Genomic DNA, 117,234 nt, shown 5'->3' with positions numbered 1-117,234 from the left:
TCATGTTATGGTAACGAGGTGGAAAAAAATAAACGAAGCAGACGATCTTAAGACTAATCTCCCCCCGTTTCCTCTCTGTAATCCCACCCTGTCTAAATGAAGGTATATCCCACAAACCTAACATGTTACGTACCAAATCTAAGGATTACATCCACTACGGTGTTTTTCGGTTTTGAACGTTTTTTTTGTTGTATACAAATGTAAAAACCTTTACAGAATACAGCCTCAGGAACAATAAAGAAAGCAAAGAAGAGAATCCAGAACATCAAACACATCTCTAACCAAACCATTATCTTATTTCTGTATTATTGAAATAACACTGTACCTCATAAAGCTCGGCTTTTGCACAAGCCCAAACTGTTTATAATCTGTACTATCTGTCAACGCAAGAAATAAAGAATTATGAAAAAAAAAGAAAATTGAAAAAACGTTCTGGTCACTAAGGGGGTATACTAAACAGCGACGGGGCAATCAACAAAATCGTAAAGTATATAAGCATAAAGTGTTAAAGACTATGTGATCTCTCTTAATAGTAATCTTGTTATATCATTTCAGTTCTACTTCTCCAAAACACGATATCAAGTAAAGTATGAAGTACTTGAAAAAAACAGACAGTGTTTTAATGGTTGATGTATAATTTGTTAAATAATACACTTCTAAGTTCATATTTCAGGCAGCTAGTTAGCCTGTAGATGTAGTTTGCTTATTAAATCCAAATGGAGCATGGTTGCAATTCAAGGGATTATGGCCCTGAAACAAACCAAGTATCACTTCACATTGTGCGGAAAAGCTTTTGTAATGTCTTGCAAGGCATACGCTCTTTTATCACATATAAGGGTGTGGAAGAAGTGAAGGAGCTCTGTGGTTTAGCTATTCCACTGGTAAGTGTTTATTTGAAATATAATCATTTATCACTTGTTTGGAGGTAGGGTTTAAAAAGCACACTGTAAAGCCATTTGTATTACATAAAAATATTTTGTAATCAATTTCTGTTGCAGAGTGTTGAGTTGTTAAATGTAAAAGAACGGAGGCTTAATAATAGTAAAAGGAATAGGCACCTTGATCTGGTATTTTTCACCGAACCTGCACTGACCTATGGTTATTATATTAAGGGTATGTGATATTAAATTGTAGATGAGGTGCATGTAGTGTCCAAAAATGCTTGGACAACATAGTAGTACAGACAGTACTTTATGCAAAGTACAAATCTAAGAACTAATATATGCCATTTGTTAAAAATTGTAATGTGAAAATCTGAGATGTGAAGAAGAAACAGGCTTGTATATGCATATATTTAGAAATTGTACAAAAGTTCGAACTTTATGGTCATGGTCTTTTGAGTTTATTAAGAAAGCATTAAGGACAAGTATCAAAATTACCCCAGAAATTGCTTTACTAAATATAAATCTGTCTAAATGGCCAAAAGAACAGGCCTATTTAATAACACACACTTGCGCTGCAAATAAGATCCTAACTGCAAGAGGCTGGAAGCAGAGCCATGTTTTTTTTTTTTTTTTTTTAATCAGCTTTCTCTAATCAGGGGTTTCTAATTAATTTTCTACATGGAACCCTTTGACATAGTGTATCGATATCGTGGAATTTCCCCCCCCCCCAGTTGTGCCGGTGTGTGTCTGTGTGACACACAGATACACACACACACACACACACAGACACATAGTGGCACACAGATACACAAACCTTGACACACAGATACACACACCTTGACACACAGTGTCTATCTGTGTGTGTGTGTGTGTGTGTGTGTGTATCTGTGTGTATCTGTGTGTGTATCTGTGTGTCAGTGTGTGTGTCTGTGTGTGTGTGTGTGTGTATCTGTGTGTCAGATACATACACAGATACACATTGACACACACCGGCACATGTGCCGGTGTGTGTCATGGTGTGTGTATCTGTGTTTGTATGTGCCAGTGTGTGTATCTGTGTGTCAGTATTAATGTGACACACAGATACACACACTGGCACGTAGTGGCACACATATACACACACCTTGACACACAGTGTGTATGTGTGTGTGTATGTATCTGTGTGTCAAAGTGTGTGTATCTGTGTATCAAGGTGTGTGTATCTGTGTGTCAGTGTGTATTGATCTTACATACAGATAAACACACACTGGCACATAGTGGCACAAAGATACACACAGCTTGACACACAATGTATATCTGTGTGTGTGTGTATCTATGTGTCAAAGTGTGTGTATCTGTGTTTGTATGTGCTGGTGTGTGTATCTGTGTTTGTATGTGTATTGTGTGTTTGTATGTGTATGTGTATGTGTATTGATCTGACATACAGATACACACACACTGGCACATAGTGAAACACAGATACACACACTGGCACACAAATACACACACCTTGACACATGACACATGTGTCCAAGGGTGTGTATATGTGTTTGTATGTGCTGGTGTGTGTCAAGGTGAGTGTATCTGTGTTTGTATGTGCCAGAGTGTGTATCTGTGTGTCAGTGTGTATCTGTGTGTGTATGTATCTGTCAAACAGATACTGACAGATACACACACCTTGACACACAGATACACACACACACACACACTGGCACACACTGAAACATACACACTGGCACATACTGACACACATATATACACACAGTGACACATACACCTTGACACACAGATACACAAACTGACTCACACACATTGGGAGATACACACACGGGCACATGTACACACACACAGACACATATACACACACACACATATGTTTAAATGTGTTGTTCACTTACCTATTTTTCTGCAGGAGGATCTTCAGGCTCACTCCCGCTGCTCCTCTCCCTCCAGCCGGCGAACTCTGTCTGGGGGGGAGCTGATATCACTTCTTACTAGCATTCAATACTACAGGGATCCGGTCACAATTTTAGATGACCGCGGCTCCTGACCAGACCACTGTTTAGCGATACCCATCAGATGGCCCTAAATGCTTGGGACACCCGACAGGCAAATCGCCGCAGAACCCGAATTTTGTTCTCTATTTTGAACACAAATTGGGAAACGCTGCTCTAATCAATTGTTATAAACAGCTAAAATTGAAAATGGCAGAAAATGGTTTATGGGTGTGGCGGATAAAACAAATATATTGAAGAACACTCTTGAATTAGCACAGAAATATTGCTGTCTCTCTTAAAAAGTAAATAATTGAAGCTGCATTAAACTTCGTAACTGGCTGGCAGCCAATCAAATCAATGTTATATGTTGTATGTGCAAGAGATTTGACTTTGTGTTAACGCAATGCATCCTCTTGTAATTATCGATGTGAATTGATTTTTTTTATGTGGAAAAAAAAGTGAAAAGGAAGTCAATAAAGATTATTATAAATTAAAAATAGTAAACTGCAGTTAGAAAATAAGATATCTTCCAATATTACAAAATCAAATTGTATTTGTCTTTATTATAGAAAATGTGCTTTTAGATCTCTCCTTACATAGTAAAGAGGTGCTTAAAGGGAAACTGTAGTCACTATAATAATTTCATCTCTTTGAATTGGTTTTAGTGCCTGCAGTCCCCAGGCACTGTCCCTCCATTCAGTGTTAAACCATTTTCAAGCAGTTTAATACTGTGGGTCACCCACAGTCTTGCCTTTTCTGGAGGTGTGGCTAAGGCAGAGTTCACACACTTCCTTGCAGTCATACCCTTCTGTAACGGCACCCCGGGCATAGAAGGGGTTAACGCCCCCAAAGATGTTCCCTTTCCAAACGAAGTCAGCTACCAAACACTCCTAACCGCTGAAAAGGAAAACACACGAACAATCCCCCCAAGCACGAGACGAGGCTATGTATTGAGGGTCAGTGACATCGCTAGTGGGCGGGCCAGAGGGGTCCATGCCCCCCCCAAATCATGCTGTGCCCACCTTGGGCCCCCCAAATGCCAGCAACCTGCTGGCCATGTGTTTAGATTATATTCCCTCGGGCTGTAACAGTCTGTGACAGCCCGAGGGAATGCAGGAGAGAGGAGCTCAGCTGGAGGCTGGGGGCTGTCTGTGGCCGGAGAGAGCACTGACAGGCTCCCCGGCACAGGCCCCGCCCCCAAATGAAGCCCCACCTCCTGATCATAAGCCCCGCCCCCGCCGTTAAGCAGCAGCCCATGCTGCTGCTGCAAAGACCAGAAGATGGCTGACCCCCAGCAACAGGTAGGCTTGATGTGTGTGTGTGTGTGTGTGTGTGTGTATGGACTCAGCAGTCTGTGTGTGTGTGTGTGTGTCTGGACTCAGCAGTCTGTGTGTGTGTGTGTCTGGACTCAGCAGTCTGTGTGTGTGTGTGTGTGTCTGGACTCAGCAGTCTGTGTGTGTGTGTGTGTGTATGTATGGACTCAGCAGTCTGTGTGTGTGTGTATGTGTCTGGACTCAGCAGTCTGTGTGTGTGTGTGTGTGTGTGTGTGTGGACTCAGCAGTCTGTGTGTGTGTGTGTGTGTGTGTGTGTATGGACTCAGCAGTCTGTGTGTGTGTGTGTGTGTGTGTGTGTTTGTGTATGGACTTAGCAGTCTGTGTGTGTGTGTGTGTGTATGGACTCAGCAGTCTGTGTGTGTGTGTGTGTGTGTGGACTCAGCAGTCTGTGTGTGTGTATGTGTGTGTGTATGGACTCAGCAGTCTGTGTTTGTGTGTGTGTGTATGGACTCAGCAGTCTGTGTGTGTGTGTGTGTGTATGGACTCAGCAGTCTGTGTGTGTGTGTGTGTGTGTGTGTGGACTCAGCAGTCTGTGTGTGTGTGTGTGTATGGACCCAGCAGTCTGTGTGTGTGTGTGTGTGTGTGGATGTGTGTGGATGGACTCAGCAGTCTGTGTGTGTGTGTGTGTGTGTATGGACTCAGCAGTCTGTGTGTGTGTGTGTGTGTGTATGGACTCAGCAGTCTATGTGTGTGTGTATGGACTCAGCAGCAGGGCCACCATCAGGGCATGACAACCATAACGGTTGTCATGGGCCCGGCGGTCCTGGGGGGCCCGAGCCCCACATGCATTATGTGCGCGCATATATATATATATATATATATATATCTAGCGATTTTCGCTATATATATATATATATATATATATATATGTGCATAGAGGGGCCCCTGCTACCTGTACAATGAAGAGGGGCCCAGCAGCACACTCTGTCCTCCTTTCCAGCTGGTCTCTGTCTAACTTTCCTGCGCCCTGCGGCAGCCAGAGCATTGCCACGGGTTACTATGGCAACGCACGCAGGCCTGTCTCGTGAGAGTTAGTCAGAGAGGAGCTGGAAAGGAAGACAGTGTTTGCTGCTGGGCCCCCTCTTCAATGTACCGCGGCTGGCTCCCTCCACCATGCCACTGGACCAACAGGGAATGCAATCTCCCCCCTCCCTGGCACGGTAAGAACCAGGGAGGGGGGAATAAAATTGAAATATACACAAATAATAACAAATACTCCCCTCCCCCCTATTTTACACACACACTGAATCCTTACAAGCACACACTCTGCACTACACACACACACTACATTCACTAAACACACTCTGCACTCACTACAAACACTACATTTACTAAACACACTCTGCACTACACACACACACTACATTCACTAAACACACTTTGCACTATACACACACTACATTAACTATACACATTTTACACTACACACACACACACACACACATGCACTACATTCACTAAACACACTCTGCACTACACATGCTCACACTACATTCACTATACACTATCTGCACTCATTACAAACACTACATTCACTAAACACACTGCACTACACACACACACTACATTCACTAAACACACTTTGCTCTACACACACACACACACACACACACTACATTCACTATACACATGTTGCACTACACACACACTATATTCACTATACACACGTTGCACTACACACACACACACTACATTCACTAAACACACTCTGCACTAAACATACTCACACTATATTCACAAAACACACTCTGCACTCACTACATTCACTAAACACACTCTGCACTACACACACACTACATTCACTAAACACACTTTGCTCTACACACACACACACACACACACACTCACACACACACTACATTCACTAAACACACTCTGCACTCACTACAAACACTATATTCACTAAACACACTCTGCACTACACACACACACACACACTTCATTCACTAAACATACTTTGCACTACACACACACACACACCATTCACTATACACACATTTAACTCACTACACACTACATTTACTAAACAAGCTCTGCACTACACACACACACACTACATTCACTAAACACACTTTGCACTACACACACACACACACACACACTGTATTTACTATACACATGTTGCTCTCACTACAAACACACTACATTTACTAAACACACTTTATAGTGAATGTAGTGTGTTTGTAGTGAGTGCAAATTGTGTTTAGTAAATGTAGTGTGTTTGTTTGTAGTGAGTGAAAACATGCTCTACACACACTACATCCACTATACACACTACATCCACTACAAAAACACACACTCTGCATTCACTATACACACCTACATTCACTACACACACAATCTGCATCCACTATACACACTGCATCCATGACACACATACTGCATCCACTATACACACTGCATTCATGACACACATACCGCATCCACTCTACACACTGCATCCATGACACACATACCGCATCCACTACACACATTCTACATTCACTATACACACACACACTTCATCCTTGTGGGCGGACTCGGGGCTGGCCCCGGGGGCCCAGATCCTGAGCTGTGTGTCAGGGGCCCTAAAAATTCTGATGGCAGCCCTGCTCAGCAGTCTGTGTGTGTGTAAGGACTCAGCAGTCTGTGTGTGTGTGTGTGTGTGTGTGTATGGACTCAGCAGTCTGTGTGTGTGTGTATGGACTCAGCAGTCTTTATGTGTGTATGGACTCAGCAGTCTGTGTGTGTGGACTCAGCAGTCTGTGTGTGTATATGGACTCAGCAGTCTGTGTGTGTGTCTGTGTGTGTGTATATGGACTCAGCAGTCTGTGTGTGTATCTGTGTGTGTGTGTGTGTGTATGGACTCAGCAGTCTGTATGTCTGTGTGTGTGTGTGTGTATAGACTCAGCAGTCTGTGTGTACGTGTATAAATCAGCCAGTGTGCATTCAGGAGTCTCTGTGTGTGTGTATGTGTTCAGCAGTCTCTTGGTGTTCGTATTCAGTGTACTGTGTGTATGTACTCAGCAGTCTATCAATAATTACAAATGTTATTCCTGTGAGTTGTTGTGTAGGAAGGGCCCCAGTGCACTGCTTTGCCCGGGGGCCCTTAACGCTGTTAGGATGGTACTGCTTGTGTGTGTCAGTGAGCTTCTATTTAGTGAGCATGTGTGTGTCAGTAAGCTTGTCTTTAGTGAGCTTGTGTGTCCCCCTGAACTTCTTTGTAGTGAGCCGAGTGTTTATACAAGTGAGTTTGTCTGTAGTAAACTTGTGTGTGAGTCAGAGAGTTTTGTCTGTTAGTAAGCCTATTTGCGCATGTCAGTGAGCTTGTGTGCTTACTGTACAATATATACATATTGACTTGTAGAAATGGCATACATTTTTTTCCAGGGCTGCTTTGGATTCTCAGTTTGGCTCTGCCAGCGAGTGCCCTTTACCGCTGAATCATCTGTGTGAGCTGCCGCACACTTTAGCCCTGTTACACGCGTCTGGGAGTTGCTGTTGACAGGTACTAGTAGTCTAGAGATTGGGACATGGGGTATATGCTCAGCTATCTGTATAATACTATAGTGCTGTTCTCTGTATAATACAGATCTGTGTGTGTATAATATCCCGGGATAGTCAGTGTTCCTGTATAGTCAGGACCGGTGCTAGGATTTTTAGTTACACAGGCGAAGAGGCATTTTGGTGCCCCCCACCCTCGTTTAAAATAAGGTTCATACAAACACAGAAATAATCATACAGAGACATACAGACACAGACAGAGACATACATGCATATAAAGACATACATACAGAGGCATGCCGTCATACAGACACATACATACATACATAGACATACAGAAACATACATACAGAGACATCCAGGCATACAGACACATACATACATACATAGACATACAGAAACATACATACAGAGACATCCAGGCATACAGACACATACATACATACAGAGACATACAGGCATACAAAGACATACACGCATACAGAGACATACCGTCATACAGACACATACATATATACAGGTATACAGAGACATACAGGCATACAGACACATACGTACAAAGACATACAGGCATACAGATACATACATTTGTACATACAGAGACATACAGGCATACAGACACATACATTTGTACATACAGAGACATACAGGCATACAGACACATACATTTGTACATACAGAGACATACAGGCATACGGACACATACATTTGTACATACAGAGACATACAGGCATACAGAAACATACAGACACATACATTTTGTACAGGCATACAGGTATACAGAGACATACAGGCATACAGAAACATACATACAAAGCCATACAGGCATACAGAGGCCTACATACATACATACATACATACAGAGACATACATACATACAGAGACATACACAATTACATACTTACATCAGTTCAATCTTGTCCCCTGGATGCATGCTGTCTGGCTCCTTGGAGTCCTGTCCTGCAGCCCAGCCCCATCACTGGCCGCCAGCCGCGCTGTGTGGTACACAGGGAGCAGGGATATGATGTCATTCATATCCTCGCCCCCTCCACACAGCCTGCGGCAGACACCAGGGTAGGTGCAGTGGCGTGCACATGACCCATGGGGCCCCAGTGCGCAAATTGATCCGTGCTCCCCCCCCCTCTCGCGCTTACTTTGCGCGGGCCGGGGCCGCAACACATGGCGGCGGGCACCTGGTCGCAGGGGTTGCAGGGCCGTGACCCCTGCGACCGCGGTATGTACGCCAGTGCATGCAGATGCACACACACTTAAAGGACCACTACAGACACCCAGATCACATCAGCTCAATGAAGTGGTCTGGGTGTCAGGTCCCTCTAGTTTTAACCCTGCAGCTGAAAACATAGCAGTTTCCGAGAAACTGCTATGTTTCACCGAGGGTTAATCCAGCCTCTAGTGGATGTCTCACTGACAGCCACTAGAGGAGCTTCCGCTATTCTAAAACACTGAACGTCCATAGGAAAGCATTGAGTAATGCTTTCCTATGGGCGGTTTGAATGCGTGCACGGCAAGGGCATTCGGAGCTGAGAGGCGGAGGAATCCCCAGCGCCAAGGGAGAAAGGTAAGTGCTGAAGACACACACACACTCTCACGAACAGATGCATACACACCAGCTAACGGACACACATTTACTGACAGACACACTCAGCGACAGACAGACATACACACTCACTGACAAACACACACTCACTAACAGACATCAAACAGACTCACTAATACACACACAAACACACTCAGTAAGAGACACACAGTAACACAATCACTGACACTCACTAGCAGACACACTCACTGACACACTAGCAGACACACAGACACTCACTAGCAGACACACACACTCACACTCACTAGCAGACACACTCACTGACACTAGCAGACACACTCACTGACACTAGCAGACACACTCACTGACACTAGCAGACACACTCACTGACACTAGCAGACACACTCACTGACACTAGCAGACACACTCACTGACACTCACTAGCAGACGCACACACTCACACTCACTAGCAGACGCACACACTCACACTCACTAGCAGACGCACACACTCACACTCACTAGCAGACGCACACACTCACACTCACTAGCAGACGCACACACTCACACTCACTAGCAGACACACTCACTGACGCTCACTAGCAGACACACACAATGACGCTCACTAGCAGACACACTCACTGACACTCACTAGCAGACACACACACTGACGCTCACTAGCAGACACACACACTGACGCTCACTAGCAGACACACACACTGACGCTCACTAGCAGACACACACACTGACGCTCACTAGCAGACACACTCACTGACGCTCACTAGCAGACACACTCACTGACGCTCACTAGCAGACACACTCACTGACGCTCACTAGCAGACACACTCACTGACACTCACTAGCAGACACACACACTGATGCTCACTAGCAGACACACACACTGACGCTCACTAGCAGACACACACACTGACGCTCACTAGCAGACACACACACTGACGCTCACTAGCAGACACACACACTAACACTCACACTAACACATGTTTTTTTTTTTATTTAATCCCCCAGCCTCCTTACCTTTTTGGAGTGCTGAAGGGATTCCCTGGGGTCCAGTGGTGCTGCTGGGCTCCTGGGCTCCTTGGCTGGCTCCCTGGCTCCCTTGGTGGCTGGCTGGCTGGCTCCCTTGGTGGCTGGCTGGCTCCCTGGCTCCCTTGGTGGCTGGCTCCCTGGCTCCCTTGGTGGCTGGCTGGCTGGCTCCCTTGGTGGCTGGCTGGCTGGCTCCCGGGCGGGCGCGAGGGAGCACTCTCCCATGTGTGCTTCCTCTTCAGCTCCCTCGCGCACCGCGTAGGGATGCCGGCGCCGGAAGATGACGTCATCTTCCGGCTCCGGTATCAGTATACGGCGCGCGAGGGAGCTGAAGAGGAAGCACACATGGGAGAGTGCTCCCTCGCGCGCCCGCAGAACCGGGCGCTCGGCCACGCTACAACAGGTCGTCGGTTGGAGGGGAGCGCAGTGCGCTTCCCTCCTTCCGGTCAGCCTGATTTTGCGCCCCCATGGCCGGTGCGCCCTAAGGCGGCCGCCTGGGCCGCCTTATGGTAGCGCCGGCCCTGTGTATAGTGCAGCTCTCTGTCTTGGGATATTATACAAAAGACCTGTATTAAACAGAGAGCAGCACTATACAGGGAGCACTGACTGTCCTGCGATATTATACACACAGCCATGTATTATACAGAGAGCAGCACTATACAGGGAGCACTGACTGTCCCAATTTATTATACACACAACCCTGTATTATACAGAGAGCACTGACTGTCCAGGGATATTATACACAGACAGTAATTGATAGCTGTGTTGCAAAATGGAATTTTTTTTTCAAATGTTGGCAACTATGGCACTGTATCAAAGGAAAATAATGAATCCTCCACCAGGGATTATAAAAAAAACAACAACAACACATTGTGTCAGGGGCGGGGCTTAACATGCGGCAGGGGTGGGGTCAAACTGCGGCGAGGGCGGGGTTGAATGTGCCCCCCTACTTTTGTCCCTAGCCCACCCTGTGCCCCCCCCTAAAAATGAATCATAGAGACGCCACTGTTGAGGGTCAAGCAGGAATCTGTTTAATGTGGGCTACATGCCCGGCTTTTATGCAGGTCTTCCACCCAGGGACACTCCCATAAGGGACCTGGTGGAAGACTGTGACAAATTCTTACAATAACCAAACACAACAGTACAGGTATAAACACCCCCACCTAAACAGTATAGGACCCTCCTCTCTATCCCGGAGATAATTGGGTTAAGTGCTAGAAGTAACTCAATTATCTCCGAAGATAGAGCATAACCACCATTTTACAAAGATAATACAAATGCATAAAAATACATAATTCCAAAACTACCGAACAGAATCCCCACATTCAACGTATCCCCAGATAGCTTAGATCTGAGAACACAATATCACCGAACAGCGCTCAGATCCTATACACACAGTTCAACCGCCATGGAGCCAAAGTCTTTCACATAGTCTTTTCGTCATACGAATGGGCTCCATGGGATAACTATCTGGGGTGGCTCTGTTCGCATAGTAATGTACCGAACGGCACGGCGTTCGTATGAACAAGATGAAGGAGGGTCGGCGGCTTCGTATGAAAATAGTGTCCGTTTTTAGTCCCATAGATTCGTTGACGAACACCGCTTGGCGTTCGCATGTCCAACGATGGCCGCCGCCACGTGTTCGTTCATACGAACGCCGACCACCCAGCCGACCATTCAACAATAGAAAGTGTATGTGGTTAACCACACATTCTAATGAGGCCAAGAGGTTAACAAGCAGCACACTTCCCTGCTGGGTGGCCCACCATTCGGTAGTTATTTCGGGAAAAAGGGAATTAAACATAGGGACTGTACGGACAGGGCAATAACCGAACAAACAGACAAACCAAGGTGAAGCAACAGTAATCCAGAGACAGAGAGGTCTGTCACACCTTCATACTGGCAGTATTAGCTCTGATAGGCTAAATGAGGTAAGCTGACATTCTCAACCACTCACAGCTGCCGATTGCTGCTCATGCTAATACTTATTCATTTTTCAAAGCGGCACAGAGGGGATGAGCTGCTGGGCCCCTCATTTAGCATTAAAAATGTAAAACCATTAGAAACTGTTTAATGCTGAATGCAATTAGGGCACCAGGAGATTACCGAAAATATAGCCAGTTTAATGAGATGGAACAGATACAATGATACAGTGTCCCTTTGATGTATTCATTTTGTAGTGTAGAACAACGTTTTTATTGCTGCTTAGTAAATACCACCTAATAATGTTCCAAGAGTTGGAGGCTGTACGGTTTGTGGTTTCAGAGTCAAGTTTGTGGCTAGAGCATAATCTTCAAAATCAAATTATCCCAATTAATGCTCCAGTTTCCACTCATTCTTACTCCCTCTGGACGATGGGTAGAAGCTTTAAAAGGATATACTGACAGAAAGGAGCATTAGCAGTCTATAGCATGGCTAGGCATAGAAATCCTCCAGGAAGGCAGACATTTAATGACAGCCTCCAAGCACACTAAGACAGTAGAAGGCAACTAAATAGTGGCAGCTAACAGTAAAACAAAAAATTTACATTTAGGAACCCAGGTAACAATTAGAGTGGATCCAAAATGTAAAGAAGGCTCTGGTGAACTGATGCATCGGTGCAAATTTTGCTGAAAGCCAGGAACAAAAAGCTCAAGTCAGTACAACTATGGGGGTCGTTTTAGACACTTGCAAATATGTCAAGGGATTTGACAAATTATGAGAGGTTGCCATTTTTTTATTTATTTATTTTTAAATAAAGAGAGCAACTGTTACAAGAAAACAATAGTAAATTGTAAGGGTATAATGGTTTATTAGAATTTCAATATATATATAAAAGGCGCTTAAGAGATAATTTTAAGTCAATATAAATTTTAGGCATGTGCATGGCAAAAAATTACGGTTCGGTTCGGCATTCCGAAATTCGGGATTTTCGCAATTTGGGACTTCGGCAATTCGGCACTTCAAGACTTAGGAACTTCGGCAACTTCAGAACTTCAGCACTTCGGAACTTCGGCACTTCGACACTTCGGAAATTCGGCAACTTCGGAACTTTGGCACTTCAGCACTTCGGAACTTCGTGTCACGATTCGGGAACCTAACACGCTAACAGGTCACAGAAAGTAAAGGGTGCAATACCGGTCCTTAGAATGGCCGGGTTAAGCACACTAAGAATAGTCAGGAGACAATCCAAGTAAAGGGAGCCAGAAAACAGGAGAACGAGAAACAAGCCGAGGTTAAAGGAGTGGAGAATACAGGGATATCGGAAAAACAAGCCAAATAACCGGTAACCAGAGAGAAACACGAAATACAGGTATCACAAGACCACAACAGGGCACTGAGAGACAGGAAAGGTAAGTATATAAATCCTGTCGTTAATTCTGATTGGATATCTTCCAATTCGAATTAACAATCACATGTGGGAGATATTTACACCTCTCACTGTGATTATGGTACTGTGGCTTTAACAATGGGTCACGTGACTGACCCCGGCATTCGCATAAATGTGCGGGCTCCCAGCGTGCAGCGTTATACATGCTGCCGCTGCGAGGCGAGGAGGAGGACGCAAGTGGCGCATAGAGCTGAGAGGACGCCGCTTGCCGACAGGTAGGGGAAGGGGAGACCGCGGGCGGCGAAGGACTGTGGGTGAGTGCTGCAAGTGGATTGCAGCCTCCCCTTACAGCCACCCTGACATAACCCCCCCCTCGAGGACCGCCCGGAGAAGCCAAAGGCTTCAAAGGAAACCGTGCATGAAAGGAGCGGATCAAAGAGGGCGCGTCTAATTCAGAGACAGAAACCCAAGACCGCTCCTCAGGGCCGTAACCCTTCCAATCCACCAGATACTGCAACCGACCTCAAGAGAAACAAGAATCAAGGAGAGCAGCTACTTCGTATATGTCACTGGAGGGAAGCGGGACGCCTGAGAGGTCCAGAGAACCGATTACAGAGCAAGGGCTTCAAAAGGGAGGCGTGAAAGGTGTTAGGTATACGCATGGAAGGAGGCAAGGCCAGGGAGTAGGACACGGGATTTACCCTATGCAAAACCTTAAAGGGGCCAAGGAACCTGGGCGCGAACTTCATCGAGGGAACGAGGCGGAGATTCTTAGAGGACAACCAAACCCTATCACCCGGGGCATAAAAAGAAGCCACACACCTACGACGATCAGCAAATCTCTTTTGAGCAGCAGCCGCACGAGAGAGAGAAGCATGGACCTGATCCCACACCCTCCGTAAGGAGGTGAGGTGCACATCCAAAGCGGGCATCCCCTTGTCGGAGAACACACCGGGAAGGACAGAGGGTTGGAACCCATAAGCTACCATAAAAGGACTTAAGCCAGTGGACGAATGAGTCACGGTATTCCTGGCGAATTCAGCCCAGGGAAGGAGATGAGACCAGTTGTCCTGGTGTGCATTCGTGAAGCAGCGTAAATATAACTCCACAGATTGATTTGCCCGTTCGGCAGCCCCATTAGATTGTGGATGATAGGAGGAAGTGAATGACAAGGAGACCCCCATCTCAGCACAAAAGCCCCTCCAAAACCGAGAGACAAATTGAGGACCCCTGTCGGATACGATATCCTGTGGTATACCATGCAAGCGGAACACCTCTTTGGCAAACACCTGAGCCAACTGAACCGCAGAAGGTAGTTTTTTTTTGTTTTTGTTTTTTTTTCACATAAAAAAAGCAGTTTTATCAGATCATAACGCAAGAAGCAACTTTTTTTTTTTTTTTTTTAATTCTTTATTTTAGTTGTGCAGGTGGTTACAATATTTCCATAAGCGCCACAACAGCATATTTCAGTCTTCATACAAGTTAAACAGTGGCATAACAATTTGCACAGTTTTTGTATTTAACATGCTTAACTAAATAGTGGATTCATTAGAGTATTGGTGAATGAAATAAAGTAAGATAGCTGAAAGTTACCGGTTGCTTAACCTTGCGGGGATGCCTATGTTATTGTGTAGATTGCAAGAACACTTTTACTACAGAGTAGCATCTGGCTACACAGTAAAGAGAAGTAAGTATGCTATGAATGCTAAGGTAATAGGAATAGCTTTACATGTAATGGAGTATTCAAGTCACGATATATATTTATAGGCATAGCTTGGTAGAGTGGTAGCGATCAGTAATACCTCGTTATTTGTAGTAATGACAGATTATAACAGTAAGACATACGGCCTATATTTAAACCCCAGAAACCCATCACTCCCTGTCACCTCTGCAGCCCAGGCTTCACTAATTAGACTATGAGTGGAGAAGACATTGTAGGGCAGCTAACGAAGTTACTTGCTTGTCGGAGCAGTCGATTATGACAGAAGAGGGTTAGGAGGCGCCCCGTGCCTCAGCTAGGTATTCCTGGTGTTAGTATCAGGGCTGCATGCGTGTCTTACAGGATTACTAATATGGGCCTGATGCCCTTGTGTGGGACATAGAGATCGCCTTGGAGGGTGAGATAATCCCCATGTGGCGTCGTCCGCAGCCTTGTGTTGCTTTGACATTTAAAGGGAACTCTCCTGGAACTCGGGCCACTTCTTCCCATGAGCAAGGCCGGTGCAAGGGTAGTTATTGAAAGCTATTAACATGGACCTATGGCGGTAGCTAAGCACTCGTGGACAACAAGTTAAGCGGTGGACTTGGCCATCTGGGGCGTTTTAGCGTTTCGGATAGGGTGCCACAATAGTTTAGGTGGAGAGCTAAAACAGGTTTATTTTTGGGAAGCCCACTCTATATACACTATATAAACATAAGAAAAACACAATATAGTAAAACAAGACTTATGCTGCCACAACGGCGTGGGTAAGCAGTTAACCAAACATGTTGCAATGGTTGTTAGGCTTAAGTGCAGGTTGCACATTGTTATATGTGTATTGTTGTCACCTGTCTGGTGGTTACTCTGTTACGGCGCATGAAAGGTGTGGTACGAGGCCAGTTTGCGCCGTACAACATGGGCAATATGAGGTAAAAACTAGAGCTGAGAACGTTGCCTAACAGATTGGCAGTGCTAGTACCGCTCGGGCGTGCGTTCCTGTTAAACATCACACACTCTTTAATGTGGCAGAGAGCATGCTAGATAAGTTGCATATTTTGGTGTGTCATACGTAATGCTAGTTAACCTGTGCATTGTGTGCTTGAACCGAATAACCAGCCCAGAAAAACCATGCCCATAAAGTGTATCATGTTGGAATGGCCATGCGTAATACTAGTGGGACCTGAGCGCAGCCAACAAATTGTGTAGGAGAGACGAGGGTTTCGAGCTGCTGTTGGTGGGTAGTGTGTAATGTGGGTGAAGTGGGTGACTTTGCTGTGGTGAAGCGGTGTTTTATATCGTGAGTGAATTAGGCGAGGAAGGTCTGGACTATGTCGTGAGTGTGTCATATACCCTTCGCTGGGTTAGGGAGAGTAAATTTATAGCTTGGTGTGGTGTGTGTAGATGGGGGCGCGTGTCCCTGTGCTGGGAGGGATGGAGGCCGTGGCTAGGCGTGTATGCCTGCTGAAATGTGTATGCTGAGAGAGTGGGGGTTTGGTGCATGGGTCTAGCCCCTTTCGGGTACCTGTTACAGTCCCCGCTGCCAAAGTCAATAGGTTTAATGTTCCCCATATGAAAATAGTTTTTCTGTGGTCCGCGGCTGATCTTGTCTGCCGGTCTGTCCTGTGCCAGACCGTGTAGTCGGTCAAGTGGTGAGTGCCACATATGGGTCGGGTGTGCAACCTGTCGGTAGGAAAGGGACGGATCTCTCTGGGTCCCACGAGAGTTGTTGGGGAGTTGTTCTCTCCTGGTGTGCTGGAATGAGGGAGTCCGGAGGAAGGCTCAGTGCCTGTAGGAGCGGTGCTGCGTCGGTCAGTTCCCTGATTTGGTGGGAGTCCAGCCCCAGCTGTACGGTGAGTATATGGGACATTTGCCATCTGTATTTAAGGTCCCGTTGGCGGAGAAGCGTGGTGAGCGGTTGGAGGGAACGCCGCCAAGCCAGGGTGTCCCTCGAGAGGTCGGCAAAGAAGCTCACCGCCATCCCCTCAAATTGAAACGGCGTCTTTCCTCTCAGGACGGCTTGGACCATTGTTTTGTCCCTTCTTGTTTGGAAGGTGAGTATAATGTCTCGCGAGGCTTCGGTTGGCGCCCTTGGCGGTTTTGGGATCCTAAATATGTTGGCGAGGGCTATCTTGTTGGCCTGTGTGGGCGGCAGTATAGCTGCAAGGAGACGTTTGACTACCTGTGGGAGATCTCTGTCAGGGGTCGTATCGGAGATCCCTCTGATTTTCAGATTATCCCGTCTTCCTGCGTCTTCCTGCTCCGCCATGCGGTGTTCATGCAGCATTTGTTGCCGTTGGAGGACTTGTACTGTTTGTCTGAGTTCCCCGATGTCTCGAACATTGGTTTTGGTAGTGCATTCTAGCGTGTGTAAACGGGTTGTCAGTCCCCGCAGGTCGCCCCTGAGTGCTGCTATGTCGTTATGTAAATCTTTATGATGATCTGCGAGTAGCTGTGTGAGGACCGATATAGTCACTGGAGCGGTGTCCGGGTTAGTGGTAGTCGGCCGTTTCGGCTGTTCTAGCCTGGGGGTTGGCAGGTACTCCTCTCCGGAATTGTCATCGGAGAAGTCGGAGCAGCCGCCATGGAGCGCCGCCATGTTGGTCTCGTTTGCCTCGTGGGCCTGTCTCCACATGTCGCTGATCGTAAGTCCCTGGGTGGTTTTTCTTTCTGTGATTTTTTAGTTTTCCGCCCCATGGCTTCCAGGGGGGTGTATCGTATAATTGCTGCAATTTGGGGGGTGTTCAGTCTCGGATTTTACTAGTTTTTCCCGTTTTTGTCACGGAGCTCTCTGACTGTGCGACCGCTTGCTTTTCCAAGAAGCAACTTTTAAACCTGAACAAAAGTCTTGATCAATCAAGTTGATTCTGACATAACCAGATATCACATCCTTCCAGTTTGTGGAGCCTATACTAACATCAAGCAGTGTCTAGGACTTTAGCATTAACTTTTTCCAACAACCAAATAAAGCTTTAATAAATTGTTTGCTACAAAGATTGATTGTGTGTGTGTGTGTATACACACATATATATATATATATTCTTCCAAATAGATAGCTGCACTCACGGATTTCAAAAGTAAAAAATGTAAAAGTAAAAAATTCATTGATAAATGTTTAAAAGAAGACGCTCAACGTTTCAGTCCTCCATAGAGGACTTTCATCAGGATCAAATAAAGTTTATTTATCAATAAATTTTGGACTCTTAAAATCCGTGAGTGCAGCCATCCACCCGGAAGATTGGATAATACAGCTGTGGTTTGCTAGCACCCGGTCATAAAGGGACATTAAAGCGTGAGTGCAAGAGCATTATTTATATATATATATATATATATATATATATATATATATATATATATATATATATATATATATATATATATATATATATATATATATACACATATATACATATACACATACACACACACACATACACACATACACACATACACACATACACACACAAATATGTTTGCTTATCATTTTAACAAAGTTAATTGCTCCCTCCAAAAAAAAATAAAAAAATTAAAGTAGAGAGCAATGTTGATTTTTAGTGCGGGTTATTAGATCTACATATCTATAAACACACACTAAATGGTGTACTCTTACGCCTGCCAACATTAATTGTATATATGAATTACTGTTGTATATATTCTCATTGTATAACAATATAGTGCTGTGGAAAATGTTGGAGCTAAATAAATGCTAATAATAACTGTGGTAAACTGAAAGCTGAATTGCATAATAGTCTATAGGACCCACGCTTTAACTACAGCTAAGAGAGAATATTTTTACCTAACAATTGCAATTGATTTTACAGTCCCTGTTTAGTAAGTAGTAAGTAGTTTATGGTGACTTCTTCATCTCTCGTTCTATAGATTTACTAGCCATAACAGAAACCTGGCTCTCCCCCACTGACACTGCCACCCCTGCATCTTTGTCCTTCGGTGGTCTCCAACTTACCCACAACCCAAGAAACTCTGAATGTAAAGGTGGTGGTGTTGGGCTTCTCCTCTCCCCTCACTGCTCTTTTAAACCTCTTCCCACCCCCCCTTCTCTCCCTTTCCCATCATTTGAAATACACTCAATTCGCCTTTTCAAACCCTTCTCTGCTAACATTGCTGTTATTTACCGCCCCCCTGGTTCCCCTCTTCTCTTCCTTGACCACTTTGCTGCCTGGCTACCCTATTTCCTCTCTTCTAACATTCCATCCCTAATTCTCGGGGACTTCAATATTCCTATAAACCCACCTTTGACCTCTGCAGCCACCAAACTACTTTCAATTACTTCCTCCCTCGGGCTATCACAGTGGTCAGATTCTCCCACCCATGTAGCTGGCAATACCCTTGACCTAATCTTCACTTATGCATGTACAGTATCTAATATCTGCAACACTCCATATCCACTCTCTGATCACCACCTCTTATCATTTGCTCTCACATACCCCCTCACCCAAAAACCACACCCTTACCCCCCTCAACTCAGGAGGGACCTTAATTCTCTTGATCTCCAACAGTTGTCAGCTGATATTGATTCACAACTGCTGTCCATCCCTTCCCTCTCCTGTCCTTCACAGGCCATCTCCATATATAACTCTACTCTTACATCTGCCTTGAACACTGCAGCGCCACTCCAAACAAGCACCTCGAGGAGGACCCGCCCCCAACCATGGCATACTAAATCAACGCGCTACCTGCAAAGATGCTCCCGTTGTGCTGAACGCTCCTGGAGGAAGTCTCGCACCCAGTCAGACTTTCTCCATTATAGATTCATATTGTGTTCATACAGTGCAGCCCTTGCCCTTGCCAAACAGTCCTATTTTTCCACTCTCATTAGTTCATGTTCCCGCAACCCCAGGCATCTCTTTCACACCTTTAATTCTCTTCTTCGCCCTGCTGTGGCCACCCCCAAAACTAACCTTACTGCTGATAACTTCGCATGTTACTTCACTGACAAGATTGAACAGCTAAGGAAAGAATTCTCCCCTCCTTGCCTTTCTGTTTCTCAATCACACATAGATCATGCCTTTCCTACCCTTCAGACATTCTCCCCAGCTACTGACCAAGAGGTGGCTGCTCTTCTTTGCTCCTCTCGCCCCACCACTTGCCCGCTCGATCCTGTCCCATCTCACCTTATTAGATCTCTCTCCACTTGTCTCGTGCCTTCTCTAACACACATCTTCAACTGCTCGCTCTCCTCTGGCATCGTCCCTGCTGACCTTAAACATGCCACTGTAGTACCTATACTAAAAAAAACATCCCTCGACCCATCCACCCCCTCTAACTACCGTCCCATATCCCTGCTCCCTTTTTCCTCAAAGCTTCTGGAAAGACTTGTCTTTACCCGTGTGTCTCATTTCCTCAATTCCAACTCTCTCCTTGACCCTCTTCAATCTGGCTTCCGCCCTCTCCACTCTACAGAGACTGCCCTTATCAAAGTTACTAACGACCTAATCACAGCTAAATCCAAAGGCCACTACTCCATACTAATTCTTCTTGACCTCTCAGCGGCCTTTGACACCGTTGATCATGCTCTCCTTCTTCAAACTCTTCAATCGCTTGGTCTCTGTGACTCTGTCCTCTCATGGTTTTCCTCTTATCTCTCCCAACGCTCATTCAGTGTCTCCTTTTCTAATGATACCTCCCCCCCTTGCCCTGTCTCAGTTGGAGTTCCCCAAGGCTCCGTCCTTGGTCCCCTTCTATTTTCTCTTTATACTGCCTCTCTTGGCAAACTTATTACCTCTTTTGGATTTCACTACCACCTGTACGCTGATGACACCCAGCTATATCTCTCCTCCCCGGACCTCTCCCCTGCCGTCCTGCAACGTGTCACTGCTTGCCTTTCTTCCATCTCTGACTGGATGTCCTCCCGCTTTCTGAAACTCAATCTCTCAAAAACTGAGCTCCTTGTCTTTCCTCCTCCTAATACTGATCCTCCTCTTTCGCTCTCCCTCCAAGTTTGTGGTACCAACATCAGTCCATCCTTGCAAGCGCGCTGTCTTGGCGTCATACTTGACTCTGGTCTCACCTTTGAGCCTCACATCCAGCATGTTGCCAAATCCTGTAGATTCCATCTTAAAAACATAGCCCGCATCCGCCCCTTTCTTGCACCAGATACTACCAAGGAGCTTGTCCATGCTCTAGTAATTTCCCGCATGGATTATTGTAACCCTCTCCTGATTGGTCTTCCCAATAGCCGTACTGCACCCTTACAGTCCATAATGAATGCTGCTGCTAGATTGATTTTCCTCTCTAGTCGTTTCTCTCACACCTCACCCCTCTGCCAGTCCTTACATTGGCTTCCTGTATGCTATAGGAGTCAATTCAAGGTACTAACTCACACCTATAAAGCACTGAACAACTCTAGCCCCTCTTATATCTCCTCACAGATCCATAGGTATGTCCCTTCTCGGTCTCTCCGTTCTGCCCGTGACCACCTCCTGTCCGTTGTCCGCACTCGTACGGCCAACTCGCGCTTGCAGGACTTCTCGCGGGCGGCTCCCTTCCTATGGAATAGCCTGCCTACCGCCATCAGACTCTCCCCTAGTCTTGCATCTTTTAAGAAGTGCCTTAAAACCCATCTCTTTAGGAAAGCTTATGGCCTCCAAGACTAACCCTTACCTCACATACCTGTCTCTTGCCCTCTCCTAAAGGGCAGCCCACCTTATTTGATTGTAAATTCCTGTCCTAATGTGTTTTACACCCCACCTCCTATAGAATGTAAGCTCGTTTGAGCAGGGTCCTCTTCAACCTATTGTTCCTGTAAGTTTATTTGTAATTGTCCTATTTATAGTTAAATCCCCCTCTCATAATATTGTAAAGCGCTACGGAATCTGTTGGCGCTATATAAATGGCAATAATAAATAATAAATAAATAAAATATGGTGGCTTTCATAACACACACTTTCCTTTTCTTGCAGATACATTGCATGAAACAGAATTGTCTCTGCTCTGCCTTGCTTCACTCAGATTTAACAAAATAAGAACATCTCTTAGTAACAACAAATATCAACTTCTAAATGAATTATACTTCTGATTTTTTTTTTTTTTTTTTTACTTATCTATTAACCTAGTACATAGCTAATGGTTAAGTGACACTACAGAGATATTGACAATCATGCAATCTTGTGTGAAAATGTGAACTTTGAAACAGTTTTTTTTTTTCTTTCTTTCCAACTAGTGATCTCAACAGCACCAACGGTTAGCATTTTTATTTTTTTTGTAAATCTGTTTTATTAGTGTCAGCAAAGTCAAGGTGGAACAGGACTCGCAGGTCCCAAAAGACATATCACGGTCTACAATAGCATGGGTATCATTTAGCAGTATATGAAGCATGACTTGTGGGTATGCTCTCGGGCTCGCAGGCCCACAATGTTGCCGGACACGCAGGTCCCTTATATTTGCTTGAGTTACAGCCATGGGTGTTTAATTGACCAAAGTATTCTGTTTACCGGGGTGGAAGCCTGATCATAGGAGTTGGGACTGTAATTTTTCCAGGCTCTGTTCAGTCCCCCTGTTGCTATTTATGTGACGGAGTGACTCAGTCAGTTGTTGGTGTTTGCCTATTTACGATGGTGTTAGTATGTGTGGGCCTTCTTATGTTGTCGCGTGTCCACAGTTCTATCAGAAGATGTCATGTCTGGTCCATCTGCTTATCTTTAATGCGTGTTTCATGTCTCCTGGCTGCTTGCCCCTCTCCCCAGTCCTGCGACGTTTTGTAATGGAAGTTTCGTGTTTTCTGCCTATATATTCTACTTTGTCATGTGTCTGGGTACATACGTGTAGGTATATCGTGTTGTCTCGTGCTAGATTTTTTATTTATTTGCTGTTAGTTCTGTTGTCTGTCAGCATGTGTTTTTTATGCGTGTTGCTTCTTTGTGTGTTCCTTGGTCGCTACAGTTGTTATGTGTACTCCATCGTGGAGTTCGTGTCTCTCTATTTTGTTTGTGATAGTCATCAGCTTTTAGTGTATGTGTCTCCCTGTTCTTCTCATTCCTTTGTTTTATGTGTGTGCAGTGTTTTTCCCTCCTCTTGGGTCAGGAGGGGGGTGAGGGGGTATAGGGAGAGGGGGGATAGGGGGGGTAGGGAGGAAGGTATGGAGGGCATGTATTTCTCCCCGAGGCGCGCCCTGGCCCCCTCCCGTGCTCGCCTCGTCCCTCCCTGTCGGGCGCTCTTCTATTGTGTTATGTCTCAGGCGATGTATAGTATCCAGGGTGTCCATAGCACAGTGTGTTTTTCTTCTCTGCCCATTGTTTCTGCTATTTTGGCTTCTGCCCTTCTTATGTCTTCCACTTTATTCTTCCATTGTTCCAGCGTGGGTGTGTGTTCTTCTCTACAGTGTGCTGGGATTAAGGATTTAGCTGCATTCAGCAGGTGCCTCAGGATTGACTTTTTGTATGAAGGTATGGGCCGGTCCGTGTGGTGTATAAGGGCAGCTCCTATTGTCAGGACCGTGGGGTCTCCTAGGATATGTCGTATTTCCCTTTCGATGTTCCCCCAGTATGGTTTAATTTTGTCACAATCCCACCAGATGTGTTTCAGGGTTCCTGGGCCTTCACCGCATCTCCAGCAGATGTTCGGAATGGTTGGCGCGTAGCGGTTTATCAGGGATGGAGTGCGATACCAGTGCGTGAGAAGTTTATAGTTTACCTCCTGATAATGGAAGCTAGCGGAGCTTTTATGATGCAATGTTAGGATCTTTTCCCACTGATCGTCAGCGAAGGGTTCCCCCGTCCATTCCTCCCACTGCCTTTTGTATAATGCGTTTTCCGTTCTATGTCCTGTCAGTATGTTTTGGTATATCGTGGAGACCCTCCCTTCGGTCCCCGTTGGCTGGGTGCAGAGGTTTTCGAACCACATGAGATCCCTGTGTACTTTAGCTCTATGTGGTAAATTGTGGTAGTAGTGAGTCAGTTGGGCGTAATGAAATTGGTGCATTAGTGTGCATGGTCTCTCCGCTAGTATATCTCGCAGTGGTTTCATACCCGTGTTGCTTAGAGTCTCATATATAGGTATGTAGCCGTCTCGGTGTTCCATCGGCCAAGCCGTCGGTGGTAGACTGTCTCCGAGGTTGGGGTTATACGTGATCGGTATCATTGGGCTAGGCTTGGGAGAGAACTGTCGTCCTTTCCTCAATTCTTTCCAGTGTTTCAGGGTTTGTGTGAGTGGGGAATCCTCCCCCAATATTATGTGAGCGTCTGCTTCTCTGTGCCAAATCAGCGTGTGCAGCTTTTTCCCGGTGGATTCCCTCCATAGCGTTACCCATCTTCTGTCGGGTGCGTCCGTATGAAGTTCCTCAGAAGGTAGTTTTTTAAGCGGAATAAAGTGTGCCATTTTAGAGAACCTATCGGTTACAGTCAAAATTACTGTCTGTCCATCAGATGAAGGAAGATCCACAATAAAGTCAATGGATTAGTGGGTCCATGGTTTCTTGGGTACAGATAGGGGCATTAGGAGTCCCAGGGGTTTAACATTAGGGGACTTACACTGTGTGCAAACACGACAAGCCTGCACATAATCCACCATGTCTTGTTTAAGTGAGGGCCACCAAAACTGTTGAAGGAGACCCTTGTATGTTTTGGTAACCCCTGGATGACCAGCAGTTTTGGCGGTGTGAAATAAAGCTAACAACTTCTTTCTGTCTTTCTCTTTCACGTATAATCTACCAACAGGTGTCTCAGAGGGTGCTTGGGATTGGTATGTCTTGATACCATCAAGGAAAAGAGACGAAACAACCAAACGGGTAGCAGCTATTATCTTAGATGTAGGCACAATGAGTTGAGGAGCGGGGGCAATCGACTCCAAAGGTTCGTATTGTCGGGAGATAGCATCAGCTTTGACATTACGGTATCCAGGCCTATATGTGATAATGTACTGAAAGCGTGAAAGAAATAAAGACCATCTGGCCTGACGAGAGGACAACCTTTTAGCATCAGCTATATAGGAGAGATTCTTATGATCAGTTATAACCAGGATTTTGTGTCTAGCTCCCTCTAATAAGTACCTCCATTCCTTAAAAGTCATCACAATAGCCAATAGTTCTCTGTTCCCGACGTTGTAATTCTTTTCAGAATCAGACAGCCTTTTACAAAAGTAACAACAGGGATGGAGGGGTTCGGCATGCGATCGTCTTTGTGATAACACCGCTCCTACACCTGATTCAGAAGCTTCTACTTCCATAACAAAGGGAAGGGAAGGATCAGGATGCTGTAGCACAGGGGCAGTGGCACATGCTTTTTTGAGAGTCTCGAAGGCCTCAACGGCTTCAGGAGTCCAAACCCTTGGGTGCAAACCTTTTTTAGTCAGTTTCGTGATCGGAGAAATAATTGATGAAAAGTTTTTAATAAACCTCTGATAGTAATAGGCAAACCCTATAAACCGCTGTATTGCCTTAAGTCCTTGGGGAAGAGGCCAAGACAGTATGGCTTCTAATTTAGAAGGATCCATGCTGAATCCCTGTTCAGAAATGACATACCCTAGGAATTGTACAGATTTTTGGTTGAATAAACATTTTTCTAACTTGCAATAAAGACCGTTCTGCAACAATCTCTTAAGCACCATCCTCACATGAGTATGGTGTGACTTCAAATCAGGAGAATATACGAGTATGTCATCAAGATAGACTACGGCACAGATATGCAGTAGATCTCTAAGGACATCATTTATGAGGTCCTGAAACACAGCAGGAGCATTACACAGTCCAAAAGGCATGACTAGATACTCGTAATGTCCACTGCGTGTATTGAATGCTGTTTTCATTCATCATTCTCTTTTATGCGAACCAGGTTATAAGCCCCCCTGAGGTCTAGTTTAGTATAATATCTAGAACCTTTAACACGATCAAACAACTCAGTGATGAGGGGGATAGGATAAGCGTTTTTAACCGTTATATTGTTCAGACCGCTGTAGTCTATACATGGCCTCAAATCACCCTCTTTCTTGGCAACGAAAAAGAAACCAGCAACAGCAGGAGAGGAGGACCTTCTGATAAAACCTTTACTTAAAGATTCCCGTATGTACTCCTCCATGACCTGATTTTCTTTCTCAGAAAGCGGGTAGACCTTACCCCTAGGGGGCATAGTACCTGGTAACAGGTTTATGGCACAATCATAATCACGGTGTGGAGGTAGCTTATCAGCCTCCCTTTTTTCAAAAACCAATGCGAGGTCTGCATACACAGAAGGGACAGAAATAGAAAGCGGTTTAGCAGTGGGCACATTAAGTAAACAAACAGAATGCACACGGGCCATACAGTCTCGTTGACAAGATATCCCCCAGGAGAGTATATCTAAAAAACCCAATCGAGTACTGGGTTGTGTTTAACTAACCAGGGAAAACCCAGAACGATGGAAGCTGTAGGGGAGTCAATTATTTGGAAGGTTAACCTTTCCCTATGCAAGGCACCCACGGTCATAACCATTTCTTGAGTTTCATGGGTCACCAGTTTTTTTTTAAGTGGTCTACCATCTATGGCCTTTTGAATCACAGTCAAGGCTGCGGTTTTAGCAAAGTTCTCATCCATAAGGTTGTCTGCAGCACCTGAATCGATCAAGGCTTTGGTTGTTATAGTGGTTTGATTGACCAAAAGAGTAACCGTAATAAACGGTCTAGAGATGGACACATGAGGGGAAAAGGTCATAACACCCGAGGCCGACCCCTCTCTAGGCCTTAGGTGCTGAAGTTTCCCTGCAGATTAGGGCAGGTTCTTCGGAGATGCCCCCTCTTTCCACAATAAAGGCATAACCCCTCCCTTCTGCGATATGCACTTTCAGCTTCAGTTAACCCTATAGCACCCAATTGCATGGGTTCGGGAGATGGTTGACTAAGAGGAGGTAATGCTAGTAATGCAGTACTGGGTAAAGCAGGTAGCACCTGTGTATTCATCCATCTTTGACTACGCCTCTCTCTAATACGGTTGTCGATAAGAATGATATAATCTATTACATCATCCAGAAGAACAGGCAATTCCCTGGATGCTATCTCATCTAGTATGTAAGCGGCCAAACCCTCCTGAAAGGCTGTTACGAGGGCGTCGTTATTCCAAACCACTTCAGCTGCAAGAGTGCGGAATTCAATAGTATAATCCGCTACTGATCTATTACCTTGTCGGACCCTTATCAGAGCTTTGCCAGCAGAAGCAACCCTACGGGGTTGATCAAATGCGCGTTTAAAAGCTGTCAAAAAGTCTGCAAAGGACATTGGGGACGTATTCTCCCACATGGGATTAGCCCATGCTAAAGCTTTCCCGGACAAGTGGTTAATGAAAAAAGCAATTTTGGTTCTATCAGTGGGGTAGGAACGAGGATTCATCACCAAATGAATATCAATTTGGTTGAGGAAACTACGACACAATGCTGGATTGCCGCTATAGCGCTGTGGCGGTGTCATGTGAACCACGTGAGCAGGAACGGGTACTGGATCGGGAATGGGTTCTGGCACAGCAGCAACAGCTTCTTGAATGGCAGGTTGCAAGTGGGCAGTATGAGCCAGTATGGTTTGTAAAGCCTGGGCAAACTGATCCATACGGTGGTCTAAACCATCCATTCTAGCCTCCTGATTCACTAACAGCTGTGGAATGTCAGCAGGTTCCATGGTGGCCCTGTTGTAATGTCACAATTCGGGAACCTAACACGCTAACAGGTCACAGAAAGTAAAGGGTGCAATACCGGTCGTTAGAATGGCCGGGTTAAGCACACTAAGAATAGTCAGGAGACAAGCCACGTAATGGGAGCCAGAAAAGAGGAGAACAAGAAACAAGCCGAGGTCAAAGGAGTGGAGAATACAGGGATATCGGAAAAACAAGCTAAATAATCGGTAACCAGAGAGAAACATGAGCAGACTGCAATACAGGTATCACAAGACCACAACAGGGCACTGAGAGACAGGAAAGGTAAGTATATAAATCCTGTGGTTAATTCTGATTGTATATCTTCCAATCAGAATTAACAATCACATGTGGGAGATATTTACACCTCCCACTGTGATTATGGTACTGTGGCTTTAACGCCGTGTCACGTGACTGACCCCGGCGTTGGCATAAATGTGCGGGCTCCCTGCATGCAGCGTTATACACGCTGCCGCTGGGAGGCGAGGAGGAGGACGTGAGTGGCGCATAAAACTGAGAGGACGCCGCTCGCCGACAGGTAGTGGATAAAGTGGATTGCAGCCTCCCCTTACAGCCGTCCGTGGAGCCCTGACACTTCGACACTTCGGAAATTCAGCAACTTCGGAACTTCGGCGTTTCGGAATTTCGGGATTTTGGCACCTCGGGACTTCTCTTGCAGCCGCTTGGTAGATAACTCCCTAATTCCCACAGTATCAGGGAGTTATCTACCAAAAGGCTGAAAGACCTAAATTGTTCTTTCAGACAAATTTACTTATACTAAGTAAAAATTACTTAGTATTAGTAAATTTTGCCCCTACTCGCTATACCGCGAGTAGGGGCATGTCTAGTAAACAGTGAGCAGTCACAGGCTTTAAAAAAAAAAAAAATAGTCACAGGTTTTAAAAAAAAAAAAAATAGTGCCCCCCCCACCGAGCGGCGGGCGGGGGCCCTAAATACTAATAAGGGGGGGAACTAATATCCTCCCCCCCCGGCCCCCACCCCTGAGCGGTGGGTGGGGGCCCTAAAAACTAATAAGGAGGAGGAGGAGGGCCAGGGGGGAGGACCTAATGTCCTCCCCCCCTGGCCCCCCACTCCTGAGCGATGGGTGGGGGCTAAAAACTAGAATAAGGGGGGGACCTTATGTCCTCCCCCTGGTCCCCACCCCTCAGCGGCGGGTGGGGGTCCTAAATACTAATAAGGGGGAGGGACCTAAGGTCCTCCCCCCTGGCCTCCACCCCTGAGCGGCGGGTGGGGGCCCTAAATACTAATAAGGGGGGGGACCTAATGTCCTCCCCCCTGGTCCCCACCCCTGAGCGGCGGGTGGGGGCCCTAAATCGTAATAAGGGGGGACCTAGTGTCCTCCCCCCTGGCCCCCACCCCTCTGCGGTGGGTGGGGGCCCTAAATACTAATAAGGAAGGGGACCTAAGGTCCTCCCCCCAGGCCCCCACCCCTGAGCGGCGGGTGGGGGCCCTAAAAAAAATGTGTCCCCCCCAGGTGACTAGGGGTCCCCAAACCCCTAGTCACCCCCTCCCCCCCAATAAAACTTATCCCCCTACCTACCCCCCTCACCCTAAAAACTAATGAGGGGGGACCTTTAACTAAGTACCTGAAAAAATAAAAAACTTACCATTCGATGTTTTCTTTCTTCTAAAATATTATTTTATCAGCCCCAAAAAAAGGCCAAATAAAAAAACATAATTACCGACGCAATTATAAAAAAAAAGAGCGCAAAAAAAAGGAATCCATCTTCACCCATGTAGGGCTCCTCGCAGACTGAGCTCTGCAGGGCGGGGAAGGCTTATAAAGCATTGCCCCGCCCTGCAATTAGGCTCAGAGTACTCTGATTGGTGGGTTTAAGCCATCCAATCAGAGTGCTCTTACAGGTAAATGAAGAGACTGACAGGTAAGTCTCTACATTTACCTGTCACAGCACTCTGATTGGTTGGTTTGAAATCCACCAATCAGAGTGTTCTGTGTCATTTTACACAGCGTGGGAAAGTTCTTTGGAATTTTCCCACGCTGTGTAATTTGACTCATAACTCTCTGATTGGTTACTTAATCCACCAATCAGAGAGTTTGACGCGCGGGTGGGGGCTCAGGAGGGGGGACCTTATCTCCCCGTCCCGAGACTCCCCGAGGGATGCACTCACCCAGCTGTCAGCAGAACAAGCTGCAATAGCGGCAAACATGCTCACGCGCGGTGACAAGACGAAACTCATTGCGGAGCTCTGTACCACTATCCGTGAGGAGGGATCTTGCAGTGTTGGAGCAGAGAGTGGACGACCTGGAAGTACACCAGCTACAAGCCACACAGCACCAACGGTCATCAGAGCTGGCCGCCACAAGGCAGGGTAACATTTTACTAGATCTAAGACGCCAAGTAGAAGACCTTGATAACAGAGGTCGACGCAATAACATACGCATCAGGGGCATGCCGGAATCAGACGGTGAAGCACCACGAGAACTGCTGGAGGGCTTGTTCGTCCAAATCCTAGGAGATGAAGCCCTGACGGACTTCGGGCTGGAGAGAGCGCACAGAGCGCTCAGAGCCCCGCGTAGAGATGGCCTGCCAAGAGACCTGATCTGTTGCCTCCAGTCGTTCCAATTGAAGGAGGCCATAATGAGGGCGGCCCGGGCACAACGCTCAATCCGGTACATGGATTCGCAAATAGCGTTATACCAAGATTTGTCCACCATCACCCTAGACGCACGAAGAGCCTTGAAACCAATTACAAATGTGATGCAGGAGAAGAGGATCCAGGAAAATTGGGGGTACCCGTTTAGCCTGCAGGCCAGAGTGGGGAACCAATGGCACGTCCTGAGGTGGCCAAATGAAATCCCACGCTTCTTGCGCGCAGTGGGTCTGCCGGACATACCCAAATTGGATTCTGGATTACCCGCCTGCCAGGCCAACTGGCCCAACTACCCCAGCAGACATTCTTAGGGAGGGAGCCTTGGGCGGTAGAGCCGGACTGCTTGGGCGGTAGAGCCGGACGACACCTCCCATCTCTCCGGAGAATTTGATGTGGCCCAGAGACACCGGGACTGTTCCCCAAGGGTATGTACTGTCAGGTCCCGCGGTCTCCTCTTCCCCTACCTGTTGGTGAGCGCCGTCCTCAAAGCCCTGTACGCCGCTCACATCCTCCTTCTCGTCTCCCAGCGGCAGAATGTATAACGCTGCACGCTAAGAGACCGCGCATTTATACAAACGCCGGGGTCAGCCACGTGACCCGGCGTTAAAGTCACAGCACTACAATCACAGTGGGAGGTATAGATATCTCCCACATGTGATTGTTAATTCTCATTGGAAGATATACAATCAGAATTAACCACATGATTTAATTACTTACCCTTCTTGTCTCTCAGTGCCCTGTTGTGGTCTTTGATACCTGTATTGCAGTTTGCTCGTGTGTCTCTCTGGTTACCGAATATTTCGCTTGTTATTCCGTTTCTCCTGTATTCTCCATTCCTTTGACCTCGGCTTCTTTCTCGTTCTCCTGCTTTCTGGGTCCCTTTACTTGGCTTGTCTCCTGACTATTCTTAATGTGCTTAACCCTTTACTTTCTGTGACCTGTTAGCGTGTTAGGTTCCCGAATCGTGACATGTACTACTCCCCCCACATGCCAAAGGCCCCACGCCAACCCTGAGGATACCACCGCCCATGGGGGGTATAGTAATTGGGAGGGGTATGGGACAGGGGATGTGGGTCATACCGGGATACCCAAGCGAACTGCCATACAAGGAGTCCTTTAACACCCCAGGGGGGATAGGATAGATTGGGTGGATGGATTGGGGTGAAGGGGGGATTTTGCCCTGATGGTCTGGGGGAAAGTCACGCATGGAGGGACTGTGGGTTTGCTATGCGCAGCTTTTCAATGGCCACGAGATAATAAGAAGACAAAGAAATGAGGCCACCCGAACACTGACAGCTGTATGATTGGCAACCCTGGGCCACAGGCCGCAGAAGGGGCTGGGAGGGAGGTGGGGGGTGGGCCACCGTCCCATCACAAGCTGGGGCAGGGTTAGGCGTGATGTGGGGCGACTGCGTTTCCGGGGGGCTCCTAGAGGGACGTTGTAAAAGGTGACCCTACTAAGTTTGCATTGTTAAGTGACATACCATGTTTTAAGTTATGTAACTGTTTAACCGCATTATAATTCACGGGTCCGGTGGCGTACACATGACCTATGGGGCCCCGGTGCGAAAATTGATCCGTGGGCCCCCCCCCGCACGCTTACTCTGCGCAGGCCGGGGCCGCAACACATGGCGGCGGGCACCTGGTCGCAGGGGTTGCAGGGTTGCGACCCCTGCGACCGCGGTATGTACACCAGTGCATGCAGATGCACACACACTTAACCCCTTAAGGACCAAACTTCTGTAATAAAAGGGAATCATGACATGTCACACATGTCATGTGTCCTTAAGGGGTTAAAGGACCACTACAGACACCCAGATCACATCAGCTCAATGAAGTGGTCTGGGTGTCAGGTCCCTCTAGTTTTAACCCTGCAGCTAAAAGCATAGCAGTTTCAGAGAAACTGCTATATTTCACTGAGGGTTAATCCAGCCTCTAGCGGCTGTCTCACTGACAGCCGCTAGAGGAGCTTCCGCGATTCTAAGACACAACGGCCATAGGAAAGCATTGAGTAATGCTTTCCTATGGGCTGTTTGAATGCGCGCACGGCTCTTGCCGTGCATGCGCATTCGGAGCTGAGCGGCGGAGGGATCCCCAGCGCCAAGGGAGTCCGGCGCTGGAGAAAGGTAAGTGCTGAAGACACACACACACTCTCACGAACAGACGCATACACACTAGCTAACAGACACACACATTTACTGACAGAGACACACTCAGCGACAGACATACATACACACTCACTTACAAAACATACACTCTCACTGACAAACACACACTCACTAACAGACATCAAACAGACTCACTAACACAAACACACTCAGTAACAGACACACACAGTAACACTCACTAGCAGACACACACTCACTGACACTAACACTAACACACACACTAACACTCACACTAACACTCACACTAACACTCACAGTAACACTCACAGTAACACTCACAGTAACACTAACACACACACACTAACACTCACAGTAACACTAACACACACACACACTAACACTCACAGTAACACACACACACACACACACTAACACATTTTTTTTTATTTAATCCCCCCAGCCTCCTTACCTTTTGGAGTGCTGAGGGGATTCCCTGGGGTCCAGTGGTGCTGCTGGGCTCCTGGGGGCCGGTCACCCGGCGGGCAGTCAGGCTGGCCGGTGCGCGAGGGAGCACTCTCCACTGAGTGCTTCCTCTTCAGCTCCCTCGCGCGCCGCGTACTGATACCGGCGCCGGAAGATGACGTCATCTTCCGGCTCCGGTATCAGTGCGGTGCGCGAGGGAGCTGAAGAGGAAGCACTCAGGGGAGAGTGCTCCCTCGCGCAGCGGCCAGCCTGACTGCCCGCCGGGTGTAAGCAGGGCCAGCCTCGGGGGGCCCGGAGGTGGCCGGCTCCTGGGCCCCCCAGGAGAAGAGGCTGGCCCAGAGCGTATATACAGGGTCGCAGGGGCGGCCGGGCCCCCTGGTGGGCCGGGCCCGGTCGCAGCCGCGACCCCTGCGACCCTGGTATGTACGCCACTGCACGGGTCCCATACCAGAGACAACCTACGGAGGGGGCCCAGGAAGCTGGGACTGCCCCATTACGTTGCACACCCATACTAGCCTGAGGAGACGAATGACAGAAGGTTAGGCCCCTGCGAAAAGGGAGTAAGCACTGACAGGAACCCTCAACATAGCTGGACAGAATAGACACGACGGGGATTCCCCCACACTCAGAGCATGACCCGATCAACACATGGGGCCCGGGGGGCGACCTAGCCCGGGGTGTGTACCCCACACAACATAAATCAGGGAGGTATACCGGGAACTAGCCCATTTGCTGACGCACCCAGCGGGTTGGGAGCCGAAGGAGCCCGCCAACGACATCACCTACACGATAGGGCGACTGATACCATAGGTGGCCTTCCCCACACCCCGCGCAACTGACCTGCACTGTAAATACCGGTCAGGGTTCGGAGAGGTCGCTGTTAAAGGACCCCCGAACGACTGTACCTGACCGAGGTTCGAAGTTTCTATTAGTTCTCCAACTGACTTGTCCAAAACCGGACAGTTAAATACCCCACCGACTTCCCCCCCCCCTCTTTCCTGAAGACAACCACTACCATCCGAAAGGGCGTACCCTCTTCCATTCCCCCGGTAAGCCCGGGTGGAGGGCCCACATTGGGAGGACATGGCGATTTTTAGACCGGCGCAGCTTAACTTGTGGTCCCACAACGTCAGGGGTCTCAATTTACCCGAGAAACGCGCACAGCTGTTACGTAGGCTTTGGGCGGAAAAGGTGTCCATAGCGTTCCTGCAGGAGATGCATTTTAGAGGTAGCGACGCACCGAAACTCGAGAACAGGCGCTTCCCACAGGGTTATTACGCTAACCACCCAGACGCAAAGAAGTGGCGAGGAGTGGCGATCCTTTTCGCACACACGGTGCCGTTCCGACACAAAGAGACACTCATAGACCCAGGCGGACGGTATATCTTCCTCAAGGGCTCCATCAATGGCAGCACACCTTTCTTGCTAGGACCCTAACCAAGCTTGACAGGTTCAGAGAAGGCCTCTTGGTACTGGCGGGAGACCTCAATGCCCCATTGGACCCAAACCTGGACTCCTCGCGGGGCACAAGCACGATTCTAGCGCACTGTCTGCGATCGATACGGCGATCCAAGACTGGGTTAGTAGACAGTTGGACAGTGACACACCCGGATGACAAGGATTTCTCCTACTACTCATCGGTACACAAACAATACAGCAGAATAGACTACATATTCTTGCCCCAAGAAAGTCTGTCTCTTCTCCAAGAGGCAAAAATAGGAATACAAATAGGAATAATACATCAGTCCTACCATGCACCGGTCCTAGTAAGAATGAAATCCCCGTTGTTTAAGCCCGCGGAACGCCAGTGGAAACTCAATGAGTTGGGCGGATGTGCTGGCGAAACGCCAGTGGAAACTCAATGAGTCTTTGCTGGAAGACCTGGAGGCCAGCACATCCGCCCGACAGATTATCACAAGCTACTTTGAAACGAATGACACCGCATACATGTCCCCTCTGACACTGTGGGAGGCTCATTATTGTGTTATTCGAGGTCACTTCATATCCATTGGCACACAACGCAGGAAAAACAGAGCACGTGGAATCTCTGACCTAACGAAAAAGATAGCCGAACTAGAAAACTCACACAAACACACACTGGACGACAAAGTCTATTTACAACTCACAGAAGCCCGCAGGGCACTCGCGGACCTCCTATCCCAGGGCCTGCTGCACACCTTGAGGAAATCCGCAAGGTTCTTTTACGAGCACTCCAACAAGAGTGGCAGACTCCTGGCAAAAATGCTCCAGGAGAAACGGAGATCCCAACACATACACAAGATAAGCACAAACACAAAACGGACAAACCACTGGAATGCCGGAGGGCATCCTGGAAGCATTCAGGGCTTATTACATGGACCTGTACAACCAGTCAAACCCAACAGGGAGCTGCAGCACAAACTCATCACCGACAAGTCACGGACTACCTGGCTCAACATGTCACCCGTAAACTCACACCAGAACTCGCAGAAGAACTTGACAGTCCCCTGACCTTGGAGGAACTAACGGCGGCACTGAAGAAATCGAAACCACATCGAGCACCAGGCCCTGACGGCCTCCCCCTGACGTACCTACGGACATTCCGAGAAGTGCTCTTGCCAAGACTTCTGGCGAGCCTAAACGCCATACGGGAGGGAGGAACGTTTCCCACAGATACCCTGGCGGCCATAGTCACGGTGATCCCCAAGGAAGGGAAGGATCCATCTAACTGCGCTAGCTACAGGCCGATTTCACTGCTGAATGCCGACCTCAAATTGTTCACGAAGGCGCTCTCACTGAGGTTATCCCGGATTTTGCCGGGTCTGATTCATCCGGATCAGGTCGGTTTCATCCCAGGTAGGGAAGCCAGAGATGATACCATACGGGCGCTGAATATTATCCATAGTGCAAGATCCAGGAAACGGGACGTCGTCCTCCTCTCGACGGACGCCGAAAAGGCATTCGATCGGGTAAACTGGGTATACCTGAATGAAACGCTACGGCACCTAGGCTTTGGAACTTACATGCGCTCGTGGATCTCGGCCCTGTACACTACACGACTGCCCGGATACGCGTGAATGGAGCCCTAACAAAACCGTTCCCAATATGCAATGGGACCCGCCAGGGTTGTCCCCTGTCCCCCCTTCTGTTTGCCCTCACCCTGAAACCATTCCTGGAGGCGATCAGACGGGATGGGGGAATAACGGGGGTTCGAGTGGGCACGGAGGAACATAAGGTGCGGCCTACACCGATGATATGTTGTTCTTTCTGGAACAGCCCTTGATCTCGGTACCCAACCTGCTACAGGCTTTCCACGGATTCCGCCAAGTATCCAATCTGAAACTCAAGCTCGATAAGTCGGAAGCTATGCCGATAATGCGTAATGAAGACGATGTCCATAGACTCAGTGCCCAATTCACCTTCTCGTGGTGCGCGGTGAAGCTGCGATACCTGGGCACCTGGCTACCGAAAGATCTGACGCAGGTATACCAGCTGAACTTCCTACCTCTCCTCAGGACCATACAACAGGACCTCCAACGCTGGACGACACACTACATCACCTGGTTTGGCCGTATTAACGCGGTCAAGATGAATGTGTTGCAGCGGCTGCTGTACATCTTTGCCACCCTGCTAATGTCAATCCCACAATCATTCTTCAAATCGGTAGATACGGCCATACGCGGGTTCGTGTGGAACCATAGACCATCACGCATCCGCAGATCGGTCCTGGAGCGACCCAAATTAGCAGGGGGGCTGGGGCTGCCGTCGGCGTCCACTTACTACAGAGCCACGCATCTGCACAGGATCATGGACTGGCACATAAGCTCAAGCACGAAACACTGGGTGACCATGGAACTACAGCAAACACAGGGCAGGATTCCCTCGAGACTTTGGCTGGGGGGCACCACATTCACGGAGCTATGCACAGATAACCCCATGATAGATGCGACACTCAAAATCTGGTGCAAAATCCGCTACACCCATCAGTTAACAACCTCACCAAGCCCACTGACCCCAATCACGCACAACCCGAACCTGGCTGGGGGCCTACCCCCAGCGGCGTTTGGGAACTTCCAACAGACGGATTGGCTGTATGTGGGTCAGTGGTGCTCGGGGGGAGCGCTTCGCCCACTACCCGACCTGATGGGGGACTCGCAACCCACCCAGTTAGATAAATTTCGTTACCACCAAGTGCAAAATTATGTTGCCAGACTAACCGGTAAAGACCACCTTCATAGACAACTCTCGGATTTTGAACGGCTATGCACGAGTAGGGAACACATTGAACATGGGGTGTCACTCCTGCATGGAACCCTACGAGGGGCCACGGACACCAGCCCCCTACGATACATGAGCAAGTGAGAACAGGAAACCGGCACACTACTCTCCGATCGGGAATGGGACAAGATAGTCCTCCTAACACACAAATGCTCTATCAGTTCAAAGATTCAAGAGACCAGCTACAAATTATTGTCACATTGGTACCGAACGCCTAAAACCCTTAGACACTTTGACGGAGCCAATGCGGGCGAATGCTGGAGGTGCGGCACGGCTCTGGGAACAAGCCTACATATCTGGTGGTCATGCCCACGCATAACGACATACTGGCAGCTGATCAAGACGAAAATCAAAGAAATCACTGGGGACGACCTCCCCCTACAACCCATGACGATGCTCCTACACCATACACCCATCCCCACGCAGAAATACAAACACTCCCTTACCATCCATTTGTTGAATGCCACGAAGGCATTGATACCCCTGCACTGGAAACACACATCGACACCCACCTTCAGACAATGGGTAGACAAGGTCAGAGACAGACGAGAGCCAAACACCGGCCGAACAGAACAAGTCCGGCACCCGCCACACAGATAGGCCAACATTGCAGCTGATGACAAGTGGAAACACACTTAGGCACAGGTACCAGAAGTCGCCCAGACATGGGCTCTAAGACAAACATAGACCGAAAACCACAGTGAGCCAACTCAACACAGAGCCCCACTAACAAAAGACTCACTGGGGGCGATGAATACCCCCCCCCCCCGCGCTAATGAGCCTTTGAACATACACGCTCCACAAGATCCAGAGGCTAGAACCTAACGCTGTAAAACCCAGAAAACCCCACACAGACAGAGCTTGACTAAAGGCTAGCTTGACAAAGGCATTAGAGCACTAAGGTGACACCCTAGCAAGATTGAGACAGGAGCTAAGCCGACAATAATAGGGGGAGATGAACTTCTTACCACCAACCGAAGGTGCACGAAACTGAGGCCAGATAGACACCAACCGAGATTAGCATGCTCCAAAGGATAAGAAGACCTAGCTAGACTCGTTTCCCCAAGACACGTTCCCTATCACTTTTATATCTGCACAATCGAAGTAAACATGTTAGCACTTGTTAAACACAGAGAATTGTTTGTCAATTAAGTTATGTAATACTGTTGATAACTTGGAAAATCTCAATAAAAAATGATTGACAAAAAAAATAAAAAAAATAAAATTAATAATTTAAAACATTAATAAATCACAGGTATAAGGATAAAAAACGCGTATCACCTAATCAAGGCTTCCTCAGTTTGTCTGATTAGTCCCTGTGCATAGTGTCTCTTTTATACCAACCACGTAGGTCTCATTTTCGGTTTAGGCGTGCGGTTCACGCCTCCTTGTGGTGTTCTTTATAAGTGTATTAATACACTTAGAAAGCCTTGATTAGGTGAAACACATTTTTTTTTTATCCTTTATACCTGTGATTTAATAATATTTGTTTTCAATTATTCATTTTTAATTTTTGAATCACTGTATTAAAAAAAAAAAATTCTATATCTGGATTTGTGGATTTTACTCATCTTAAATCCAAAGGGTGGTGTTCCCCTCACAATTAGGCGCACTGCTACTGAAATGGAGCCTATTGAAAGGCTCTGGAACACGCAAGTGGCTCATTTTTACACTTATATTCTGTGAATTATTCAAACATATTGCACTGGATCCTTCTGTTATTTTTGTATTTGAGGTAAAGAACTAGCAGTGACAAGAGTGAAGGAGTCCCCTCAAAAAGAGGCTCCAAGGTGCACGATCTAGAGACAGATTTATTGCCTCTGAGCAATGTGAGTGAGAGTCCTTAGTGCTTTAGTGGGAATATTTTTGTTTCTTGTACAAATGATCTTCACTGTTAGTGTTTTTTCTTATATTTTCTCTCTGAGGTACGCTGCCATCCAGAGTAATATCTGCTAAGTATTTTTTACTCACATATTTTTTGGGCAACACAGCAATAATAATGTATGAAACATTGTTTTGCACAATTGTGATGTTGTAAATACGTAAAAGGATTTTGGAGCACGCATGTGAAAGTGTTGACAAATAATTTTTTTGCACTAATTTATTGTTTATTATAGCATGAAAACTTTATAACACCAATTACGGTTTATTGTCTGTAAATTGGTATTGGAGCACTTTTGAAGAGTGTAGTTTCTATATTTGCATAGTCTGGAAAAATATATAGCGCGGTTGAGTCTGAATACAAAACCTGGCTATCAAAATAATATGGTCAGAGACCCCAATGAAACAAAGTATATACAAGTGATCCTACAATCCCATGCCAACCCAGAGTAGTAAAGATAAGGAGATAATTTAGTGGATATCCTCACTCCACCCTAGTAATGAGCTTTATTGTAATCTGATATAGGGATGTGAGTGCCAAGTAACTGAATCTCCACAATCTATACACCCTAGGGAATGGCAATGTTAGGATAAATAAAGGCTCAAAATTTGAGCTATCTCCAGGACAGAGAGAGATGGAAACTGATATAGGAGTAAAAAGTCAGTCAAAATCAGACTGATCGTTTAAATTAAGAAAGCCTCTCTCCCTGTAAAACTAACTAGACAGGCATAGGAAAGAAAAGAAGGAAGTTAAATTAAATAGTGATCATGGTGCTACAAACACCAGTGCCCAGTGCAGAAAAAACGGCCAACGTACGTTTCGGTGCTAAGGAGATGCACCTTCGTCAGGGGACAACATATGACTGATAGGAAGCCACTTAAATACCCAAACTGCCAGGGGACATGAATACCTTATGGCCAATAGGATGTAGGGGTGTGTATCACCAGCTGTCTGTAATATCCTAGCTATCAGACTGCGACCGCATCAACTACGAATCACGTAGTGAGTATGGAGGAGGAGTCCAGAGCCGGTCACGTGACCCGCCGTGCCGCGCGTCACATGACGCATCTGGCACTTCCCCAACTGGGCGGGGCCCGCTCGTCATCGCCGCTCGGCTCCGCCCATCATCCTCACGTGGGCGGACCCCAGATGACAGCGGGGCAGAACTGAAGTGTCTCAATATAAGGATAAACCGAAAGTGCCCATAATGCAAGTAGATGCATATATGTCCCCATCCATGTCTTGCCATAACCTAGCACCTATGTATGCTATGTAATAAGTGGAATATCCAATCTTGTCCCTAAACAGATATGTTTAGGGGATACTCTGATACATGGTCTCCTGCAGATGTTATAAACAGTTGGGGAAGTGCCGGATGCGTCATGTGACGCGCGGCACGGGGGGTCACATGACCGGCTCTGGACTCCTCCTCCATACTCACTACGTGATTCGTAGTTGATGCGGTCGCAGTCTGATAGCTAGGATATTACAGACAGCTGGTGATACACACCCCTACATCCTATTGGCCATAAGGTATTCATGTCCCCTGGCAGTTTCATGTCCCCTGGCAGAAACGTATGTTGGGCGTTTTTTCTGCACTGGGCACTGGTGTTTGTAGCACCATGATCACTATTTAATTGAATTTCCTTCTTTTCTTTCCTATGCCTGTCTAGTTAGTTTTACAGGGAGAGAGGCTTTCTTAATTTAAACTATCAGTCTGATTTTGACTGACTTTTTACTCCTATATCAGTTTCCATCTCTCTCTGTCCTGGAGATAGCTCAAATTTTGAGCCTTTATTTATCCTAACATTGACATTCCCTAGGGTGTATAGATTATGGAGATTCAGTTATTTGGCACTCACATCCCTATAGCAGATTACAATAAAGCTCATTACTAGGGTGGAGTGAGGATATCCACTAAATTATCTCCTTATCTTTACTACTCTGGGTTGGCATGGGATTGTAGGATCACTTGTATATACTTTGTTTGATTGGGGTCTCTGACCATATTATTTTGATAGCCAGGTTTTGTATTCAGACTCAACCGCGCTATATATTTTTCCAGACTATGCAGAGAGTCTCACTTACATACTGAGACTGTTTGCATATTTCATTGTTTATTGTTCTGCTTCTACTTGGGGTTAAGCCCCTCTGAGACATCTGGAGTCTCATATCGGTACTCCTGTCTCTGCGTAACACCTGTAACCACTGCCCCCTCTTGGGAGATTTTGGGGTAGTGTGCACGGGTGTTACACAGGGACATAGAACTTTTTGTTCTTTGTGTTTTTTAGTTTCTATATTTACCTACAGTTAATTACCTACCTACACTGTTAATTGACACTCAACGTTTTTTACAAGTGTCCCTAGGGTTGACATTTAGATAGTGTTGAGCAGCTGATAGATCTAACTTTTTATTGACTTAAAATTATCTCTTAAGCGCCTTTTATATATATTGAAATTCTAATAACCCATTGTTTTCTTGTTACAGTTGCTCTTTTTATAAACTAAAAATGTCAACCTCTCATAATTAGTCAAATCCCTTGACATATTTCGCTGCTAAGTAATTTTTACTCACATAATATTTATTATTTTTTGGGTAACACAGTAATAATAATGTATGACACATTGTTTTGCACAATTGTGATGTTGTAAATACTTAGAAGGATTTTGGAGCACGCATATGAAAGTGTTGACAAATCATTTTTTGGAACTAATTTATTGTTTATTATTTCTTGAGCACTTTATAACACCAATTACGGGTTATTGTCTAAAAATTGGTATTGGAGCACTTTGGAAGAGTGAATTTTCTATATTTACCTACAGTTTTAAGCGCTACACTATTAATTCACACTCAACGTATAATGGATTATATCAGCTATTTTTATAGTTTTGCAGATGCATGAATTATTCTAGGAAGTGGAACACATGATAGAAACTCAACTATTGGAAAAGACAGGAAAGTTTGAAACAGACAGCTAGGAGATAGCCAGATAAGAAACAACATATTTTCAAACCGTTCTATGAAATCTTATCTCAGGAGGAGCTCTGACTGTTATACGCCTGTTACTGATGACTTTCTAGATTGCGTGTAAAATAGTTTGGCTCTTGTAAGTTCCATTAGCCACGTTATATATTACAATTAAGATTTTCCAATAAAACATTAATTTTATAGCGCATGATATACAAAATATGGTTTGTTTTTAATTAAAATTATCTTGACATTTTTTTTTTCTTGGGTTCAGATTCTTTCACAGCTGCTATGCTTTTCCATAAACATTGTCAGCTCCATATTCTGTGGTCATCTGGGCAAAGTAGAACTGGATGCTGTAACACTTGCCAATGCAGTAAGTTTCAAAATGACTTTTTTTTTCTCGATTATTCTAAGAAGAGAGGCAGTAATTGTAAGTGAAAGTCAAATCAATTGCTCAGCACACAGTTACTCATTTGACTGTAAAGATTCATGCTAAAGTTTTACAGCTAATATATCAGCCTTAAAAGGTCATTTAAGCGCTTTAACAAATTTGCATTATTGCAAAGGTAATGGTGCACAGAGTACCCTACACCCATGTTTAACTCATAGAGTGGCTTATAAATGCAGTGATTTGTACAAATTCATTCATTTTAACCTAGCCACTCAGAGCTGTGAAATCAGTAGACTGATATAATGCTGCCCAATATAAATTTCATCCAAGCGCTGCACACACCACATGCAGGCTCTAGCTCTACACATAGATGTACCAAACACTTAACTGGGCTGTGGGTAAACTGCTAGCAATCACAGTATGGCTGCCATATGTTTATAGACCAGTTCCACCCATGGAGGCATGAAAAATCCATTATGACTATTATTGTCCATTTCTGATGCTTAGGTAAAGGAACACTCTGAATACATAACATATTTTAGTTTGCTGAAATTGTTATTTTGTTAATGGAGTGTTCATTTATTCAGGGTCATTTATAAAGCTTTATACTGCAGGGCTGTATTTCATAGAACATTGAGCAACCACTACTGACTACATTATGCTCACATCCCTGAAGAATGCATATTCTATAAGAATAGTCAGTGCCTTCCATTAATATTGACACTCTTGATAGAGCAAAGAAGGCTGTGAAATATTGTCTTTATTGTGATCTTTGATCTTTTGTTAACAAAAATACACAAAAAATACTCTGCTCTCATGGATATCAAAAACTTGCACGCATCACACAGGTTTATCAAAATAAATAAATACATCTTTATTAAATACATATGTGGCACAATAGTAGACACCCCTATGAATTCATATGAGAAAATTATATTTGAAGTATATTCCCACTCAGGGTCGGACTGGCCCACTGAGATACCAAGAAATTTCCCGGTGGGCCGGCACCAGCCCGATAGTATGCCGGCCCCGGCCACTGAGTGCGCACCGGCCCGCAATTACAGGGTAACCGGCAGGAGGAGAAGCGCTCCCTTCCTGCCAGACACTGAATGTAGCATGCTCGGCCACCACAAGGTATGGGGAGGGGAGGGGAAGGGAGGAATAATGAGACACTGGGAGGTAGAGGCAAGCTAATAGGGTGCATGAGGAGCTGGGAGGGAGGCTGGAAGGGAGACTAATGGGACACATGGGAGGCTGAAAGGGAGACTAATGGGACACATAGGAGGCTGTGAGGGAGACCAATGGGGGCTGGGAGGGAGGCTTATGGGACACATGGGAGACTAATGGGACACATGGAGGACTGGGAAGGGGGCAATATAGACACTGGGAGGGGGACTTATGAGGGGAAGGGAGGCAGAGCTAATGGGACACATGGAGGGCTGGGAAGGAGGCTAATGGGACACATGGGGGCTTGGAGGGAGAGCTAATGGGACACATGGACGGGCTGGGAGAGAAAAGGTAGTGTTTACACTGCTGCCTAGGAACATCTCTAGTGATGGTCACGCAGATGGCCTGTAGCGCTACTTCTAAGTCTGGTGCTGCGCAGTGTGCAGCACCTATGTTTAGCGTCTCCACGCTCTGTATGTAGGCACTAAATGCTCCCCATAGAGATGCATTGATTCAATGCATCTCTATGAGGAGATGCTGATTGGTGCAACGAAGAGTAAAATGTTGCCACACATGCACAATAGCCTCACAATGCTTTCCTATGGGAAAGCATGGATTGGCTGAGATCATCAAATATGATGATCTCAGCCAAACTAAAGAGCACACTCTTATTACTTCAAAATAAACAAGATAACATATTTTTTCACTGCAGTGCAATAGCATACATTCACCATTTCAGGTAGTTGGACTAAGATATTGATTATATGCAAATGCACGTCTGCTTAAAATAAATTTGCTCTTGTGTTAATTTTGAAGCCCTATGAGTGCTTTTTTTCACGTTTGAGTAATAGTTTTCAGTTTTAAGGTTTTTATTTTCAGCTTCCACATTTGCACATTATGATGGTGCAATGCTTTATGGGTCTGGTATAGAATTTTTTTTGCATGGCTGCTTTTCATTGTCAGTCCAGCCCTGTTCCCAATGATAGTTGAAATTTTTTAGTACACCTGTGTGATTTGCATCTGGAACAGGAAATAGTTCAAACATGACTTCCTATTTCATAGGGGTATAAATATTAGGTAACACATAGGTCAAATTACTCTAGTCATGCATCACAGTGGGTAAGACCAAGGAATATAACGTAATTTGTGCTGTTTGTATTTTAATTATCGTGCTTAGTTGTTACATAAAGTGGCCAATATAGTCCAAAATACGCATAAGTAGTCTAGAACAGTGTTTCCCAACCCAGTCCTCAAGGCACACCTACCAGTCCAGGATTTAGGGGTGACCCAGTTGTGTCTAAGGTGTTTTTTCTTTTTTTTCTAAAAACACCTTAGACAAAACTGGGTAATCCTTAAATCCTGGACTGGTAGGTGTGCCTTGAGGACTGGGTTGGGAAACACTGGTCTAGAACATACATATTTACATAGGTTATTGATCATTTATCTTGGGATTTCTTTTTCTTTCTTTGTTTATAGGTTATTGCTGTGACTGGGATTTCTGTGGGCCTAGGGCTGGCTTCAGCATGTGACACACTCATTTCGCAGGTATTCAACTAAAAGTTATATTTCCTTTATGTATGTTGAAATAATAAATACAAAAAGTATATGGCTCTCAAGTTGACTTCTGAACAGTACTCATGAAATCCATTTTCCAGATGTGCAAAGTTTGCACTACACCGGGAAACAAACTGGGACAATAATTAAATTTAATTGCGCTTCCATGAAGCTGAAGGGTTAACAAAGATATTAAAATAATATACGATGGGATCTGTGAGAGCCCCAGCCTGTAATAAGAGAGAGCTAATCAAGCCACAATTAGGCAAATACAGGTATTTTCCTCTCTCCCTGCCACCCTGTGTGACAGAAGATGAGATAGAAGATTGCAGAGTAGATAGAGGAATAGTATAGAAGATGTCCAAGCAACTTTATCAAGTAAGTATTTTTTATTTTTATGGTTTATTTATTTGTTTATTTAAGATTTACTGCCTTCCTCTTAAATATGTATTAGATGTAGAGAGTAGAAAAGGTAATTGATATGGGGGTTGGGTAGCCTTGAGTACCCATAGTTGCCAGGGTTTATTGGTTAACGGGACTATTGAGATTGGGTACTTTCTGGTCCTATATACTTTAATGGGACTAGAATATTTGGGCATCCTCTGACTCTATTGGGGTTACTTGGAAACATGCTAAGCTACTGAAAGTCAACCTGGTACAGGTTTTATAAATAGTTAACACAGGCTTAACTCAAGCTATATTTATAACATAAACACAAAACAACCAAATCAAAGGAAATTTCTAAAGGACAGGATCAGCAATCTTTGGCTTGTAAAAAGGTAGGAATAAAAAGATGCAAGAAAAAGTGAAACTGAGAGAAGGAGAAAATTTGAAGGCAAAGAAGTTGAAAAGTTTGGATAGGCGAGGGAGCATTAATAGAAAATTAACGTGAGAGACAAGAGCAAAGAGGAGTGATACAGGGATAGATCATCATGAAGGAAATCATGTGAAAGAATACAATAAGGGATGGCAACTTTTAGCCTGGGGCACAAGTACAAACAAATGACCTTTTTACGTTCACAGATCTGAGTGTGAATGGTTCTACTCATGAGGAGCATGTGCCATATGGATTGACTGATGGAGGTTGCTGGAGTTGTGAGGTCTGGCATCATATATCCCTAAAACAATATGTAAAGTGTCAAGGCATACCTAATTCTCCAAAATGCAGACTTTAAAAAGAACAAGCCACCATGACAATTATAATTAAACAACTACCATACAACCAAATACTTAAGTGATAATAGAATGCTTTCTAATCTAACCAAGTCTACGGCCGCAATATAGCAACCAGGAAACACTGCTCTGAGAGCAAGGGATCTTGTGACCCCCACACAGGGAAAGACTTTCCACCGTGACCATATTGTGTTGCCATGGAGATGGGTGTAGAAGACTCTATAGAGATAATGCCCACATAAAATACTTTGATTTGTTACAAATAGTTAGACACCATATATATTTAGCAATTTGTATTAAAAAAAACACAAAAATTACAACTTAGGCTAGAAATTTTAAATCTTTTAAAAATCAGCAATACATTGTTTTTTTTCTCAGAGCAGAACTATAATTATCACAATTTGTATGTGATAAATATTATATTAATATTATTATTTAATATGTTAAATATTAGTATTAATGTCAAACATCCCTGTCACAAAAGTATAGCACATAGATAGGGGGAAAAATCCTAATCCAAATTCAACTATAATTCCTTCTGTTTCCTAAATAAAAAAAATAAAGAGAAACTAACCAGTGATTACAATTAAATCATATTCAGAGAATTATATAAATCATATATCATATATCCCTGCAACCTCCATCTATATATCCTACATAGCACACTTTTGGCAGCTCTTAATGTTGGTAATGTCATGGAACAAGACTGAATGTGATGGATTATCACTTAAGGTTAGAGTATTCGGTAAATTCTGTTTGTTTGTTTTTTGTATGTCTTTTAGATATTTGGCAGCAAAAATCTAAAACTTATTGGAGTTATTGTGCAACGGGGAATCCTTATCCTGATGCTTGCTTGCTTTCCATGCTGGGCACTGTTTGTTAACACAGAGAACATTCTATTATTCTTCAGACAGGACCCAAGGGTGGCCCGGTATGACAAGTTTACATTTTTAATCTATTCCTATTGTTTTTCAAAATATTTTCTTTACACAGAACATTTGTCTTGAATGAATTAATTTCCCAAATTTTCATTCCCTTTACGTACACTGATTTGTTTTGGTAGCTTCTAAAAGAGCTACTGAAAGTAAGTGACTAGTTATGTAATGTTTCTGACAAAGGGTTATTATAAAATAATCTTTACTATTCCTATATCTATTAATTGTTTTCTAAAATAAAAAAAAACTAATAATGCTTAAAGAGGCAGTGTTACAAACATAGCAAATTTGCTTTATTGCAAAGTTTATTGTTAAGAGAGTACCATATACCCTGTACATCTATGAGAGTCTTATAATTTCAGTGATACATAGATATATCTGTAATTATAAGACAGCCCCAAGAGCTGTCTGCCAGGCAGTTGGAATTCTCAGCTCTGTCTCTTTAATGTCAATATTGTCCAACTTGTGCACAGCTTCGACTTATCTCCCTATCCTTCCCAAAGAGCAGACCTGTGGACTGCATATGTGCAATCATTGGCTCTGATGATTGTTCCACACATTCTGATTCAATTAAATATGAGCTGGGCTGTGTGTTGTCACATGTTTGAGGTGAATGGGCTCAGTATACAGAGATTCGGACAAAACAGTTACTTAACTTTAAGTTTTAGTGATAAAACAAAGGACATTAACTGAAAAGTCCAAGAACAATACCCAATAGTGCAAGGCCAGGATCAGCAAAGTAGAGTCTTAATAATTAGGTATTCATGGTAGGATCAGTGAAACAAAAGTATAAAGTCTTTGGTTGGTTAAACAAATAAGCAAAGGATTACCAGGTGATCCAGGACCAGATCAGGCAGAGAAGGGTGAACCGTGGTTGATTCAGGCAGCCAAGGGTGAACCAAGGCTGGTTCAGGCAGGCAAGGGTGAGCCATGACTGGTTCAGACAGACAAGGGTTAACCACAGCTGGTTCAGGTAGGCAAGAGTGAAAAATGGCTGGTTCAGGCAGGCAGGGGTTAACCACAGCTGGCTCAGATAGGCAGCGGTTAACCAAGGCCGGAACATGAGCGCAGGGTGTAACCAATGCCCAAGGCAGGATCACACCTCTGAGAGTTTACAAGTACAACTGAGCAAGGAACCCAGGGTGGCCTGGGTCTAAATAGGGGAGAGGGAATGGGAGCCCTCCAATGAGGAAGGGTCTCTGGGTCCATATAAGTGCATGCCCCTCTGGGAGAGATGGTGTCCACGCCCCCTATGCAGGCGGGATGCTATGTACATTCATCTTGCTGAACCCCATGCTGCTCCTATACATGCTGAGATGGATCCGCTAGGGTTCTGTCATTATGAGGGGATCCTGGAGCAGTGTGGGAAACACTGAGCAAGAAACCAAACAGATTCACAATCATTGTGGACATAAGTGGAATTGCTGGCATGCCCTTTAAGGCCCAGCCATACCCACGGAATCAATAAAGGCACACATCTCAGGATGCTTGGAGATGCTCCACAAACAGTGCATACACAAACAAAGCACATTTTTAACCTCTTAAGGACGGCGAGCGTTCTATGCAGTTCTTTTTTAGGCGGTCCTAATCACCGGCGGGCGGCATAGAGCGTCCCCGCTGTCCTTCATACTTGCACTTGCAGAAATGCATTGAAAAGTCCCAAAACCGATGCAAAACATTTCCTGAATGGCTCCAAAACTGCAAAAAGACGCTCCAACACCTCCACACTCGACGCCACGTGCTACCCACAGACTCCAGAATGCACGGGGCGGCGATATAAACTTGCTTCCTATTGCGAAAAAAATAAATAGTAATTTGGGGCATTATTTTCAATGGATTTTTATTTGGAAACTGAAAATTATGTTAACCGAGACGTTTGTAAACCGAGGTACAACTGTACTTAGATCAATAAAAGTATATAAATTATATATATATATATATATATATATATATATATATATATTCTAAGTACTTTTATATACACATACATACATCATTAATAAAAGTGTATTTTAATATTAATATATATAATTATATATATTAATATTAAAATACACTTAGAATGAAGTTAATAATTATATATATATATATATATATATATATATATATATATATATATATATATATATATATATATATATATATATATATATATAAAACAAAAAAATTAATTAATAAATTGAATAAAAGAAAAGAAAGAAAATAATAAAAATACGTTTTAAAAAACTTATATAGCGGTTTTAATTTGTTCTAACTGTATTTTGATTTTAATATACATACCGTATATATTAAATTCAAAATAAATTTATAATGATGTTAAAAATACATATATGTATCTATCAATCAAATATATCTATATCTATATCTATATCTATATCTATATCTATATCTATATCTATAGATATAGATATAGATATAGATATAGATATAGATATAGATATAGATATAGATATAGATATAGATATAGATATAGATATATAAACTCCTCATGTCCCGCACTCACTGCTCCCGGGATAGATAGATAGATAGATAGAGAGCTATATATATATATAAAAAAAATATTTTAAAAAATTACCGTATTTATCGGCGTATAACACGCACAGGCGTATAACACGCACCTCATTTTTAGAAAGAAATTCCAGGAAATCCCCCCCCTCCCATAGTATTCCCCCCCCCTCATCCCATAGTATTCCCCCCTCATCCCATAGTATTCCCCCCTCATCCCATAGTGTTCCCCCCTCATCCCATAGTGTCCCCCCCCCCTTTCCATAGTATTCTCCCCCCCTCCCATAGTATTCCCCCCTCCCCTCCCATAGTATTCTCCCCCCTCCCCTTCCATAGTATTCTCCCCCCCCTCCCCTTCCATAGTATTCTCCCCCCTCCCCTCCCATAGTATTCTCCCCCCTCCCCTCCCATAGTATTCTCCCCCCTCCCCTCCCATAGTATTCTCCCCCCTCCCCTCCCATAGTATTCTCCCCCCCATAGTATTCTCCCCCCCTCCCCTCTCATAGTATTTCCCCCCCCTCCCCTCCCATAGTATTTCCCCCCCCTCCCCTCCCATAGTATTTCCCCCCCCCTCCCCTCCCATAGTATTTCCCCCCTCTCCCCTCCCATAGTATTTCCCCCCCTCCCCTCCCATAGTATTTCCCCCCCCCTCCCATAGTGTACTTTCCCCCCTCCCCTCCCATAGTGTACTTTCCCCCCCCTCCCCTCCCATAGTATTCTCCCCCCTCCCCTCCCATAGTATTCTCCCCCCTCCCCTCCCATAGTATTCTCCCCCCCCATAGTATTCTCCCCCCCTCCCCTCTCATAGTATTTCCCCCCCCTCCCCTCCCATAGTATTTCCCCCCCTCCCCTCCCATAGTATTTCCCCCCCCCTCCCCTCCCATAGTATTTCCCCCCTCTCCCCTCCCATAGTATTTCCCCCCCTCCCCTCCCATAGTATTTCCCCCCCCTCCCATAGTGTACTTTCCCCCCTCCCCTCCCATAGTGTACTTTCCCCCCCCTCCCCTCCCATAGTGTACTTCCCCCCCCTCCCCTCCCATAGTGTACTCCCCCCCCTCCCCTCCCATAGTGTACTCCCCCCCTCCCCTCGTGTACTTTCCTCCCCCTCCCCTCCCATAGTGTACTTTCCTCCCCCTCCCCTCCCATAGTGTACTTTCCTCCCCTCCCATAATTACTTACCTGTCCTGAAGCGTGGGCCGGCTTCACAGCGCGCACCGCGGTACAGGAACTTTAATTTAAGGTTCCGGTTTCCGGCGGGACTAAAAGGAAGTGTGCACACTATTGTGCACACTTCCTTTCAGTCCCGCCGGAAACCGGAACCTGAAATTAAAGTTCCTGTACCGCGGTGCGCGCTGTGAAGCCGGCCCACGCTTCAGGACAGGTAAGTAATTATGGGATATCGGCGTATAACACGCACCCACGATTTTTCCCCTATTTTCAGGGGGAAAAAGTGCGTGTTATACGCCGATAAATACGGTATATACACACACACACACACACACATATATATATATATATAAATATATATATATATATATATATATATATAAATTCTACAAATATATTGTATTTTTACATAAATAAGTCAGACAACCCAGGCAGAAAGTCCAGAGAATTTGTTATTATTTAACCCTTTAACTTTCCAGGACACCATAAAACCTGTACATGGGGGGTATTTGTTACTTGGGAGATTTCACTGAACACAAATATTAGTGTTTAACCCCTTAAGGATACATGACATGTGTGACATGTCATGATTCCCTTTTATTCCAGAAGTTTGGTCCTTAAGGGGTTAAAATAGTAAAACATATAACAATATCGTCAGTAAAAATGCATTTTTTTTCATTTTTCTTTCACAAACTGTGCTTTCACTGACTATATAATTGTTGTGATACGTTTTACTATTTTGAAACAATATTTGTGTTCAGCGAAGTCTCCCGAGTATAACAGAACCCCCCATGTAAAGGTTGTATGGTATTTTCAAAAGTGAGTCAAATAGAAGGCTTGAATTTCCTTTTTTTCACTTTGAAACTTGCACGATTGGTTATGTTGCCTTTGAGACCGTATGGTAGCCTAGGAATGAGAATTACCCCCATGATGGTGTAACGGCACCCCCAGGCATAAAAAGGGATTAAAAACCGTTTAGTATATCTTCCCCTTCCAGAGACACAGGCACAGCTACTGTAGACACCAAGCCACTGAACCGGACAAGCATGTGAATGCCGTAAACAGCAGAACCGGAACCATACGAATGCAGTAAACAGTCAAATAGGAAAAACCATACGAAAGGTTTACACTCCTAGCAGTTGAACTGGAACAGCATACAATAAATCCCCCCAAGAACGAGACAAAGCTCTGTGTTGAGGGTCAAGCAGTGAACAGCCAGAGCTGTGGGTTTATTGTTCTTATATACACATTAGTACCACCCACAGGGTTTTGGAAAACAACCAATAAACACGTACAATACACTCAGACACTCCCACACAAAATCCTCCCCTCTGCCTGTGATACAATTCCCTTACACAATGGGTAATGTAATTATCACAAGCAGAGAAATACAGTTTTTCCACATTATTCATAACTTTAAAAGTATGCATCACATTCACATAAAACTTACATTTTCAGAATCAGCATACTCCAAATACAAACATATGTCAAAAACAAATTGGTCCAGTGGTTCAAAAGATAGATCGTAGTCCTTTGTGAACAAATGAAACATGGCTTTTCTGCCCAAAACCAGTTCCACAGAGTCTTCTATCCTGGAGATAATTGGGAAGTAATCCAATTATCTCCAAGGACAGAGGCAAAACTCCATTAAGCACGTGGCAGTAAAAAGACAGTAGAATACAATAAAATACACAAGGTTACATTTATTACATAAAATACAGACATGCAACATATCCCCAGATAGCTTAGGTCTGAGCACACAGTATTACTGAATGGCGCTCAGACCACACACATACAGTTCAATTGCCATGGAGCCAAAGTCTTTCATTATACGAATGGGCTCCATGGCATAGCTATCTGGGGTATCACCGCTCAAACAGGGCAAGCACCGAATGACCCGGCTTTCATGTCTTTGCAGGGGAAAATCAAGAGTTTCAACATGGGGCCATAGTCTAAAGGCAGCAGGCGGGCAACCAGGCTCCTCCGATGCACAGTGGCGAGATTGGTCTCGTCACAGATGGCATACCATTTGCAAAAGTAAACAACCCAAGGTATTGTAAATGGGGCATATCCACTTAGTCCCACTTAATCAGAAACACTGTCCAAAATTATCGTTCAATTTAGTTTTTTGCATTTTTCACGCACAACAAATATGAACGCTAACTTTAGCCAGTGTTTGTGACTTAGTGGCTACTAATAAAGACTGGACATACCCCATTTGTAATACCTTGGGTTGTCTACTTTTGCAAATGGTATGCCATCATGGGGGTAATTGTCATTCCTGGGCTACCAAACTGTCTCAAAGGCAATATAACCAGTCTGGCAAATTTCAATGTGTATAAACTGAAAAATGTACTGTGCTATATTTGACCCTGTAACTTTCCAAAACACCATAAAACCTGTACATTGGGGGTATGTGTACTTTATTGCAGTTAAAATGCCATGCAAAACTTAATTTCTAAATTTTTAAAATGTTGTATTCATATTAAATTATGTTTAATATACAAATATTTGATGCGACATGAAAGCCCTGTTTCTCCTGAACAAAATTATATATGATAGGTGTGGGTGCACATAATATGAAAGAGGCGAATTACGCCTGAACAGACATATAGCGCAAATTCAGGGTTTTGTTTACGTTTTGTTTTGATCACAACTTGTTCAACGGCCTCAGTCCTTAACCCCATAAGACCGCAGGGTGTTCTATGCCGTCCCTATTTTGGTGGCTCTAAACGCTGCAGGGCGGCATAGAACGCCCTGCGATCTTTTGTGCTTACCCGGTCGCCGGCGATCCCACGCAGGCGATCGCGGTATGGGGACTTACCTGGGAGCCCATGGAGTCCCCTTACAACCTCTTCGGCCCCCCTGGGCCATGTGATCGCGAGGTCCTTGCGAGGACCTCGCGATCACATGGACGGCATAGCCGTCCATGGTAATGCCAGCAGGGGGAGTGCCTGTAATGACAGGTACTCCCCCTGGTGCCTGAAAATAAAATAAAACATGTTAAATCAGTGTAAAAATAAATAATATATACTTAGATCATATATATATATTTTTATATATATATGATCTAAGTATATAAAAAATACAAAATTGCTTGCACTCCTAGAACAGGTAAATAATGTGCCCGGTGCAGGTCAGGCAAATAGCATAGAAAAACAGCACTCAGGGACTTGTAAATATCACTAAAACTTAACTTTTAATGTTCAAAATAAATCAAATCAACGTTTCAGCCCCATATTTGGGCTTTCATCAGGATGGTAAAAAAAAACACAAAATTATCGTTCAATTTAGGTTTTTGCATTTTTCACGCACAACAAATATGAACGCTAACTTTAGCCAGTGTTTGTGACTTAGTGGCTACTAAAAAAAACTGGACATGCCCCATTTGTAATACCTTGGGTTGTCTACTTTTGCAAATGATATGCCATCATGGGGGTAATTCTTATTCCTGGGCTACCATATGGTATCAAAGGCAACTTAACCAATCTGGCGAATTTCAATGTGAAAAAACTGAAATATGTAACACGCTATATTTGACCCTGTAACTTCCCAAAACACCATAAAACTTGTACATAGGGGGTACTGTTTTACACGTGAGACATTGCTGAATACAAATATGTGTATGTTACTGCAGTAAAAGCAAACAGTATTTTGACATTCACAGTTAAAATGTCACGTAGAAAAAATTCTTATTTTCTCCCATTTTTTTTATATTTTTTTCATATTAAATTATGTTCCATACCTAAATATTTGATGTTTAAACGAAAGCCCTGTTCCCCCTGAATAAAATGACATATAATAAGTGTGGGTGCATTTAATATGAAAGAGGTGAATTACGGTTGGACAGACATATAGCGCAAATGCTAGGTTTTGTTTACGTTTTGTTTTGATCACAACTTGTACATTTGGCTGCGGTCTTAAGAGGTTAAGGGGTTAACTCATTAGTATTTAGAGCAATAACCTTTGATAATCCTCGTCTCCTTTGGGCCTTCTTCGGTATATTATTTCTTGTGTGAGGTTAAGGGAGTTTAGCCTGGAGCAGTGAGTGGATCCTTATGTTCCACATGCCCTGATCTTAGTCCTGCTGAGGCTGAATAGTTCATTATTAATCATTATAAATTTCCCTAAAATATTTCATAGTTTACAAGTATGAATAATAATGGTTTCTGAAGGTACCTCGTAGTGATAAAAAGCCATGCATCTGTAGTCATTAATAATCTGACATTTAGTTTTCTGATTACAGTATGGCAGAAGATTACGTCCTGTATTTTATTCCTGCTCTCCCAGTAAGTTCATTTCAACTTTCCTATATTCTGCAATACACATCATTGTGTTGCTGTTCTGGTCTCTTATTTACACATACTGCTCTAATCAAAATATATATAAAACCTATGCAGAGCATAATTTTAATGATCTACTAATAACACACATATATATATATATATATACACACACACACACACACACACACAAGACAGCGCACAATCACTAAATATACAATAATAAAAAACTTAAAATGTAAAACCAAATAATTCAGCAGCTCCACATAATAGGAATATTTTCTAATTCTCAATAATCCAAATTGCACAACAATATGTGGAAGTGCTTAGTGAATAAGCCTTTGAATACATAAATAATGATTACACTTGACAATCAATATATAAAATAAATCTCTGTATAAGTTTTTTAAAAATAAGTCCAATATACTGTATAATCCTTGACAGTATTGGTTTATAGCCGAGATAGGGTGTTCAGATCCTAATTTTCAATATATCCAACTTGCAGTGAAATTCTCCATTCCACACAGAGTATCAATATCCTAAAAGATACAGGGGAACAAATATGGTGTGATACTGTTGATTTATTGAAACTTCCCAACCTGTGCCCCTAATAGGAACTCTTACACTATATTGGTGTGGTTACCATCTCCACTAATCACAAAAAAGGCATTCACAATATTCCAATAGTTAAACGAGTTACCGCTCCACCGGTGTATTTCGTTCCACTAGTCTCATTCTAAACACCCGAATGGGTGTTTGAAAGCAGGAGAGACGCTGCAGCTCCTCACCATTGATCTTGTTAATGTTCAGGAGCTCAGAAGACATTTCCTCATCAATGTGTTTCGCCAATGCACTGTGGGCTTTCTCAAGGTCATTTTGTGGCTATAAGCCAGTACTGTCAAGGATTATATAGTACATTGGACTTCTTATTTATTTTTTTTAAATAACTTACACAGAGATTAATTTTAAAGGATCCCTATAGGGTCAGTAACACAAACATGTATTTCTGATCCTATAGTGTTAAAACCACCATCTAGCCCCCTGGGCCCATCATGCCTCCATAAATATAGCAAAATCTTACTGTATTCAAGCCTGAAGCTGTAACACTGCAGGCTGTTTGCCTCAGAAAACAAGCAGTCTGCTGACATCATCAGAAGAGGTGGCCTGATCCAACCACAATGCTTCCCCATAGGATTGGCTGAGACCGACAAAGAGGCAGATCAGGGGCCGAGCCAGCATGATTCAAACACAGCCCTGGCCAATCAGCATCTATATATATATATTGTGACCTTTATGGGCAAAGCAACACAGTCCTCTAGGGTAACAGGCATAGAACAACAGTCTCTGGTGCAAAAATGGTGTGGTTTATTTATAGCGTGCACAAAAATCCATACAGCGATCAGTTTGTTCAAAAACTGCAGCACAACAGAAAGGAAAATCTACAAAATAAATCCTAGCTCAAATTTGAGCACTAACTAAACATAAAGAAATGTCCCTTACTCACCAGGGTAATAAACTACACAAATCAAAAATAAGCATTGGTTTCACCAACCTTTAGCACATTGTTTAGATGCTGCTCTGCACAGACCTGCTCTCTCTCTGCAGGTCAGATTGTATCTGACTCTTTCTGCTCTGAGACCTGCTAATTAAAGCCTCAGCAGTTGCTAAATGGGCAGGTGAATGAGTATAGACTATGGAGGATTCTGGGTCCTAGATACCTTCCTTCTATTACCCTCCCATAGACTCTGTCACAATATATATATATATATATATATATATATATATATATAAAATACAAATAACCGCAAATATATATATATATATATATATATATATATATACACATAAATATATATATACACATAAATATATATATATATATATATATATATATATATAATTATATAAATAACTACATACGTGTACACGTAGACTTTAAATACATATATATGCATATCTATTAAAATTCTACGTGTATATTTAAGCAATCTTGTAACATAATTATGTGATTTAATTAATTAAAATTTGATTGACATGCCTGACAGCCAAGGCAGAAAGTGCAGAGAATTTGAATTGCAATCACTCTATTTAACCCTGCAACTTTCCAAGACACCATAAAACCTGTACATGGGGGGTACTGTTGTACTCGGAAGACTTCACTGAACACAAATATTAGTGTTTTAAAACAGTAAAATGTTTATTACAACGACGATATTGTCAGTGAAAGTGAATTGTTTTCCATTTTTCAGACGCAAATGGCACTTACACGGACAATATAATTGTTGTGATACATTTTACTGTTTTGAAACAAATATTTGTGTTCAGCGAAGTCTCCCGAGTATAACAGTACCCCTCATGTACAGGTTTTATGGTGTTTTCAAAAGTTACAGAGTCAAATATAAGGCTTGCATTTCAGTTTTTTCACATTGAAATTCGCCAGGTTGGTTATGTTGCCTTTGAGACCGTAAGGTAGCCCAGGAATAAAAATTACCCCCATGATGGCATACCATTTGCAATAGTAGACAACCCAAACTATAACAAATGAGGTATGTTCAGTCTTTTTTAGTAGCCACTTCGTCACAAACATTGGCCAAAATTGGCGTTCAAATTTGTTTTTTGCATTTTTCACACACAAACAAATATTAACACTAACTTTGGCCAGTGTTTGTGACTAAGTGGCTACTAACAAATACTTGACACACCCCATTGCAATACCTTGGGTTGTTTTCTTTTGCAAATGGTTCACCATCATAGGGGTAATTCTTATTCCTGGGCTACCATACAGTCTCAAAGGCAACGGAACCAATCTGGCGAATTTCAATGTGAAAAAACTGTAAAATGTAACATGCTATATTTGACCCTGTAACTTCCCAAAACACCATAAAACCTGTACATAGGATGTACTGTTTTACACGTGAGACATCGCTGAACACAAATATGTGTATTTTATTGAAGTAAAAGCAAACAGTATTGTGACACTCACAGTTAAAATGTCACGTAGAACTAAAAAAAAATAATTTTAAATTCCTATTTTTTTTCCATTTTTTTCCATTTTTTTATATTTTATTCATATTAAATTATGTTTCATACCTAAATATGTGATGTTAAATGAAAGCCCTGTTTCCCCTGAATAAAATGATATATAATAAGTGTGGGTGCACATAATATGAAAGAGGTGAATTACGCCTGAACAGACATATAACGCAAATTCAAGTTTTTGTTTACGTTTTGTTTTGATCACAACGTGTACATTTGGTTCAGTCCTTAAGGGGTTAAATATACCTAAACCTAGGTTTATGACAACCTACAAACATACATGAACCCATTTAATCTATCAATGACTTTCTCTACAGGTTTCATTTCTTTATCAACTAGAAGGACGATATTTACAAAATCAGGTATATGTTTTTTACAAAACCCAAATTACAAAAATGTATAGTAATTGTTAATTGTCAGGAATATTGTAAATTTAAAAGCAAAACAGCTGAGCTGGAAAAATATAAATCTTGGAGAATACAAATTTGGTCCAAAATTGCAATTCCATTTTCTTTTTACCCCAATTCTATGTTATTGAATAAACACCAGCATTAATGACATGTTAAACTTGGAATACAATACAATTATTAATATTTTTTTTTGTTTTAGCTAAATCTTTGTTAAAAGAATGTTGGGGGTTTATCTACTGAATGTTGAAGAGTTGTAAAATAAAATCCAAATTGCAAACTTTAGGCTAAAATAGCCAAGTTGAAATTATAGATGACTTGCAGACTTTTTCCAAATTAGATAATTTTGGTTTCATTTTGTCATACAGATTGCAATTATCTACAATTTGTTGTTTAGTGATTAAAACCTTTAAGGCTCATTTCCATACTTGTCACAATAACTTACCGACCGAGGCCTCAATTAAATTCTCTCGACAGAAAACAGTTGATAAATATCAGCTGTTTTCAGCAGATTTTTTATTCAGAATTTCAACTGTATTTAAAAAATGCTGCTGAGGGTATTATAATATTCAGGGGGAGGACTTAGTGTCCTAATGTCCTCCCCCTAGTCCCCACCCATTGACAACAGATTAAGTCCCTAATATTAATATTAAAGAGGGGAAGACTAAATTGTTTAATTAATTAGAGCCCTTCACTAGCCGCCAATGGGAGGGACGATAGATCCTCCCCCTAAATTCTATATTAGGCTCAGGGAGAAGACATTGGCTCCTCCCCCTTGATTGTGTTTATTAGGGGCCCCATTCATCTCCATTAGTGATTTAAAAGTCTCCCACCCAATATCACCCTTGTTATTTCACAGGCCCCATGCCCATGGGATGGAGCCTTTCTAGTAACTGGGTAGCAATAGCTGCCCACTCACTAGGTTTAGATAATTAGTACACATGCCCCCATCTACATCATGGCATAGGGAGGTGTTAAACTTCCCTTATTGTAATATGCGGGTCTTACTGGGCCCCATAGATTTTTTTATTGTATTTTTTTAACTATTTAATGTAGTGGCTGGCTAGTGGCTGTTGGTGCTGCTAGTGGACAAATAGCACTTAAAATTATTGTTTGCTTGAATAATTGCAAGTGAATGAGAATCTGCAAACATGCATCCTGCCGGATGCATTCAGTCCCAAATGTTATTAATCTTTTAAAGCTTAGTCCTTACACAGTATTCTAATGCAAAATTTTAATTTGGAAACCAAATGGATCCGAGCAATTACTGCAGATCCCCTCTGGCCGACACAATTAGACCGAATTAGGCTCTAGTAAATATGAGAATTGCCAATGTGCTCAGAATTTGGCAATTTTCACTGGATATTGTCTATCCGGACAAAATCTGGTGTTTAGTGAATAAATGTGTACATGGCGGTCAGTATGAGTGGATGTGACTAGCATGCATATGTTAACCAAGGATACTTGTTAAATGTTGGTACCGGTATTAATGTTTAACAAAAACATTTTAATGAAAAGTATAGAAGCAAGCTCTTTTAACCCCTTAAGGACACATGACATGTGTGACACGTCATGATTCCCTTTTATTCCAGAAGTTTGGTCCTTAAGGGGTTAAACAGAGCCTTTGTGCTGTGCATCTACATTGTTTAACAGTTACTTGTATGTTTTGTTTGCCTTTTATCAGGGGCGTATTAGCCGCGAGGCAAACAAGGCATTTGCCTTGGGCAGCATTTTCCAGTGGGCGGCAAAAAACGGCGCCCCCAAATGCCCAGGGCAAATGCCTTGTTAGCCTTGCGGCTAACTGACAAGCCCTCTGGGCGGGCGATCTGCTGGGCGGTGCTGGCCGGCGGCTGGCGAGGGGAGTGGTGTATCCTTGTTTTGTGCTGCCCTAGGCAGGACAAAACTCAGGCGCCCCCCTCCCGCCCGCCCGCGCCACCCCCACCCAACCCTTCCCCCGCCCCGCCTTCTAAATACACACACACACATTCACTGACAGATACGCATACACTAGCTAACAGAAACACACACACACACTAACAGACACACTCACTAACAGACACTCACTAGCAGATACACACACACTCACACTAACAGACACACACAGTCAGACACACACACACACACACTAAGACATACAGACACACACACACACTAACAGACATACAGACATCCACTAACAGACATACAGACATCCACTAACAGACATACAGACATCCACTAACAGACATACAGACATCCACTAACAGACATACACACACTAACAGACATACACACACACACACACACACACACAAACAGACATACACACACACACACACTCACTTGTTTCTTTTTTTTTACTTACCCCCCCCAGCCTCTTTACCTTTTGGAATGCTGGGGGCGGTTCCCTCTCTCCCTGGTGGTCCAGTGGCTGGCGAGGGAGCACTTCCTCTGAGCTGTCTGCTCAGCTCCCTCGCGCGCCGCACAGTGAGGCTAGGAGGCGGAGCCGGAATATGACTTCATATTCCGGCTCCCAGCCTCACTCTGCGGCGCGCGAGGTAGCTGAGCAGACAGCTCAGAGGAAGTGCTCCCTCGCCAGCCGCCGGCCAGCGCCGCCCAGCAGATCGCCCGCCCAGAGGGCTTGTCAGTTAGCCGGCTAACAAGGCATTTGCCCTGTGCATTTGGGGGTGGCGTTTTTTGCCGCCCCCTGGAAAATGCCGCCCAAGGCAAATGCCTTGTTTGCCTCGCGGCTAATACGCCCCTGGGCGCGCCCCTGGGCTCGCCGCAGAATGAGGTTGGGAGCCGGAACATGACGTCATATTCCGGCTCCGCCTCTCAGCCTCACTGTGCGGCGCGCGAGGGAGCTGAGCAGACAGCTCAGAGGAAGTGCTCCCTCGCCAGCCGCCGCCCAGCGCCGCCCAGCAGCCACTGGACCACCAGGGAGAGAGGGAACCAACCCCAGCATTCCCAAAGGTAAGGAGGCTGGGGGGGGGGGTTAAATAAAAAAAATAAAAAAGTGAGTGTGTGTGTGTGTATGTCTGTTTGTTTGTGTGTGTGTGTGTGTGTGTGTGTATGTCTGTTAGTGTGTGTATGTCTGTTAGTGGATGTCTGTTAGTGTGTGTGTCTGTTAGTGTGTGTATGTCTGTTAGTGGATGTCTGTTAGTGTGTGTATGTCTGTTAGTGTGTGTGTGTGTCTGTATGTCTGTTAGTGTGTGTGTGTGTGTGTGTGTGTGTATGTCTTAGTGTGTGTGTGTGTGCATGTGTGTGTGTCTGACTGTGTGTGTGTGTCTGTTAGTGTGAGTGTGTTTGTATCTGCTAGTGAGTGTCTGTTAGGGAGTGTGTCTGTTAGTGTGTGTGTTTCTGTTAGCTAGTGTATGCGTATCTGTCAGTGAATGTGTGTGTGTGTATTTAGAAGGTGGGGCGGGTGAAGGGTTGGGTGGGGGTGGCGCGGGCGGGCGGGAGGGGGGCGCCTGAGTTTTGTCCTGCCTAGGGCAGCACAAAACCAGGATACACCACTGCCTTTTATACAGCAGGTTAAAAGATGTAGGTGCTTTATACAGAAAATAAAAAAAATAATATTTTTGTTCAAATGTGTAATTTAAGTCTGTTTTAGATTTCTAAAGCTTTGGCACTGACCCCAGATTTGTTTCACTTAACTCTTGGAAAGCATGATTTACTGTCCCTTTAATGACGATCTAATTAATTGATGTTGTCTGTTACAGGGTATAGTGAAGGCTCAAATCATTGTCAGCATTGTATCGAACATCATAAATGCTATTGTCAACTATATATTCCTGTTTGTGCTGGAACTTGGAGTTATGTAAGCACATACTAATGTTTTCATCAGTTTATTATAAGGTACACATTTACAACCTTGCTGTCTACTTGTTATGAAGATAACGAGGGCATTAATTAATACAATGAATTTCACCTAGTAATTAAGGTGCAAGACTATGCAGCATTACCAATGTAAAGATATGTGTTGCTCTCTTTTTACTGGCATTAAGTAACACTCAAGTCCGAATGACCCCAAAGCCATAGGGCTCCATATTCAACAATATCCGGATTTTGCAATTCAGGCCCAAAATTCTGATTTTAGCTGGACAGAACGCCATTGGACAGCTGACATATGGACCGGGAGGCTTCATGTCTGGGCCTGGATTTGTTTAAACAGAACTAGCAATCAACAGGCAAGTAGGTAAATAAACCTTGCCTACATAAGGGTTAATTATGTGGAAGCTGACCAGCGCTTGCAAGCTAGTCGCCACATTAACATAAATAAATAAAACCTATGGGGGTCAATAAGTCTTCCATATTTCTATAATGGAGTTATTTCACCTCTCTATGCCCCCACCTGCGATATGGGCAAGTCTGCTAAACTTAAAACTAGCAACCTAGTGTCCCACTATTTGGGGGTGGGCATGTCCAACCCCCCATTGTTGAATTAACCCCTTAAGGACACAACTTCAGAAATAAAAGGGAATCCTGACGGAATATTTCCGTCATGTGTCCTTCAGGGGTTAATAAGAGTTCCACCTGCCACCCATGGTTTGTTGCTGTCGGGGACACTAGGTCCTCTATTCTGAATATTACTATTAGGGCCAGGGGTGGACACTAGGTCCCCTCCCAATATTATAATAGCCCCAACCTGCTGACCGCGCATTCTTTTTTTTAATGTCCCCCACCCAATGCCCACACCCACATTATTTCCATTATTTCACAGGTCCCATCCTCATCCCCAGAAACACAATGGTGCCATAGGGTATGAGAGTCACACAAGGGGTTAGGGGGTTGATAGATTCACAGTGGGGTTAGTTGGAGTAAGAGACACAAGATATGTCAGATATGTACGCACAAAGATTAAGTGGGCCAGAAGACACATAAAAGGGTAAGCGTAGTTTAAAAGACACACAAGGGGTAGGTTTAAGGGACATAAAAGTGGTTTAGCAGATGCAAAGAGGTGGGTGAAGGGGTGCGAGAGACACAAAAAAGGTTGGAAAGAAATTTTACATTTCCTGGGGGTTTCCAACATACAATTACGCCCAGGTGCCAAAAGTACGTCTCTGCTTTACTCCTTTGTTCCTTATTCCCATTCTATGATTTTATTTATGTAAGTGATTCCATGATGCCCTTGCTCTTCATTTACTTTCTTGTCTTTCTCTTTTTTGTGTTTATTTTGTCTCAATTTATCTGGTTGACTGTAGACTTGCATTTCAAGATGTTACCTTTTAAAAGTATTACAATAAGCATGACATCAAGTATAAGTGGATATACTTAGGAATGGCTGTTTTTTTGTTATTGTTAATATTATTTTACATATTTTACAGAGGCTCTGCTTGGGCCAACACTATAGCTCAGTTTTCCCAGGCCCTGTTTCTTTTCCTATACATACGTGTGAAGAAGCTCCATGTACAAACTTGGGGAGGTATGTACGTAACATAACTGAAAAGAAAAAATATAGCATATGAAAGTGGAGGGCTTTCTCTTTTTCTCATCTAACAAAAGTCATAATGAATATGTAATATGGAACAAGAATATATATGAAATATGCAAAAATGAAATATAGTATGTTCATATATTTAATATTATTAAATCAGTTAGGTTTGCCCTGCATATATTGCAGTCTCAAGTGTCACAACATGCCTTTTTTTCAACATTTATCTTTTTTTCTAGATGTTCTTAGAGATTATTATTTGAATGTATATAGTGTTTTACAATTATAGGAAGTGGATATTTGAAGGCACTGTACAAACAAGCTTATAATATACTCACTGGTAGATTGCTGCTCAAACCAACCAATATATTGGTATATAAACGGATCTTCCACAACATTAAAGCCACCTGTCTAATATTGTGTAAGTCGCCCTCATGCTGCCAAAATAGCTCTGTTGTGTTTAGACATTGAATCCACAAGACTTCTGAACATGTCTTGTGGTACCTGGCATTAAGACACTAGCAGCATATCCTTTTAGTCGCAAGTTGCGAGTTGAGGCTACCATGGATCGGATTTATTGTTCCAGCACATCCCAAAGATGCTTAGGGGCTCCATGGTTCAGTTCTGATGCTCACGTCTCCATTGAAGTCGCTTTCAGCAGTGGACAGGGGTTATTATGTGCACTCTGTCCTGTCTGCCTCTACACCGCCACATACGCAACAAACTGTGATGCACTCTGTGTATTGAAATCTTTCTGTTATGGCGATCATTACATTTTCAGCAACTTGAGCTACAGTAGTTTTTGTCTGATCAGACCAGACGGGCTAACCTTTCCTCCCTACATGCATCAATGAATCAAACACAAAAAAAAGGAAACCACACTCCTATTATGGTCCTGGTGCTGCCAGACCTGGGCTGTCTACCTCCACTTCATTAGTAAAGCAAAAGTATGGTCCAGGCACTCAAGGATCACTTGTGCAGCAGATTTATTGGAACAACAAGATCCTTACCTACATGCATCAATGAGTCTTGGATGCCCATGACCTTGACACAGGAATACTGGTCGTCTTTCCTTGCACCACTTTTGGTAGGTATTAACTGCATACCGGGAATACGCTACAAGACTTGCCGTTTTGGAGATGTTCTGACCCAGTAGGTAAGTCATCACTATTTGTCCCTTTTCAAAATCACGCAGACCTTTTTGCTTGCCCATTTTTCCTGTTTCCAACACATTAAATTCAAGAATTCACTTGCTGAAGACATATTTCACTATTTCACAGAATGAATGGCCTCCACAGAGTTATTGGAAAAAGTTAAAACTCCTTCACTATTAGTTAGATTATGTATTCTTCTGACCAAAGTTGGAACTACCGCGCTGCACCAAGGCCACCCAATAGCTATTTTTGATCAGGGGCCTTGTCAGGTGCCACAGCCCTTTAGCAAAGCAAAGGGACCCTTGTAGATGTGACGCCGTGGTGCAGAGAGGAAGTGTGTACAAGTCACTTCCTCCTATCATACCAACGAGCCTCGTGGGAGAGGGCAAGGGAGGAGAACTAGAGAGGAAAGAGGGCCTGGTCCAGATTCCCATCTGACTTGGACAGATGTCAGTGGACCCAGGGAAGCCACCATCCTGCACCTTAAAGGCATGGAGGGGACCGGTTGATCTGTTAAAGGGCCATAGTGCCTGCACAGTTGGCCATCATATGTATAAATCCAGGGTTGGTGCAAACACAAACTAAACATCAATAACATTATATAAAATATAGTATCTATTATTTGGAGTGTCTCTGGAACCCCTATTGCAAAACCTCAGATTACACAAGGAGATTACGAGATTAAGCATTACACACGAGGAATATACAATTGCTGCTTACGCGGACGACCTTCTCCAGACCTAATTAATTTGTGCTATGAGTACTCCTTCCCAGCCGGCCGACATTACAGGTGCCTGGTTGCGGTTTTAAAAAACTGTGGCACCCAACCAGGTCCCTTTTCAGCAGTAATGTTTCCCCGGTGCTATCATTATAGGGGTGCCGTGGCACACAGTTTGGGAACCGCTGCCCTATATAAAAAGTCAGATATTGGCAATCTATTCCCTTTTAACCCCAAACACCTCAGATAGCCCACGGTCATATATCTCGACTTGGGAGAGCGACCCAGGAACCAGACAGATTGGAGAAGCATATGGGAGGCCACAGCCATGGTCATAATTTGCGTCAACCATAAAGAGCAGGCCTGCAAAACTTTAATGAGCTGGTACCTGACCCCTCTTAGGCTAAAGCAGAAGGGAAGTTCAGCCTCAAACCTCTATTGGAAAGCATGTGGACACAAGGGTACTTATTACTATTTATGGTGGGAATGTACTGAAATTACTCCTCTATGGACTGAAATATCACAAATACCATCTAAAATTTTCAGTATGCCAGCACTAACGCTTGGTAGATGAGACCGGCACGTGCACCCTATGTGCTGTCTCTCACCTTTATTAAGGACCACCTCTCCCCGGTATAAAGCACTCTATGTACACCACCAGTGATTCAATCCGTTATTGTGTTTAAAAAGCATCTAAAAGATTGTCGCAGCCTTACAGTTTTCGTGTGGCCTAAAGTGCAATGGGTCCCCTTCAGCTTGCGGGTTTTAGTTCAGTCAGTTCATTAATTCCATCATGGGTGTCTACAAATATATAAAATGTTAGCTGTATGTGTCATTGTGTGTGTGTGTGTGTGTGTGTGTGTGCATCTGTGTGTGTGAATACATGTTTCTGGTTGTGTTTATATGTGTATATCTGTGTGTGTATTTGTCAATGTGTGTACAGGTGTGTGTGTGACGAACTGAATCTCGTCACTTGGAGGGGTCTGCTGGCCAGCCTGTTGCCAAAAGACTACAGGTCAAGTCAACGACTGTAAAGACCCATATTTTATTCCCCCTGGTGCCCCTGGTTTGGCACTTTTTATAGAACCGAACGCTAGCTACCTGGCGGCAGTTCGCATGGTCCAAAACCGCCAATATACTTTAGGGGGACTCAGCCACGAATGCCCTGGAACAAATTTTTGCATGAAGACTTTGATGTTCCCGGTCTGTCCCCCAGCAGCACTTAGCCGTGATTTTATGGAACTCTTTTCGCCATGAAGACTTCGTGGTTCCCGGTCGGCCCCCCAGCGGCACTTAGCAGTGATTCTAAAGAACCATTTTGGGCATGAGACTATGCGTGCGTGCGGTAAAAACTATGACTTCCAGGAAATTCCTGAACCCTTGAACTGATCTGGGTGATTTTTGTATATGTCGGTCACCCAGATCAGGGCCATCGGGGGATGTAACTTTGTGAGGATTTTATGTGTTTTAAGGTATTTTGGGGTTTTGTAAAAATTTGTGTTTTTTGTGTTTGGAGATAATTGAGTTTAGTATAGTGCTTGACTCAATTATCTCCTAAGTAAAGGGGACAGCTTATTGTATTGTATATGGGAGTGTCATGCATTGTAACACTGTTATTATTGGTCTGTGACTTTGTAATGGAGTTCCCCACAAGGTCCATATGGGAGTGCTCCTTGCATGAGGATTGTCATAAAAGGCCAAGTGTGGCACCATTAAAATCAGTTCCTCTTCACCCTCAACATGGAGCCTCATGTTATGTGTGGAGGGGACAGCAATATTCACTCTGGGGATTGCTATACTCATTATACTCCCCTGGGTTCTAATCACTAGCTCTTATAAGAGCTGTTCCTGCTACGCTCTCTGGAGTAGGAGAGGTTCAGCCACTGGAAGCTGGATCCTGGTCTTGGGTCCAGGGTGGAGGACGGCGAGACCCCAACCAAGCTGTGGCAGTTTGTGGGGTCTGTGGTGCTGATGGTGTCTGGTGGAGTGCTTGGAGTCCTCGGTGAGCACTAGGAGCATTGATTGGCGGAGGCACTCGGTCGGCGTGCCAGGTGGTCCGTCACAGTGTGTGTGTGTCAATGTGTGAATTTGTGTGTGCCAGTGTGTGTACCTGCATATGTGTCAGTGTGCACGTGTGTATATGGGTATATTTGTGTGTATGTGTCAATGTGTTGTGATCCTTGTCTGTAGATAGCACGGTCCTCTAGGGCAAAAACATGCACAGTCCTTTGGCTTTTATATAATCCAGGCAACTTTATTGTAAATCCACACAGGAGACAGCAGTAAATGAAAATATAAATCCCTTTAAACAAAAACCTAGCTCCTCTGAGCACTAACTAATATCAGGTTCCCTATCTCTCAGGGGTTACACTAAACAAAACAATATTGGATTCACCAACCTACAGTCTTTGTCCACTCTCAGCACTCCTAGTGCTCCAAGCCAGCATTGACTGCTTCCTTCCGCACTCCTAGTGCTCCAAGCCAGCACTCCCAGTGCCTCAAGCCAGCACTCCTAGTGCTCCAAGCCAGCACTCCCAGTGCCTGGTCTCCTTGATTCTCTTACTGGAGAGAACACCCTCTCTCCTACCTGCTTCCTGAGAGGAAGCCAGCAATCCCCCTCTACCTGCCTAGCAGGGAGTGGTTTATTCCCACTGCTACAGCTGATCATCTCCAGCTGAGCAGTGGGCTGGAGACAGTCCAAAAACCCTGGCCTGGATCTATGTCTCCCATGAAAACCACTAAACTGTGGAGTGGAGCATTGGCCCTCCCTTCTCTCCAAATACTCCACCCCAGGGGCCCATAACTAAACAACGCTTTGTGTTGTACAAAACACAAACTACATATACTCCCCCTGGGGTTAAATGGCTTCTCTGCCTTCACTTTATCACATATCCTCCCCCCCAGCTCAGACCCATTGGGTCAAGCGGCCTTAAAACACAAACCGTGAACATTCACGTCACCTAGGGCTGTACCAGCCCTGACTTGCTCCTCAGTTACAGGAAGTGGCCTATTGTAGATGGCTGCTACCTTGCTCCCTTGTAGTTTAAGGAACCTCCACCCAAGTGGATAACCCAAATAGTTAGCTTCCTCAAATCCTAGATAACACTTGTTAGCGGTCAAACCGGCAGCCCTTACATTATGCACAATTAACTGGACCTTCATCAGGTGTGCTTCACAGTCCACCCTGTGAATCGCCACACCACCAAGGTGGGCAGCTGCATACTCTTGCTGGAACAGAACACTTTTCATCAAAGTAACCTCACTCCCTGAATCTATCAGTGCTTGTGCGCTCTTCCCTACCACCATCACCACTTTTATCTGTGCTGTACCACCACCAGTCACCATACACCTCTTTAAGCAAGTCAATACGATCCCATGCAGAGCCCTTATTACTAAGTCATATTGTATTGGCTCTTCACTCTCAGGACAGTTATATGCAATATGTCCTTGCATGTGGCAGTTGAAAGATCGGAGTTGTTTCTCAGTCTGGTCTTGTAGCCAAAATGGTGTTTTTAGGTACGTTCTACCATCATAGTTATATTGTCCTCTCTTTCCATTTTCCGCTTTCCTTTTCCCTGCTTTATCTCCGTCACTTTCAGGTCTTTCTTTTTTCGTACCCTCATTTTCACTATCATCACTACCGGAGCTGCGCTGCAAGGACTTCTTATTCTTCTTAGGGTCAGGTTTAAAATCATCCTCACCGTCGTCAGATGACACAATTTTCCTCTTCATTCTAGGAAATTCATCCTCTGAATTGTCTTCTATTTTAGCGGGCTTTTCATCCTCTGAATCAGAAGGAATACTTTTAGGAGCAGCTTTATCGTCATTAATAACCATTGGCTCAGGTACATCATCATCATCAGGATCAATAACTGCACGCTTAGCAGGAACTTGATCTTCAGTATCGCTTGCTGTGTGCTTCGGGGGAGCCTCATCGGAGTCACTTCCTGCCTTCTTTGCTGGAGCATTATCTTCAGAGTCGCTCGCTGAATGTTTGGCAGAGGTTGTCCGCTTAGACAGATGCTTTGAAGAAGCTACATGTTTATTGGCAGCTACACGCTTCAGAGGAACGTCATCTTCAGAGTCACTTTTTGCATGCTTTGCAACTTTCTTTCGCTTATTGGCAGCTGTGCGCTTAGCAGGCGTCTCATCTTCAGAGTCACTTGCAACCCGCCTTGCAGGAGCTTCATCATTCTCTGATCCACTGGCACCCCCTCTCCTGTCCTCCTCTGCATCGCTATGTTCATTCTCGTACTGGTGCCCTGAACTTCCAACTTCATTCGCTTCGCCCTCAGAGGCAGAGTCGCGCTCATCCTTCACTGGAACAGATCCCTCCGTGAAGGGCTCCACAATACCCTCCATCAGTTCTGTGAATTCCTGGGAGCCTTCCTTGCGCTCTACTGTTAATGCTACAGGTCTCCTCTCTATATCCTCAGAGGGTTGGCCATGGAGGCTGTCTAGAGCAACTTCCTCCTGCATGAATGCAGCCTTTGATCTCAGCTCCACGTTATCATGCTCGGCCTGGCCTGGTATGGAGCGCTGTTCTTCTGCCGGAGGCCCAGACTCCCAGCTTAGCTCCTCTTTCCTTTGCTTGGTTTCCTTCCCAGGGGTATCCTCTGCTTGCTCGGCCTTGAGTGGCCACCTCTCAATGTCAGCAAAGCTTTCCTCTGGACTGTCTGGCAGTCTCCCTGCTCCCTCGGGGGTGTGCAGAGACGCAGTCATGGCCTCTCGCTGGGTCATGACAGCCCCGGTATCAAACAGCCAGTCAGGCATTCCGAGCTCCGCCTTTAATTCCATGGCTGTGTCCCCAGAATCTGCCAGCTGTTCCAGGTAGTCAGTGCACCCAGGCCTTGTAGCAGCAGGTGTCTCAGAAATATTTAATTCTGCTATGCCAATGTCATCTACATTGTCACTTTCGACTTGGTTGGGCTTAGGTGCAGACATACCCATCTTGTCACGACAGCTTGGTTCTGTAACTGTCGCTCTCTCTTGACTTAGATCAGAAGCAGCTACTTTGCCTTTCTTATTTTGACTTCGTTTTGCCACTACTTCTCTGCCTTGCTTTTCTCTGCCAAACTGTCCAACAGCTGGTTGCACTTTTTGGGTAGCCTCTTCTACTAAACAGTGCACAGTATTTTTTAGCTCAACTGGGGTGCTTTGCTTCTCTCTATTAAGCTCAGCTCCTTCGCTGTTGTCTTCTCTGACTCCCCAAGTCAGTCTGCTTCTCATGCCTTTAACTTGTTCACTTGGGTGAACATCAGCGGCTTCTGCTTCATTTTTCTTTCCCTGGCTGTATCCACTAGCTTCACTTGCACCTTCTGGGTGGGTTTTGCTTACGACCAACACTTGGCCTTGCGTACATTTATTTCTCAGTACATTTCTGTTTCCAAATGCCTTTCCAGCTTTCTCTTGAAACATGCAAGATTCAGTGTCTGAGCTTGAAAATGTTTTAGTTTCCAACTCTTTTTCTAAGACTTCATCTGTTGTGATGTCACTCAGAGCAAGTTTGAGGCTTTCACGTGAAGCTGCAATGTTTTGATTTTCATATAAACACTTGTCAACTTCAGTAATCAGTTTGTCTTGTTCTCCCTTCGGAATCCTCTGACCTTTCCTACTTTGGCGCATGTCATCAGTGTCACCATCACTGCCTCTTGACAATTCCGCTTTGTCCTTTAGTTTTGCTGGTCTCATTACTACCTTTTTTTCTTTTGCTTTTTGTTCCTTGGAGGATCCAGCTGCCTTTTCACCCTCTTCCACATTATCACTACTTTCAGGCTCAATTATATCCTTCTTGCCTTCTGACTCTTCTGCGTGTTTCTCAACATAACGCTTTGCTTCCTCCATGCTTTTCAGCTTGCTAAAGACTTCTTCTACTGCCTCTGTTATCTTATGCAGGATGTCAGTAGCCTGGTTACGGGGTCCCTTGTCCCCATGCTCCCTGCAGGGGGCAATCTGCAAATCCTCAGTAAGGGCAGCTCTATGCTCCTGCTGAGCGTCCCTCAGGTTCTTAACCTGTGCAGCCAGGAAACTGTTTGTGCCTTGTTGTTTAGCGGTTGCCTCTTGTTGTACAGCAGTTGTCTGTACCAGAGCCTTCAGCAGGTCCTCCATTATAGCACCACACAGGTAACAGTCTTAAAGGTACAGTGTTTTTTTTTTTTTTTTTTTTTGATTAGCAGGTCTGACAAAATAAAAGTCCTCAAGCAGACTACCAGATGACTGGCACACCCACAGACCCTCAATGTGCTACTGTGCCCGCATTCTCCACCATATTGTGATCCTTGTCTGTAGATAGCACGGTCCTCTAGGGCAAAAACATGCACAGTCCTTTGGCTTTTATATAATCCAGGCAACTTTATTGTAAATCCACACAGGAGACAGCAGTAAATGAAAATATAAATCCCTTTAAACAAAAACCTAGCTCGTCTGAGCACTAACTAATATCAGGTTCCCTATCTCTCAGGGGTTACACTAAACAAAACAATATTGGATTCACCAACCTACAGTCTTTGTCCACTCTCAGCACTCCTAGTGCTCCAAGCCAGCATTGACTGCTTCCTTCCGCACTCCTAGTGCTCCAAGCCAGCACTCCCAGTGCCTCAAGCCAGCACTCCCAGTGCTCCAAGCCAGCACTCCCAGTGCCTGGTCTCCTTGATTCTCTTACTGGAGAGAACACCCTCTCTCCTACCTGCTTCCTGAGAGGAAGCCAGCAATCCCCCTCTACCTGCCTAGCAGGGAGTGGTTTATTCCCACTGCTACAGCTGATCATCTCCAGCTGAGCAGTGGGCTGGAGACAGTCCAAAAACCCTGGCCTGGATCTATGTCTCCCATGAAAACCACTAAACTGTGGAGTGGAGCATTGGCCCTCCCTTCTCTCCAAATACTCCACCCCAGGGGCCCATAACTAAACAACGCTTTGTGTTGTACAAAACACAAACTACATATACTCCCCCTGGGGTTAAATGGCTTCTCTGCCTTCACTTTATCACAGTGTATATATTTTTGTATCTGTTTGTGTATGTGGAACAGTGTATGTGCATATGTGCTTATATCCCGACAATCAAACACCAACTCTACATTCAAACACGTTAACACACAAACACTTCACACAAGTACACCACTGTTTTCAAATATCAACAGTACATACAAACGCACAACTGCATTAAAATTCCAACACTACACATAAACACATACATACATGCACACACACGTACTCTACACAAAAACATGCTTACATTCAAACACAAACACTGCTTACAACTATGCAAGGATAGCCACATGGTAGATCACCAGCTTGGGAAACATACAAAAAACTCTTTGCATACCCAATAAAAAATGGTTTAAAAAAAAACTCCGCACATCAGAATTTGCTTGCATTCAATACCACATAACTGAAAACGTACACAGCAGAGTTATTCTGGTCCACATGTCATTCGTGGTTATTAACTAGGATATAAATTGAGGATAATTGGCAAGGTAATTTACATTTTGGGCTAAAATATCCTACTGGAAAAGCCATTAACCCAGTTATTTTCCCACCTCAACTATTCTTAAAATGTGTAATCCCTTTTCCACATTTCTCTTGCTGTTCACTACTGTAAAAAAATGTGGAAATCAAAGTAAATTTAGGCCAGAATAGCAGAATTAGAAAAAAAAAGTGCAAGTCAGTTATGTTTTCAGTTCAGCTTTTATAGCCTAAAATGTTACATTCATTTTGGCTTCCATGTAATTCACACATTAGTGAATAACCCTGTACATGTTAATTAAATTCTTCTTGACAAAAAATGTGACTATCATGGTCTATAGTGATTTCCCAAACCTCTTCCTATATATGGATTTAAATAATTATTTTCCCTCTAACTCTACCAGGTTGGTCCATGGAATGCTTGCAAGACTGGAATTCCTACGTAGCGTTAGCTGTGCCAAGCATGTTAATGGTATGCATCGAATGGTGGACGTATGAAATTGGCAGCTTTCTTGTAGGTGAGTCATTGGCAGTCATATTTCCTTGCTTTTGACCTTTGTGGCAGATAAACAAAGCTAATCTTCTACAGCATTAGGAAAGCAAATATGTATTCTTAACACTAAAGTGCCCTAGTCACCAGTGCTTCCATGGTTATAAAAAAGGTAAATAACTTACCTTTTTAACCTCGCCATGCCGGTCTCCTCGGTGAAGCTCCATTAATTTGATCTCATCCAACAAAGCATTGGGAGGCTAGTACGTATGTGTGGCAAAATACCACACTCTCTGAGACCATCTGACTAGAACAACAGCGTTTTAGTCTGCAATTTTTATGGATGCTCCTTTGATGGCTTTCGTACTGGCAGCCACTAGAGCCAGGTTAACACTGCAATGTGATAATTAACGTTCCTGCAGAACAGTGACGTTTTCAACTGCAGTATTCAAACTGGGCATACATGGCACCCAGTCAACTTCATTGATATGAAGTGGTCTGGGTGCTTACAGTGTTCCTTTAAGTTACCAATAATATAATTAAATTATCATGGACATGGGTACCTAGATAAATGTCTTGAATAGAAAAAATAGAACAAATGCTTTCAGGAAAAAAAATGTGTTTAATTCCTTGCATTTTCTTTATTTTGCCTTAAGAATTGGTGTTGTTATTTTGCAGGTTTGATTAGTGTGGTGGAGCTTGGAGCGCAGTCTGTCATATATCAGTTGGTAACGATTGCATACACAGTAAGAATAAATCAGGCTTATTTTAAAAAATACATATTTTTTTGTATTGATAATGTGACACAAATAAAGAAAGATTCTCTATGTTTCATCCTTCTTTATGTTCTAAAACAGGTTTCAAGTGGAAAGATGTTGTTAAAGAAAATGCATCCTCCAAATTCAATGACTGAACAGGGCTAGCGCCCTTTGATAGAAAGTGTATCTAAAAGGCATGTTGGGCTTAATTTTTTTTTTAGCCTCCCCAACCTCTGCTGTGAAATGTGTGAAGGGGGTGGGAATGGGGTTACAACTGCAGCTAGAAATAATAGATATCACCAGTGGTGTCCCTCAAGCATTTACCTAAGGCCCTAGCATTCTCTAAATCAGCTATGCTTTCAGTTCAGTTACTCTGGTCCTAAAATTTGAAATTCACTTTGAATTCAATTTTAGTCCTCACTTTAGTGAATAACGGCGTAAAAGTGTTCCCTGTTGCAAGGCAGGGAAAAACTATAGCACTAGGAATAGGAATGTTTGTATTCCTAACACTATAGTGTTCATTCACCATAACATAAAGTAGTGGATGTAGGCCATGATTTAATAAGATTTCCAACTGATTCAATACTGTTGGAAAAACTTTCCAAACATTTTCTCTACAGAGGTCACCATTAACGTCTATGGCATTTTTTGCAGATAAATCTTTCAGAAAGTTTTTTCTAACAGTAATGAGGCAATTGAAAGGCTTATTAAATCGTGTCAACATAAGCGTATAGTAATTAGTTTCGATGCCTATTTTGCCAGACTAGGGTAACAATGGGCTATGCAATACTTTGGCACAGTGGTATTTAGTAGAATGTGAGGTCATAGTAGTAGAGATAAAAGAGAGATTGACAAAAAAAAAGAAAGGCTTATTAAATCAACGCTGAAGCCATGACAATCTAATATTTTTCATTAAAACTAAATCTATGTGAATATATAGGTAAAATAGCAAAAATAATTGCATAACTGTGACTCTGAGCATTTTTAAAAGATTTATTCAATGTGCTGGATTGAGAAGTCACTGCACTCATATTATTGCATTTGTAATTTTTTTTTAAATCTGATTTTTTTTTTTTTTTGCAGATTCCATTTGCCATAGGTATGGCCACCAGTGTTAGAGTGGGCAATGCACTTGGTGCTGGGAACACCGAACAGGCAAAGAGGTCCATGAAGATTGCTTTCTTAGTAACAGGTTTAGCTTCATTCCACTGAATATTCATGCTTTAATTGTCTTGCTGCTCTTCTATTTTATGCCTTTACATATGATAGAAAAAAACAACTAAAAAGCTATACATGCTGAAAGACATGTCCTCGGGTAAAGTTAAAATATGATAGCCCTATAAATATACTTGAAGTTTATGTGCATTATTTACGTCAGGAATAATCATTAAGATGCAGAAGCGGTAGAATTTAATGGAACACTACAATCACCATGACCACTGCAACACATTGTAGTGATTATCGTGGCTGGAGTACCTTGGCATGGTAAGTAGTCAAACGTTCTTAGATTGTAAACAATCTTCTTCTGCAGCATAAGTAAATAGTGTAATGGGCAATTCCAGCATTTTATTTTTTTTTATTTCTATTTTTATTATAATTTTGCAAATTGACAAATATTAGACAATATTAAACATTTGAGTTCAACATCTTTTTTCAAGTCACAACAAACTAGATCAATATATCAAATTATTACAATGACTCTCCATCTATTTCATTTCCGGCTTAAATATTTTTAAAACATTAATATCTGGAATTAATATAACTGAGTTGAACTCTTTATCAGAGTTTGAATTGTCAAAAAAATAAATAATACAATACAATACAAAAACATAGATAAAACTTGCGACATAAAATTACAACATAAAATTATAAGGTCAACTATCGGGATCTGGGAGTGGTCGAAACGATATCGCTTCTTCATATATTAGTTAATAATTGAGTCTAGAGACATTTTCAGGAAAAGGGTTATAAGTAATTTGTCTTATAGGAGTATCCTTGCCAGGGTTTGTCAGTTATACTAAGTCATAGATAAACTATTCTTTATAGTAATCAAACCATATCTTATTATAAGAACCAATATTACTTTTATCTTTTTCTTTTATTTATCTTAAACAGGCTTTTCCATTAGACCTTGATATTGGATCTGAGATATTGGATCTGAGTTTTAATCTCAGTTATACAGTGAGATATATTCTGTTTCCATTTCCTGGCAAGACAAAGTTTGACAGCCATCAAAACATGTATAGTCAAGTACTGGGAAGGTTTATCCATTTTTGGGAAGTCTTAATGGAATAAAAATCTTTCTGGAGACAGAGTAATCATTAACTTTAGATCTATTAAGAGTCAAGATATTTCCAGTTTAAGAGTATCCAGTCCAATACAATCCCACCAAATATGTTTGAATGAGCCGTGTTCCCTATTACATCGCCAACAGACATTTGATGAGGTTGTTTGGAATTTACCTGTTCTCTTAGGAACCATATCCCATCTATGGATAAGTTTAAGATATGTTTCTTGTATGTTTATACAATGGACCGTTTTCCTTAATGCTTCAAATTAGTTTGACCAATCTTGACAGGAAAAAGATGTATTTAATTCGATCTCCCATCTAGAGATAGTGTTATATTTTGCTTCCTGGTTTAATACCTCCAAAGATCTTCTAACTGCTGAGGGTTTATTTTTAGCCTCTCCAAAGAGGATTTTATCGAAGTACGAGTCTTTAATTATAGTTTTTTTTTTTTTCTTAGATAAGTGAAGTGTTCCTTTTTCGAAAGGCCGATTTTTTCCTGACAGTACAAAAAACGACCAATCCCAGAGATGTCATATAAGTCCTGAATTTTTACCCTGTCTCTAACTAGCCATTCGGATAGATTAAGGTCTTGAATAAAAAACTTCAGGACTTTCAAAGGGGCATTTGAGGAGATTTGGTTTTGGGAGGAAAAATATTTCTTTATCAGTTTTATAGATTGAAAAATGTGAGAGATAATTATATTATCAATAGTCAAGTGTTTTTAAAGTTTTTTATCAACCCAAAAGAGATCAAAAGGGTCAAAAGTATCACAGAAGTTCTTTTCATATATGTACCATGCTTTCAATTTTGAGTTATTGTTTTCCTATTCTAAATAGTGGGAAAACATTACTGTATTGTGAACAATACACCTCCCTCAGCTAATCTAGCTGACATAATTCTAAGCGCAATCCTAGGTTTTTTGTTACCCGAAACAAAGGATACAAATAAACCATGAAACAGTTGAAGTATCTTCCAGTTCCAGCATGTTAACATATTTCATTTTAATATGAAACAGTATGAAACTCCAAACTTTATTTGGGCATATTTCCAAATATTGGGGCATATGCCTAAATAGAGATTGGATTTTTTTATACTTTCTGTTGCTGCCCACTCCAGTATTTACTTTGACGATTGAAGGAGAGGTTGGCAACCCCCTAGAACAGAGCACTGTAAGTGCAATATGTTGTCACCTGAGCTTAGAAGTGTTCTCCTAGAGCAAGCATTTCAAAATCAAAGTCTAGCACGGGCCACATAAAAAAGGTTTAAGTTTATGTGGGCCGCAAAAAAAAACAACCTTAAATTTTCATAGAAACGTAGGTTTATTTTCAAATTTACAGTATTAAAAAAAAACAGCATCACCCTCTACTAAACCACAGCACCCCCTATACTAAATCCCAGTCCCCCATATACTAAATCCCAGTCCTCCCCCTCTACTAAATCCCAGTCCCCCCATATACTAAATCACAGTCCTCCCCCTCTACTAAATCCCAGTCCCCCCATATACTAAATCCCAGTCCTCCCCCTCTACTAAATCCCAGTCGCCCCATATACTAAATCACAGTCCTCCCCCTCTACTAAATCCCAGTCCCCCCATATGCTAAATCTCAGTCCTCCCCCTCTACTAATTCCCAGCACCCCCCTCTAGCCAACAAGCAGACTCCACTCACATTGCCACTGCCAGCATGCGACTCCGGACTCAGGCCTCTGGTATACCCCAAATGGTGCCGTCCGCACCCTGTGCCGAATCTGATCCTCCCGCTACTTCTTAAAAACCTGTGAAGGTGGAGCATGTTGATGTCACGTCAGAATGTGACGTGCCGTTGCGTACCTCCATGCACCTCCAGCGGTACTCCACTGTCCAGTCGCAGCCAATGCAACACTGACCCACACACACACACACACACTCACTGACACACACACACACACTCACTGACAGACACAGACACTGACAGACACATACTCACAGACAAACACACACACACTCACTCACAGAAACACTCACAGACACACACACACTGACAGACACACAGACAGACACACTTACTGACAGACAGTAAGTCAGCATGCGACTCCGGACTCAGGCCTCTGGTATACCCCCAAATGGTGCCGTCCGCACCCTGTGCCGAATCTGATCCTCCCGCTACTTCTTAAAAACCTGTGAAGGTGGAGCATGTTGATGTCACGTCAGAATGTAACGTGCCGTTGCGTACCTCCATGCACCTCCAGGTACTCCACTGTCCAGTCGCAGCCAATGCAACACTGACCCACACACACACACTCACTGACACACACACACACTCACTGACAGACACACACAGACACTGACAGACACATACTCACAGACAAACACACACACACACTCACTCACAGACACACACACACTGACAGACACACAGACATACACACTTACTGACAGACAGACAGACACACACACACACACACTCACAGACAAACACACTCACAGACAGACACACACACTGACAGACACACACACTGACAGACACACACACACACTCACTGACACACACACACACACACACTCTTACACATTCTTGCACACACATACTTTTCTTTATTGCTCCCTACCTTTGGGAGCCGATGTGGGGCCTCTCCCTGGGGTCCAATGGGGGTCTTCTATCTGCTCCTCACTGCTGCCTCGCACACGTGGTTTGGTGATGCCGGGTGCCGAAACATGATGTCATATTCCGGTGCCCGGCTTCACTACAGACGGCGCGTGTAAGGGAGCAGTGAGGACAGGAACACTGAGCTCCCTCGCTGGCCCTCCTCCCTGGCTAGGTAAGTTTTAGCAGAGTAGGCACCTGCAATGTGGGGAAAGCCGGGCCGCAAAGATGTCCTTTGTGGGCCGCATGTGGTCAGCAGCCTCGAGTTTGACATGCTTGTCCTAGAGGAAGTCACTGCAGAGTAAAGCATGGTCAGTACAGGTCCACACTCATTGGCCGAGGGCACTCAGCCAGGAGTATAGTATTGCATGGCCTTGTTTAATCCTGTAGAGCTAACTGGATTCTGCTAAAGAAGAAGGCCAGTAGCATAGCAGGGCTTGTGGTTGCAGGTGCCTGGCAACATCCAGATTAGTTGTCAAACTGGCTTGTCTCTTTACCCTCTTTACTCCTGGCTTTGTGTTTCCTTTCATAAAGCCTTGGTGCAGGAGTATGGTTGGAGTTTTGAGTAACAATAGTGTCCCTTCAAGGGAATGAACACCAAAAATAATAATTATGACTCACCAAGTTTTTTGTTTTTTTTCAAAATGATCAATATCAGTGTTTTACATCAGTAAAAAAAATAGTAAAAAGTCAGGTTAACGTTAGGTGATAAAGTGTAAAATATAATGAGGAAATCCTACAATGGACTATATTTAATGGGCCTCATAATTATTGACTCCTGACAAATAATCCTCTTTATTATCTTCGCATTATCTTCTCATATATACTGGAATAAACAAACAATGAGAGTTGTAATACAATTCCCATTCTCTTATCACCATAGGCAACTTCAGTCTAATGCATAGCATATTAATGTGCTATAAGCTGATTTTTTACATTTTATTTTTCTAGGTATATTCATACTTATAGACACTATCCTCCTGGCCTCCTTTAAGAATGTATTTTCATACATATTTACCAGCGATGGGTAGGTATATATATTTTTACATTAGATTGAATTGATTTAAAAAAAAAGCTATACAGAACACAAAACCCATAAGGAATTGGTGATACACACTTACCTAACACACAGAAAGATCATGTGGCACAATGTGCTTATAAGGCATACAGTACACAATTTATATCGACATGATACTATGAGTAGAGTTTAACGTCTTCATTTCAATTAGAAGTGCCTATAAAACATATATTGTTTGGGGCTGAATTTTAACCAATAAAGTCTTGAAGTATGCTATATTTTATATTAAAGTCCCTAATTAAAATAGTCATGATCTCGCAACCTGGCATCCCCTGATTACAGTAAGGCATGATAACGTAAGTAAATATACCTGCAAGAAAGTGACATTACATTACAAATTTTGCGATATTAACTTTTCGTCAGCTTCATGTGCGTTACACTATTGATTTGCCCTGATTGGGGATACAACTCCAAGCACAATAAAGCTCCTCCTCAATGCTGACACTGTCTTTATTGCTAGCATACCAGGGTCCAAAGTCCTAACGCTGTAGTATTCCTTTAAATATTAGATCATCACGCAATGCTCCTTATACTAGAGGCCTGGATAATGAGTTTTCACAAATCCTTTCTTTTCTTACAGGGAGATAGCAGATATTGTTTCTGAAGTTATCCCCATTTATATTTTCTTCCACATCTTTGAATCCATTGCCGTAAGTAATAAATAAAGCCCTTCACAAAGAATGATACAAATTGCTGCTTGTTACAATGTAGACAGGCATTGTTTTGTTTTTGTTCTCTCTGTCACATACCTCTCAACGTTGGGAGCTATGAAATCAGAATGAGGTGGGCTTAAATGGATGTGCCACAGACGAAACGCTCATCTCTGAAGTCACCCAAAATGGGTGTTCCTGTCGGGAGAGGGGGCAAAACTACCCACAGAAGGAGCATACAAACTTGGCATGAACACACATGAGTCTGACATCCTTCCAGTGAGAGCAGACCACGATCCTAGTGCCCTCAGCATAGCGGGAGTGCATCTAATCATGTGCTCGTGCTGGGCTGACTGGGGGACCAAAATCTGGGACACTTGGGGGGTATGTTGTCATATTGTCCATATTGCTAGCACAAATAGAGTTGATGGCAAAATCATTTTTATGAATTTATTTTATAAAACTGTTAAATTAGAAAATAAACCAAAGTTAAAATGTTCTTCAGACTCTTCTTCCATGCCATAAATGAAAGCCCTATACATTTTATTCCCAGATGGCTTTAAAGTCCGGTTTATAGGATCATGTACAGTGGAACCTCAGTTAACGAATGCCTCGGTAAACAAAAGAATTCAGTTTACGAATGAAAATCCATTGAAAAAAAAAAGCCTCGGTTTACAAATTATTTTTGCAATATGAAGTAAGTGTTCCGGTTTATACCGCCGCCCCCCTGCATACTGGAGTCTGGTTAGCACGTGAGCGTGGAGTGTGGAGGTGTTGGAGAATGGAGAGGTTTTTACAGCAAGTGTTGGAGCCATTTGCAGCAGTGGACCTTTTTGGTGCATATCTTAAGAGGTGGAAAGGTAGGGAGCTGAGCTTAGTTGTGTTCTGCATTGTGGGGTGATTTCCATGCCAGCTCATGTGCTGTGCATGGCTTTTACTGTGGTTTCCATGCCAGCTCATGTGCTGTGCATGGCTTTTACTGTGGTTTCCATGCCATCTCATGTGCTGTGCATGCCTGTTACTGTGTGTTCTGCATTGTGGGGTGGTTTCCATGCCAGCTCATGTGTCATGCATGACTTTTACTGTGGTTTTCATGCCAGCTCATGTGCTGTGCATGCCGGTTACTGTGTGTTTTGCATCGTGGGGTGGTTTCTATGCCAGCTCATGTGGGTGTTGAGCACTTTTTTTTATTTTATGCTCACTTAGTGATGGTGGTGTCATGGCACTCAAGAAAGCAGCGGAAGCTGGGAAGAGGAAGATGGAGATGATTCTGCATGAGGAAAATAAAGAAATCAGCAGGAAGCATGAAGGAGGAATTCTATTGACTTACCTCGCCAAAGAGTATGGAAGGCGTGTATCCACAATCGCTACAATCCTAAAGATAAAAGAGAAGAAAAGTGGGAGAGATAGAAACATAGAAACATAGAATGTGACGGCAGATAAGAACCATTCGGCCCATCTAGTCTTGGCTGCGTCACCAGGGTCTCCAAGCAACGGCCACCTGTAATGGAAGAGGTCGAAGTTGCTCTTGCTCTGCATTGAACAGAAGCAGGGGACTCAGTGACCAAGGCAATCATCTGCGAAAAAGCCAAGGCCTTGCATGCTGACCTCCTCAACCAACAGCCAGGAACGTCCACAGCGTGGCCAGGCATGGAGAGGCTGCAAATTCCGATGTTGCTGCAGCTGAGGAATTTGCTGCTGAGTTCCTGGAGGTCATGGCTTCAGACGGCTACCTTCCTAAGCAGTTCTTCAACTGCGACAAGACTGGACTTTTCTGGAAGAGGATGCCAAAGTGTACCTTCATCACAGAGGAGACCTCATTGCCTGGCCACAAGCTGATGACGGACCGTTTCACCCTCCTGTTCTGCGCCAATGCTAGTGGGGACCCTGCTCATCTACCATTCAGAGAACCCATGGAGACTTCAAGAAACACAAGGTGAACAAGGATCAGTTGAGCGTTTTGTGGCAGTCTAACCCAAAGACTTGGGTCACACGCCTCTTGTTTGTGCAGTGGGTCAATGTGGTTTTGGTCCTGCTGTCAAGCAGTACCTTGTGGACAATAACCTGCCACTCAAGGCCATGCTGCTCATGGACAATGCTCCTGCTCATCCTCCAGGCCTTGAGGAAGATTTGCTGGAGAACTTTAACTTCATCAAGGTCATGTTCCTTCCGCCTAACACCACCGCACTACTCCGGCCAATGGACCAGCAGGTGATCTCCAATTTTAAAAACTCTACACAAGGGAGCTTTTCCGGCGATGCTTTGAGATAACAGATCAATCAAGCCTGACCATCCATGAATTTTGGAGAGAGCATTTTGACATTGTGAGCAGTCTGCAGATTATCACCATTGCCTGGGTCCGGGTCAGCCAGACAAACCTAAATTCCGCCTGGTGCAACCTGTGGCCAGACTGTGTTGTGAAGCCTGCCTCCAATGCTTCTGCACCTGCATCAGAGTCAACAGTGTTGGAGGAGATTGTTTCCTTGGGGAGGACCATGGAGCTGGTGGAGGGACACATCTACGAGCTGGTGGAGGGACACGACCGTGAGCTAACCACCGAGGACCTGGTGGAATTCAAGGAGGCATGCCAAATGTGGGTAAACCTACAGACTTGTACAGCAGCACCACCCAGATAAGGCTATAGCCCAGAGACTTGTGAACAGTTTTGACACCGACATCATGTCCCCTTTCCAAGGGACGCTTAAAAGGCGCCAGAGGCAGCAGACAATGGAAAGGTTCCTACAAAAACAGACTAGACATGAAGAAGAACCTGTTTGTGTTAGTGCTGCCCAATTGCCCTCCTCCTCATCTTCCAAAAAGTGTTGAAATTGTTTTCCATGTTTGATTAATTTACAGTTGAAATGTACAGTACCATGTTTGAAAAGTCTGCCATGTTTTAAAAGTTGATGTGTGATGTTTTAAAACTTAAAGTTGGATGTTTGAAATGTTATTGCTTGATTAATCATGTCCCTGTACAGTTTTTATGCCTTTAAAGTGCACTTTATAAAGCGTTTTGAACAGATAAAACAGTTTATTTAACTTTTTTCTCACCTCTGGAACGCATTAATTGGTTTTCAATGCATTCCTATGGGAAACCGCGTTTCGGTTTACTTTTTTTTGCAGTACGAAACGTCCCGGAGAACGCATTAAATTCGTAAACCGAGGTTCCACTGTATTTAACAATGATTCACAATGTTAAAGAGGAACCGTCACTTTTAGGGTATTTTACATTGGGTAGTGATACATATAAACATATATTTTTTTAAATAATAGATTGCATGTAAGCAGGGCCCACCGGGATACTGGGAAATTTCCCCGTGGGCTGCGGCACCTGGGACTGGGCTGACAGCCCTAATCATAACTGATCAGGATCCTGTAATCCCAGCCGGCCATGTTCGAGCTGTGCGGCTGCACAGGGCCCCATGGGAGCAGGGGGCGCCAGGTGGCCAACACAGCTCACACATGGCTGGCTGGGATTATAAAAAAAACAAAACAAAAGAAAAAAACAAGATTGCGGTGGGGGCAGGGCTTAAAGTGCGGTGGGGCAGGGCTTAGCATGCGACAGGGCGGGGCTAAATGAGCCGGGTAACTGCAGCATGGGAAGCAGGAAGGAGTCCCTGCTTCCCCAACAACCAGTCTCCAGGAGCTCCAAGGGATGTGGAGGTAAGAAGCAGGTCAATGTGTGTGTGTGTGACTGTCTGCCTGTGTGTGTGACTGCCTGTGTGTGACTGTATGTGTGACTGTCTGCCTGTGTGGGGGGCTGTCTGTCTGTGTGTGTGTGTGTGACTGTCTGCCTGTGCGTGTGTGACTGTCTGCCTGTGTGTGTGTGACTGTCTGCCTGTGTATGTGTGTGTGACTGCATGTGTGTATGTGTGTGTGTGTGTGTGTGTGTGTGTGTGTGACTGTATGTGTGACTGTCTGCCTGTGTGTATGTGTATGGCTGTCCGCCTGTGTGTGTGTGTGAGTGTGTGACTCTCTGCCTGTGTGTGTGTGTTTGACTGTCTGCCTGTGTGTGTGTGTATGTATGACTGCCTGTGTGAGTGTGTGCCTGTCTGTGTATGTGTGAGTGTTTGACTGTCTGCCTCTGTGTGTGTGTGTGTGTGTGTGTGTGTGTGTGTGACTGTCTGCCTGTGTGTGGCTGTCTGCCTGTGTGTGTGTGTGGCTGTCTGCCTGTGTGTGTGTGGCTGTCTGCCTGTGTGTGTGTGTGTGTGACTGTCTGCCTGTGTGTGTGTGTGTGTGTGGCTGTCTGTGTGTGTGGATGTCTGCCTGTCTCTGTGCGTGTGTGTGGATGTCTTTGCGTGTGTGTGCACTTGCTAGTGAGCGAGTGAGCTTCTGTGTGTGTGTGCACATCTGCTAGTGAGAGAGCTTCTGTGTGTGTGTGTGTGCGCATCTGCTAGTGAGGGAGCTTCTGGTGTGTGTGCACCTGCTAGTGAGTTTGTGTGTGTGTGTGTGTGTGTGTGTCTGCTAGTGAGTGAACTTGTATGTGTGTCAGTGAGCTTGTCTGTAGGGATCATGTGTTTGTGAGCTTGTCTGTAGGGAGCATGGGTGTGTCTGAGCCTGTCTGTGGTGAGTATGTGTGTGTCAGTGAGCTTGTCTGTAGTAAGCTTGTGTGTGATCGTGAGCTTGTCTGTAGTGACCATATGTGTGTCAGTGAGCTTGTCTGTAGTGAGCAAGTGTGTGTTAGTGAGCTTGTCTGTAGTGAATCTGTGTGTTAGTGAGCTCTTCTGTAGGGAGCATGTGTGTGTCAATGGGCTTGTCTGTAGGGGGAGTGTGTGCGCATCAGTGAGCTTGTCTGTAGTGAGCGTGTGTGTGTGTGACAGTGAGCTTGTCTGTAGTAAGCTTGTGTGTGTATCAGAGATTGTCTGTACTAAATTTGTGTGTGTACCAGTAACCTTGTCTGTGTGTGTCATTGAGATTGTTTGTCAATGAGCCTATTTTTGTGCATCAGTAAGATTGTCTGTGCCTGCATGTGAGTATGCTTTACTATATAATTTACTATATATATTAAATTAATTTATATATATATATATATGTGTGTGTGTGTGTGTATATATATATATATGTATATATATACACACGTCGGTTTGTTTGTGGTGCTGGAAAGTGGGAGACCCAGACACCCCAGGAGTGCTGCTGCCTCTTCCAAATCATGGACCGGGTAGAAGGTTTCATCATGAGAGATCACCAGTATGTGGGTTGACTTCCATTGGTAGGTGATGTTGTGCGTCCAGAGTATCATTGTGAGAGGCTGCAGGGACTTTCGCCACGCCAGTGTGCTCCTTGTCAGGTCAGCAAAGAAGAGTGTAGGGAGACTGCCCCCGAAAGGCACCCATCACTGCAGCTCTGGAAGCACACGCTCAGATCTCTGGAAGCAGAGACAGGAGCTTTGATAAGTCTGGAAATCTGGAACATGCTCTCTATTGGTATCACTTTCGCCTGTCTGGGAGGTAAGATCGTGCCCAGGAGGCATCTGACAAAGTGCGTTAATTCTGCATCTGGGACTGCCTCCGCCACCCCTCTGATTTTGAAGTTTTTGGTTCGTCTGGAATACTCCATGGGTGTGAAACTCTGATCCAGGGTGACATACTGTTTTTGTAGAGCCTGTACCTCCTTTTGCAGGTGAGTAATTTGCTTTCTGGCACAGTGGGAGTATGTTTCCAGAGCCCCCATGCGGCATGTCAGGGCTTGGAGGTCATTGCGGAGTGCGGAAACATCTGCATGGATGTCCCACCGGAGTCCTGCCAAGAGTTCTTGCATGTCGGCTTTGTTTACCGGCAGTGAGTCCATCTTGGATGAGGTTGGTGCTAGAGTCTGCGTTGGCCCATGTGGGGTAGGTATGAGGAAGTCTTCATGCCCCAGGGTTTGATCATCTGTGAAGTCTGAGCCTTCGTCGGGGTAAGGCGCCATCTTGGGTTGACACCATGTGCCTGCCGCCATAATTCCCCTATGTTCATGCCCAATCTCGGCTTATCAGCCTTCTGTTTTTTCGTCTGTCATCCCATAGCAGTGTGGGCTGATTGGTGATCCAGATGATGTCGATTTGTATGGGGTGAATGCTGTGTTTAGCTTGAAAATTTGGCCTGGTTTTACGGAGCTTGGCTAAGATGCGACCGCTCAGTTCTGATGCTTGCTCCGCCCCCCGCAAATAATTTTTAAATTACAATTTCACATCTCTGTTAATGGCCTTGCTTGATTACAGTTTAATTTACAGAGCAGGAGATGAAAACTTCTAGAGCACGTAAATGTCTGATTTAAAATAAAACCTTTTTTTTTTTTTTTTTATTCAGGGTATGTCACTTTCAGTCAAGGGAGGTGACACCAGAGCTGTATAAACAGAAATATATTGATTTAATTCCTAAATGGCAGATAATTGAGCAGTGAGACTGCAGGGGCATGATCTATACATCAATACCACTCCATTAAGCTAAAAGTGTCTCTTTAGTATAGGGGTTCTGGTGTATTGTAAACACTGCCTTTTTCTGATAAAATACAGTATTTACATTTGTCCCTAAAGCCATGTCCAGTGTCTGTCACTCGGACAGTCAGTAGCGGCCTGCAATGACTGACATTTGGCATCTCCACAAAAGTCTACAAACAGTTCCTATAGAGATGCATTGAGCCTATAAATCTCTCCGAGGGAAGTAGTGATGGCCACAGTGAGGAGCTAAAGCTATATCTCGACTGGTGTGTCTGGGACTAAAGGCAAGTAAAAAATATTTTCATGTTTAACATGTTATGGGGGGAGGGGGGGTGAGAAGGGGGGCAGTTACCTAAGTAAAGAACACTCTAACATTTGTTCCTTTAAATCATGGAATATAAATTCAACCCAATCGCAAGCCAGAGGGCTGTTATAACAGTCATACAGTAAAGATGAATGTAATTATATATTGAGGTGCCTAGAAAGTAGTTCCAGTACCCTGGGCTAGTAAATTGTGTCATGAACGCACCCTACTTCAAGAGTGTGTGTGACGTAGTTGTGGTGGTGAAAGGATTAAAGTTCACTATTTGTCTGCACTAGACCGGAAATAATGACAAAATCCCCCTTTACACCACCCACACTTAAACATAATAGTATAACTATTACTATTTTAAAGCTGCCTCCACCAAGACAATTTATAAATGGGGTGCCTTCATCCCAGTCATGGCTCCCTGCTCTTCTGCCGGCGTGGCTGCACATAAAGATAACAGCCACGCCGATAGAGATGTTGTATACTTACCTTGGTTGCGGCAAACCGCTGCCCGATCTCCTTGCGTTCTGGTCCCCAGCAAGTACGACGTTCCTAGAGATGCCGGCCGCTGTGGTTCCAGTTTTAATAGGAAACTTACCTACTCCCACATCAAAGATGGCGCCAACATGCGTGCGACATCATGTCATAGATGGGCATGCATGTTTTGGGCTCAGAGGCCAAAGACAGCTAATTACAGCCTCAAGAGGGTTATTTAAACCCAAATTACATTTTGGTCAGTGCCCTGTCGTGGTTTCCACTAGCTAGTTATCCCAGAGTGAATTCCTGATCATGTTTTTCTGGTATTTGACTTTGGATTCATTTTGACTTCCCTGATTTCTGGTATCCTTGAGTTCCGGCTTTCCCCATCGTTGTGTCTCATTCTGTGTCCCTGACCTCGGCAAGTATACTGACTATTCTCTGGTACGTTAAGACCGGCCATTCTAAGATCTGGTAAGACGTTATCCTTAGTCTTTAGGTATTATACTATTCACCGTGGTGGATCACCTATAATCCTGACAGTCCCTCAGGTAAACGTAATAATAAAAACCCACCAAATACAATTTAGCACAATATTTAAAGGGACACTATAGTCACCCAGACCACTTCGGCTCAATGAAGTGGTCTGGGTGCCAGGTCCCCCAGGTTTTAACCCTTCAGATGTAAACATAGCAGTTTACATTGCAGGGTTAATCCAGTCTCTAGTGGCTGTCTTCCTGACAGCCGCTAGAGGCGCTTCTGCGACGCTGGAATGCGAAAATCGCATTCAGCGTGCAGAATGTCTATAGGAAAGCATTGAGAAATGCTTTCCTATGAACTGTTTGAATGCGCGCGCGGCTCTTGACGAGCATGCGCTTTCCGCTCCACTCGGGAGCTGATGTCGACGTGGGAGGAGAGGTCACCAGCGCCTAAGGAGCCCAGTGATGGATTAAAGTAAGTAGCTGAAGGGGTTTTAGCCCCTTCAGCATCAAGGGAGGGGGGCCTAAGGGTTATATAGTGTCAGGAAAGCGAGTTTGTTTTCCTGACACTATAGTGATCCTTTAAGGAATTGCAAAAATACTAATTAGTCTCTTCAGGTAACCTGATTTTTTTACCAGACAAAGGCAAAACTTAATAAAAGGAATATTTATTATGAGCAAAAAGAATAGTCATTCAATTGGTGCATTACAAAAAATAGATAATAAGCAAATTATTTACACCAACAACAGATAAAAACAAAATGGACAAAATAACAGAAGTTCTAAACACTTACTCACTTAGATTTTCAAAGTAAAACTTCTGCCCAGGGGGTGTCCAGCAAGGAAGATGGTGACTTACTCAAAATTAGATTTTGGCCCCAAGCAAGTACAATGCACACTTCAGTATCATTAGAGATATACCCTCTGGATTACCACGCCTCACCCAGAGGTGGAGTTAAGGCGTATCTATAGAGAATTAAGAGGAGGATGGGAGAATGGTATATAAGTTCAGTGGGGCAAAAAGAGCAGGGCATGAACCTGGATGATGAAGTAATGAGAAGAAAAGGGCTAGCTCTTGACCCAGAAGTATGGTGAAAGAATGATTTAAAATGTAACTTTTAATATAGAATATAGACAAAAAATAGAGTATAAGTGAATACAATCTTGGGTATTGTCACTAGATGGAGACAAAACGTAACCATGCCAAAAAAATAACATCAAAGAAAAAGGCACTTAGTGATCTATTCTATAGTGAATAGATCACCAAGTGTCTTTTTCTTTGATGCTATTTTTTTAGCATGGTTAAGTTTTGTCTCCATCTAGTGGCAATACCCAATATTGTATCCACTTATACCCTTTTCTCTCTATATTCTATATTAAAAGTTACGTTTTAAATCATTCTTTAATCATTCTTCTGGGTCAAGAGCTAGCCCTTTTCTTCTCATTACGTATCTATAGAGATCCTAAGTGACCACCCCCTTGTGTCCAGATCCACATCAATCCAAATGGAAACATTTGGCTCTATATTATCTTATGTACCTGCCCCAGAAATAATAATTGCATATAAGAATTTGTTATTTTCCCATTCTATAGATATGTCACACACCGTGACCCAATATGGCGGACCTCACAATTCCTTCCCCTATGGTCAAGTTACGCAAAGCATTTCAAATAAAACAAAAATTAGGCTTAATTATTATTCTGTGGGTAAATATTAAAGTTTCTTTCTTTTGGATATTATTTTTATTATTGCAATTTATATAGCGCCAACAGATTCGGTAGCGCTTTACAATATTATGAGAGTGGGGATTTAACTATAAATAGGACAACTAGAAGAAAATTTACAGGAACGATAGGTTGAAGAGGGCCCTGCTCAAACAAGCTTAGAGTCTATAGGAGGTGGGGTATAAAACACATTAGGACAGGAAATAGCAATCAAATAAGGTGGGAGAAAAGCAGAGCTGGAGAAGAGAGTAGAGTGCTGCCCTTTAGGAGAGAGCAAGAGACAGGTATGTGAGGTAAAGGTTAGTCTGGGAGGCCATAAGCTTTCCTAAAGAGATGGGTTTTAAGGCACCTCTTAAACGGTTGAAGACTAGGGGATAGTCTGATGGCGGTAGGCAGGCTATTCCATAGGAAGGGAGTGTACCCGCGAGAAGTCCTGCAAGCGTGAGTTGGCCGTACGGCTGCGAGCAGCGGACAGGAGAAGGTCATGGGCAGAACGGAGCGACCAAGAAGGGGCATACCTATAGATCTGTGATGAGATATAAGAGGGGCTATAATTGTTCAGTGCTTTATAGGTATGGGTTAGCACTTTGAATTGACTCCTATAGGATACAGAAAACCAATGTAAGAGCTGACAGAGGGGTGAGGTGTGAGAGGACCGACTAGAGAGGAAAATCAGTGTGGCGGCAGCATTCATTACAGACGGTAGAGGGGCAATACGGCTTTTGGGAAACCAATCAGGAGAGGGTTACAATCATCCATGCAGGAAATTACTAGAGCATGGACAAGCTTCTTGGTAACATCTTGTGTATGAAAGTGTTTTTAAGATGGAATCTACAGGATTTGGAGACTGGAGATTTGTGAGGCTCAAAGGTGAGGCCAGAGTCAAGTATGACGCCAAGACAGTGCGCTTGCAAGGATGGACTTATGTGGATACCACTACCTTGAAGGGAGAGCGAAAGAGGAAGATCAGTATTAGGAGGAGGAAAGACTAGGAGCTCAGTTTTAGAGAGATTGAGTTTCAGAAAGCAGGAGGACATCCAGTCAGAGATGGAAGATAGGCAAGCAGTAACACGTTGCAGGACGGCAGGGGAGAGGTCCGGGAGGAGAGATATATCTGAGTGTCATCAGCGTACAGGTGGTAGTGGAATCCAAAAGAGGTAATAAGTATGCCAAGAGAGGCTGTATAAAGAGAAAATAGAAGGGGACCAAGGACAGTGCTTTGAGGGACTCCAACTGAGACAGGACGAGGGGAGGAGGTAGCATTAGAAAAGGAGACACTGAATGAGCATTGGGAGAGATAAGAGGAAAACTTTGGGAGGAAAGAGTCACAGAGACCGAGTGATTGAAGAGTTTAAAGAAGGAGAGCATGATCAACGCTGTCGAAGGCAGCAGAGAGGTCAAGAAGAATTAGTATGAAGTAGTGGCCTTTGGATTTCTATAAATCGTTGCTTTTAAAAAAGGGTTGTTAGTAGCTTTCATAAGAGCAGTCTCAGTAGAGTGGAGAGGGAGGAAGCCAGATTGAAGAGGGTCAAGGAGAGAGTTGGAATTGAGGAAGTGAGACAAACAGGCATAGACAAGTCTTTCCAGAAGCTTTGAGGAAAAAGGGAGCAGGGATATGGGACGATAGTTAGAGGGGGGGGGACGGGTCAAGAGATGTATTCAGGATAAGTACTACAGTGGCATGTTTAAGGTCAGGAGGGACAACGCCAGAAGAGAGAGAGTAGTTGAAGATATGTGTTAAGGAAGGCACAAGACAAGGGGAGAGAGATCTGGTAAGGTGAGATGGGACAAGATTGAGCAGGCAAGTGCTGGGGCGAGAGGAAAGGAGAAGCGCAGCCACCTCTTGTTCAGTAGACGGGGAGAAAGTCTGAAGGGTAGGAAAGGCATGATCTCCGTGTGGTTGAGAAAGAGAACAGCAAGGTGAGGATAATTCTTTCCTTAGCTGTTCAATCTTGTTGGTAAAGTAGCATGCAAAGCTATTGGCTGTAAGGTTAGTTTGGGGGGTGGCCACAGCAGAGCGAATAAAAGAGTTAAAGGTGTCAAAGAGACACCTGGGATTGCGGGAGCATGAACTAGATATGATACTGGGACCGAAGGCTTGTTTTTTCTCTTTTCTTGAAAGCTAATGATCATTACCATATCAAAAGAAATCAACTCATCAATTAAAAGGTGCAGGCCAAATGGCTGAAAATACATTCAAGCTTTTTGCAGTGTAGAATCTCACACCTCACAGGATCCATCCATATGGTAAAACACTTTTTCACATTCCTATGCAATTTATGTTACCCCTTCTGTTATCTGACCTCTGTGGGGGTCCCAGCTTCAAAAGAGCAATTAAGGATGTAACCCTCCTGACCTTCCATACAATCAAACTAACCTCTTTTGACATTGACAAGACCATTTCTACCAGGCCGGCAGGTCATGAATGCACTACACAAATTACATTAAAGGCCAATATTTCAAAGTGCAATTATGAGTTATGCACCCTTGCTGTGACAAGTGAGTTAAATTCCTCCAGGCTGTCCAGCACAGCTCATGCAGATTATGTTAAATAGTATATCAACAGTATATTTAGTTAATGGAAAGAGATAGTTTGGCTGTGGGGATCAAAATGTCAATGTGATACATGAGAACATGGATTGCATTCAAATCAAATTAGTGTGTGGTCTTCAGTGTGTTTCAGGTGGAGTGCTTCGAGGAACAGGAAGACAGAAGTTAGGTGCCATTGTGTATGGTATTGGTTATTATGTGATTGGACTTCCAGTTGCCGGTGCCCTAATGTTTGCAGCCAAAGTGGGCATAAAAGGTAACCTAGATCAGAATATAATGCATTAACTAATTTCCATGTGTAAGGTTTATTCAACAGTTGCTGGTGATTTTGCTAGTTGGCAATCAAGTATTAAAGATATTAATTATGTGTATAGGCTTTTCTTGAAAATAATGTGAAGGTCTCTCACCAAGATGATAAATTCAATAAACATTGTAAACCTAAAAAAGCTGCCTGAAAGAAAGAAAGTAGGTTTTTAATTTCTGAACCAAATTGAGTATCATTTTGAGGCCTCACTGTGATCTTTCCCCTCAGATAGAGCTAAGATTGGTTAGCTAATGAACCAACTTAAAGGTAAAGCCTTAGTTTGGGCTAATCTGTTATGGGAGAGTAATAGGAGTATTGCACATAATTACAAGGAATTCCTTGCAGAATTAAAATTAACAGTTAAACCAGTTGATGCCTCCACTGTCTTAATGCATATCAAACAAGGAAATCGGTCTATCTCAGCTTATGCCATCGAATTTCGCACCTTGGCTTCTGAGGTAGACTGGATTAACAACAGATTATTATTGCTTTTAAAAAAGGATTATCCGAGAATATACTTGACAACATTTCTGTTAAAGATCTACCGAAAAAGTTTAATCAAATTTATTACTTTTGTGATGCAGATTGATAATAGTCTTAGGACCAGGGAAATTACTAGAAGCAGAACCAGACGTATGACCTTGACACTAGCACCTCGATTCTCCAAACCTGTTGTCCCAGCCCCGCCAGTTACGATCTGAACCCGAACCTATGCAACTAGGGGTTACTAGATTGTCAGAGGCAGAGAAACTGTATAGGAGAAGAGAGGGTCTATGCTTATATTGTGGTAAAAAAAAGAGAGATACTTGTTCTATACGCCCAGAAAACTTCCGCACCTAAGAACCTTAAGTGTGATGGATACGTCCTCTAGTAATAACCAAAGTAGATTTCTCCTTGACATTGTCACCCTTTGCAACAAGAAAGACTTTTCATGCAAAGCTCTGGCAGACTCAGGTGCAGCAGGTAACTTTATTGACATGTATTTTGTTAAAAAAACACTCTATACCTGTTAAGGAGAAATCTTCACCCTTGGGGGTTGAGGCTATTGGCGGGAGACCTCTCTCTCAACCAATAATTACCCATGAGACCTTGCCTATTTGTATCATTATAGGAGCATTGCATAAAGAATTCCTTACATTTCAGATAATTGATTCCCCTTCGTGTCCCATCATATTAGGATTCCCTTGGATCATCAAGCACAACCCTCATATTGACTGGACCAAAGGGGAAATACTCAAATGGGGTGCAGACTGTCATGAGGGTTGTATGTTACCTATTACTAAAAGAGTGGGCATCATTACTTTACCTACTATTACACCCACTACCCCTGAACTACCCAGGCAGTATCCCAATACTGGCTAGGGAAGTGGTTAGTAAAAGTCAAACTGATGTTCTATCTCCACCTAAATCATATGATTGTTCCATTGATCTGTTGCCCGGGACTATGCCTCCTATATATAGTAAAATCATGGAGGAGTACATCAGAGATGCCTTAAGTAAGGGTCCCATATGCAAATCATCCTCCCCTGGTGCAGGGTTCTTTTTCGTGTCTAAGAAGGATGGAGAATTACACACTTACATTGACTAAAGGGCATTAAACAAAATCACCATAAAAATGCCTCTCATTCCTCTTATCTCCGAATTGTTTGACAGACTCCAGGGTGCTAAGGTCTTTACCAAACTTGACCTCAGGAGTGCATACAATTTGATCAGGATTAAGAATGATCACGAGTGGAAAACGGTATTTAACACTAGAAATGGACACTATGAATATCTTGTTATGCCCTTCGGACTATGAAATGCCCCGGCCGTATTTCAGGACTTCATTAATGATGTATTAAGGGATTATATTTACTGCTAAACTATTTGTTAAACAATGTCATGTTAAACAATTATTACAAACTTTACTCAATAATGGTCTTTATTGTAAACTTGAAAATTGCATGTTTGATCAACTTGAAGTACAGTTTTTGGGGTATAAAATATCCGCCTCTGGTTTCCAAATGGATCCTCGCAAACTAGAGGCTGTTCTACATTCAAAGGTTCATTGGGTTCTCCAATTATTACAGGAGATTTATAAAAGGCTTCTCTTCAGTAATAGCCCCCATCACCAATATGACACGCAAGGGGGCTAATTGTAATATATGGTCCAAAGAAGCTTTTGTACTTCTCACATTTTTTTTGCTTCTGAAGACATATTGAGACATCCTGACACTAGCAAAGCTTTCATACTTGAAGTGATGCTTCCAAAACAGGGGTCGGGCTGTCCATTCTCAGAGAGAGAGCCAGGATACCCCTTTGCATCCTTGTGGTTACTTCTCCAGAAAGTTGTCTCCAGCTGAGCGTAATTATGACATAGGTAACAGAGAACTGTTGGCCATTATATTGGCACTCAAGGAATGGCAACAATTTTTGGAGGGTCCCAAAGACCCCCTGCTAATCATAACCGATCACAAGAATATGGCCTATATTAGTGATGCCAAACGTCTGTCTTCTAGACAAGCTAGATGATCTCTATTCTTGTCCCACTTTAACTTTGCTATTACTTACAGACCTGTCCATAAAAATTTTAAAGCTGATGCCTTATCTAGGCAATTTGACAAAGAATCAGAACTAGAACAAGCAACGTCACCCATTGTTCCTCCTGAGTGTATCATAGCATCCACTATCCTTTCCTTTTCATCACCATTGCTTTGTGATATCATGGCGGCTCAGTAAACCTCTAGATAAATTGTTTATTCCATTACATGACAGGAAAGAGGTGTTGAAAGTATTCCACAACAATGTAACTGCTGGGCATCAGGGTATTAATAAGACTGTATCTGCTATTTCCAGATCATTTTGGTGGGAGTCACTCAGAAGGGATATTAATGATTATGTAGAAGCATGTTCTGTTTGTGCAGTCTTTAAAGTTCCACACACACTCCCATGTGGATTATTACATCCACTTCCTATACCCAGTGTTCCATGGTCTCATCTATCTATGGATTTCATTGTTGATCTACCTAGTTCTAATGGTTAGACCACCATCCTTATGGTAGTTGACCGCTTTTCCAAAATGGCAAATTTAATTCCACTCAAAAAATTGCCATCTTCTCAGGATCTGGTTTCCATATTTATACGCGACATTGTCAGACTTCATGGGATCTAGTAATGAATATTACTAGACTCATAACTCTCAATCAACCAATCAGGACAATAGGTCCCCCCCTTATTCTAATTTACGGCCCCCACCCGCCGCTCAGGGGTTGGGGGCCCGGGGGGGAGGACAATAGTTCCCACCCCTTATTCTAATTTAGGGTCCCCACGCACCGCTCAGGGCTTGTGGCTGGTAGGAGGAAAATAGGTGTGACCCCCTTATTCTACTTTAGGGCCCCGACCCGCCGCTGAGGAGGGGAGGCCGGGGGGAGGACAATAGGTCCCCCCAGAAGTAATTTAGGGCCCCCACCCGCCGCTCAGAGGTGGGGGCTAGGGGGAAGGACAATACAATAGGTCCTCAACTGCCGCTCAGGGGTGGGGGCCAGGGGGTAGGACAATAGGTCGTCCCCCCCTTATTCTGATTTAGGGCCCCCACCTGCCACTCAGGGGTGGGGCCCGGGGGGAGGACAATATGCCCTCCCCCCCACCCCCCGTTTTTCTGATTCAGGGGTGAGGGCCGGAGGGACACAATAGTTTCCCCCATTGTCATCCAGGGCCCCCACCCACCGCTCCGTGGTGGGGGCCAGGGGGTACGCTAGGTCCCCCCATCATTTTAATAGCCCCCACTGGCGTGACACGGTTGGGGGTTTGGGAGGGGGGATACTGTGTTTTTTGTTTTTTAACAGTGAGCAGCCACAGGCTGCTAACTGTTTACTAGACATGCCCCTACTCGCAGTATAATTTTTACTTAGTATTAGTAAATTTGGTAGATAGCTGCCTGATACCATGGGAATTAGGGAGTTATCTACTTACTTACTCATTCCCATCCATTGACTGGCTAAGTAACTTACATTTTATATGAACGTGTTACTTGATTGTTGTAAGTGTTGCAAATGCTTACAGTTGAATCCTGGCTATGTTTATATACTTCATTTGAAACTGGTATACAGTGTAACATTCTTCATTCTTCCACTGGGTATATTAGTACTTCGGAACTTCAGCAAATTCGTCAACTTCGGCTATTCGGACATTCGGAAGTATCCGAATGACCGAATTGCCCGAAATTCGGCCGAATTGACATTCGGAACTAAATGAATTACACATATCTAGTAATGAAAAAAAGGGGAAGAATTGAGTGCCCTAGTAGAAGATAAATTGTAACCTTTATTATTTCACAATAAAACTAGGTTGATAGAATAAAATAAAAAAAAGTTATATTTTGTAACCACAGTGCATTTAGTGCTCAAAGTGATGGTTAAAAAGCAAGGTATACATTTGCTACGTGAGTTAGCCTGCCGAGTTTCTAAATCTCAATGGTAAGTCAATTGCAGTAAATGTATCAGTATACCTCTAGTAATGTAACGGCTACAATCGTTATTGTTATAAATGCCTGAGGTTGTAAGTGTATCAATGTATAATTGTAGGGTTCCGTGGACACAGTTGTTATTATTCATGGACAGACATTATATCTGGATTAAGCATGATAGATTTCTATCTATACTTTTTTAGTAAGGTCTGCTGCCTCTTGGTCTTATACCCTGTATAGGGTGAAATGACAAGTTCAGACAGAACCAAATAGTTGCTAAAGAATTAGTCCAAAATATCTAGCATTTGGGATCTTGATATAAAACCATAAGCTTGCGATCTAGTAATAAGGTAAACTATCTATCAAGATCACCGAGAGCCCCTTAGTGAAGATAGGAGCAGACAGTGATATGGTAGTACAAACAAAAGTTTATAGTTCAGAACCAGCGCTTATTTGTTTAAATTTTAATAAACCAATATATAGTTATTTTTAGTTAGCTGCTATACATTCCAGTGTTTCCTTACAATAACACCATAACAGAGATACAAAAAATAAAAGAAGAATGTAGCGCTCTAAAAGTTCAGAGATAGATAGATGTGTAGATTTCTCTAAAAGAAAATCAAACATAGTATAGATCATATAAAGTAAGATAGTGGATGTTAAATATAATGTGTATGCACTCACAAACGTAGAGCTATTAATCCAGCACTGGTTTGGATCACTTCTGGGTCCGTTTAGACGACCCACCCCTATTATCGATATATATCTTGTTCTGCAAGAAAGAGCAGAAGGTTTGAGCAGCTGCCTGCAGGACACTGAAACAAAATGAATGATGGAAAACGATATGATATGGTAGTCTGCTGCTAAAAAGGTCAATATGGGAGACACAAGTCTAGCTGCTATATTCACTTTAACTCCTGCACTGCCTAACAGAATGAGAGAAGGAAGGCAGGCTAATATGGTCTAACTATAGTAGTATCTGTGCCTTCTGGGGCACCTATCTGGATAGTCAGTCTTATTGAGATACTAAAGCTATAATGGCTATTACTACAGACCCATATCACACTAATAGATCTATAAAGAGTGACGATGCTCGGGATCATGGTTAAATTCACAAGCTTCAGATCTAGTAATTTGTTTAAATAAACTATCTACCAGAGCCCCTGACACGCTGCTTGATAACCACTTTCTGCTATACTTTTATGATGAGGAAAGGAATAATACCTCAAAGCGCTATTTTGCACACTAAACTCACAAGTGAGTTATTTTTTAGTTAACAATACAGTCTGTATTCACATTTCTGTATTTATTTAATGTCTCTGAGGTATTATTAAGTGAGGGTACTCATCTACTCAGTGGGGTGGGTTCCCCATAAATAGAAGTTGCACTGAGTGGAGGCACTGTGTCAAAACAAGATGTCCCAATCTCCCAACTATAGCAGAGGCTCAGGATCCCTGTCAGCGACAGAAGAAGGTGTAACTGCTGCTAACTATGGCTTGTTGCCAGGAGTAGGGCAAAAAAGAGTTACACAGTGCACGAGGGAGCAGAGCGGAACTGCAGAAAGGTTACTGCTCCCTCGGGCGCCGCCTCAATGCTCCCCTGCTTTAATGTTTCCTGTGCGGCTTAGCAATGGGCTGACAAATGCCAGGATGCCAGGCGAACTGTCTAGTCGCCATGGCGACCTGGAGCCTGGAATTTGTTGAGCCCTGTGTATGTATGTGTTTGTATATATATATATATATATATATATATATATATATTGTAACGGATCTCCCTGTACCCCAACTGGGTACCTCCGCCAAGTACCACTTCCTAGCTGGAACAGGGGACAAACCGCAGCACTTCTGCCCACAGTCACGGTGGCTTGACTGGAGCCCTGGAACCGCTCCTTACAAGGACTTTCCCCGTTGAATCCCCTGCAAGCTGGAACAGCAGACACAGTAGTAAATCTTTTTTCCCTCCAATAACAGGACGACACACAGTTTTGGAGTGTAAGCTGAAATAGATTTTAATGGTGCCACACTTGGCCTTTTATGCAAGCACCCAAGCAAGGTGTACGCCCACATGGACCTTGTTGGGGACAGGGACACAAACTTCCAAACCAATAACACATTTACAATGTAAGGCACTCCCACACAAGGCAAGCAATCCCTCCCCTCTGCTTGGGAGATAATTGGATCAGATACTGCATTAACCCCTTAAGGACCAAACTTCTGGAATAAAATGGAATCATGACGTGTCAGACATGTCATGTGTCCTTAAGGGGTTAATCCAATTATCTCCAGGCAGAAACACATTTCTAAAAAGTCCAAAAAGTACCCCAAAACACATGATATCCCCACAAATGTTACATCCCCTGATAGCCCTGATCTAGGTGACCAATATATCCAAAAATCACCCAGATCAGTTTAGGGGTTCAGAAATTCTATGGAAGTCATTTATTTGACCGACCGCATGGCCCCATACCCAAAACGGTTCCAGAGAATCAGGGATTGCGGTCGGTCTAGTTCAGTAGTTTGAAAACGAACAAATTAACGAACAGAGTCAAAGGTCTTACCCTGGAACTTGTTCCCTTCATCCAGACGAATGATCCCACCGAACAGTACTCTTCTAAACTGTATAAAACCGAACGCAGGCGATGATGGAAGTCCAGCGGTGTTTGGGAGTTTCTGTAGTCGATTTTAGTTCCAGGAGATTCATGCCCAAACACCGCTGCCTGGGTTCATGCGAACAAGATGGCCGCCACCTGGTGTCTATAGGAATTCAGGCCACCCAGACGAACAATTAGAACACTGTGGTGAGAAACGTTCCAAGTTTTTAATAGGTGTTAACAAGCTCCAGGATGGTCTCTGTTTGTGCGGTTGTTCGGTAAACAAACCATATAATCCCAATGGCACGAACAGAGACTTTTGCATTATTTTTCACAGGGTCCATAGTCTGTGGGCAGGAGGCTGGCAAGCAGGCTCCTCCAGGAAATCATGGCAAACTCAGGTAACAAGGGGAGTTTGTTACATATATATATACAAACACACATACATACACATATACAAATTTTATAACTGTCCCCCTACTTTTGTCCCTGGCCCCTTATGTGCTCTCCTAAGTATGAATCCTGGAGACGCCATTGAGCAAAAGGGACACAAGAATGCGCTGTAGGGACACTAGTGACACTAGTAACCACAACAAGACACTGTGCTTTGGACAGACTGGGATTTTATACGGTTGGAGGCGTGGCTATGCTAACCACGCCCTCAAAAGGTACGTGTGCTGAGCTCTATTGCTTATAGCTCTATTGCTTAGAGCTATTTTGACGTTGTGACAAGGGGCGGGCACACAGCGTCCGGCACCCATGAGGCTGACTGGAGCCTCATGCTGCGTGGAAGGGGCGGCTGGATCCCAGCGTCGGCAGATCGGTGGACCGCTAAGGTAAGTGCAAGACGGCTGACATGAATATAGACTTATTAATGAGAAAAGTATGTTTGACAAAATGGCATCTAAATAAAATCTAAATAAAATTGAAAGTCAAATGTTAAGTTAATAGACTTTTCCCAAAAGTTTGAGATTGACTTTGAATATCTGACAGTTCACACATTCATGAAAAACCTTGTCAGACTTGTATTTTATTTTATTTTATTTTATTTTATTTTTTTAATTCTTTATTTTATTTGTGCATGGAAAATCACATATAGCACACCCTGCCACAACAGCTAGAGCATGCAGAGTTAAACATAGATTTGTAATTAGGCAGTTGAAAAAACTTTGCACATTTTTTGCATTATTAACACTTGACACAGAGTTATATCCAGAACGATTACTAATAAAATAAGAAGCAGGCTTCACATAAGACAGGTTATAATATTAGTAGAGAGTATTGCAAGCTAGTTTTGATTAAACATGCTGAACTATGGATCTACACATGAGATCTGAGAAGGCATATGTTAGTATACCACTGGCCCTTGTCACCTAATATACAGCCCTGGCTAATTGTGGTAGAAGGAAAATATTATTGGTGCAATGTCGTGTGACTAACATATAAACAAGGTAAAACAATATAAAACAATGGAGCGTAATAATGGCACTGGGTTCCTGTTCAACCATATGTGTTAGATATCGAGCTAGGCTAGCTAATTTAGGAGCTGCTATGTGTGGCCTAGCGTGGCAAGAGGCCTGTGGCAGCACAGGGCCCTGTATTTGCCGCTAACCAATGCCCTTCAGTGGGTCTACACAGTCCCGATCAGTGAAATGTCCATTCAGGCAGGGGAGGTGCAAGGCTTTGTCTGTCCCTGGTGAGCTCAGGTGAGTGCAAGCTTGTGGTGTGGTGTTGGTCATAGCCTGGGACAGCGACCCTCCTCCTTGGTGCTTTGCCTTGTGATGTACAAGATCCCTCAAAGGGTGTGTGTTGTGCTGTTGGCGGTAGGGCACAGCCAGAATGAGTCGGCGGTGTCCAGCCAACCTCTTCGCTTTCATCGATGCTGTAATGATTCGCCTATTGGGCTGCAGCTGGATGTGGCACTTTAGGTGAGTCGGCTGTGCTGTAGTGCGTCTCCTCCTGTGGCAGCCTCAATGTGGGACGGCTACAGCTGGATTGCGGACTGTCCTCCGCTTCTTAGTGTGAGTCAGTGCTTGTGCGGCTGCCGAGGAACAGGAGACCCCGGTGGTGTGTGGTTGCCGTGTGGAGGTTACCCATCTATGGGCCCCGGTGCGCGCTTGTTTTGGTGCTTTGAATCAGCCGCTGGGGGTGCATAGCCTTGCATGCCAGCACTCCGTTGCCTCTCTTCTAGCTTGCGCCAGAATGCCTTCAATATTGCAGTCAGATTTGTATTGAATATTGATTCAATTTTTTTTTTGTAATACTATACTTTTATGTAACCTGTTTTTACTTTTTACACAGGCCTGTGGAGTGGAATGATCCTCTGTGGGATCTTCCTTTCTGTTTTTTTCACAGTATATCTCCTAAGAATAAATTGGAAGGATATCTCATTTGAGGTGAGCCTCCTGCATTCAAATTTGAATGTATCACTTTAAATGTGGCTTCTTTTTATTTGGAACAGCCTGCCTACCCTTATCAGCCTGCCTCTCCCCTAGTCTTCAATTGTGTAAGAAGTCCCTCAAAACACATCTGTTCAGAAATGCTTATTGACTCCCAGAGTAACTTATCTATACTTATCCTAATCTGTCTCTTGCTCTCCCAAAGAGCCATAGTCCACTCTCACCTCCAGCTCTGCTACCTTTCCACCTTGTTTGGTGGCTGTCACCCTTGCTGCCCTGTTGTGTATTTGTACCCCACCTCATCTAGACTGTAAGCTCGTTTCAGCAGTGTCCTCATCTACCTATTGTTCCTGTGTCACTGTGTAATTGTCTCATGTATTGTAAATTTCCCCCCCTTTCATAATATTGTAAAGTGCTGCGGAATTAGTTGGCACTGTATAAATACTACTACTAATAATAATAATAATAAAATGTATGCATCTACAACCTCTGCACATTACTCGTGCAACTTATTCATTTCTGCTGTCAGTGAAGACTTAAAAAATACCAATTTGCTCTAAAGGTAGCTGTGTATGGCACTTGCCTTGGGCATCACTTCCTTTGAACCAAGAGCATTGAAGGAGTGGCAAAATAGTGTAGGTAAGGACTTCTGTTCTAAAGCTAAAGCTAGGGAAAAAAAACATTTACTGAAGCTAAATAACTTAACTAAATACACAGAAAAAAATGACTATGCAACAAATATATATTTAATTAAACGTTCAAAGCTTAACCCCTTAAAGACACATGACATGTGTGACATGTCATGATTCCCTTTTATTCCAGAAGCTTGGTCCTTAAGGGGTTAAAGAGACACTATAGTCACCAAAATACTTTAGCTTAATGAAGCAGTTTTGATGTATAGATCATATATGTTAAGTCTCACTGCTCCCATCTGCCATTTAGGAATTAAATCACATTTGTTTCTGATTATGCAGCCCTAATCACACCTCCACTGGCTGAAAACAAAATGGTTTCACTTTCAATCAGATGTAACTTACTTTAGAAGTTTTTATCTTCTTCTATGTAAATTGAATTTGAATCACACACAGCAGCCTCCTGTATGGTGTAGCAAGCTATTAACAGAGCAGGAGATAAGACATTTTAAATTAAACAGAATTTGTAATAAAGGAAGTGTAAACATTAGATGATTCTTTACAGGAAATGTTTAAGAGGGCTGTGTAAGTCACATGCAGGAAGGTGTGACCAGGGCTGTAAAAAAAAACAGTGATTTAACTCCTGAAGTGAGCAGTGAGACTGAAGGGGCATGATGTATACACCAAAAAGTTGCTTTGGTGACTACAGTGTCCCGTTAACAGTAGTAACAGGCATTTTAGTAAGTTGCTAACCAGTAAAAAGTAGTGATAAACCTTGTAAACAAGCACCTGGATGTGAGCTTTGTCAGCCACATATATAGAAGACAGACCAAATAAAAAGTACAATAAAAAGTTTAAAAAATTCATTAAAAGAGTGCTAGTGTCTTTTTCATATCATATGCATATTTGTTGTATCTTTTTTTTTAAAGGCCCAACAACGAGCTGGAGTTGCCTATAAAGAAACATCTCCCTCAGGTATATATTCAAGCAGATCTATTGAATAAAATGTTTTCCTATTTACACTGTGTTAAAGCGTAAACAACAATCTTAATTTTATAACATGACAGGAGGCTTCATATTTGCTTAAGTCTCTCTTTACTAGAACTCCACAGCAGCACAGAAAAACAACCAATCAGAAAAAAAGTTAGGTACTATAAAACTCCCCTCCCCACACATTATTTCCTCTTTCTTTGCTGCCCCGCAGTCAGTAGAGTACCACTGCCTCCTGCTAATATTAGTTGGTGGCTTTGAGATTTATTGCTCATTTTATTGGGTTTTTTTTTCTGTGCATCTTATGCTTACCTAGATTTTTGTTAGACTGTATTTGGACTCATGGGGGGGTCCTTGTCAGACATACTGTGCCTTCATATTCCTTACTGTGCCTTACTGCCATATTTACATTAATGTGCCGTATATCAATGCTGTACCTTATTTTGCCTATTGTGCCTTCATTTAACCCCCCCCTTGCTATCTCCCGTTTTTAATTTTGGCGATTTGGCCGCTCGGAGGTCTCAGGAGGCTTGCCTCCTCCGAGCTCCGGGACCGCGGTGTGCAGGTCCGACGGTCCCGTGCGCGGTCTACCGGCCCTGGAGTGCTCATGAGTGGCGTGAGCACCCGACGGCCGGAACTACTTTCCCGCATGGCCCCTCTCCCGCGGCCGTCTCCCGAGACGGACCACGTGTGTCCGACCGGGTGGGGGAGGCTGAGCCTGGTCGCGGCCCCTTCCCCGTCGGATACTTACTTACCTTAGAGTATGCCTTTGCAGGTACTGCTCCTGCAAAGGCTTTCCTAATTATGTCATAAAGTTGAAATTTCAGGTGATAAGAGTAGCTTATATGCCCTGTAATTATGACCTTTGCGAACTGACCTATTAAAGTGAAGGCTTCCAAGCCATCAGTTATCAAGCCCTTGCCATCTGCATTATCATTTTATTAAAGTGACACAGGAGGTGTATAAATTTATATAGGTGGATGCAGATGTCAGACATGTCACCTTCCTTATGGCGACCTGGAAGGGCCCTGCCAGCCTACCTCAGGCTTTTGGAGCTTAGCTGCCCCCATGAAAACCCTGTGTGCCCTATAGAGGGCAATTTATTAGGGTGTTTCCCTATACATTGAACTCTGTACTGCATGGGGATTTCCCTGCAGCTGAGTTTTTTTGTGTGTGGCTGCCTGCAAGACTTAGGTGTCTACCAGTTGCCTGGTTTGGGGTTACTCCCATAGGTGCCAATGCCTGGAAGACCTTTTATGTTTTGAGGTAATTAACACCGATATACCCTGGGGACCTGCAAACACATCTGGAGACTCTACTCGAACACATTGGCCCTTACGGCGGTCGTACTAAACGCCGTGTATGCCTGCTCTGCCTGTGCCCTTGGATTGGCCTGCTTTGTCTATGCCCCTATGATTGGCCTTCTTTGTCTGTGCCCCTGTGATTGTCCTGCTCTGTCTGTGCCCCTATGATTGGCCTGCTCTGTCTGTGCCCCTATGATTGGCCTGCTCTGTCTGTCCCATATTGATAGACTGACATTAGTCTGTGCCTGAACCCCCTTTGGCCGCAGGCCTTATTGGACAGGGTTAGGGCCGCTAGGAACTGGCTGTCTAGAAACAGCTCCTGGGAGTGGCCTACCCTACAATTCCCTGTTGGATTTACACCTGAAGGTTGTACGGCTGATCGGGGAACCCCAGTTATTACAGGTGTGTAGGTTTTGGTATAACTGGCATTGTACCGAACAAGCAAGTGCAACCTGGTTATGTTTTTCACACTGTTTTGACACACTGACCAGACAGTTCTTTCCACTATCCAGGGTGACATGTGATTAGAGGCCTTCATAGAGCATACATGCACTGCCTTACTAGGACAATGGGAATGGGTAAGTCCCACATTCCCGGTCTGCAGAGACACTGTACGCTTTGGTCGGAAGACCAGGGTTCCCGGTCAATTTTGGGTTTCCTGGCGGTTAGCTATCCGGGGATGGGTGACAGATTTGTCCCTACTCCTCTGAGAACGTATCTGGAGAACACTATTCGGATATGGAGGACCCTCCTCCTATACACTAGGCCCCCCATGGGTGCCATCCTGGTTTTGATTTTCGCTTTACCGCCTATTCAGATACCGACAAGGAGGACGGTTTGGACTCTGTGGGGGAACCCTGCTTGAGGTCGAATCCCACTCGGACGTCACGTAGTCAGAACGCACCCTACCGCTGGAGTATTAACCAGGAATGGTGTCGGGTTCAGATCAGACTACCCTACGTTCTCAACCTGAACAACCCTGGCTTCAGGCGGGGGAAACTATACCCCTTGTTTTGCTATATCTATGCTCGGGAGTCAGCATCATTAGCGAAGGGATTTGTCATTTTACCTGCTATGAGTATCACGGGTCACTAGATGAAGACAGGGGATGTTCCTTTCTTAGGGATGCCTAGGCTTCAGGCCTTGAGTGTGAAGCCTGGGTCCCTTGACCTACGAACCACTCTTTTGTAGATAACAGATCCTGACTAGTTATGGATACAGAGTCTTAGAGGTCACAGGCTTTTGGTCAGGGCTGAGCCGGAACGGGATCGTACAGGAAGTTATTAGGATTATTTCACTTTCTCCCTAATCAGTCCACAGTCTCACGGACGGGGATCATGATCCAGAACTGCTTGCCAGGACCGATTCGTTTTTTCTCCAGCCCGCCTTCCTTTTGAACCATAGGGTCTAGCACCGTTTTGCTACACAAATTCAGTTTGGAACCAGGATAGAACATCCCTTGGGAGTACTTGGCCTACCACAGTCGCAGTTTCCGCAGTCCAATTGGAGTACGGAAAACACTTAGTAGTAGACTGATTTGGCCCGCACTTGGACCAGCGTAGTTAGTTCTTTCCTGGATAAGACCATTCGCCTGGTAGATCAGGAGGGAACGAATAGACACTTTTGATTTTGTGACAAATTGGTGATGGACTCAGACACCTTGCTGGAGGTTGGAGTTTGCCGTCAAGACCATACCACCGGGTGATTCTGACACGATCGGAGGAGCAATCTTCCGCATAGAGGGTTGAGACCTAGTGACAGTTTTTCCTCGCATTCCAAGCTCGCAAAGGATCTTCAGAACTTACGCCGCAGGAATGCGGTTATTAGGTTAACCTTGCGAGTCACATCCGCACATACGGTCTAACAGCGGACTGTGTGTTTTCAATGACTGGTGGTACATTGACAGCTGGCATCTTCATCGAGCTATCCACTGTCACTTCTTACTATTCAAGACCTATTTGGGTTTTTGCTCTAGTTTCTCCCGGAAGTGGTATCAGCAAAACAAACATCGTTGGATTTGTTGCTTGAGTGTTAAAACAGCAAATATGAAGCCTCCTGTCATGTTATAAAATTGTAGATTATGCTATCTTTAGTGTACATATAATCTTAATTTTATTAATGGCAGGAGGCAAATATTTCCCTCCCATTCTTAATCCCGCCTTTGTTTAACTTATAGTTTGGGTTCCTCAGGTAGGTTTGCAACTCTGCTTGTTGTCTCTGCTACCTCTCACTTATTCTTACGTCCGTTTTTCCTAGTAAGGGTTGGGATCTATGCATATTATGGTATTTCTGGTTGTCTCACTGGGTGCCTACATGTTTTGTTCAGCGTACATTTCATTGGCTAACCAACCTGTTTGATTCTATTTTTTTTTCTCATTTCAGCTTACAATCCATCAACGCTATCTGGTTTGACAGTTCGCCTCGGATGATGGACGTTGTTGTATTCATTATATCTAGGACTTTGTTTTGTCTCCATTATAATTTCTGCCATTTGTTCTGTTTTTGTCGCAGCTTGAAAGAGGAAATGATGTGTGGGGACGGGAGTTTTATAGTACCTAAAGGAACACTATAGTCACCTAAATTACTTTAGCTAAATAAAGCAGTTTTAGTGTATAGATCATTCCCCTGCAATTTCACTGCTCAATTCACTGTCATTTAGGAGTTAAATCACTTTGTTTCTGTTTATGCAGCCCTAGCCACAGGGGATAAGAAAATCTTAATTAAACAGAACTTGAAATAAAGAAAGCCTAAATAGGGCTCTCTTTACAGGAAGTGTTTATGGAAGGCTGTGCAAGTCACATGCAGGGAGGTGTCACTGAGGTTCATAAACAAAGGGATTTAACTCCTAAATGGCAGAGGATTGAGCAATGAGGCTGCAGGGGCATGTTCTATACACCAAAACTGCTTCATTAAGCTAAAAGCTAGCATAATCTACAATTGTGTGATTTGCAGTATCGATATGAAGCAAAAGTTTTACATGGGTATTTCCCATTTCTGTTGCTATGGAAAGCTGACAGAAACTGGATTGTCTGTGCCTTCAGCACTGTGTTGGGAAGCACTGTTCAGTGTCATTGGGTCACTTAAAAGGAGACTTCATAATTGTTTAGTTTTGCTAAAGGCTTTGCTGCTTATTGTAAGGTAAATCCACCTCCTTAGCCATGCCCTCTCTATTCACAAAGGAACTTCCTTATTAGATATAGTCTGAGTATGTACTCAGCTTAACCAATAAAATGCAATAAGTACATCAGTGTGAATATTAAGCCACATATTCTGGGCTCTTATCCATGTGCATTTATCCACAATATCACCCTGCATTTGTCACATTTCAGCACCATCTGCATTATATATGGTTTTTCTCTCTCTGTTTTGGATGTTTTATGATACTGTGAAGATTTTCACTTGCCCACACTTAGTACAGGGTAAGAATGGGAAGTCACAAGAAATTGCTAATTTAGGTCAAATTAACTATATTAAAAAATCCAGTTACGGTAGTTATGTTTCTATTCTGGCCTAGAATTAGCTAATTTTTTTTAAATTGTAGCACTAGCCCAGCTAGTTGAGTTTGAAAAATAACTCAGCTGATGTATACTCGCTTTCAGGGCCTAACGTCACTTACCTGCCAATAACTGTTAGTAAATAAGCCCTTTGAAAATCATTCATTTAAATATGTAAGTGCACATCTACCTATTAGAGCAGCTCAACATGGTAACTCTTTCTTTATCTCCTATTTGCAGTAACACAGAATACAACAAACACTATACAATTATCAGATGTCTCTATTGATTCTAAGCAAACTGGACAGGTGACATTGCAAGAAGAGCCTCCAGTCTACGGCAGCCGCCAAGCAAAGATAGACTTAATAATTCGCAGAGGACTTGCTCTCGCCTTGGGAGTGGTCGTGTTGCTCATAGGAGTTCTAGTCAAAGTCTGGACATCTAGCAACTAATTTAACAAGTTCAGTAAACTCGTTGGGAAGCAAAGTAAACCCACTGCTCAATCTATAGGTGCATTTGTAGCATGGACATAAAAGCAAATGCTAATTTTGTAATAATCCTCAAAACAAATATGGGAAACCGTTATAACAGAGTTTGTGGTAATGAATGACTGGGTGAGATAAGCGACGGGTGAGATATATACTGATATTTTACTATCAGCTTTATGCTAAGAATAAATGTCCAGAGTCATCAGGATGTAGAGGACATGCTGGTTTGCCATCCATTGCTAGTGGCCAAGTCCCAGACATTAGACATCTAGATCTGTTCCATAACCTAAATCCACAAAGGAGGCCAGAATCCAAATATGACATTACACTTTGGACTAAAAATGCTTATTGTGTAATAAAATTCATGATGGTAAATGTTTGCAATCTTTCTTTACTGTAGGCTCCTTTAATCATTTACAGGGTTACTCAATAAACATTGGATTTTGTGTTTTTTCTCATCTGAACCCTATACCTTATAGTATAGGATTTGGAAGATTCACAAATCATCGAAATTAACAAAATCCGATACTGAATGCATGCAGGGTGCTTCTTCGCAAATTATCGTTCACTTGCATTTTTGCTAGTGAATTTATCATTAGAAGTACTATTTGCTAGCTGGCAGTGTGAAATAATTTACTTTGATTCCAAGGTTCAAGCTTATAAGTATCATATTAGATAGCCTATATTAAAATTGGCTTACTTGGACTCAGGAAATGCTTAATGCTTAAAACGACACTTAAGACCATATATGTCTAGTTCCGGGAGCAGATTGCCCCCACCTGAGCTGTCTTTTCTAAATCAGTGTGTTCCTTCTCTTTCCTGGAACTTATCTGTTTTATGTACATGATGTTCATCCCTGTGTCTTATCTGTACTCCTCCCCTGTTATTTTATTCCCTTGCTTCTACTGTTCTATATGTATTTGCATGTAAGCACTTACTTTTAAATGTATAAAAACACAACTGAAAAAATAAAGGTCAGAGGCTTATTTTGATTAACAATTTCTAATTCATGCGTCAGGGTGGCGGTCCAGTGACCGGGACCCCTGAGAGCCTGATGATGAGATGGGAGTCTTCAGCGTGGAAGTGGATTAGCAGGGTCTGGTGCAGGGTAACCGCACGCCCCCTGGTGTTGAGCTTATGCGTATCCCAGGAACTAGGAGCTAGGAAATAAGCAGACCTCCCAGGAGCTGAATAGGGAGGCTCTGCAGCAGGAATGTATCCAGTACAGAAACAAGGCAAGACTAGAACAGACACCAAACATGAAAACAAGACAAAACTAGGAGAACCCAGAACCAGAGAAGGATAGAAAGCTAAACCCAGAACATGTACGCAATACATAAGGGAAACATAAACATAACATGGGCAGGACAAGACAGGACTGTACATGGACTGGGAATAAAAATAAAACAAGACAAGATATAATAGGCAAAACAAGAGGAGACATAGGGCAACGAGCACCCTGGGATGCCTGTTGTGTTTGGTCTTCCTCCTCCTCCTCAAAGCCACATTCCTCCTCTTCCTCACAATCCTCTTCCAGCGTTGCCGCAGGTCCAGCAAGCGATGCTGATAAGGCTGTTTCTGGTGGTGATGGTGACCACAACTCTTCCTCTTCCTCTTCACGCTCATCTACAGCCTGATCCAGCACTCTTCGCAGGGCACGCTCCAGGAAGAAAACAAATGGTATGATGCCGCTGATGGTGCCTTCGGTGCGACTGACTAGGTTTGTCACCTCCTCAAAAGGACGCATGAGCCAACAGGCATTGCGCATGAGCGTCCAGTAACGTGGCAAAAAAAATCCCAGCTCCCAAGAGGCTGTCCTAGCACCCCGGTCATACAAATATTAATTAACGGCTTTTACTTGTTGGAGCAGGCGGTCGACATCCTGTAAGCCTGTGTACTTATGCACAAAGCATTGTACGATCAGATTACACACATGTGCCATGCACGGCACATGTGTCAACTTGCCCAACTTCAATGCCGCCAACAAATTTGTTCCGTTGTCACAAACCACTTTGCCAATATCCAGTTGCTGCGGAGTCAGCCACTTTTCCACCTGTGTGTTCAGGGCGGACAGGAGTGCTTGTCCAGTGTGACTCTCTGCTTTCAAGCAAGTCAAACCCAAGACGGCGTCACACTGCCGTATCCGGCATGTGGTATAGTACCTGGGGAGCTGGGGGGGTGCCGTTGATGTGGAGCAAGACACAGCAGCAGAAGAGGACTCAGCCGAGGCGGTTATGGAAGAGGATGGAGTAGGAGGAGTAGGCGGCAGGCCTGCCTGCAAGTCGTGGCGGTGTCACCAACTCCTCTGCAGAGCCACGCATTCCATGATTGGCAGCCGTCAGCAAGTTTACCCAATGCGCAGTGTAGGTGATATACCTGCCCTGACCATGCTTTGCAGACCAGGTATCAGTGGTCAGATGGACCCTTGCCCCAACACTGTGTGCCAGACATGCCATTACTTCCTTTTGCACAATCGAGTACAGGTTGGGGATTGCCTTTTGTGAAAAGAAATTTCGTCCGGGTACCTTCCACTGCGGTGTCCCAATAGCCACACATTTTTTGAACGCTGGGCAAGGGGGTGACTTTCTGACATTGGCTTCTTACGCTCAAACATGTCCTTGACAGACACCTGACTGTGGGCAGATGAGTGGGAACTGCTCAAGGCGAGAGACGGAGTGGCGGATGGTTGAGAGGGGGCAAGGAGGACAGCAGTGGTTGACGTGGCTGAAGATGCTGGACCAGGAGGAGGATGGCGGCTTTGAGTTTGTGTGCTGCTTGTACTCATGTGTTGATCCCATAGGCGTTTGTGATGTGCGATCATGTGCCTACGCAAAGCAGTTGTACCTAGGTGGGTGTTGGACTTCCCACAACTCAGTTTCTTTTGGCACAGGTTGCAAATGGCATCGCTGTTGTCAGAGGCAGACACACAAAAAAATGCCACACTGCTGAGCTCTGCAATGACGGCATTCTGGTGGTGGACACAGCATGCGTTGATTGGCGTGCTGTCGGGCTGACCCCGGGTGCCGATGCATGCTGTCGGACTGTGCCACTAGCTCCTTGCGATGACCTCCCCCTGCTTCCAACTCGTCTCCTCCTCCTCTCTGTCTCCCCATCTGAACTTTCGCCCTGTTCTTCTTCTTGCCGAGCGGGCACCCACGTGACATCCATGGACGCATCGTCATCATCAACCACTTCACTTGTATCTGACAACTCAGCAAAGGAAGCAGCAGCGGGTACAACATCATCATCATCACACCGTACGTCCATGTGTGTAATGCTGCCTGACTGAGACATATCCCTGTTATCTACATCCTCTGGCAATAATGGTTACGCATCACTCATTTCTTCAAACGGATGTGTAAATAACTCCTCTGACATACCAAGTGAAGCGGCTGTGGTGCTAGTGTTGGTGGTGGCCGAAGCGGAAGGTTCCGAGCGGAAGCTGTAGAAGATTGGGTGTCCTGTGTTAGCCAGTCAACTATGTCCTCAGAACTTTTTAAGTTCAGGGTACGTGGCCTCTGAAAATTGGGCATTATTATAGGGCAAAAGGGAATCACAGCACCACGACCACGACGGCCCCTGCGGGGTGGCCTGCCTCTGCCTGTCATTTTTTTTTGGATTAGTGGTACTATGCATGCAAGCTACTGTGAGACCAGATATGTGTGGCAATGTGCACTGGCAGAGGTTGGCAGAGTACACGCTGTAGGCCTGACACCCGCTTGAAGACAACTAACTGCTATTCAATCTATAACAGTGGAAAAAGTTTTTTGGTTTTAAATGCATGCTATTGTGACACCAGATATGAGTGGCAATGTGCACTGGCAGAGGTTGGCAGAGTACACGCTGTAGGCCTGACACACCCGCTTGAAGACAACTAACTGCTATTCAATCTATAACAGTGAAAAAAGTTTTTTGGTTTTAAATGCATGCTATTGTGACACCAGATATGAGTGGCAATGTGCACTGGCAGAGGTTGGCAGAGTACACGCTGTAGGCCTGACACACCCGCTTGAAGACAACTAACTGCTATTCAATCTATAACAGTGAAAAAATATTTTTGGTTTTAAATGCATGCTATTGTGACACCAGATATGAGTGGCAATGTGCACTGGCAGAGGTTGGCAGAGTACACGCTATAGGCCTGACACACCCGCTTGAAGACAACTAACTGCTATTCAATCTATAACAGTGAAAAAAGTTTTTGGGTTTTAAATGCACACTATTGTGACACCAGATATTAGTGGCAATGTGCACTTGCAGAGGTTGGCAGAGTACACGCTGTAGGCCTGACACACCCGCTTGAAGACAACTAACTGCTATTCAATCTATAACAGTGAAAATAGTTTTTTGGTTTTAAATGCACGCTATTGTGACACCAGATATGAGTGGCAATGTGCACTTGCAGAGGTTGGCAGAGTACACGCTGTAGGCCTGACACCCGCTTGCAGACAAGTAACTGCTATTCAATCTATAACAGTGAAAAAAGTTTTTTGGTTTTAAATGCAATCTATTGTGACACCAGATATGAGTGGCAATGTGCACTTGCAGAGGTTGGCAGAGTACACGCTGTAGACCTGACACCCGCTTGAAGACAACTAACTGCTATTCAATCTATAATAGTGAAAAAAGTTTTTTGGTTTTAAATGCACGCTATTGTGACACCAGATATTAGTGGCAATGTGCACTTGCAGAGGTTGGCAGAGTACACGCTGTAGGCCTGACACACCCGCTTGAAGACAACTAACTGCTATTCAATCTATAACAGTGGAAAAAGTTTTTTGGTTTTAAATACACGCTATTGTGACACCAGATATGAGTGGCAATGTGCACTTGCAGAGGTTGGCAGAGTACACGCTGTAGGCCTGACACCCGCTTGAAGACAACTAACTGCTATTCAATCTATAACAGTGAAAAAAGTTTTGGGGTTTTAAATGCACGCTATTGTGACACCAGATATGAGTGGCAATGTGCACTGGCAGAGGTTGGCAGAGTACACGCTGTAGGCCTGACACACCTGCTTGAAGACAAGTAACTGCTATTTAATCTATAACAGTGGAAAACGTTTTTTGGTTTTAAATGCACGCTATTGTGACACCAGATATGAGTGGCAATGTGCACTTGCAGAGGTTGGCAGAGTACACGCTGTAGGCCTGACACACCCGCTTGAAGACAACTAACTGCTATTCAATCTATAACAGTGAAAAAGTTTTTTGGGTTTAAATGCACGCTAATGTGACACCAGATATGAATGGCAATGTGCACTTGCAGAGGTTGGCAGAGTACACGCTGTAGGCCTGACACCCGCTTGAAGACAACTAACTGCTATTCAATCTATAACAGTGGAAAAAGTTTTTTGGTTTTAAATGCACGCTATTGTGACACCAGATATGAGTGGCAATGTGCACTGGCAGAGGTTGGCAGAGTACACGCTGTAGGCCTGACACACCCGCTTGAAGACAACTAACTGCTATTCAATCTATAACAGTGAAAAAAGTTTTTTGGTTTTAAATGCATGCTATTGTGACACCAGATATGAGTGGCAATGTGCACTGGCAGAGATTGGCAGAGTACACGCTGTAGGCCTGACACACCCGCTTGAAGACAACTAACTGCTATTCAATCTATAACAGTGAAAAAAGTTTTTTGGTTTTAAATGCATGCTATTGTGACACCAGATATGAGTGGCAATGTGCACTGGCAGAGGTTGGCAGAGTACACGCTATAGGCCTGACACACCCGCTTGAAGACAACTAACTGCTATTCAATCTATAACAGTGAAAAAAGTTTTTGGGTTTTAAATGCACACTATTGTGACACCAGATATTAGTGGCAATGTGCACTTGCAGAGGTTGGCAGAGTACACGCTGTAGGCCTGACACACCCGCTTGAAGACAACTAACTGCTATTCAATCTATAACAGTGAAAATAGTTTTTTGGTTTTAAATGCACGCTATTGTGACACCAGATATGAGTGGCAATGTGCACTTGCAGAGGTTGGCAGAGTACACGCTGTAGGCCTGACACCCGCTTGCAGACAAGTAACTGCTATTCAATCTATAACAGTGAAAAAAGTTTTTGGGTTTTAAATGCAATCTATTGTGACACCAGATATGAGTGGCAATGTGCACTTGCAGAGGTTGGCAGAGTACACGCTGTAGACCTGACACCCGCTTGAAGACAACTAACTGCTATTCAATCTATAATAGTGAAAAAAAATTTTTGGTTTTAAATGCACGCTATTGTGACACCAGATATTAGTGGCAATGTGCACTTGCAGAGGTTGGCAGAGTACACGCTGTAGGCCTGGCACACCCGCTTGAAGACAACTAACTGCTATTCAATCTATAACAGTGGAAAAAGTTTTTTGGTTTTAAATACACGCTATTGTGACACCAGATATGAGTGGCAATGTGCACTTGCAGAGGTTGGCAGAGTACACGCTGTAGGCCTGACACCCGCTTGAAGACAACTAACTGCTATTCAATCTATAACAGTGAAAAAAGTTTTGGGGTTTTAAATGCACGCTATTGTGACACCAGATACGAGTGGCAATGTGCACTGGCAGAGGTTGGCAGAGTACACGCTGTAGGCCTGACACACCTGCTTGAAGACAAGTAACTGCTATTTAATCTATAACAGTGGAAAACGTTTTTTGGTTTTAAATGCACGCTATTGTGACACCAGATATGAGTGGCAATGTGCACTTGCAGAGGTTGGCAGAGTACACGCTGTAGGCCTGACACACCCGCTTGAAGACAACTAACTGCTATTCAATCTATAACAGTGAAAAAGTTTTTTGGGTTTAAATGCACGCTAATGTGACACCAGATATGAGTGGCAATGTGCACTTGCAGAGGTTGGCAGAGTACACGCTGTAGGCCTGACACCCGCTTGCAGACAAGTAACTGCTATTCAATCTATAACAGTGAAAAAAGGTTTTTGGTTTTTAAATGCAATCTATTGTGACACCAGATAAGATTGGCAATGTGCACTGGCAGAGGTTGGCAGAGTACACCCAGCTGTAGGCCTGACACACCCGCTTGAAGACAAGTAACTGCTATTCAATCTAAACAGTGAAAATAGTTTTTTGGTTTTAAATGCACGCTATTGTGACACCAGATATGAGTGGCAATGTGCACTGGCAGAGGTTGGCAGAG

At 43.8% G+C, this 117,234-nt stretch overlaps 1 protein-coding gene across 1 annotated transcript; it reads left to right on the top strand.

Moving 5' to 3' along the window:
• Nucleotides 1–716: 716 nt before the first annotated feature.
• LOC134565841 (multidrug and toxin extrusion protein 2-like) lies at nt 717–110,096 on the top strand. Its single transcript, XM_063425547.1, has 17 exons — nt 717–881; nt 42,493–42,594; nt 45,256–45,324; nt 47,289–47,437; nt 55,360–55,402; nt 58,750–58,794; nt 62,541–62,638; nt 64,146–64,243; nt 73,991–74,104; nt 74,755–74,822; nt 75,918–76,026; nt 80,697–80,772; nt 81,404–81,473; nt 93,556–93,688; nt 103,072–103,166; nt 104,731–104,776; nt 109,830–110,096. Exons 1-17 carry the CDS (start codon nt 717–719, stop codon nt 110,039–110,041), a joined length of 1,692 nt encoding a protein of 563 aa, XP_063281617.1. The 3' UTR covers nt 110,042–110,096.
• Nucleotides 110,097–117,234: the final 7,138 nt, after the last annotated feature.

This window comes from Pelobates fuscus, chromosome 1 (genome assembly GCF_036172605.1).
Source record: "Pelobates fuscus isolate aPelFus1 chromosome 1, aPelFus1.pri, whole genome shotgun sequence".
Classification (NCBI taxonomy): Eukaryota; Metazoa; Chordata; class Amphibia; order Anura; family Pelobatidae; genus Pelobates; species Pelobates fuscus.
This window is presented reverse-complemented; position numbering and strand designations above follow the sequence as displayed.

Bases quoted from the DNA above. Each gene is read 5' to 3' on its own strand.
- LOC134565841 (XM_063425547.1), top strand. From the start codon at position 717: ATGGAGCATGGTTGCAATTCAAGGGATTATGGCCCTGAAACAAACCAA. The intron at 45,325-47,288 runs GTATTCAACTAA...TATGTCTTTTAG, and splicing joins GTGACACACTCATTTCGCAG to ATATTTGGCAGCAAAAATCT. The intron at 55,403-58,749 runs GTAAGTTCATTT...CTTTCTCTACAG, and splicing joins ATTTTATTCCTGCTCTCCCA to GTTTCATTTCTTTATCAACT.